Genomic DNA, 144,179 nt, shown 5'->3' with positions numbered 1-144,179 from the left:
GGCATGGGAATGAATTAGAAGGGCAACTATGAGTTGCTACAGAAGCAAGAGACAGAGAGAAATAAGAGTTAACAAAAAATGACGTTTGGGAGGATGTCATTACTGCAAATAGAAAAGGACAAATGAAGAAAGAGAAGCAGATTTGAGAGAAAAGAGGAAGGATTTTGTTTTGAACATACTCGTCGGCAGCCGTCCGTCTCGAGAGACGATGGTGTAGCTTCTTAAGAGTCTATCTGCACCGCCGAGAATGGCTGTGCAGTCCGACTCGGGAGTGACACGGTATCTGTCTCCTCCCGTGTTGAATCGACATCTTGCAATGACGCTGGAGTGTCCTCTCCAGTGAAGCTGAAGCTACAGAGCCTGGGCAGGGTGATATGGAGGGTCTGCTGTTGCCCATGCAGCAGACCCCCCCTCTCTTCGCAGCTGAAGGGTCCAAGGGAAAGACGGAGTCAATACAGCTTGGCTTCAGGTGCGCCGCAGGAGTTGCCGGTGTTGACTACAACGTCAAACCGCCTTAGGGACTCCGGCTCCGGATTTTCTGTTGGGGTTTACTCCCTTAGCCTTTCCCCTGAAGAGGTATGCCGCAAGGCAGTGGAGGTTTTTTGGAGTCAGAGTTTTCCTTCTCTGATGTGCCCTGACTGGAAGATCGAACCAGTGACACTTAGCTCGCAGGCCGACGCTCAATCCACTGAGCCAAACCAGCCAAGGGCCATGAACATACTAAACATAATGAAATAAACAAGACATCCAGGAGGAGAGGTCTCATAGATAATGGGGTCAAGTGGTCCCAAACCAGGGGAGAACTCAGATGTAGGATATAGATTTGGGACTCATATTTGTGAGAGGTGATGGTTGAACTGATAAGACAAGTTGAGACTGCAGAAGGAAAAAGGGAAGGTAGTTTGGTTTGAGTCTTCAACAGTATTATGAGTCTTTTAATACATGAATATTGTTTTCTATTATTTTCTATTCCTCTAGCACAGAACTCAGTAAGCTCTCTTGTCCAATTCATGAAGAGTCATTAGAGAGACTAGGACTCTTTTCATTAGCAGTGTTTTGATCTCTCAAATGATCCCAGTATGACATTTATTTATTGCTAATGAGGGTGGTTTGTTTTCTTAGTGTCTTATTTGGGAATCAACTAATTGGAAAAGGCCAAATCTCAAAAACAAGATTGTATGGGAGGACTAAAGACCCTTTTCAGATAATTCAGACATGCAATTCCATTTTAGACTGAGGCATCTTTATTGTCTGGCCTTTATTACTCAATAGTGATAGTGCCATGATCCACCATTGAATTGTTAGCCAAGTCTAGCCAATACAAGAAGGAGAGAATATGACACATAAGTTTTTACCTGCCTCTAACATAATGAACCACTGATAAATAAAGCTGCAGTTAGCTGAGAATGAAACCATAGGAATGGGGAAAGAAAACTAAAAATGCTGCCCTTTTATACATTGAAATAATTTCTAATTTACATTTAATCTGTCTTTAAAAACTAAAATGAAGCTATGTTTCTTACAGCAAGGCAAGCAGTAAACAATTTCAGAGTCTTTTCCAGAACCCATATAAGTTGGAATATTTAATTTAAAGCTTTAAGAATCCAAATAATTATCATTTTTACTTACTCAGTTTATTCCTCCCATGTCAAAACTCAATGTTCGTACTTAATTTCAAAATCCCACATTTTCCATTTACTGCAAACTTGGACTGAAAAAGCCCACTATTTGACTGGATTTTATAGGACACTTTTATGATATCAACAACTCTATTCAGTAGGGGTTCTTTACCAAACAAGGAAGGATATTAGTCAGAGAGCTCCTAAGTAAGCACAACTGAGAATCCTTATCAACAGTCAAGAATCAACCCCACAGGACAGTTAAAATGTCTGGAAGCCTTGTGTTAGGTCCCAATCTTAGAAGCTAGTGAATGCAAGAGCTATGATGCCAATGGTGGTGCTCATGTCTCTTAAATTTTACATAACTTTACAAACTCATAAGCACTGGATGATTCTATGTGTTATAGCCACTTTGCTCTTTATGAAACCAGTAATCAGGTAATTCTTTTAAGAGCTTTAAGCCAGTAGTGTGACATTTGTTTTAAATTTACTCCAACCATCAGAGTTGATGCTTTCAATAGCAAATGAAGACTTTTTCTTCAGTGTAGCCTTGGATATGGGCCACAGATGAGTGCAAAAGTGCTATTGTTTGTATTTCTAAAATGAGAGAAAACAGGGGAAAAATTTAGATAGGGTTATTAGTTAATAATAGAATTCCATTTTTTATAATTCCATTTTTGAGGAAGATTATAGAATGTAATAACATGCCAGAAGGTTTTTGTTTTGTTGTGTTTTGTGTTGGTATAGCTAGCAGTGCATTTAGTTAAGAGAGTCCGTTATAATCACCGAATATCCATAGGCCTTGAATGGACATCTCTAGGGTGATGCCTTTTGATTTTGAACCACCAAACGATCTTTTAAGAAACACCAAAAGTCCTAGCAGTGAAGAGGATTTCTAATGAACAATTGTGCTCAAACTCCTACTCACAAATTTCCCAACAGTAACTACAAAGTTAGAGTTGAGCTGCTTGGCATTAGAGCCACAAAGCTCAGTGGCTTCTTATGTAAGTCCAAAGTGGGCAGCACTGATCAGGATCGGTTTCAAAGTAAGGATTCCTTGAAGAACGTTTAAGGCGTTATGGCATACACTCTGCAATCAGAGTACACACCCAGGCAGCAGAATTCAGCCTAGATAGGACTCCAGGTGTTGACTTTGTGTGGTTGAGTTTGTAGATTAAAATAATCACTTCTTTCAAGTTTCAGCTGTTGTGCAAGAACCTCTAAGGGAGTTCATTAAAATGCAAATTTCACAGCACATGCCTAGACTTCTTTTCCAGCAGATCTAGGGACTCAAGAGGAACAGGCATTTTTAAGCACCCAGGAAATTCTGATATAAGTGGTCTGTATATGACATTATGGAAAACACCGGATATAATTTATACTCAATGCTTTTCATTAAAGTATACGCCATTGATGAGTAACAGTTAATAACCTCAGCTTAAACCAGACCACATGCCCTCACTTTTCTGACACATAAAAGGAGGACTTTTTTTGCATATAACAATCTGTGTCATTAAATACTTTTACTGACAGCTATTATTAAAATTATTACTTTTTTTTTACTGTGTCCCTGGACAGTTTCATCACCCTTAAGAGGTCAAGGTAGTCACAGTACCCTGGAATGTTTCTCTGACAGACAAAAAAAGCATCCACCTAGGACTGCATCTGGATGCTGACTGGGTCTGCATGACATATTGTTTTTAATTGAAATTTTTCTTTGTATATTATTTGAAACTAAAAACATTATAATTAATTGTAAAATTTGCTTTCTTCCTTCCTTAGTACTGTCTTACTGAAAAAAAAAATTACTTTTCTACTTTTATTTTCTTACCTAAGCAACACAAAAATATTCAAGCTCTAGGTTACTAGAACAACCTCTCTAAGTGCAATATGACATGAAGAAAAAATATATTTTAACAAGGCTCTGAACTGTGTTTTCCAAAGACCCTAGTGGACTCATTGGACTTGTTATAATCTATTAAATTCAATTTATGTAGGTAAAAAGACTTTAAATATGCATTTTATGATAATATGCTTTTTAAGATGTCCCCTGATATATATTATACACACTACTGAACCATAATGACTATTAACATAATAAAATTAATAATATTCATTTTTAAATGGCCTAAACTTTCAAAGACACCCAAGAGAGACTTTTCCGAGTGAAGTTTTTGAAATAAGGGAAATTTTCACAACTTTGTGGACAAAAAAATAAATGTTTAAGGAACTTTTAAAGATGTTCAGTAATGGAGAAGGGAACTCAGATTCCAGGATCCATGTCTCTGCTTTCTACTCACTATGATTATTTTCAAGTGGTCCTGGATTTTCTGATTAAGCTGTCTCCAACAGACCTAATTGTTAAGTCTCTGAGTTTTCCCTCACCCTTTGTGTCCCCTTTTAATGGTGCTGAATGCACCATTAGACCATGTACCTATGGTGGGCAGAATAAGTGTTTCTATTCATAGGAAAGAGTAGAAAATTATTACAGTGCCTCTGTTTGGCATTAGTCACTCTCCATTAACTCATTTAGAGTCTACCAATATAAAGTCAAAATCTGCTAACTTAAATGAGGAAATCATTAGGTTAAGAGTCCAAAACCATACCACACAACAAAACTCAGGTTAAATACTTTTAACTTAGTACTATCAAAGTTTCAGTAGTGAGCAATTTATTTTCAAGTCTTCTAATGCCCAAGGAAATAATCTCTCCTCTAAAAGACATATTTTGAGGTGTACTTTATGTGTTGACCCCAACTTCAAGTAGAGAGATCTGTACTTAATCAAATTAAACCTAAAAAAACTTTCCTCAAATGCTACCAGCTCTTAAATGAAGCTCTTAAATTAACTCAGTAAAATTAATATGCATAACACATTTGATTATTTCATTTGCATTAATGCAATCTTCTAATTGTATTTTATTTTTTATGCTATTACAGTTGTCCCCACTTTGTCTCCCTTTGTTTACCTCCACCCAGCTTGCCACCCCCAGTCAATCCACATACTGTTGTTTGTGTCCATTGGTTGGTTATACATATGTGTTCTTTGGCTAAACCCTTCACCTTCTTTCATCCATTCTCCTTTTCCCTCCTCCCTTCTGGTAGCTGTCAGTCTGTCCCACATATCTATGCTTCTGCTTCTATTATGTTCATTAGTTTATTCTGCTCATTATATTCTATACTAAAATTAAAGAAAATTATCAATCTCCTAGAAAAAAGGTTTTAGGCTGGTCATAGGTACCTTCACAGTAACATTCAGTATTCAATATTAGTAGACCATGCCTAAAATGTCCCCAAGAAAACAAAGATTGTCCCAAGAACTATAACCCAATAAAACTATCATTAAAATATAATGGGAAATAATTTTAGGGGCTCTCCACACACTCTGTATATATATATATTTTTGTGAACTTTTTAAGAACAAAATTTGAAAATAAGCATCAAACAAAAGAATAATACAGAAACTGTAGGCAAAGGACTGAATACAGATTCCATTTAGCTGTAAAACTAAAAGAAAAAGGGAAAATTGGGTATTGTGGCTAGAACTAAATGTAAATACTATAAATATTGAAAAATGTTGAAATTATATACCTAACAAAAATTGGAAGGAGAAGAGAGAGAAAAAAGAGTGGTAATATGAGTGTTATAATTCCTTTATCGTTTGTGATGAGATACTTAGATATTTAGATATTATCTTTAAACCAATAAACTAAGTAACAAAGATTAGCATATCACCAATACCAAAGTTAAAAACTAAAACATTCACAGGATGGAAGAAGTGGAAATATGTCAATTTTGCCCACCCAGAGAAGGAAATCAACAGATACTGAGCGGAGAAATAGAGAACTAAGTTTATTTTATGACTATAAATAACCACGGGAACAAAAAATTTCCAAATTTTGAAGAGAAACACAAAAGAAAACAATAAAGAAACAAATTAAACCAATAATTTAAAATTTTTCATAAAGAAACTTCCAGATCCTATTGGCTTTTCTGGTGAGTTCTTAAAAACATTTAAGAAGAAATAATATCAATATTACACATACTCCTTTGGAGAACAGAAAGAAAGATCATGGCTTTCATTTTATAATCCCAGCATAACTCTGATACCAAAACCTGATAAGAAAATTACAACAAAGGAATTGCTCAGGTTTTTCATAAATATAGATACAAAACTCCTAAAAAATAGTATTAGCAAATGGATCTAGTGATATAAAAAAGGGGATAATATGCCATGAACGAGACGAAATATCATACTGTCATTTCACCAGTTTCAGAAAAAGCATTAAAAAAATTCAATATCTGAAAGGTATTCAAGGCAAAACTCAGAACTATTTTCTTGATATAATTTTTCTCATAAAGCATTTCTACAAAAATCTACAGCATATTTAATTATGATATTGAATTATTTCCTCCTTATTTTAGGAAGAAGAAAAGGATGTCTACTATAATCATTTCTATTCAATACTGTACCAAAAGTCCTAGCCAGTGCAATATGGCAAAAAAAGAAAAAAAAAAATCCCAAAAACTCAATAAATGAGAACTAGAATGGAAGAATTAGAACTATTTATTCATATATAACATGATAATCTACACACTTAGAATTAATTATTTAATTAATTGAGCAAGATTGCTTGATATAAGGTCAATAAACGAAACAATGTATTTTAATATTCTAGCAGCAAAAAATGGAAAGTTAAAATCTAAGGTTAGTTAAAATAGCATAAAGATATCAAATAATTAGTAATAAATATAGCAAATTATTTAAAAACTCTATGGTGAAAATTATATGACTAAAAAAAACCTAAATTAATAGATACACCAAGACTGGACGTCTGTATGTTATTACAAGATAAATCCTCCCAAACGATATATAGGTTGAAAGAAAACTCATTCAAAATCTCAGCAGATTGTATGTGTGTGAGTGTGGAAACTGACATGTTGACTTCAAAATCAACATGGACTTGGGGGGGATTGATGGGGGAGGGGGATGCTGGGTGGAGGGGAGCAAGGGGGAGAAAATTGGAACTGTTGTAACAATATAATCAATAAAAAACATTAAAAAAACACAAAAAAATAAATTAAAAAAAAAATCAACATGGAAATACCAAAGTCCTATGATATCCAAGATAATCTCAATGAGCAAAGTTGAAGAACTTTCACTATTAGTGCTTTCAGTACAATACTTACTATAAAATATCAGTAATTTAGGTTATGTTCTATTGATTCAAGTGTAGACAAATAGATCAATGAAACAGAATAGGGAATCTTTCATCCATCCCTACTTTCTTCTTTATTTTTATATTTTCATTTTTATTCTTGTTAAATCACTCCTGTTTCTGCCTGATCCTGTTGTTAACATTATCATGATCCTAGTTCAATTTCCTTTATATGCAATTTTAGCAGTTTAGCTAGATGGTTTTCTTACCTTCAATCTATTTTTCTTGTACTTGTTTTTTTAATTAAGAAATTACATAAAATATAAACATAATTTTACATAAATTCCTAAATGCAATTACATAAAACTTATTTTAGTACAGATTTTAAAATGTTTTTTTTAATGAAATATTTGATACATGTTCAAGAATCTATGTAAGGTTTCTATAAATACGTAATATAATATATATCAATATATTTATATGTATATTTTACCATACCATGCGGCGCACCTGAAGCCAAGCTGTATTGACTCCGTCTTTCCCTTGGATCCCTCAGCTGCGAAGAGGGGAGGGTCTGCTGCATGGGCAACAGCAGACCCTCCATATCACCCTGCCCAGGCTCTGTAGCTTCAGCTTCACTGGAGAGGACACTCCAGCATCATTGCAAGATGTCGATTCAACACGGGAGGAGACACTGTCACTCCCGAGTCGGACTGCACAGCCATTCTCGGCGGTGCAGATAGACTCTTAAGAAGCTACACCATCGTCTCTCGAGACGGACGGCTGCCGACGACGACGATATTTTACCACTATAAAATTTATAAATATAAAACTTTATATATTAACTAAATATAAAATTCATAAATGTAAAATATTTCTTAAATATAAAGTATTTTTGAATATAAAAATATAATGTAAGTTATGACAATAACAATAAAACATTCTCTTCTTCCCTTACTTTTTTTAATCCCTTCACTGGATGCCAGACTTCTGTTATGAACTTTGTATATATGCTTCCAATTTTTTTCCTCCATCATAACTGGATACACACCCCACAAATTTTGTCCTCTGTTTGTTTTAAAAAATTGGTTACTCTATATACATTTTACTGCATTTTAATTTTCTCCCTCAATATTACTTTTTATAAATCAGTTTGGATTACTCGATACAGTCCTAAGTGATTCTCTTCAATAACACTCTATAATATAGATGTACCATAATTTAGACAAGTGTTTTCTTGTTAATGACTATTTACTCTGCTTCCAGTTTTCTGCCACTATGAATCATGCTGCAATAAACACCATTAAATGCATGTAAAGTACTTTGTATTAATCAGAGTCTCAAGGAGTTTGCTAGGTAAAGGGATTATGCATTAACTTTTTTAAAATACATGTTGCTGAACTACTTTGCAAAACAGGCCGTAGCTCGCCACATACTGCCAGCAATGTATGGAAATGTTTTTGTCCTTAAGTCACATCCAGCAACAGGTGCCAGCATGATGTGTGTAAAGTCATAGCTATAATTGTTTTAAATTACATATCATTGACTACTAGTGAATCTGAGCCTTTTATATATTTGCTAATATTTTGGATTTCCTCTGTAGCAAACTACTTATTCATACATTTTGTTCACTTTAAAAAATTAAATTTTTCATATTTTCTCATCAAGTTTAAAAACTTTTTAAAAAGTACAAATGTTAACTGATTGCCTGTTAATTGTATAATAACTTTACTATAACTATTATTTTTTAATAAATTTTTACGGTCCTTTACCATTAAAATGTTTAATTTTATGTCTAATACATCTATCTTTTACTCTATTGTCCCTGGGTTTAAAATCTTGGTTAAGTATATCCCTGCCCCTAGCTTGTACTGATACGAAATATATATATATATATTTTTGATTTTTACATAAGTCCTTCACCCATCTTGAACTCATTTATTTTATAGAATATAAGATATTTTTCATATGGATACAGTTAGTAGAGCCAGCACATCTATGGAATAATGCATCCTTTCCATTGAACTGAAATGATAGAAAAATTTATTAAATTAAATTCTCATATATTCCGAGATCCATTTCTAGATTCTCATTTTCATTTTACCTACCTTTATGCTACATGATATAATATTTATGTTATTTTGATGACTTTAAAGACTGATAAAGTCTGGTGCCTGGTAAAGCAAATTAACATTACTGTGGTTCTTTCTTAAAATTGACTATTTTCAGGTATTTATTTGTCCATATAAACTTTAAGTACAGTAGTCCCTCTCTATATTGCAGTTCACTTATTGCAGCCTCACTGTATTGTGGGATTTTAAAAAATATTATATTTAATTATTTATCGCGGATTTTTCACTATATCGTGGAATTTGCGGTACTGTATAGACATGTTGTTAAAGTTATGTAGGTTTAAGAGTGTAGAATATGTTTAAGAACATAAGTAGTGTTTATAAAATGTGGAAAAGGTTAATAAGGGTCTGGGAACAGTTTATAAGTGTGTGGGAAGGGTTTATAAAGCCTTTATAAATAAATACTAAAATAAATGTCAGGTTTCTATTTTGTGGATTTTCACCTATTACAGGGGGGGTCTAGAATGTAATACCCACAATAAGTGAGGGAATACTGTAATTTTATTCAACTTCAAAGCAAATTTTAAAATATGTTCGAATTCCTATTTGTATTACACTAAATTTACATATTATTTTTGAACTAATGAACTTTTATATTGTAACTTTTAAGAAATTGGTATCTACTTTTACTTAATCTTTTTTCATATACTTTGATTTTCTTTGTAGATAGCATGCTTCTTTCTTATTCAAATTTTCCCAAAATTCTTATTGCTCTTACTACTTAAAAAAAAAAAATTCTTGTTTATATTTCTAGTTGTTTATGGCTAAGATAAAGAAAATCTCCTGTTTTTCCAATATATCTCTTACCCAAATTCTTTTGGCAATTAAAAAATTTTTCCTACCAAAGTCTCTTAGGTTTCTTTCCTATATAATCAGACTAAAGTAAAAAGGAATAAGTTTAATCTCTTCTTTTCAATGCATACAAATTATTTAATTTTCTTGTGAAGCAGTGGTGATTTCAATTTTAACACCTTGCTTAATTTTGCTTGTTAATTTTTAAACTAGAACCCACCTCTTCTTAGAATATTTCCTCTTGGACTTGAGTAGAATTATTTCATCAATTCCTATTTTACTTGGAAATTTGATTATGAGTGATTATTCCATATTAGCACATTTTTTGTCATCTATTTATATAATCATATAACTTTTATACTTTAGTTGGTTGATTAATGTATTATATATCACCCTGGACTTCCTAGTATAATCCTATTTGATCTCTCTTTTGCTAATTTGATGAATCCTATTTGTTAATATTTTATATGTAAAAATATAACCTATATTCATAAATAAATTTGGTTGTATTTTTCTTTTTAGTTTTCTTTTTTTTTGAACTTTAATGAACTCTGAACTTTTTATTGGCCTCCTGCCCCGCAAAAAGATCCCCTACTTCTGCTGCCTTTAACGCCTCAAAACTTTGGTGTCGTTGACCTCAGACACCACTTTGCCATCCACAATCCTGTGGGTGGTGGTCTTTTGGATGGTTTGTAAGGAGTGGCTGTTGTCCAGGGTGTCAACAAGATCGAAGTCCTCCCCTTCTTCCAGTAGTCGGCGGTAGGTGGCAATCTCAGCCTCCAGCTTGACCTTGATGTTCAGCAGGGCCTCATACTCCTGGGCCTGGCGCTGCCCCTCTGCCCGGGTCTGGGCCAGCTCTGACTCCAGTTGCAGCAGGATCCCATTGAGCTGCTCCATCTGCATGGCATAGCGTGTGTCCACCTCCCTCAGGCTGTGCTCCAAACTGGCTTTCAGATTTCTCATTGAGTCCAGGTCAATCTCCAAGGACTGGACCGTACATCTCAGCTCCGTGAGTGTCATCTCAGCAGCTCCTATCTCAGTGATCTGCGAGGTGACCCCTGTGGTGCTCTCCTCAGTCTGATGGGACCAGTACTTGTCTAGCTCCTCTCGGTTCTTCCGAGCCAGCTCGTCATACTGGGCCCGGATGTCCGCCATGATTTTGCTGAGGTCCTGAGATTTGGGGGCATCCAACTCCACAGTCAGCCTGGAGTTGGCAATCTGGTTTTGTAGACCATTTACTTCCTCCTCATGGTTCTTCTTCATGAAGAGCAGCTCCTCCTTGAGAGTCTCGATCTCCGTCTCCAGCTGCAGCCGATTGATGTTTGTGTCATCAATGACCTTTCGAAGCCCATTGATGTCATTCTCCACAGACTGGCGCATGGCAAGCTCCGCCTCATACTTGACTCTGAAGTCATCAGCAGCAAGACGGGCAGAACGATGCGGGCATTGTCCACAGAATTTGCAAAGATCTGAGCCCTCAGGTCCTCGATGATCTTGAAATAATGCGCCCAGTCTCTGACCTGGGGTCCCTTTCTCTATAGGTGTTCCCGGATTTTGCTCTCCAGTCTCCGATTCTCAGCCTCCAGGCTTCTCACCCTCTCCAGGTAGGAAGCCAGGCGGTCATTAAGGCATTGCAAAGTCTCCTTCTCGCTCTGGATGCCCCCTATGCCTGCCAGACCCCCGGCCATCCCTGCAGCCAGGCCCCCGGATCCCCAGTTGCCCCGCACGCTGGTGGAGTGGGACACCGAGATCCGGGAGCCCGAGCCCCCGGCGCCTGCATAGACGCTGGCCGCGCTGCTGGCCACGCTGCTGGCCGGCCGGACCCGGTGACTGGAAGACTGCACGGAGCCCAGGCTCCGGTAGTTTGTGGAGAAGCTGGAGCGTGTGCTGAAGCTCATGTTGCTCAGGGAGAAAGGCGAGAAGCCGAGACTCAGGTTGAAGCTGCAGTCTGTTTTAAGTTCTTATTAGATTTGATACTAAAATCATGCTGACCTCTTTTTAAAATATTTTTTATTGATCATGCTATTACAGTTGTCTCAATTTTTCCCCTTTTCTCCCCTCTGCCTGGTACCCCCTTTCCCTCCAGCAATCCCCCCACCCGTTAGGTCATGTCCATGGGTCATGCATATAAGTTCTTTGGCTTCTCCATTTCTTATACTATTCTTGACATCCCCCTATTTCATACCTGCCAATTCATGCTTCTTAATCCCTGCACCTTTTCCCCCATTCTCCCCCTTCCCCACCCAGCTGATAACCCCCCAAATGATCTCCATCTTATGATTCTGTTCCTGTTCTGGTTGTTTGTTTAGTTTGTTTTTAGATTCTGCTGTTGATAGTTGTGAGTTTGTTGTCATTTTAATGTTCATAGTGTTGATCTTCTTTTTCTTAAATAAATCCCTTTAACATTTCATATAATGAGGGCTTGGTGATGATGAACTCCTTTAGCTCACCTTGTCTGTGAAGCACTTTATCTGCCCTTTCATACTAAATGATAGTTTTGTTGAATAGAGTAATCTAGGTTGTAGGTTGCTTTCTTTTAATCACTTTGAATACTTCTTGCCAGTCCTTTCTTGCCTGCAAAGTTTCTTTTGAGAAATCAGCTGATAGTTATGGGAACTCCTTTTTAAGTAGCTCTCTGCTTTTCAGGTTCTCTCTTTATTGTTAACCTTTGGCATTTTAAATATGGTCTTTGTGTGATCCTCTTTGGGTCCAATTGTTTGAGGAAATCATCCATTTTTCTATATTGTCTAATTCGTTTTTTTTAGAAGTACAGAAAGTCTCTCAGATTCTTTTAGTTAATATACTACCTGTGGTCAAGTTTATATTTATAAATTTATTTTTATTCTAATTTGTTTCATTTCTATTTTCTGTTTCCTTAGTGGAATTTTATTGATGTGTTTTATTGGTTATTTTATTAAAGCAGCTCTTAGATTTTTCTTTTTTATAATTTAAAAAATTTGTTTCATCAATTTTAGTGATTATATTTACTAATTCCCTCCTACTATACTATTTTGGTGTATTTATAGCTCTTTTTGTTAGTGTATAAGATAAAAGTTTATTTCCTTTATTATTATATTTCCTCCGTTACAATAAACAAGTTTTGCAATATATGTTTTTCATTCTGAGTATAGTTAACATTTTTAAAAATTATAGTTGATATAAATATTATTTTAGTTTCAGATGTACAACATAGGTTTTCAACATTTATCCAGCATTATTTACAATAACCAAGTTATGGAAGCAACTTAAGTGTCCATTGTATATATACAGTGGAATATTACTCAACAATGAAAAGAACAAAATCCTGCCATTTGCAACAACATGGATGAACCTAGAGAGTATGGCTTCTTGTTCCATGTTGTAATATAAACTATTTTCTTTTTCATTGATTTCTATGAATTTCTTTTTTCATTTACTCTTTAATTCAAGGATTATATTTAAAACTTTTTCCTTCATTTATCAGTTTATTTATTATTGTTTATATCCAGGAATGTGTCTTGCAAAATGTCTGCTTTTTGAACTTAATTTTTCCAAGGAAGCATAAATTTTTCCAAATATTCCATGAACATACAAAATAATTATCCATTGGATAAATAATTCTCTCTTATCTACCTTTCTCTTTCTATATATGTGTGTGTGTGTGTGTGTGTGTTGCATGTATGTGGTGTATATATATATATATCCGTCGGCAGCCGTCCGTCTCGAGAGATGATGGTGTAGCTTCTTAAGAGTCTATCTGCACCGCCGAGAATGGCTGTGCAGTCTGACTCGGGAGTGACACAGTATCTGTCTCCTCCCGTGTTGAATCGACATCTTGCGATGACGCTGGAGTGTCCTCTCCAGTGAAGCTGAAGCTACAGAGCCTGGGCAGGGTGATATGGAGGGTCTGCTGTTGCCCATGCAGCAGACCCCCCCCTCTCTTCGCAGCTGAAGGGTCCAAGGGAAAGACAGAGTCAATACAGCTTGGCTTCAGGTGCGCCGCAGGAGTTGCCGGTGTTGACTACAACGTCAAACCGCCTTAGGGACTCCGGCTCCGGATTTTCTGTCGGGGTTTACTCCCCTAGCCTTTCCCCTGAAGAGGTATGCCACAAGGCAGCGGAGGTTTTTTGGAGTCATATACATATATATATATATATATATATATATATATATATATATATGTATATATAGAGATATCACAATCAACCTAAATGAAAAAGATATAGAAAAAATTGTAGATGCCAACTCCAATTATACCTGAAATTTCTCTTTTTCTTCTTAACAACCAAAAGAAGAAATGATGGAATGATGGCAGCAAGATTTTGTCAACTCACATACTGATAGAAGTGACACATATAAAATCCCTGAGAATTCTTGTGACAATTTGAGGAGGAAGATCACAAGAAAAGACTGAACATCTGGCTAGTTAATTATTGGAATTTAAGACCAGTAAAATTTGGGGTTCTTTTGGTAGATATGACTGTTTATTAGCAGGTAGTCAGGAATTCACCACTTATACTTTATGATCAAATGCTAAAACTTTGGCTACATTTCATGTTCTTTTTTTCTTCAATCAAAGAAAGGATAGAATACTTTAGATTAAGTTGCCTTAGGGTGTTAACTAGCAGAACCAAACTAGACTAGAAGTCAAAGCCAAATGCACTTACTCTCTCTTACACAAAAAACTTTCAGATTCTATAAATGGCAAGAATAAAGAAAATACACAGCTTCAGAAATTCCTGGTATATGCCAAGCAAAAAGCTTACCTAAAGTCTCATTTAAGCCAGCATGAGTCTTTTAAAGGGAAATAACCCCCTCTAATCTTTTGTCTAGAGACTTCACTGGGTCTTCTAGTAGGAAGATTCTTGCAGAAATATCAAAGTTCCCTACCATGATTGTTTGCTTGAGATCAGATGGTGTCCCTACTGGGGATAGTGAGCTAAACATACCATCAACTAAACTCTCAGAGGGAACCCTTTGATGTTATTTTCTAGCAACTCTCCTGGTTGAATGCTCTACCCAAAGCTATGCTTCAGTCAGGTTTTTAAAAGGTCTTTTTCCCCCCCTCTGGTGGTCACTGATCTTTATTTGGTTACACACCACACCCAATCTGATTCCCTATATACCTTGTACTTTGTCCCTTTCTGTGCCTTTGAATGAATTATTCCATTTGCCTCTTCCTTGTTCTGGAGAACTGCTATCTATGCTTAAAGATACACTAATGAATCCTTACCCAAACACTCCTCTCCGCCAGGCAGAGTTATGCAGTCCCTCCTCTTCCTTCTTATAGCACCAGCAACAATTGGACATTTCATGCATGCTCTTTGAAAGAATGTTCTGTCTCTTTCATCTCTGTCACCCTAGTGATAAACATGGTATCTGGCATACTCTAGGTAGTAAATGATCAAATAAATGGATGACTGAACAAACAAATGTGTTCTAAAACCAGGCATGGGTTTTGAAAAAATTTTTAAATATCATATTGGGTTACGGTTGGCATCAAACTACTTTGAAAATAATATAAAGGCATTTTTTAATTCACCAGGTCTAGATAACCACCCCCTGAGACCATGACAGAAGATAAGAAAGGAAAAGACAGGTTAGATTAAGCACAGATACTACGAGCTCATGAAAATGAGTTACTGACATAAATTTCTGAGATCTTGGAGAAGGAAAATCCAAGATCCAATAATGTTTCCTCACTTAAAAATAAACATGAGTAGGACTGCTGACCAAGATGGAGACATAGACAGACACACTGCGTCTCCCTCCACAACTAAGAAGGAATACAACTACCTCAAAACAAGAGACAACCAGAAGTTCCAGAAAATCAAACCGCATGGAAGTCCAGCAAACAAAGATATAAAGAAGAAACACTCATCCAAATAGGTAGGAGGGGCTGAGCCGGGACGAAGAGGACGCGGTGTGGTGGTGGCGGCAGCAGCAGCAGCAGCAGCAGCAGCAGCAGCAGCAGCAGCAGAGCGGTGGAAAGCACAGTCACACATATTAAAAAGTCAGGAGGGACACCTGGGGAGTGTTCCCAGCTCCTCACCGGACCTTGCAGGTGACAGTCCCAGCACCAGAGAAAATAAAGCCTCATTGCTTCTGACTGTGCAGGCCAGTGGGGGTTGGGGTGGAAGCAGAAACTGCAGGTATCAGCAGAGTTTGCATGTTTAAAGGGCCCCCATGGTCCTAGAACATCTTCAGACCCACACACTTTGGGAATGATGGACAGGGAAGCAGCTAGAGGGACGCCAGTCTGGTGCGGAAGTGGAAGAGGTACCTGGAAAAGGAGCAAGTGCTGGGCAAGCAGCATTGTTCCCTCTCAGACCCCTCCCCCACATACAGAGCCACAACGTGGTGAAAGAGGTCGCTCTGTACTGACGAATCCCTAAGGCTCCGTCCCTTACAATGTAACAGGAGTGACAGCTCTACCTGTTAGAATGAGAAGACAGAAAAGTATGGCCAAAAAGGGGGAACGGATCAAGGTTCCAGTGGGAGAAATAGCGATGAGGAGATAGCCAACCTAAGAGATGAGGAGATAGACAACCTAGCAGATGCAGAATTCAAAACACTGGTGATAAAGATGCTCACAGGCTTGACAGATATGCTTGAGTACAGCAAATGCATAAGAGAAGAAGTGAAGGCTATGCTAAGTGAAATGAAGGAAAATCCACACAAAGCCCATGGTGAAGGGAAGGAAACCAGGGTTCAAATCAATGATTTAGGAACATAAGGAAGAAAAAAAACACTCAACCAGTGCAGAATGAGGAAGCAAGAATTGAAAAAAAAAGAGAAAAACTTTCCAAATTTTGCGAAGGAGATAGACATACAGGTCTGGGAAGAATGGAGGGTCCTGGGTGAGCTGGACCCAGAGGGGACCGCACCAGGATGCATCATGATTAAGATCCTAAAGGTGAAAGATAAAGAGAGTGTCCTGGGGGCAGCAAAAAAGAGGCGGAGAGTTGCCTCCAGGGGGATGCCTATAAGACTATCAGCTGATTTCTCAGAGGACACTTTGCAGGCAGGAAGGGACTGGCAAGCAGTATTCGATGTGATGAAAGGCAACTTGTAACCAGGATTACTTTATCCAGCAAAGCTATCATTTGGAATGAAAGGGCAGATGAAGTGCTTCCCAGACAAGGTAAAGCTAAAGGAGCTCATCATCACCAAGCAATTATTATATGAAATGTCAAAGGGACTTACTTAAGAAAAAGAAGATCAAAACTATGAACACTAAAATGACAACAAACTCACAACTATCAACAACTGAATCTAAAAAATAAAAACAAAATCTAACTAAGCAAACCAGAATAGGAACAGAATCATAGGTATGGGGATCATTTGGAGGGTTATCAGCTGGGAGGGGGAGGCAGAGAAATGGGGAAATGGTGCAGGGATTAAAAGCATAATTGGTTGGTACAAAATAGACAGGGGGAAGTTAAGAATAATATAGGAAAGGATGAAGCCAAAGAACTTATATGCACGACCCATGGACATGAACTAACTGGGATTGGATTGCTGGAGGGAAGGGTGGTACTAGGCAGAGGGGAGCAAAGGGGGAAAAAAAATGGAACTACTGTAACAACATAATCAATAAAATATACTTAAAAAATTAAGAATTAAAAATAAACATGAGTAATGAGTAAGTTGGGTATTGATCCACGGCAAATTATTAAACAAATTGATTTTAAGCTATTAGTAAGTAATATGATCATGAAGAGGGTATATCATGTCAGAAAACCAAAATGATGTGAATGTTATGGAATTGTTTTATTTACTCCAATAAGACATTTAATACAATTTCTTAAGATGTGTCAGATAAATGTGGGAAATTACGGTGAGTAAGTAGATAAATAGGGTTACCCATTTTAATTTCATTCATGTTTAGTTGCCACAGAGCTATGCTCCAGGCCTTGTCTTATTCAATATTTATATCAATTACTCAAAGACCCAGAATTTACCTATTCAAAATTCGTGTCTCTTAAAAGGCTGAGGAAAGTGAACATTGTAATGGCTGTCAGAATAAAGAGTTAAAAGTCGACAAGTAGAAACACAAAGTTAAAACCCCAAAATGAAAGTTGGCATATATAAATGTAAATGCTTGCATTTTATTTCAAGAAAACAACTGTCTGACAGTAGTATATGTCCTTTATATTTTGAGATTCAGTCTAGCTCTAAACATTTGTGATTCTAGAGGTCATCTAGCCTTGCCCTCCCCTTTTACAGAGAGAGCCTTGCAATCAGCTGGACTTGGAGCCAGGATTAGGATTTAGCTCTACTAAATCCAAGTTCCTTTGCTCAGTTACACTGTGTACTTTATTCTCTGATTAAAACACACTAGAACAACTCTGTCTATGTGTGAACATCACACTAACAGGACATTAATGAGCTATATAGTATCACAAGATTAAGGCTGTGATGAATATAAGGGATCTATAAACCAGACTCCATAAAGCACATGGAAAAACTTGAAATACTGACATGGTTTAGAAGAACACATTAGCTATCTTCAACTTTCCCAAAGGTTGTCAGCCACTTAGAAGAAGGGATAATCTGAGAATGCATTCTTCCAATGGGTTAAAACTGAGATAAATTGGTCAAAATAACAATGAATAGATTTTGGCTTAAAGTAAGAACTTAGAATTGCCTGTGATTAGTTTTAATGAGCAGAGAGGCTGACGACCACCTGTCAAAAGAACAAAATGGAGATGAGCAATTTATCAGATGCACAATTCAAAACACTGGTTATAAGGATGCTCAAGGAACTTAGTGAGAACCTCAATAGCATAAAAAAGACCCAGGCCGAAATAAGAGGCATATTAATGCAGGGGTCTGCAACCCCCAGACTGCAGACTAATACCAGTCTGTGGCCTGCTAGGAACCAGGCAGCATAGCAGGAAGTGAACAAAGGGAGAGAGAGTGAAGCTTCAATTACATTACCACCTGAGCTCTGGCCCCTGGCCCCTCACACTGTCTGTGGAAACACTGTCTTCTACAAAATGAGTCCTTGGTGCCAAAGAGGTTGCATACCACTGTACTAATGGAAATAAGGAACAATTTTCAGGGAATCAACAGTAGAATGGATGAAGCCAATAATCAAAGCAATGATACGGGAAAAAGGAAACAAAACAACCAATCAGAACAACAAGATGAGAAAAGAACCCAAAAAATGAAAACAGTGTAAGCAGCCTCTGGGACAACTTCGAGAGGTCCAATCTTAGCATCATTGGGGACCCAGAAGGAAAAGAGAAAGAGCAAGAAATTGGAAATCTATTTGAAAAATAATTAAAGAAAACTTCCCTAATTTGGTGAAGGAAATAGACATGAAAGTTCAGGAAGGACAGAGAGTCCCAAACAAGATGGATGAAAACAGGTACACACTAAGACAAATCACAGTTAAAATGCCAAAGGTTAAAGATAAAGAGAGAATCTTAAAAGCAGCAAGAGAAAAGCAGTTAGTTAGCTACAGGGGAGTTCCCATAAGACTGTCAGCTGATTTCTCAAAAGAAACTTTGCAGGCTAGAAGGGATTGGCAAGAAATATTCAAAGTCATGCAAAGCAGGGAACTATAGCCAAAATTGCTCTACCCAGCAAAGCTATTATTTAGAATCAAAGGGAAGATGAGAGCTTCCCAGACAAAAAAATAAACTAAAGGTGTTCAGCATCACCAAACCATTATTATATGAAACGTTAAAGGGACATATTTAAGAAAAAGAATATCAAAACAATGAATGATAAAATGGCAATAAACACATACCTATCAACAATTGAATCTAAATAAAAACAACTAAGCACTCAAGAATAACAGAGACAGAATCATGGATGTGGAGAGTTATTTGATGGTTGCCAGATGGGTGGGGGATGTGGGGAAATGGGTGAAGAGGTGAGGGGATTGGGAGGTACAAATAGGTAGTTATAGAATAGGCATGGAGATGTAAAATACAGTATAGGAAATGGAGTAGCTAAAGAACCTACACATGACCCATGGACATGAACAATGGTGGGGGGATTGCCTGAGGGTGTGGGGTGTGCTGAGTGGAGCAGGCAAAGGGGGGAAATTGGGAGAACTGTAACAACATAACCAATAAAATATAATTTAAAAAAGCTGAATAACAAGAGAGTCAAAGCAGATGACCTCCTAAATTCTCTCTAAACTAAGGAAGAGTACTTGATTTGACCTGGGTCTACTGGGTGCTATTGTGTGACTCAGCCCTTGATTTTTACCAAGACATCAACTCCATGAATCATCTGTACACACAAGTAAACCTTAAGTGGGGAAAGGATCACTATGAAAGAGCCCCTGGAACACAGCCAGAGGGTGAAGCCATCTGCATTGCCACACTCCTTCCCAGGGCTGGACAAGTGCAAGTACTTAAAATAACATTCCATAAAATGTTTGTCCAAACTATTAATGTTTTAACATTTTTTTTAATTTCTGATCTCACAATATGATTATTGGCAGAACATGATGAACAAGGGAAAATGTAGAAAAGACAAATCAAATGTGAATTGCTTTCTGAATCCTGTTTCATTCATGTTCAACTGCTGTTAGAACAGATCACTGAGGGGGGAATTACTTATATGGCTTAAATGGGATTGTGAAGATTAGCAAAGAAAAATAATAACAAAGCATACTTTCTGTAAGATATTAAACTACGAAGCAATGGATGGCCATAAGCCTAGACGATAAGTTGTCACAGAGTCATTGCACAACATCCACTTAGAACAGCAGCTGCACCAACACCTCTGTTTTTCTGTGCAGTGGAATTCTGCTATTTAAGTCTGGTGGGACACACTTGTTCAGCAATTACTATACAGTGAATTGCTTTTACATTGAATGTGAAAGAAGTTCACATGCCAGTGGCTTCTAAATAAAAATGCACCTGTCACCTAATATTTGGTGACATTGAATTAATTATCTTCCTACCATCTGGAATGCACCTCCAACAAAAAGTTTTAGTTAATATAAAGTATATTTGATGATTATGATAAGCAGAAGCAATTGCTAGATTAATTTTGAAATCCATCTTATTAAAAAATTATAAACCATATATTTTTATACACCAAAATTTCTGTTACCAAATATAGAGTTGCCTTTACATTACTCTTAATTTTCATGGACATGGACAACAGTGTGGTGATTGCCGTGGGGAGGGGGTTGGGTGGAGGTGGAAGAAGGTATAGGGGGGTAAATAGCGATGGAAAAACAAGTAAATAAAATGCAGTCTTATTCAGGAATGCTCAGATGTTAGGGGGAAATGTCATACTAGTCTTTTCCTTGTTTCTCAATGCAAAAATAATATTCTAGAGTGACCTGTTTATGAATTCATTTATTTATGTGAAAATTTCTCTTCCTTTCTCAGGGCTTCCTGAAATAAAAATAGAAAGAATGTAACCTGAAAAGGGAATCAGGCTTGAATGGGATGGAGGCAAAAACAGGCAATAAAGAACTAGGGGGAAGATGAGGACACTGAGGAAAGGGGAGCCAGGGGACTGTGGTGGAAGTTGTGTCTGTGGCACTGAGAGACCCTGGGATTAATACATAAGAGGAGAAACCTGAGACAATGCCAGAGCCTGGAGTGAAGAAACAGGATAATTGGACTAAAGATCAAAATAAAAGCAAAATTGAGGCAAATTAGAAATGACCCTTTTAGAATACTCAGTACCAATAAATGAGAAACTATAAAAAGTCAAGTTGCTGCAATCATTAAATAAATGAGGATCATGCCTTTTCTACTAATCTCATGATGTGCCCCAAATTTCCATATTTTTTTTGTTCTGTAATTACATAAAATAGCTTCTGAATAACTTTTCTTAACAAAACCAACGTAAGGTCACTATAGACATTAGTTCCAAAATTCCACTGTAATTTCAACTAAAAATTATAACACAAGAATCAAGAGACAACCTTTTGAACTACTGCTAAATTAAAGAGGTACCATAATATGTGGTATTAAAAGACCTGATGTATTTCATTTTATTGAATAAAGAACTAAATAGCGCTGCTTGGCAATGTGCGTCACAAATAATGAATACTATAAATATGTTAACTGCTTTATTCTCTTCATATTCTAGCATCTTACTAAATATATTAATGTTTTACATATTGTCATTTTTGAAACACAATTCCAAAGACCATACATTAAAATTTAATCTTGAAACTCCTAAAACCCTAATTCAAAAGAACTTCTGCACCCCTATGTTCATAGCAGCGCTGTTTACAATAGCTAAGTGCTGGAAACTGCCTAAGTGCCCATCTGTAGATGAGTGGATTAAAAAACTGTGGTACATTTACACAATGGAATACTATGCAGCAGAGAGAAAGAAGGAACTCCTGCCATTTGCAACAACATGGATGGAACTAGAGAGAATTATGCTTAGTGAAATAAGCCAGGCAAAGAAAGAAAAATACCATATGATATTACCTAATACAGGAAACTAAGGAACAACACAAACAAATGAACTAAATAGAACAAGGAACAGAATAACAGTTATTAGTGGGGAGGGGGGAGGAAGAGAAGGGAGATAAGTAAGCGAAGGGTTTAGTCAAAGAATGTGTATAAATGACTCATGGACATGGACAATGGGGGGGATATGATTGTGAGAGAAGGGGTGGGCTGGGTGGGGAGGAGCATTGGGGAAAAAATAGGACAACTGTAATTGAAAAACAAAATAAAAATTCTATATAGAAAAAAATTAATCTTGATCTTTACCTCATAAATTCAATAGCAGGAATCTGAAAAATAAGGTTGATACCAAATCAAATCAATGAAAATAATAATTATCAAATACTTCAGGAGGCAGAGAAGAAATACTACTTAACCCAGTCTACACTATTTTCCTTCAGTACGGGATTAATTAATTGAACTCTTCTATGTGCTTGGCATTATGCTGTGTGCTAGAGAACAAGATTTAAACAGACATATATGGTTGCTGGTTTCATGAAGCTTCTACTTTAGGGGAAACAGAAAAGAAAATCTTGTGGCAGTGAATTTATAATTATGAATTGTGATAAGTACTATAAAGGTGAAGCATAGTGCTGAAGGCATAATGAGATACTATTAAGAAACAGACTTATTTTGCATTTCTCTAATGATTAGTGATGTTGAGCATCTTCTTATATCGCTATTAGCCAACTGTATGTCCTCTTTGGAGAATTATTTATTCAAGTCTTTTGCCTATTTTTTAATCGGATTGTTTTTGGTTTCTTTTTTTTTTTAAGGTGTTGAGTTTTATAAGTTCTTTATAAATTTTGGGTATTAGTCCCTTATCAGATGTATCAGGATTATGTTCTCCCATTCCATGGGTTGTCTTTTTATTTTGTTGATGGCTTCCTTTGCTGTACAAATTAAAACCACAATGAGATATCACCTCACACCAGTTAGAATGGCCATCATGAGTAAATCAACAAACAAGTGCTGGTGAGGATGTGGAAAAAGGGGAACCCTTTGCACTGTTGGTGGGAATACAGATTGGTGCAGCCACTATGGAAGGCAGTATGAAGATACTTCAAAAAATTAAATATTGATTTGCCTTTTGACCCAGCAATCCCACTTCTGGGAATACATATATACAAAGAAATCCAGAACACTAATTCAAAAAAATATAAGCACCCCTATGTTCATTGGAATGTTATTTACAATCACCAATATATGGAAGCAGCCCAAGTGTCTATCAGTAGGTGAGTGAATATAACAACTATGGGAAATTTACATAATGGAATATTACTTGGCCATAAAAAGGAAGAAAATTTTATCCTTTGCAACAGCATGGATGGACCTGGAGAACATTATGCCAAGTAAGATAAGTCAGTCAGAGAAAGACAAATACCATATGATGTCACTCATATATGGAACCTAATGAACAAACTGAACTAACAAGCAAAATAGAGACAGGCTCATAGAGAGCAGGATGACAGCAATGAAGGAAAAAGGACTCATTCATGGACATGCACAACAGTGTGGTGATTGTGGTGGGGAGGAGGGTATAAGGGGAATAAATGGTAAAGGAAGAGTTACAATAAAAATAAAATAAAATTTAAAAAAAACACCTCATTTTGACTGGAGCATCAAGCAGGCCTCCCCTGAGATAATGACTCGTAAGGTGTGATAACAGACAGAGGTTAGCCCAATAAAGGGAAAAGTATTTCAAGCAGTAGGGACACCAGTGGACAGTCCTGAGGCAGAAGAGAGCCTGGCAAGTACAAAGAACTGACAGAGCGCTGGTGTGGCTGCAGCAGAGAAAGAGAAAAGGGGAATGTGGGGAAGATGAGTTCAGAGAGGCAAGTATAGGCCACACTGCGCAGGATTTTGGATTTTAATTTAATAGGAAACAACTAATTATTTCAAACACAAGAGCCATGTAATTAGTTTTATAGAGATGCATCTCCCTGTGATTTGGAGAATGAATGAGAAAAGAGCAAGAGTGAAATCAGGGAGATTAGTCAAGAGATGACTAATAAATAATTACAACTTAGTTATATTGGGGAGACGGAGAGAAATGGATAGATTTAAACTATAATTTGGAAGTAAAACTCATGTTGGACAGAAATTTCAGAATACTGTTCAATAAAATTAATGGTGACACCTTTGTCATATTCTTGCTTTTAGCTAGAATTCTTTAATACAATACTACTATTGACTTAAGTACAACATTCTTTAGGAAGTGTAAGACATTTATAACTGTCAGTGAGCTTGGTCTGTACTTTTCTTCTGATCAAGAACATTTTCTTGATCAAGAATACTTCCCTATCAAGGACCTCATGACTGCTATGAATACTGGGGTATTAAGGTTTTCTTCAATAATCCACATCTTTTCCAGCTTCTGTTCTATTGTTGCCCCCTTCACAGCCAGTTTGTGAGAAGATTTCCTGAACACTCTAATTTGCAATTTACCCTTCAACAAACTCCAACTTGGCAGCATCTACCCTCATTATTCCACTGAAATCACCTTTGCCAAAGTCACCAATGACCTATAGGGATAACTGATATTACTTTATTTGACTTCTATGTAACATTTTGAACATTTTGAACATTTCACTTTCTTAAACAGTTTCTTCTATTTGACAACACATTCCACTTATTTTCCCTGTACTTCTCCAAATACCTCTTTCCCATACTCTTCTTCTTCCTCTACTCAACTTCTGAATATTTAAGTTTCTCCACTCACAGTCACAGGCCTTCTTCCACTTCCAACATCTCTCCTTATGCAATCTGACCCACTCCCATTGCTTGGTGTTAACTAACCTCCCACCCCCTTCCATGTAACTGCAGTGCAGACTTTTTTCTGAACTTCAACTCAGGTCTAATTAGATGCTTTATGTGCCTCTAAAATTTGTGGTATAAACACCAATCCAAATTTGTTCCTCTTCCAATGCACAATGGCCAGAAATGTGACAAAAATCTCTATTGTCATCTTCTCTCTCATCCCCAAATCGCCCAAGTCAGTTGATACTATCTCTAAATTATATCTCAATTCTGTCCACTTCTTTACATCTCCACCAAAATTGTAAGCTACAATCATCTCTTTTTTGGCTGCAGAGGTCTCCTAAATAGTCACCCTACATTTACCTTTTCTATTCTGCGTCTTTCACCAATCTATAACAAGACATGAAACATGAGGAAAATTAAAATAATTGGAATGAAGTAGCCAAAATCACTATTGTGTTTTTTTTCCCAATAATACTATCATGTATATCACTTTTAGCAAGTAGGGCCAACAAGAAAATTGAGTAAACTGACCAGATACTAAAGATTTAAAAAATCAACAGCTTTTCCATATATCAGCAGTACTCATAGTCCTATGGCTGCCTATCTTTATTTTTTTCATCCCACACCCCTTCTTAAAAATCCCATACATTGCCTGTAAATCCTGAGTTGGTTGCAGGGCTTTCCAGACACAGGTGATCAGACCAGAAGTGAGTCAATTAGTTTCTCTATATTCACGATGGGGACAGGAGTCCCAGCAACCACATATTTTCATTAGCCCAGGATTTAATGAACATATGCAAACTGAGGGACAAGGCTATTATTTTGGAGTGGTCATTGAATACTAAGTTTACATATGAGGAAGCAGAGTCAGGACGTAAGACAAACAAGAGAACAGAGCAGTTTCCCAGAGAAAATAAATCATTCAGCCAGAGAGGAAAAGAGAATGCAGAACTGTCTAAGTTCTTACAGGGCTTTTTAGTTCCTGATTCTAAACCCTCTGAGGCTCACCCACACTCTGCTACATCCCAAATCAATATGTATATTCAACATAAACCAAAATGCCAATTATATTTATATTTTGGAATTAGGTGAATTGGTACTACATTCACAAGGAAGACAAAAGTAAAAGCAAGTACTCAGCATATTACTATGTGCCAGGCACTGATTAGTATCCTTTGCATGATAATATCATTTATATTTTACACAAAGCCACCAGGTACCACTATTATTCTCAGTTCAAAGCTGAGGAAATCAGAGTGTGTAGCTATTCAAATTTAAACATTTAGCAAGCAACACTATAATTGAGTAAAAACTATAAAGAAAACATTTGAAAAATAAGTAATAAAATGAAATTTACAGTCCTAGATGTTAAAATATATTATATAAGCTAAAATAAAATAATGTAGCATCTGTATAGTAATTAAAAGACAGAATACATACTCCCCAAATAATCTTAATATGTCAGAATTAGCATATGATGAAGAAAGCTTCACGAGGTATTGGGAGAAAAATTGAGTTCATTTTCATCTTAATATAATCACCAAACTAAATTTTAGGTTGAAGAAAGGGTTAAAATATATAAAAACAAAACTAGAAGAAAATATGAGTGAATATTAAACTGATTTTGTGAAGCATAGAAATTGAAAACATGGAGGTAGTTTAAAAGATTGAAAAAAAATACCCAAGTCGAACAAGAAATTTAAAATTTCTATACATATATCAACACACAATAAGCAATAAAAGCAAACCTTAAGATGCGAATAATACATATAACAAATTATATAGGATTATTATCTGGGTTGTGCATGTCTATAAAGGTTTAATGTGATGTAGTTAAAGAAATAAAAGTTAAATTGAATACTTATTGATTAAAAAATTGACAAATATTTAAAAATGTAATAGTTAAAGCTAGTCAGGGTAGAATAAAGATGCAACTACTACTCATGAATGTGTTAATTGATTAAAAATAAACCTTTCAGGAAACTAATATGGATATATGTATCAAGAATCTTTAAAATTTCCATAATTATCAACCGAGCAATTCTAATTCCTGAAATCTAGTTTAAAGGAAGAACAAAAGATGTGTTTAAAGGTGCTTGCTAAAGTATTCAAATTCTGCATTATATTTTAAGTACATTAAATATTCAGTACTAGCTAAAACAAACAAAAATAGTTAAGACAAATTTCCAACAATGGAATGGCCAAATAAAATATAACATATCCATATAATGAAGTATTATGCAATTATTAAAAATAATACTTTAAAAGACAATTTAATATTCATGAAATATTATAGCCCTTGATGATTATTCTCCTCTGTTTCATGCCTCTCCTCTTTTTGATACTTTACTTTTTCTATAACCACTATTAAAGATGCAGCAATAGAGGGTTAAGCATATTCCACATAAATCTAGTTATTCACTAGCATCATAGAGAAGAAAAAAATGACACACAATCAGTAGTAACTAATGTTAAGCCTCTTGCTTGGCTATGGGATCACTATTACACTTCTCAATTGCTTGTTACCATGGCTAATTAAAAGTTGGCATGGTTACTCTCATTCCAATTGGCTTTGGCCACAGATAAATTTTTGTGATTTTTGAATCACAATTATTCTACTCCATCTGTTCTCTTCATTTTTCAAGTCAGCTGTCAAATCAAACAAGTATGTCCTTCCTAAAAGTTGTAGAAGTTTTGCATGTGACCAGGTTAACTGAAACAATTGCTTAACATGTCGTTGTTGATTAGAAATCTAGGAGGTGAACGAAGACAGAATTCAAAGGAAGTCAGAGAGTGTGTCGACAGTGATGATGGAAAACCGCTATATTTATAACAGTATTTAACATTCTTGCATTAGTTTAGAATACAAGGCATAATTGCCAAGAAAGTTTTAACTGTGAAATTCTAAAAATATCTCTCAACTCTGACCACCTGCTTTTTCCAGTTGTAGTCTGAGTTTAATTTTTGCTAAAATTAATAAGCACATGAGACTAAGTACTAACTCACTTCTTGGTTTAATTATTTGATATATTTCCCTATTCCCATTCCAATTAAGAATTTCCTTTTTCGAAAATATTTTCCTATTACACATGAAGCATTTCTGCCATTTCAAATAGAAAGATATCTTTGGCACAGTCTCCAAGTCCTACTATGTAAACATAATCTTAAGAATTATACTGCAAGTCATGGGAGAATATATGTTCTAATAGTTAAATCTACTCAACTTTTTTACTCTGAAGCAGAGTTTGTTATATTAAAATAAAAAAATTATCAAAAAAGAAATAAGTAAATAAATAATCTTATTTGTGTTCCATTTATTATAAAAGTGGCCTCATATTTCAGCCTTCATGTATCCATACCCCTTGCAATGTTACTCTGCTGCATGTATCATTAAGGGGTGGCATCTATTTTCCTACTTCTTGGACCTGGGCTGGGCTTGGGACTTGTTCTGTCCAACTAAGTGTGGCAGAGATGAAGACATGCTAATTCTGAGTTGTGGGTGGGGAGTGCTCAAGAGGCCTTAGATGCTTCTGCTTGTCTTATATTTTTCTCCATAAGTTTATCTGAGAACAAGACCAGGATAATTGTTGGAGGATGAGTACACATGTTATCTATCAGAAGCCAATCTAGAACAGCCACTCTCAGCCAACCTGCCAGGTGAGAAGAGATATACCATATAAGCAAACAGAATAAGATCAGATGAGACAATAGAATCACTGAATTAGGTCCATCCTGAATTACCAATCCACAGAGTTTTCAACTAGGTAAATAAATGATGTTTTTAGCCACTATATTTTCAGGCGCCTTGTTACACACCAGTAGCTAATTAATAGATCCTCTTGTCTTTTGTTTACTTATATTTAGAAAGAGAATTAGGAAGTAGTATTAGGTAAATTTTGAAAAATTAGACGATTATATAAAATCTATGTTCTTCATAATATAAATATTTATATTTTTCATATTTTGGCTGTTGGGGATATTAGCATTTATAAGCACTTTTTATTTATGAGATATTATTTAACTCTTACAGTCATCCCATGAGGTAGGAATTATGTTTATTTTATAGAAAAGGAGGTTAAGGTAAAGAAAGCAAGGAAAATGTCCAGATACACACAGTTGTCATGACAGAGATGGATTGAAACATGGAATACAGGAATACATGAATCCAATTATTCTATGATAGGTCACAATCAAACCCACAACTGTATTGTCATGTCTGAGCTCTTTTTGGAGTGGTATTTTATAAAGTAGAAATGTGTGCTCCTTGCAGGATGATCTAGATGCTGCCCCTAGAATGTTCTGAAGAATACTTTATGCATTTTATATAGTTACTCAGGATTTTTCTAATTCTCTAACAAAGTCTAAACGGCCAAAATATCACAGTTATTCTTTCAAATTCAACGTGAAATTCAAGTTCTATGTTCATTTAGTCAGTGACTGAATGAAAAATTGACATATGAATAAGTACAAATATTTTCCAGTGTAAAGAGTCTTGATTTATTTGAAGCCAAAATTGTTGTTTCTAGTAGTAAATAATTAGCATTAATTGTCTGATTGACTATAACCTTATGATAGTTATTTACTGACAGGCAAATTTACTTATTTGTGGTACTAGTATAAAATAGTCTTGACTTTTAACTTTTGTTGTGTCACAGGTGCTGATACATTTTTAATGTTGAAAACATAAAGCAACTTAGTGTTGACTTTATGTATGAAGTATAACTTTCTGCCTTTGTTGCTTTTGAAGATGTAATTGGAGGAATGGAAAATGCTTACTGAAAAATGTCTTTACCTACCTATTTTATAGCTTAATCATTCATTTTTGTTTCTATTCAAGTCATTATTGAAATGCAGCAGCACTGAATCTATTTCCTGTTATTCTGTTGTGAGGATTTGCTACTACTACTATATGTGCCCATGTTAAGGTAAATGTCACTATTTAATGAGCAACATTTTACCTAGAAATTATAGGGAAAATGTCAGGGAAAGTGTGGCCTCAGGAGCAGTTGTCACTTGTTTCTGTCTCACAATCAAATAATATTTAACAATACAGTTCAATGGAATCACATTAAACATTGCAGAAATTAGTTTTTAAACTTTAAGTTAGTCAGGGCTTGAACGACAAAATAGAAGAATGGCAATTTTAAAAGCAAACTAAATTACATGATTTGAAGTAAGTACTTAAAAATATTGAATGCTGTAATAAAGCAGCTATCTACCTCTGCTTTTTATTTGCTTCTTCTCATAAATGTAACTAAGTAACAGTCCTATTTTCCTAAATACCTAAAGTAAAAAGCTTGGGCTCAGGGTTTAAGAATGATGATCATTTCCATGGACCCCGGCTAAATGGTCTTTTTTGAATGTGATGTTCAGAGCTTAGCTCATGCATTTACATTTGGTCATATAACAAGAGTCTGACTGCATCATTGCTGGCAAGGCTGGCATCATGGGCATAACTGCCACCTCAAGAGCAGACTCCATTATGTTCATAGTACTAGTTGCCCATACAACACCTGCAATAACACTGAAGTAACCTAAGGAAAATCCCCCCAAGAAGGGATGTTTAAGATCACTCCTATAAAAGCAGAGAAGCAGGAATATAGATCTCATTCCTTCTGCCTCACAAAGAGAGCTGTTAGAGGTGAAGGATCCATGAGCGGTGCTCACCTGACCTTTCCAGCCAGGAATGGGGCAGTGGAAGTAGATCATTCCTATACATCTGCATGATGAACCAGAGCGTGATGAACTTGAAAATAGCTGTGTTCTGGGAAATTCCTGACAGCATACGTAACTAGTTTTTAAAAAAGATTTTTTTTACTTACTTTTAAAGAGAGGGGAAAGGAGGGAGAAAAAGAGGAAGAGAGACATCAATGTATGATTGCCTCTCACGCGCCCCCCACTACAGACCTGGTTCACAACCCAGATATATGACTTGACTGGAAATTGAACCGGTGACCCTTCAGTTTGCAGGCCAGTGCTCAATCCACTGAGCCACACCAGCCAGGGCAGTAACTAATTTTTGAGAGAATGAACCACCCCTTGAAATATTTTTTTTACTTGAGAACTGAGCTGGCTGAATTGTGTTTGCTTGGGTACTATATAAGCTTCTCTCCTCTTATAAGTTGCAATCGACCAAGGAATATACTTTCAAGTGAGATTCCCTATACTTGTTCAAGTCTTATGGGTTCTTCTCTGGACTAAGGGCAGGGTATTCAACACACTGAGGAACCACTTACTCTGACTTAAGCGTTAAACTGGCCTAAAGTCTAGTTTTCTAGCCATAATGAAAAGCGGCAGATTTCTCTACTTAGCTTATACTGGATTATAGAAACAACCCCTGAAATCATCAAATAGGGTTTTATCTTTGAAGTTAATATAATTCTTTTTGGATCAGTAGCCATGAGCCTTTGGTAGATGTGATATCTCTGAAAAACTTGCTGAATTATTTTATTTTGCAACTAGTGAATTTTGTCATTCAAAACAGTCAGTTTTGGTTTCAGTTACCACTTATAGTCAATTTTATTTTGTATTAGTTTCAGGTGTACAGCATAGTGGGTAGACAATCATACTTCACAAAACGACCCACCCACTGTTTCAAGTACCCACCTGACACCATACATAATTATTACAATATTATCAACTATATTCCCTATTCTGTACCTACATCCCCATGACTATTTTGTAATTACTAATTTGTACTTTTCAATCCCTTCAACTTTTCATGCATCCTCTACCCCCTTTCCTCTGGCAACCATCAGTCTGATCTCTGTGCCTATGAATCTGCAAAACAGTCAAATTTTAAAAACAATAAAGGTCATAATAATGTAAATGAAGAAGAAAGGTAGGTCTTATAGTAATTATATACTCAGTTTTCTACAAAAATTAAAATTCAAGTTAGATTGTCTTTGTTCAGAAACAAATCATGTTAAAACCAGTCCAAGAATCTCATACTGGTGTCACACAAAAGTGAGTGCTTTGCATACTTTTCTTATCTAACTAATCTAGAAACAAACATTTATAATTGAGAAACAAAAAGATGACCTCAATTATTTATCTTATGAAAAAATTAATGTGGTTAAAATCAGAATATATAACATGCAACACTGAAATATATATATGTATATATACATATTTGATATGTGGTAAATAATAATCAAAGCAGAACATATTCTTTTGCCATAGGGTTATTATATGAATATTACATCTATCTCACTATACACCATTTGAACTGTAATTCTAATTCAAGGTATTGTCTTTTCTATTTAATGCTTTATTTCTTCCTGATATCATAGCCATTCTCCATAAATATTTTCACTTTATGGTGAAATTAACTATTGGAAGACAATAGTTCATTGGTACAAAAAAATTAGAAGGGAAATCTTTGAAGTCAAATATACTGTTTTCCTATACCTCAGAGCCCATGAGAATCAGTTTATCACTGAGCAATACCAACTATGTATAAAAATATAAAAATAACCACTAATATTTTAGTGAGGTGATGACTTTAAATTACAGATAGTATATCCATTTTCCTTGCTTATTCTCACCTATTCCTATAGGTAAAATCCCATGAAATGAAACAGAAATATGTATAAATAAAGTGTTCAGTTGAAAGCATGGCCTTGAAATAACTGTTATTCCAAAGCAAAAATATTCAAAAGGATTCTTCAGAAGAGAGACTCACTTTTAAAAACAATCATCACTTAATTATGCTCAATTATATGATCGTTATATGGCTATCCTTTTATCTCCCTCACAGTTCTGTGAGCAAAATTATCCAGTAACTTACATCATGTACAATTTGTCTTACAGTTATAGTAAATGCTCATTCTGTCTATAACCATTTATTGAGAAGGGAAATAATTGATCACCACCAAGAAAACTAAATATAAGCAATTTAATATTTGAGATTATCTATTCTCCTATCTAGCCCTCCTCTGGCTGTCCAATTCCATGACATTTTCTGAAACAAAGGAATGGTTCTGCTTTTATTCTATTTAAAAACGAAAGTACACTTATGAAGTGCAGAAGGATTCAAATGCTTTTCTTAAGGGAAATTTTAGATAACTAAGGCACTTCCTAATTTCTGTACTTTCAGGAGAAAGCTACACATTTGAATAATAAAAATAAAAAGATTGCTTGAATATTGGGTTAGCTGATTTATTCAGTTTTTATCTGGCCCTCTCACTGTGGTTTTCTTTGACTCTGGGACTGGTAACCAGAGACCATGTGGACTTTAAGGAGTCCACTGTAACTCGATCTAAGATAATGCACAATCTTTGTAGTCTTTCTTTTTTATACCTTGACCATATCATTTAAACCATCCTTATATTAAAATATTTCAGACTATTTTGAGTGTTTCATCTCTTTTCTGTTGGGCCTTATTATAGTTAGTTCTTCTTGTTTATTTCCTCAGGAAAAATTCCACTAATAAGTTAGGTGTATACTAAAAGCATTTAAAGACTTGAGCACTTAGTCCATTAATGATGTTATAACAAAAATATAATGCTTAATAAATGTTTGCATCATTTATATATTGATGGAATGTATTTAAATAAAAATGTCTAGATATAATAACCATCCAAACTTATTTTGAAAGATTTCTGACAAACATCAATATCTGACAAACATCAAGTCAACCTTAATTGAAACAAATACTTTGAATCAATTCCATATGATTATTCAATTGCTTATATGAAAGCACAAACAAGTTATATATTCTGCTTGAAAATATTTTCAGGAACACAATTTATTTTTACAAATGTGTATGTAAAGAGAGATATTTACCTTTTCACCAATTTCTCCTTTGCTGCCTTCAGTACCTTGCTCTCCCTACAGAAGATAAATACAACATGTATAGTAATAGGAACACTGCTTTTAATACATAATTATTATAATAACTATTATAACATTTCTAACACTGAAAAAAATCAATAATTATAAGGACAATATCTAATAGGTAACCTCTAAACAAATATTAAGTTGTACAAGACTTAAATATTCCTAAATACTGAAGGAATAATTTTCTAGGGTACAAGCTACACCTTCACTACTTCCAATGAAATATAATCTCCATAAAACTTAATTTCTTCATATATAGTACCATAGGTGTTTTGAGAATTAAATGCATCAACATAGCCCCTCACACAGGCTTAGTTATTATTGTTGCCATTTATTTCACTAGATCCAATAGAAACACCCTTCCCAAGTTAACTTCTATGAGCGCTCTTCCAGTGAGAGTTGTATAATGAACAAGTTCAGGGGTGAACCTTAGCGTTCTGGCTCCAGCTCTGACACCGCATCAGGCAGTTTATCACCCAGATCAGATCTCATGCCTCTTAGTTGCAGGTAGGGGATTGACTCTCAATCACCACATTTATGCTAAAAGATGTAAGTCCCCTGTTCTTCAACTAAACCCTCATTCATCTGACAAATTTATTTTCCCACTTAATTCTGCACAGGTATTTATACTACTGATGTTTCATTCAAACATTCAACAAATATTCATTGAACACCAAATATATGTCAGACAGTCATGACAATACAGTCAGTAAGTAAATATCTGGAAGAGTCATTTGCACCCCTCCACCCACAAGAAGCACTCAACAAACACCTCCTGAGTGCACCAAAACAATGGATGAAAGGTTTCTTATCTCCAGTTTTTTTTTCCTGTAATGCTTCAGTAAGGTAACACTTAATATAATTAAAATTCATGTTAGAAAAGCAATGTCAGTTTTTTCCTATACATATAGTCTCTGTGTATATTCTCTATCTAATGAAATATATGTAAATGTGTATATATACATACACAAGATTAAATAATTATTTCTGCTTCATCTACCCTCAAAAAGTGTATCAGGAAATAAAATAGGATAGTATTGGGGTATAAATGCATGGTGTATCTTTTTTTCTACCATTTTCCCTAAAATACAGACTTTAACTTGATCTGTTAATTCAAGCTGACATTGAAGCTGCTAAATACCCCCAGTATATCAGCCACAATGACAGCATGATGCAGGCACCACAAACAGCTGCTGGAAAGTCCAAAACTATTTCCCTGCAGATAAATCTGCACATCCTTGGCTTGTAACTTGACTTGCAGAGGCAGCACATGCTGTATCAATGGGTTTTGTCTAGAACTTCTGTGAAGAAATTCAGAAGCTTGCTATTGCATCACTCCCAGCTCAATCTTATAATTTTTATCAAGCCAAGGAAAGAAAGATTTTTCAAAAACTCAAAGTTTATATCTTTTTAATGATAATTTTTAGCTATAGAGAAAAACCTAGATGTAATAGTAACTTCTGTTGCTAAGACCCATAAAACTTCTCCAGAGCATAGAAATTGTATGTTTGGCTTTGACAGGCATCTACTTACTATTGCATCAATAATGCTCTCATCTAGGAAAAAAATTGGGACAAATGTAATAGGACAGTAAAAATAAATAAATAATAAAAATTATAACAATAATTCTCTCCCCTATAGTGGAATTATTGGGGTGGTATGACAGCTGGCCCCAGTTGAAGTGACTCTCCATCTCTCCAGGAAACTGGAATAGACCAGCCCCTGTGTTTCTAGTAATGCTGATCACACACAGCATACTCCTTTCCAGGAGGACAAAGCAGCCCTTATAGACAGCAAAGGGATGGAAGTGAAGTTCACCTTGGTTAAGAGGAAGATATTAGGCACAGTAAAAAGGAGGCTCAACAATGCAAAAATCCTAACTTATTATGAACTTATCTTTCTGAACAAGAGATATTTTTGAAGCAATTGCATTTTTGTAGCATTTATTATTTTGTCATTGTAACTATCACATTTAGCTCAATCTGGGATATACAAAAAAGAAGATAAATAAGAAAAAACCAAACACTGTCAAAGGCAGTAAAAATGGTTTTATTCTTCACTTTAGATAATGTCAAATAACAATGAAAACATTTCTAGAGCAGGTGTATACATTCCTATGGCCCCTAGAAAGCATCATTATTGTAGTCTCTGGAGAAGCATGTTGCTAATACTCGCTGACAAAGTCTCTTCTCAAGTGGTTGGCCCGTTTGAGAATGGATTGTTTCCATGGGTTCTCTTTGGAAAGATCCATTAGTAAGTTTTCTTTGGAAAGACTGGTTAGTGGATTTCTAAGAGTCAGGGAATTCAGTTTCATCAAATACATTTTCTGAATCTTCACTACAGTATATACAAATTCAATTTTCAAGATGTTAAAATTCTTAAGTAACATGAAATACTCAAAAACTCTCTTCCTTTTGACCAGGTAAGCCTGGAGCTCCATGTAAACCATTTTCACCCTGAAGGAAGTACACAGCATAAATGTTATTAGCTACCAAAAACAAATGAATAAAGAAGTTTTTGCAGTCTTTAATAATTAGCTCTAATGTTTTGGGGAAAACGTAGCCTAATTTTGAATGTCTATGAAGTGCAGGAGTTTTCCATCTATCTCTTATCTCACAAATCCAGGATTAGTACTTCCATTTTAAAAATAAGAAATGGAATGTCTGAGAGTTTCAGAAACGTGCTACAGTTTGCCCAACTGGTGACATTATTTGAGATTTGAATTGAGGTTTTTGTTTCTATAGCCCATGTTTTCCTACATGGTATTTAGTATCCGTTATTTCATCTTTTCTCTTTCACCCTTCTAAACATAATATTAAAGTCCGACACAAGCTTCCTATTGACCATGTGTTCATGACAAACCTATCAGGTAAACATTATTATTATGACCATCTTATTGCAGATGATTATACAATCAATAGGTGATAAAACTGAAATTCAACCCCACACACTTCAGCTCTGTGCACCTAACCACCACCCCACACCCTCTCATGGAAAAGATTTAATTCTGGCTTGTAAGTGATCTCTTGTCTAAAAGCTGTATGTATATATGTATCTACTTATCCATCCATTCAATAGATATATAAACATGCATATATATATATATGCAACTTTCTTGCTTTAATCTATTGATAGCCTTTAGATAAATTTTGAAGACATACCCAATCCCATTTTACTTGACACAATTACTTGGGAGGATTTTTAGTTCCTTCCATTCATCTGTTTCCTGTCTTGGGTAAAAAGGTTTCCTGCAGATGCCTATCAGTTTCCATTATTGGAATTCATGGCTCATCTCTTTGATGAGTCTGGTTTGTAAACAGTACACCACCTAGAATGGGATATTCTTAGAAATTTAGCTGTTTATAGGCATTGACTAGGTCCTGAGTTTCCAAGTTTAGACAGCTCAAAATAAACTAACAATTCCACTGACCTGTCTTATTTCTAGCAAACATTTCCAGTTTATAAGACAACAGTTTTTTAAGCATTACCTAGAATAAAGTTAGATAGAATTCCATAGAATTCCTTATTCACATATATGAAGAAAAATATTGCATCTTCAAACTTTAATAGAGCAATACTATATTCTGTCTAAATCTAAAGACATTTTTATTTTTTCATTAATTCGTTTTTGGAAAGTTTAAATCATTTTCACCAGAGGTGTACTGCTATATACATACACACATATTGTTTTAAAGACTAAGCCTTTTTTAGATCAGATTAATTTACATAAATATTCTACAGCATAACTGCTATATCATCGTATATATTAAACACTAAAGGTAAAACTTTGTTGCTAATGTAATTAACTGTTGAAGCATCAATAAAATATAATGTACTTATCTATGTAATAAATATATTTGTATTAAAATTTTTTGTTAGCTTCTAAACATCAGGCATCACACAAAAGTATTAGGAACTTCCAATTTCATTTGATCAAGAAATAGTAAAAGTATATATTGAGTATTTGATGACAGGGGATATTCTATGGAAATTAAGCATGTGTTACTCATCACAGAAATATGTCCACTTGCCCATAAAGAGCAGAATTATTTTTATCTGTTGGCCCAATATAATGTTTTGTATCATATTACAAGTTACACATGATAATAAGATATGGCATGTAATCCAGTAACAGACACTGATACAGTATACACTGTTACAAATACTTTTTTGGAAAAAAAAAAAAGAAGTAATGACAGTAGTAGCTTATGGAGCTAAAGAAAAACCCGAGGAGAAAGAGAGGTGAGACAAAGTCTTAGTGGGAAATTAAGGAGTAAGGACTAAATTGTGTCTATCTTCACTGTCAGCAATATTGCCAATTCAATATTTTTAGTTCTCAAATCTCCTGGTAAAAACTCTGATTACAGAATCATTCAAACATTCTCTCATGTCCTAGACCAGTCAAACTTGTAGTCTCCTGAGTGATCTACTGGTAAATTTCAAACATTGCCTTTAGATCAGTTTTGAAGACATACTCAATGCCATTTTACTTGAAACAATTACTTGGGAGAATTTTTAGTTTCTTCCATTCATACACACACACACACACACACACACACACACACACATATATATATATATATAGAGAGAGAGAGAGAGAGAGAGATTGATTGACTGATTGGTTGGTGTATAAGGTGAAACAGTAGGGAGTGATGGTTGAGTTAGACATCAGTAAGTGAGACAAGAGGAGGCCCTTGGGAGTTTAGATTTGAAACAGGAAGGTATGTGGGGCTAATGACAGTTGAGTCCATTGGATTTTGGGTGAAGATCTGCAGTCTTGATAAGGATCATTGTCTATGGAGAGATAAGGGTGCTGGGGATGCATCCTTCTGGTTATTAATTATAGCCAGGATTCTGAGCTCTGGCCTCTTTCCTGCTGATTTGGGAGAATTGCAGTGCAGCTGTCTGGTCAACCATGCTCATGGGGCTGCGGGAGACACAACTTCACCTGGAAGAGTGGGTAGACTAGTGATTATAATAGCACCTTTAATTTGTTGTTTCACTTACTGCAGAATGAGTATAAGAGAGGTATAAGTGGGAGGTGCTTTGCCAGGCTCAAGTTGAGTAGATAGTGTGTGGGGGAACAGATAACAAACTTATGTTTGGGCAACAGCAAGAGCACCTGGGTTGGGCTATCAGGTCTCTGCAGTTGTGCTAATCTCTAAGACTACAGCATCAGGGAGAGATGCTAGTGAGGCTGGGGAGAGGGGGATGGATGCTTCTCTGTGCAGAGGCACAAGTGATTTCCTTCCTTGGTGAGAGGCCTTTAAGCAGCTGGCAGTATGCCCCAAGAGGTTGGAGCCTTTGCTTTGCTGCCATATTACTGGAACTGCCACCATTGATTCTATTTGAAATTTTCATGTTATTATTTCGAACAGTGGTTCTCAAGCTTGAGCCTTCATCAAAATCTCCTGGAGTTCATGTTTGAACAGATTGCTTAAGCACCCTTCTTCTTCTTTTTTTTTCCCCTGCTTTGCCTGGATGTTTTTTTCTAACTTGTCTTTCAAATCACTGATTCCATCCTTGACTTCATCTAACCTACTGTTTATTCCTTCCAGTGTAGTATTTATTTCATATATTGCATTCTTTATTTCTGATTGGCCCTTTTTTATGATTTATATGTTTTTGTTTTTTGTTTTTTTTCATGCTGTTGAGTACCCTTATTATCATTACTCTATCTGATAAATTGCTTGCCTCCATTTCATCTAGTTCTTCTGGAGAATTCTCTTGTTCTTTCATTTAGGATCTGTTTCTTTGTCTTCCCATTTTGGCTGCTTCTTTGTATTTTCTGCCTTAGTTGTTAAACTGATCAGTTGTTAAGCTAATCAGGCCATAATCAGCAGCCCAGTTTAAGCTCCACAGAGTGGAGCACTGCAATTCCTGTGGGCAGGGCTCTTGTTTCCCCTCAGGCAGATGCCACTGGGAGAGAAGTGCTCTGCCTGAGAAAGATGGCTTCTGCAGTATGAGGAATGTCTCAGTATAGGGATCCTTGTGGCTACTTCTTCAGTTCTCTCCCTAGAGTCACAAACCCCAGACTCTCCTCATGTGTCTCTAGTCCACTCTTCCTTCCCTCTGCCAGAGCCAAAGGTAAGTGGCTGCTAACAAAATTGTCTGTATGGCCTTTTAAGAGGCTCTCTGTATCTCTAGCTATCTCTCCCTGGCAGACAGAAACCCTGCTCTTTTTCACATTTGTAAGTTATCTTGGGTTTCTTTCTGGCTCTGTGCTGTAGGCTGGGGAGTCCAGCTTGGGGTTTAGACCCCACACTTCTCAGGGGAACCCCCAGCCACTACAATATTCCTCTGGAACTTCAGCTGCTGCCCATGGAAGTCCAGCCAGCCCTCTTGCACCTCCTCTGCACTCCCTACCAGCCTTGTTGCAGTGAAATGGTTTCTTCTGTCTGTCCTTCGTTATACGGCTTTTCCACAGCTAGTGTTCAGTTGGTTATTCAGGTCCCATTGTAGGAATATATCCAAAGGAAACCAAAACACTAATTGAAAAGAACTTAAGCACCCTATGTTCATTGCAGTGTTATTTATAATTGCCAAGGTGTGGAAGCAGCCAAAGTGTCCATCAGTAGATAAGTGGATAAAAAAACTATGGGATATTAACACAATGGAATATTACTTGGCTATAAAAAAGAAAAATTTACTCCTTGCAACAGCATCGATAGACCTAGAGAACATTATCCTAAATGAAATTAGCCAGTCAGAGAAAGACAAATACCATATTATTTCACTCATATGTGGAATCTAATGAAGAAACTGAATTAACAAGCAAAATAGAGACAGACTCATAAACAGCAGGAAGACAGCTAGTGAGTGGGGGGGTGAGTTTAGGAGTGGAGGGATTGAGCAAAAGGAAAAAGGATTCATAGACATAGACAACAGTGTGGTGATTGCTTGGGGGAGGGGTATAAGGGGACTAAATGGTAATGGAAAAAATACAAGATAAATAAATAAATAAATATATATATATATAAATAAACAGATTGCTGGGCCTCACCTCCAGACTTTCTGATTTAGTGTGCCTAGGGTGGAGCCTGAGAGTTTGCATTTTTGGAAACTTTACATTTTTAACAAGCCCTCAGATGATGTTGATCACTGCTATAGACCTGGGAACATTCTGAGGTGTCCTGGGGTCTAGAAGACATTGAACCCGGTAAGCAAAGTAGAAGACAAATCCTATTAAGGGTCCCAAAGTAAACATACTGAGGGATGCCGGGGAAGTGGAGGATGAGGTAAGATTTTAGGCCTGCAATTTGTCTGGGACAGAATACATAACACTTATTAGTTTGTCTTATTGAAGCCTCCCTCTGGTATGCTGTGACAAGGTGATTTCTTTGTTGTATTTCATGTGAAGGGATTTCCCCTGGTTTCTGGGAGATACCTTGCTTTAAGAAAAGAATTGGTGATGACAAAGAAATCTGTGCCTTTCATACCTATCCACTGCACTGAGACAATATAAGTATTTTTAAATAGGGAGAAATATTTTTAGCGTCTGTTAGGTGCTAGGCACTGTGGTAAGTACTTTACACACATCACTCACTGTAATTTAAAAAATTTTTGCAAAGGTCTATTATTTTTATTTTATAGATGAGGAAACTAAGGTTCAGCAACATTAAGAATGTACCCAGAATCACAAAGCTGGTAATGGGCAGAGTCAGGGCTTAAAAATATACATTAGTCTTATTCCAAATCTGTGTCCTCTTGATTTAGCACTGGAAATTCAGAGATCTTTATAAAATGTTCAGTTCTTAAAATGACATATTACTTGTATGTCAGGTTAGGGTTACACCCAGACAAACTGTTAGTAGGTTACCAAAATTATCTAAACTTGTGATATTAAGAATGTTTCTTGCTTTAATGGACACGTGTTTTTGTTGTTGTTGTTGTTACTGCTGCAATTAAAATGTCTTTCCCAATGGTCAGTGTTATTTTGTTTCTGCTCTTTCTTAACTAGAAATTTGCTCTGTAAACATAATTCTAAACTCCCAGGATAACCCAATGGACACTTTGGGCCCTTTTCTCTCATAGGAAATGAGTTGGCTTCACATGTCACATCAACATGTGCAAGATTTTAAGATATTGTTGAAACATTTGAAGTTTAAAGTTTGCAACTTTGGTATTCAGAAACCAGTATTATCTTCTCCTTAATGATTTTCTTGCTGTTACCAGAGATGTCCTACTAGAAATGTATAATCATTTAAAATCTTTTGTCATTTTTCTAGTCCCTTAGGAATAGATGAGCAATTTTTTTTTCTATCTCAAAAAAAAAAAAAGAGAAATATAGTAAGTAGTTTAAAAACTAGAGAAGAAAATAGTCTTTAAGAACAAAATTTTGTTTAACAGAATAATGGGAGATGATGTTTATGTTGGGACCTTATCTAAAACCTAATTTATGTCAACAAAATGAGCCCTTCTTTATATTCATTCTGAAGTGCAGTTTCTAATTGGTGCCCCATGCAGTCTGAGGTCAAATTACCGTATGTTTTGCTCCATAAGATGCACCACACCCACAAAGTGGGGGGAAAATGTCTGTGCATCTTATGGAGCAAATATTGCATCACAGACCTTGATGTGTATTACGTGACCTGTCAGTGGTGGCAACAGCTGTTAGAAGAGGAAGCAGTGGGCCCATGCAAAACCCCTGGGGACACTTAAATGTCCCACTTTACTGCTGAATCTCAGGGCATCTGGTCAAGTATAAAGATAGCGAAGAAAGTGATCACTGAGCAACTAAGCTTCATAAATTCTGACCCTAGCAATGATGAGTTCTTGGGGTTCCCAGAAAACTAGAATAGTACTTGAACCTTAAAGTCTCTCCTCATTTGTTAATGGCAGTGATGATTGTTCTTAATACCACTGTTGACTGCTGTTCACTTTACATGGTTAAAATATTATTCTGTTATTTTTTATTAAATATTTTAGTACACCATTTGGTTCAGAATATTATTTTTCTTATTTTCCTTCTCTAAACACAGGTGTGTATTATGGTCAGTCCATCTTATAATGCAAAAAATACAGTAAATTCTATCTACCAAATAAATGCATGTTGAAAATTACTGGATGGGCAGACATTAGTTGCTTTTTCTAAACTCTTATTTTCCCTCCTTCCTCCCAGTCTGAGGACAAGAAAGAAATATGCTTTTCCTCTGGCTTCCAACCAATGTTTTAGCCCATTATTGACAGAAAATTAGAATCAATATTTTCCATAGCTACCATAACTTTCAAAACTTGTTACTGAGACTTATGCTTTCTGTTCCAGGCTTTTCATCAAAGTGTCTGTGTTCCTTTCCTGTTACAAATTCAAGCTACCGATGGGCAAGTGAATGAATATGGGTAACATAAAACAGGGTAAAATCTAACATTGCTGCTAATAGTATTATTGCCATGCTATTACTCTAATACGCAGCATGTCCTCAACTTCAAGGAGCAATCAAAAGCACCCTTTCCAGAATTCAAAGTAACCTCTTTGAGTGCTGTACACTTGGAATTAATACAAAACAAAAACAAACAAACAAACAAAAACAAAGTAGCCTCTTTGAGAAGATTTTGGAAAACCTTAGGTATAATTTAGGGTCTGCTGGTGGCTTTCTGAAAAACTGATTGAAGTATTTCATTTTTACCTCCTTTTTTATCATTACACATTTCCCTGAGGTAAACACAGCTAGGCATAAAAGATAAATTATTCATTTTTCTGACTCATCTGATATTGGAATCAATGTCTTTTCTTATTATGCAGGAAATACATGATGTCCAAAGGGCACCTGATAAGGAATCACACTCCACAGGGCTATCATTTGCAAACCTAGTACCATGAGACCAAGCAAAGAAAGGTACATTAAGCAAGTAAACAAAAATTTGCTACTAACTAGATCTAAGCCAAGAAAATAGAAAGGTATATACTATGTTGTGTTTCTTTTCTTTAAATAGTTATTCAGCCTTAGATTAAAAAGTCTGAGATCCTCTTTCCATATTTAAAATTTAATTTAACCTATTATTTCACTTAAAGCATATTTTCTAGGAACATAATCTGTGTAAATATAGTATACAGTTAGAAAATTATCAATATATTCCCATGAATTCATATTTATTAAGAGAAAATTTACTTGAATTGAATGTTGAGTGAAGTAGCTGAAAGAAACATTTGAATTGGATGCCATAATTCTACCACGAAAACCAATAAAAAATGGTGGTTAAGAATAAATATGATTTTAATTTGTGTATCATCAATTTGATGTCTATATTTCTGATTATAGTCCTGCTTTATTCAGGGTGTAATCTTTGGATATTTAATTTTTATATGGTTCTTAAATTATCAGCACTCAAATACTTCAGGAAATAAAATTATTATTTTTTTCAGATATCTCATTTAATCTGGGTCTTTTTATTTTGAGTATTTTTCTTTTATTTTCTGGTACTTCATTCCAATAAATATAGTATCAAGTTAAAATATATATAGACACTGCATATGGTTTTAAACTTCAAGCTTTTTGAATTCTTTGTATTTCTTGTGTCCTTAATGCTGCTAACACATAAGGATATATTATCACATTAATGCCCACAAAGCAAACTTAAAACATTCTTAATCATAAAATGAATGAGATCCTGTTATTAGTTATTCTTATGGGCCATTTCAAAGAAGGGAAAACCAGCCCACCAAAGGTAATGTATGGTCGATACATGTCTTAATCATAGTAATGTAAATATGGAGAGTTAGTAAGTAGCAGTTGAACTCAACATCTGTCTCAAAATCTACTGACCTTAGTATACATGCATGTGTGTGTACACAAGTATATGCAAGTGTACATACCTAGAAAACAAGCAGGATGGGTATTCTTAATTATAGGAACAAGTATAAATTCATACATTTACATCACCACCTCCACCAAAGAATCTATTGAGGTACTGACTCCACTAAAAGTTTATTAAAGTCAGGCACTTTTGCTGTTTGATTTGCATGGTGGAAAACAAAACAAAAAAAAATTCTGTGTAAGGGTACTGAAACAATGTTTTCTGATCCCAAATTAACCTTGCCCAAATTCCTGCCCATAGGTCTTATTTCACACAGGAAGAAATATCTTATGGGTCTTGTACACGCCATTTCTGTGTCCCTATCAAGCCTTAAGTTCAGTAAACCAGTCATTTTTCAAGTGATAGTTTGGAGTCCTTTAATATTATAGTCACTGTTCTCTGGGCACACCTGGTTAGCCAATATGTCTTTTAAAATGTGGACTCCAAATTCAGCACATCACTCTAGAAATGGTCTCACATTCACAGAATAGACAACAGAACTGTTACATACATACACATACACACACACACATACCATATACACCTTGTTCTGGATACTATACTACCTGTATTAATACAACTTGATTTTTTTTAAGTCCTCACCCAAGGACATGCTTATTAATTTTAGGGGAATGGAGGAAGAGAGAGATGTAAAAGAGAAACATCAACTGGTTGCCTCTCACACAGGCCTTGACTGGGGACCAAACCTGCAGCCGAGGCATGTGCCCTGATGGGGATCAAACCTACAACTCAGGTATGTGCCTTGACTTGGAATTGAACCCATGACCTTATGACTTTTCTGTTTATGGGACCATACTCCAACCAACTGAGCCACACTGGCACAACTTGCTTTTTTAATGCTAACTTGCTTATGCAATATTAAGTTTATTGTTAAGTACAACCATTAAGTTTTCCATTCAAAGGCAAAGGTTTTACAATCCTCTACCAAATTAATTGAATGAAAATTATGCTAAGTTATTTCAATAATAAACACAAAAACAAATAATTTAAAAATGGTTTAGAGAGGTAAACACTTCTTTTCATATATAGCAAAGTTAGAGAACTGAGCTTTGGCTAATGTTGTAGAATCCACTACAACAGCTGGGCTTGTATGTAATTGTGATGATTTTCTTAAAGTGTGAAGAACAAGTGTTTGGGCTTTTCACTTTGTTGTGAGACTAGCTGTAAGACAGTTTTTAAGTAAACTTGAAACTTCACAAAAGTACTAGGGAAAAAGAAGACATTTAACGTGAGTCATCTATGAAATATCTAAAGTATAGAAATTGACATCTGAATCAAGTACTCTAACAACTGCAAAATGATTTAAGATATAAAGAGAAGGACAGTGTCATCGGTAAGCTCCTAATTGAGGAAAGGGAGATACCAGTAACTGCAAACTATTTCCTGTCCAAAGTAGTCCTCGTGATGAGTAATTTATAGTTCCACTTCTCTACTTCATATCAATTACTTCTACTAGAGCTTAAAGGCACTCGAGTCATTGGTTACTTATCTTTAGCCCTGAATAAATGATTGTGAAGATATAGAGAAAGAACATTTCTTAGCACTGTTGTAAGAAGGTTAGGAGATTTTCAAAGCTATTTTGGAAAAAAATTTTAAAAAAAGAAAGAACAAGATAACCTGAACATTTAGCTTGAGAAAGCAGAGAAAGTGTAGTTCCTCCAAGAGAAAAGGGGAAGCAAATTCTGTAGTTGTACACACTTCTATTGTATTTCATTCTAGGAAGCAACATATATAAGCTTTGCTAGGTAGGTAAGAGTCTCCTGCCCTCCTCTTTCCCTGAAGTGTGCTTTTATAGAAAGTACAGAAAACACACACTGAAGCATCGCCACCACCAAAGCCTTTTCCAATACCCTCCTCAGCAGGGTTTATAACAATCATCCTCTATTTCTTTTCTCTGTTGGCCTGGGACTAAGTCCAGTTGAGTTCTGAACAACGCGACATACATTTGTCCCAAACCAGTCAGGTGCTATATGCTGATCCAGGAGTTGGGATCCCAGGGGTGAGAGAGAGAACAAGTCTTTGTTCTTTGGGAGCTCATCCTGAGGACAAAGATACAAAATATATTGATAATGTAAATGTGCTTTGTGGGCAGAGTGAAAGAGCTGTTAAATCTGCCTGGTGGCCAAGAAGACTTCATGAAAAAGATGCAGCTTTTCTTGGACTTTGAATTTAGTAATCTGTGAAAACACTGGATTTTCTGTGAACATCCTCTCAAATCTTCTAGCTAACAGTTTCAGTCAGTACCTTATACTTGTCTGGTTGTCCCTGCCTTGAAACTGTAGATGTCTTTAAAAATACCAGCTATCTTTAAATTCACTGTGTCTCAGCAATCTACACCAAGAATAAAATAATTAGCTACTAAACTATGCAGAGAAACAGAGTATGATCTTTTTTATGGAAATATTTTAATATTTATGTACTAGATTCTCATAGTGCATTAAACCAAACAGGAACATTAGCAGCCTACGTTCTTGAAATCTGGCTGTTTAGCAAATAGAAGTCAAGTGCCTGGGTGCCAGAGTCACTGCATGTGTTGAGCCTGTCATCCATCTGTTGTATTCTCTGCCAACTGCTTTACTTGTGGTGTGAGTGAAGGCATTAGAAGGGAATCAGAAACCATTAAGAAATAAAATTAACTGCAGAGTGAGCAAATTTCTTTTTCTTTTTCCTGTCCTTCTGTTACCTCGGTCCCTCTCGTGTTTCTGCTTATTTTAGTGCTGCTATATTGTATCAATATACTACCTACAGATAAAACAATTAAATGAGACTTACTCCATGTAAAGGCAGTAATTTTTCACTCAGAACTCCAGTTACCATTCTTGTAACTTCAGTACATGAAGCCAACAAGTCTGCTCACAGAACTGTTTTCTTGTGGTCATTTTTTTCTATGAACATTGGTATAATAAGTTCAATCTTATGTCCAGAGTTGACTATACCTTCATTCATTTAAGAATTTTATGAAATATAGAAATATACAGATAATAGCGGCACTTTCTCTAACATAGAGCTTGTACTTGCTTTTTAAATGTGACAAGTTCATTGGAAGAAAATATCTCATTGTTAGAAGAAAGTTAGGTTGTCCATTTTCCCCCTCCTCATTTAGGTTTTTTTTCTTTCTTAATTTATTGACTTTTAGAGAGAGAGAGGAAGAAGGGGAGGGAGAAAGAAAAACATCGACTTGCTGTTACACTTATTTCTGCATTCCTTGGTTGACTCTTGCATGTGCCCTGACCAGGGATCAAGCCCGCCACCCTGGCATATCTAGATAACCATCTAACCAACTGCACTACCTGGCCAGGGCCCCCATCATTTAGTTTTGATTCCTACAATAAATTGTCACATACAAATAGGTGTTTTAATTTTTTTTAACCTGGAAATGATTCTGAAATTAACTTATTTCTGAATTTCAGTGGAAAAATGGGTGAAACTAAATAACAGAGAAAGAAAGCCAAATGACTTCTAAAAATTATCTAGTTTTTTTCAATAAATACCTATAAGTTTCTGCGTCTCTGAGGCATTAATGCTGTCATGGAGTTTATCATAATTCATGGCAGCTACAGGCCTTGCCTGTGCTTTCATAAACTGCAAAGCATCTGCCTTTATTTCCAGAAGCCTCAGTCTTCTCATAAAATGTCTTTTTAAGGGAAAATCAAGATTCAAAGATCACAGTCATTTCATTTTCCAACAGAAAAGAAATACAAAGACAGGGAATAATGGATCTTCCCAATTCAGTCTCAACCCCCTGCAGAGACAGAGGGCTTTGCAGTTTAATGAAAAGACCCATAAAACAAAGCACCTCCTAATGAGGATAGTTAGCCTGACTATTTTTAAGACAAGCACTTGGCAACTCTCTCATCGTGTTATCAGATATACTTCTCAAGTGCACTTAATGCATGAGGCTTTTTACTTCTGGAAGTTTGATTTTTCAAAATAAAGTCATGGTGCTAAATTAAACTCTTGTTTTTGATTAAATGAATATACAATTTATAAATGGCACATTTGGTGCAGAACAGAGAATTTTCTAGCTTAGGTGTTGAGGTAAATTTAATCTAAAAGCGTGGCCACCATTGACCCGCTTGCAGGTGGGTATGTAGGGCAAGTAAGGGCCTACAGAGAGGCAGGTAGTGGTGAGAAGTTTATAGTATATGTCAAATATAATTTTGAATTTGGAAACCAAACAAAATCAAACCATATTGTTTACATAATATTTATTTGGAAGGTAAAGCTAGAAAAAATATTTTTATTGGGTGAAAAACTTATGGAGATAATTTTTATTAGGTGGACACAATTTTCTAAGGTTGGGAGAGTCAGAATCCCTTAGGTTATGTAGATTTTAAAGGGGGTCCAAATTTTTTTTCCTCTCTTTTAAAAACCTTAAATTTTTTTTTCAATTAATGTTTACATTCAACATAATTCTCTATTCATTTCAGGTATACAGCAAAGTGGTTAGCAAATCATATACTTCATAGAGTGGTCAAGGGTTGCATAGATTTTAAGAGAAGGGACACAGCCCTCCTGGAACCAACTTTAAGAATCCCTTTGTATAGTTCCCTCTGCAGGCAAACACATTTAAGATCTAATTCAGAACTGTCTATGGATTCACATGGATAGAGATTCCAATCCTGTCTCCAGTATTGGTTACACAGGGAACTTTGGGGAAGTTTTTATTTTCTATATCTCGATTTCTTAATCTGTGAAAGAATGATGGTCGTCGGCAGCCGTTCGTCTCGAGAGACGATGGTGTAGCTTCTTAAGAGTCTATCTGCACCGCCGAGAATGGTTGTGCAGTCCGACTCGGGAGTGACACGGTATCTGTCTCCTCCCGTGTTGAATCGACATCTTGCGATGACGCTGGAGTGTCCTCTCCCGTGAAGCTGAAGCTACAGAGCCTGGGCAGGGTGATATGGAGGGTCTGCTGTTGCCCATGCAGCAGACCCCCCCTCTCTTCGCAGCTGAAGGGTCCAAGGGAAAGACGGAGTCGATACAGCTTGGGTTCAGGTGCGCCGCAGGAGTTGCCGGTGTTGACTACAACGTCAAACCGCCTTAGGGACTCCGGCTCCGGATTTTCTGTCGGGGTTTACTCCCTTAGCCTTTCCCCTGAAGAGGTATGCCGCAAGGCAGCGGAGGTTTTTTGGTGTCAGAGTTTTCCTTCTCTGATGTACCCTGACTGGAAGATCGAACCAGCGACACTTAGCTCGCAGGCCGACGCTCCATCCACTGAGCTAAACCAGCCAGGGCAAAAGAATGATGGTAAATCTTATATAATAAAGATATTGTGAGGAATGAATGAAATAATGTAAAGGAGTCTCTTAACACTATTTAGCACATAATAATTATTGTGTAAATAAATGGCTACTGTTGTTATTTTTGTAAAAGTTTATACCCTTACACATATTTCAGCTAAGTAAAAGTTTATTGGTTTGCTAACATCTAGTATGTATCTAAGTTATGTTACTTTTACTTTTTTTCTACTAAATCTATTTTGAATAAATAATAATAATTGTCTTAAATGAGTTTAGAATACTAGAATCATCAAACTGTTTTCTTTTAAAAATTATCTATTGTTTACCAAATATTTATGTATCAGGCACTGAGCTGGCACTTCCATGAATAATCTCATTAATCTTTAAGACAAAACTAGAAGTAGGTACAATATAATTAACATTTTATAAAAGATAAAAGAAGAAATGGAGACATGCCCTAATTACACTGGGTAAGGCTTTAAGCTGGGAGTCAAACCCAGGCAGTCTACCTCTGGGTATTTAATATTTGAAGGATACAATGGTGATGGTTATCATTTACTGAACACCTCCTCCATGAACAGCAAAATTAATTTAGTAAAATTTATTTTCCCTTCAAAATAAAACTTTTAGGACAAACTCTAGGTAATTCAGTAGACAGAAAATTGGTTTTAGCATAAATTAGGCTCTATGTTCAATTTTTAATATCATATTAGGATAAAGGTTACTGGAAAATAATTACTCCTGTTTTTTAAAAAAGTATCCCCACTTCTCAAAAAATATATCTGATATATAACATACATAAGCAAAATAGAGAATGAAGTAATTTTTCATTTGAAATGTTCAGATAATGAATGTAAGCATAGTTTGAGTTATGTTTGGAGGTGATACAGTGGGCAGGAGTTACTCCCAGGGTCCAAATCGTCATCTCATTTTCTCACTGCCTACCATGAGGATGTGAGCGGTTAGTGTGTGTATGCATACATGTCTGTGTGTGTGCATGTGTGTGATCTTACACACTGTCAATCACTTCTCTTAGGAACTAAATGTGACTGACAGTGGCTTCTGTCCAACCAAGCTTATCAGAAATCACCAGTGACTAATAACTAATAACACTTTCTATACAAAACAGAGTTTCTTGTATGAGCCCAAAACAGAACTTACCAAATCCTAGCTGTGTTGAATAAATGATATAAAAGGATACATATTTTTCAGTGGACTGTTGGAAGTGAGGTTGTTTATGTCAGGTTAGTGCAATCTGTATGAGGTGATGAGTATTATGATTATAAAACAACATAATTAAATGCTACAGTTCTTCATCCTCAAAGTCTCTATGACTCCATATTCCATAAACTGATTTCATAATGTACTGTTTGTTAGTGAACTATTTTTCTCCCATGCTTCAGAAGAAAAATGCTGCCTCAGTAAACTAATACTATGTTGGGGCCTTGAATGAAAAAAAAAAAAAATTACTGCTATCACCTAGCCAAACTTCAAAATCTAGCTTTATTTTATTTTATTTTTTTAAATATGTTTTATTGATTATGCTGTTACAGTTGTTCCAATTTCTCTTCCCTCTGCTCCCCTCCACCCAATGGCCCCCCCACTTAGTCCATGCCCATTGGTTGTGCATATAGTTCTTCTCAACATCTTCCTGTCTACTCCACTTCCTCCTACTATGTTTCTTAATTCCTGCATCATCTCCCTCCTTTTTCCCCCTTCCCCCTCCCTGCTGACCTCCCCCCAATATGTTCCCCATAGCTATAGTTCTTTTTCCACTCTCATTGCCTACTTAGTTTCCTTTGTTTCGATTCCCTAGCTTCTGTTGTTGGTTGTTGTGATGCAGTTTTTATTTTAATGTTCATAGTTTCGATCCTCCTTCTTCTAAACCAGTCCCTTTAACATCTCATATAATAGTGGTTTGGATCTAATGAACTCCAGTTTTGCTTTGTCCTGGAAGCACCTTCTCTGCCCTTCTATTCTGAATGACAGTTTTGCGGGATAAAGTATTTGTGGCTGTAGGTTTTTAATTTTCATTACTTTGAATATTTCTTGCCAGTCCCTTCTTGCCTGCAGGGTCTCCTTTGAGAAATCAGCTGATAGTCTAATTGGGACCCCTTTGTACATAATTCTTTTCTTCTCTCTTGCTACTTTTAAGATTCTCTCTTTATCTTTAATTTTTGACAATTTGATTATAATGTGTCTTGTAGTAGTTCTCCCTGAGTCCAGTTTTTCTGGAACTCTCTGTGTTTCCCAGACCTGTAAGTGTATTTCCTTCCCCAAGTTTAGGAAGTTATGCTTCATTATTTTTTCACAAAGTTTTTCAATTTCTAGTTTTTCTTCTTCACCCTCTGGCAATCCTATTATTCGAATGTTCGTTTGTTTATAGCTGTCCCAGAGGTTTCTGAGCTGAGCCTCTCTTCACATTCCTTACTTTTTGTTTCCTCTTTCTGCACTGGTTGACTGTTTGTTCCTTCCCTATGTTCCGATTTGTTGATTTTATCTCTGTATTTTATTTCCTCACCTCTTGTCTCATACGTGTTTTCATTCATTTCAGTATGAATAGCTTTCATTCCTTCCCTGTCTTGTTTCAAATCTTTTGTTAATTCTGTAAGCCACCTTATGACTATAGCTCTGAACTGAGCGTCTGAAAGGTTTCCTATTTGTCCGTCTGTCAGGTCCCGCATCTGCTGCCTGGTGAGCTGCGTCACCAGGATTTCAATCGTGGTCTGCTTTATTCTGACAGTCTTGTGTTTAGTTTTGCTTCCTGGGCAGGCCGTAGGGGGCGGAGCCCTGTGCACTCATCACTACCCGGCGACCAGCGGCAATTGGCAACCTTTTTCGCTGCGCTGTGGTGCTTTGTGTTGGGGCGGGGGTGCAAGATGGATTCCTGCTGTTACTCTCTGCTGAGAGACGGGGATCCTCTTCTTCCGTCCCCCCACCCTCTGGGCCTCACCGTCCGAGGCAATGAGGGGTCTGCCTTCCCCAGCATTGGAATTGCGAGCTGCCAGGTTTCGACTGCAGCCGGGATTGCTCCCCTGGCGTTTCTCGCAGTCCCGTCACTATCCCTGCTGCTACCACAAACAGCACAATGGTTTCTCACCCCTCCTACCTGCCTGGACAAGCACCGCTGGTATAATGGAAGTTATATAGAGATCACTGCTCAGAATATGCTTCACTTCATTATTGTAAATCAGTTTTCTACTTTAAATATTAAGCCTTAAAAAATAAAAGACTTCACTTCAAGAATATTATACCTCAGGTATATGTTTGATGGCATTTTGCTTATGTTCTTGCCAAGGGAGACCATTCATCTTTTTTTTTATTTTATGTTTTAACAGAACTCTTAAGCACTTTTAATTCTAAGAATTACAAATACTGAAAAGCAGTATCCACGTTAAAGTCAGGGATGCTGTATGAGTACACTGGGGGATACATATGAAATATGTTGAACCAACTGTGGGAGATGGAGCTCTGAGGATACATAATACCTTAAGAACTAATGAATTTTCTTTGGAAACTTACTTTAAAAAATCAGCTCTGACTAGCATGGCTCAGTTGGTTGAGCATTACCCTGCAAAGCAGTTCAATTCCTGGTCAAGGCACATGCCTGGGTTGCTGGCCCGGTCCCAGCTGGGACATGTGCAAGAGGCATTGATGTTTCTCTTGCACATCAATGTTTCTCTCTCTTTCTCCCTCCCTTCCCCCTCTCTAAAAATAAATAAATAAAATCTTCAAAATAATCACTTTCATCCTAAAACAATGGAAGCTTTTTACCCCAAACATAAGTGCTCCTCTTTACAACATTAATTAAAATTTTTTGAAAAATTTTAAAACTTTAAGAAAATTTGATATATTTATAACTTATTAATCATGCCCTCAGATAATATAGGAGCTTTCTTGTTATTTTTATTTTGTATCTATCCTTTAGAGTTCTTCTAAATAAACAGTAACCTGGGAATTACAGAAATTAAAACAAAACAAAACACAGTCTTGAGGTAATATTTCTTCACTTGTGTTACATCCCTTTAACAGCTAAATGATGTGACAAATGAGAAGCAAACCTGGCACCACTAATGACTATACCTTGGGAGAGAATATGGTCAAAGCTTCAGTGATTCTACAGATACTGGGAGGGTGGATGAAGATGCATGAAACCAGGTCCCGAGAGCCCAGTGTAGCCTGATACTATGTTTAACCCCACAGGAAGCTGCACGAACTCTCTAATAGTCTGCGAGACCTCAGAACAGCTCAAGTGAACTGGACCCAAAGAAAACTGCTTGAAAAAAAAAAAAAAGGAAGAAAAGAAAACTGCCTGAGGAAATATGAGAGAGTCTTTGCCAGGATAATTTGTGTTGATTTTAGAACACCATAAATACAGCTTTTCTTATCACATAAACTTTTATGATCCTTTGAGACAGTCTTCACATAGATACTGAAGCTCATTGGTTTCGTAAGATTTACTCCATGACCATTTTGACCAAATGGGTCCCAAGGACTGAAACTCCTATTCCCATAATTACCAGGTCCAACTAGTTTATGAGTAGCAGGTATATTCCTTTATATTCATTGAAGCTTTACTTTAACTAGAGTATAGGAAGAATCATCACACAAAATTCTTTCTACAAATTCGGGCTTCTGGGAAAAGAAGCAAAATTTCAAATAGTGTTTGTCTGTGCACCATCATGTCTTACTTCCAGTTCCTTCACCCTGCTCCAAATGTCCTCTTTCCTAAGAAAAAAAATTTATACAGAATTTCTTAGCTTACATACTTAACTTGCTAGCCTGTTGCTTTCTTACTCTCAGGGATGGCCTTTGATTGAGATTAATTTGATCAACTTTTCACAGGGTTGAGCCTGCTGATTATACTTCATCCAGTTCTCATACTGAATCCAGCCTGCTGATAGCACCTTTTCAGGAGTTGAAAGCCTCCTCCCAGCCAATCAGTAGGAGTTTATACCTAGGATCCAAAAGGAGTCACCTTGGAGCACTGAAATTAATGGCATTTAATACCAACTTTGGTAAATTTTGTTTCAAAGTATTACAGGGGAATTATATCATGCTTTACCATAATTCATTGTGTAAACATATATATATTGCTTTACAAAAAGAAGTGAAGTTCAATAATATATTTTATAGTCCAAGTACTCCATTGATTCTGTATTTGCCTTTTAAAAAAATCCCATATTCAAAGTAATTTGAAAACTCCCAACTGACCTGAAATCTAAACAGATTATATATATATTGCTACAATATATTTTAGGAAGAGATTGGTGGAATAAGTGCATAAAGTTTATTTGGATTGGGGCACTCTTTTTAGGAGGAAAGGCATGTAGAAGGAATTAGATTGTTTTAAACATGTATTTGAAGGAACTTTAACTTATGATGAAGAGTCTTCAATAATGTCACTAGCAAGCTTAAACAAGAGTCTAGAAGCCCAAATAAATATTAAACTTGAATCAAGCTATCATTGTTTATCAAAGTCTATTGGCTTTTACTGGGTCTAACTTTTACACTACCACAGGAATAGAATATTTACATATTGAATAGAGTAATTTCTAAAAGGAAAAAAGGAGCATCAGTGGAGCAATGAGATGTTAGATAATTTTAAGAAGGACTCAAAAAACTTCTGAAGGATAATTTCTGAACCTCCTACCACTTAAGCTTCAATTACTCCTGTGACAGCTTCAGGTTAATAACTGCAAGGGTTATAGCCTTCTAGACAATGAGATGCAATGGACTAACTTCACAACTAGTGCACCTAAAGCAACTATACTAACCTTATTTTAGTGAAGAAGAGAATTGTCTTAGCATCAACTTATGAAACTTTAAAAGTTCAACAATTTCAGTTTATAAATCAAGGTAATTGCAGTTTAATTTATAAATATAACAATTTTTTAAAGTTTCTATAAAAACTGAACTAAGATGCTGAGTGTAACACTGACTTCTATGAGTAAACTCAATGTTTAGAATCATCTTTATAGTTTTAGAAAAGACAATGTAAAAAATCAACCATTTATGACATAAAGACTATAATTAGAAAACAAACACAAGAGCCTGTCAAGATGAGGAGATAGAGAAGTATGGCCCAAAAGGGGGAATGAATCAAGGTTCCAGTGGAAGAACTAAGTGATGAGGAGATAGCCACCATAACAGATGCAGAATTCAAAACACTGGTGATAAAGATGCTCATAGGCTTGATAGAAATGCTTGAGTATGGCAGATGCATAAAGGAAGAAGTAAAGGCTATGCTAAATGAAACGAAGGAAAATCTACACAAAACCAATGGTGAAGGGAAAGAACCCGGGGTTAAAATCAATGATTTGGAATATAAGGAAGAAAAAAACTGTGAACCAGTACAGAATGAGGAAACAAGAATTGAAAAAAATGAGGAGAGGCTTAGGAAGCTCTGGGACTACTTTAAGCTTGCCAACATCCAAACAATAGGGGTGCCAGAAGGAGAAGAGGAAGAGCACAGAATTGAAAGCTTATGTAAAAAAATAATGAAGGAAAACTTCCCAAATTTGGCAAAGGAAATAGATATATAAGCCCAGGAAGCACAGAGAGTCCCAAACAAGCTAGACCCAAAGAGGACCACACCAAGACACATCATAATTAAAATGCCAAAGGTGAAAGGTAAAGAAAGAATCTTAAAAGCAGCAGCAGAAAAGCAGAGAGTTACCTACAAAGGGGTACCTATAAGACTATCAGCTGATTTCTCAAAAGAAACTTTGCAGGCAAGAAGGGACTGGCAAGAAGTATTCAAGGTGATGAAAAGCAAGGACCTACAACCAAGATTAATCTATCCAGCAAAGCTATATTTTAGAATGGAAGGGCAGATGAAGTGCTTCCCAGACAAGGTAAAGCCAAAAGAGTTCATTATCACAAAGCCATTATTATATGAAATGTTAAAGGGATTTATTTAAGAAAAAGAAGATCAAAACTATGAACACTAAAATGACAACAAACTCACAACTATCAACAACTGAATCTAAAAAATGAAAATAAAATCCAACTAAGCAAATCAGAATAGGAACAGAATCATAGGTATAGGGACCATTTGGAGGATTATCAGCTGGGAGGTGGAAGAGGGAGAAATGGCAAAATGGTGCAGAAATTAAGAAGCATAATTGGTTGGTAAAAAATAGAAGGGGGAAGTTAAGAATAATATAGGAAAAGTTGAAGCCAAAGAACTTATTTGCACGACCCATGGACATGAACTAAGGGGGGTGGGATTACAGGGGGGAAGGGGGGTACTGGGCAAAGGGGAGCAAAGGGGAAAAATTGGGACTACTGTAACAACATAATCAATAAAATAAACTTTAAAAAATAATAATTTAAAAAGTATTTGAGAATTTATGACTATAAAATGACATTATGAGAATAATATTTTATGTTAATGTCAGATTTAAGGCACACAAGTAAATGTCAACTTCAAGTTCCTATAGATTAGATGAGATTAAATCAGACTGGGTGAAACTAACATAAAAAGAACCTGTCAGCTAATCTAATACACTCAGTATTAGATTAGAAAGGATGAATAAATATTCTTTATTAGACAAAAACTCAAAGCATATTAAATCCTACTTCTGTAAAGTTATTACTAAGGTAAGATACTCATTCTTTTAAAAAAATTGTGAACATATTATCTTTATTTTCAATTTAATATTTATTGTATTTTTTATTACCACTTAGTCCCCTTAAACTCCCCTCCCACAACAATCATCACATGGCGTTCATGTCCATAAGTCCTTTTCTTTTTTGTTCAATCCCTCCACCCCTTAACCTCCCCCCACAACACAGCTGTCATCCTGCTCTCCATCTATGAGTCTATTTTGATTCAACTATTTTTATTGGTGTGGTGTGGCTACAGAATGGGCATATGAGTAAGTGTCACATTGGAAAGAAAATACAGGGATCACTAGTCATCTCTGGGTTAACACATTAGACTATTCAACATAGAAACTTCCATGTAGTGAGACTAGAGGGTGGGATAGTAGAACGTTTCTGACTACAGAGTCAAGTAAGTAAACTTAATAAACTTTAAATTATTTTAATTTTCTCTAAAAGTATATTAATACTGGATATGTGAAAGGTAGTACAAAAATTAACTAGAAAATTATTCCAAAAATAGAGCTCAAATCACACTCCCCCTTAGGTTCAGAAACATTAAAATTGAGATGCTATTTTATAAAACTCTGAGAGAATTTCATTTCTAATTTGGGTGAGGGTATTAGCAAGGGTCTTAAAGAACTAAAAAAGTAATGTGGTTGCTAAGTAATTAGGTTGCCAACTATACTTGCTAAGAAAAGGGAATTAAAAGATTCATAAAATTATAATAATTGAGCCTGAGTAGTATTAATTATTATTTCAAATAATGTCATCCAGAATTTAGTCTTGGACATAGGGCATGGTGCGAATGACTTGATTAGGTGCATTGAAATAGAATACTGATCATATCTACGTTTCAAATATAAGCAGTGGTTGAATTTCAAGCCATCTTACTCCATAAAAGAGGGTTATTATCTTTAAGAAAAATTTAAAAAGCAGTAAATTAGATTAATGAAGCATCATAGTGGGAAGGATAACACAGGCAAATAAAGAGAAACATTAAATCATGCCCAAACTTGTGGCTTCTTCCCATATAGTTCTAATTCTTCATTAACTAATTGGCAACATAAAGCTAAAACTAGTTAGATCACTATGTGAAAAGAAAGTTTTGCTTTTTAAAGGAAAAAAGTGTAATGGAACAATAGTGAACAATGTAACAGTCCTTATGATTTATCTATCTCTCTCTCTGCAAATTAACTCCTTGTCCTGCTTGACAGGATCCCCTGGGCAATTGGGGCATTGAATTTATAGGTTTTGGAAATAGTTGTTGTTGTTGGCATCCGTCCGTCTCGAGAGACGATGGTGTAGCTTCTACTGAAGCTACAGAGCCTGGGCAGGGTGATATGGAGGGTCTGCTGTTGCCCATGCAGCAGACCCCCCCTCTCTTCGCAGCTGAAGGATCCAAGGGAAAGACGGAGTCAATACAGCTTGGCTTCAGGTGCGCCGCAGGAGTTGCCGGTGTTGACTACAACGTCAAACCGCCTTAGGGACTCCGGCTCCGGATTTTCTGTCGGGGTTTACTCCCTTAGCCTTTCCCCTGAAGAGGTATGCCGCAAGGCAGCGGAGGTTTTTTGGAGTCAGAGTTTTCCTTCTCTGTTTGGAAATAGTAGAGTTGATGATTTAGACTTTCTTGAGGTACAGTGTTCATTCGTTCAACATATTTTTAGCTTCTATTACGTGCTGTTCTATGTATGGTGTTCACAGAACTCATGCTAGTGGGTGAATAAATAGATGCATAATGATAACATGTCAGGTAACAATAAAAGTGCTAACGAAAGAAAGAAGAGTTGGAAAGAAGGGATGCTTTTCATATAGAGATGTCAGAACATGATTTTAAACTAATTTTTATATAGAAATGTCAGAATAGGATTTTAAACTGATTCCTGAGTAAGAGCCTTCATGATGTGAAGAGTGCCAAGTGCATATCTAGCACAACATTCCAGGTGTATGTAAACTGATGCAAACACGTTGGAGGAGGAATGAACAAGAGGAGCGACAATACAAGGTATGGGACATGGGGTAGAGAGAGCTCTACACATTATGTGAAGTCTTGTATCCCATAGTTAGAGCTTCAGTGTTTATCTTGAGGGAGATAGAAAGCCATTGCTGGGTTTTGCTCAGGTGTGACAGGACTTAAATGATTATGCAGAATAGCTGTCTAACTCATAGTGTATGGGCATAAATAAAAGTAAAGTTTGCTCTTTATAAAGCTGCCATAGATTACAGTAGATTCTCAAAATGTAAAACCTTTATAATGAATAATATATAATGTGGAAAGAGAGTTCAAAACTGTATTCTTAAGACTTCTCTCATTTTAGCTCATTGTACCAAAAATAAAATGCACAAGATTAGTAATACATATCTTATACTTAATGAGAAAAAGTAAATTATAGTAGCCTCTGGATGGCTCCTAATCAACATGATCTAAGTATAGCAATGCAAAGAATCTCTTCAAAAAACTACTACAGTACACTATATCTAGGAAACATTTTTGTGGAATAACATTGAGAATAAAAGACATTTAAATGAAATATTGAAATAATTGAGTAATCTTTTGAAGAAATTAACTATCAATACATTATTAATATTTACTACAAGTAACATATAACAAGATTTTTTACATACTAAAACATTTAATCAATTAAATTTCTAAGGAATTATCTCAAAAACGAGAATTTCTTTGTTTTTGGTCAAGTCACATAACAAACTACATTCGACCTAAAAGGATTATCTCCACCTGTCTTTCAACATGTGAAGAGTTACACTGTAGGTAGGAAAGCAGAGGAAACATATTTGTTGAGTATCTATTATGTGCCAGTTTCTGATACTAAGTGCTTTTTATATATTTCATTGTACTCCTTCACAATAAACCATTGACAGGGTGGTGTTACGAATTATTTTCAAAGCAAGTAACTGGTGAACAAGATTCAATCCCAAATGGTTCAGGCTTCAAACTGGTACTTCTTCTGATATACTGTCCTATCTCCCCTAAATATCTGTTCTTGGTCTTATAGACATGGAAAATATTGAGGACAACATCTGGTTGCCTTAGCAACAGTGTACTTCTGGTCATTTTACAAAATCAAGTATTCAGTATGCCTTAGAGCAAAATGGCTTTTGATTTCAAGCTACTCAGGCATTATTTTGTGCATCTATTCTAATAATGAAAATTATATATCAGACTTAAACACAGAAGAAATCCATCTTTATTCGTTCCACACTAAAGTTGCAGGATCACATAAAACAATAGAAACAGGAACAGACACATCATCAACACCTTCAAATGATACAATATATCCAAGTTTATTACAAGTGCCAGGAAAGCTGAACACATTTCATGGCCATGGCCAACTGAGATCATATTTATACAGCAAGGGGTATGCTGGTTTAATCAAATGCTAGTGTTTGTATTAAAACAATTAAGTATACTGATTAATCATTATTTTTGTTTTGGAGATTACCAATTGTTTTTATCCCAGCTATTTTTTTAATCCTCGCTTGAGGACATTTTTTCATTGCTTATAGAGAAAGAGCAAGGCAGGGGAGGAAGAGAGAGAGAGAGTGCGAGAGAGAAACATCGATTTAAATAGGAATATTAGCAGTTGCCTCCTGTACACAACCCAGCTGGGGATTGAAACCACAAAGTAGGTATGTTCCCTGACAGGGACTCAACCCTGCAACCTTTTGGGGTACATAAGGGACAATGCTCCAATCAAAAAAACCACAATGGCCAGGGCTATCCCAGCTATTTTTGCTTTGCCATTAACATTTCTTTCCATTATAAGTTTTGTGTAGTCTGGAAGTTAAAACAAATGCTTATATTTTAAAGATATATCACAAATGGAACCCTGGCCTGGTAGATCAGTTGGTTAGAGTGTCATCACCATAGGCCAAGGGTGAGGGTTCAACCTCCAGTCAGGGCACAAACAAGAATCAACCAATGAATGCATAAATAAGTGGAACAACATCTCTCTCTCTCTAATCAATAAATAAAAATTAAAAAATAAAGAAGTATCACAAATGGGAAGCCATGTAAGTTTAAGATCCATTTTTCTATATTTTATGGATTTGGCATGCAATAAATTTGCTAATAATTTTCATTTTTACTGGTTCCTTCCTTCCTGGATATTTTTTTTTCCTACTAGTTTTCATTCCTACAGAGGGAGGGAAGGTTCCTTAAACAAACCATCAGTGAGAATAAGTTCTGTGCTTTTTCATTACTGCTATAGCTTCAGAACTTATCACACTTTTGATTATAATAAAATAGGAATTCAATAAATAGTTGTTTTTGAATGAATGAATAAAAGAAAAAATATCTAGATGTTAAAGAGTACAGAGGGAAGGATGAGTCTTTTAAGAGATATATGCTCTAACAAGAATGACACAGGAGACTTTCAGCCAAAATGGCAATGTAGGCAGACATGGCTCACCTCCTCCCACAACCACATCAAAATTACAACTAAAGTATAGAAAAACCATCACTAGAACCATCAGAAATTAAGTTGAAGGGAAGTATGACAACTACAGAATTAAAGAAACCACCCCATCCAAACTGGTAAGAGGGGCAAAGATGTGGAATGGGATGGTCCCCCATCCAACGTGGTGGATAAAAATTTGGGAGGGATATCTTGGAAGTGAGGAGTCCCAACCTCATACCAGGTTCCCCAGCCCAGGGTTCTAGTGCTAGGAAGAAAAATCCCCACAAATTTTGGCTACAAAAACCAGTGGGGATTGAGTCAGTAGAAGTAACTGGTGGAGAGCCAAGCAGTTCCTTTTAAAGTACCCACACACAGACTCACCTACTCAGACTCACTCTCTCTGAACTCCAGCACCAGGATAGCAGCTTGAAAGACACCAGTGGCATACAGGAAGAAACTGAAGTGGCTGGTATCAAGGCAAGCAGAGGCCATTGGTCTTTTCTGAACTCTACTCCCACAGAGCCAGAGTTGGCAGGCTTGTGCCCTATCTGGGACTCCATCACCTCATTTACACTGTTTACCCTGCCCCGGATATCGCCTGAGACTCCATCGCATTCAACTTATAGGCCCACCAAAACAGTTAACCATGACTTTTCCACATGAATGGCTGGTCTTGGCTCATGCTTCACAGTTCCTAAGTCCTATCAAACAAGCAACAGCTAAGTGGCACCAGGCCTGGCAGTAGCAGCAACAAGCCTAGATTCACAGCTTGGCTTCATCTGGGAATCTCCAAGGTCAGCACAAGTAGCAGCCATCTCAGATTGCTCTATAGCTCAGGTAGGCTGGCCCAGGGAAAAACATAAGTGGGGCTGACCTTGCCCTGAACCACCTGGGAAACCCCAGAGCCTGTGCACCCGGTGGAAAACTATAATGTCGGTAGCTGCACAGCTGATCTTCCTTCCCCTGTACAGCTGATCCTCCATGGAGGGCAGAGGGTGGTGGTCAGTGGTCATAACTATTCCTTGCAGCTAACTGGCCTGGGTGGATCTCTCCCATTGATCTTCCAACAGCATTCAAGGCTCAACTACAAGAGGAGGGTGTACTCCACCCACAGGAAGGGAACACCTTAAGTACTCAGCCTGAGTGATAGGGGAGACTCTATCACTGGGCCCTACAGGACACCTATTATATTAGGCCACACTACCAAGACACAGAGTCAAAGCAGCTCTACCTAATACATAGGAACAAACACAGGGAAGCTACCAAATGAAGAGACAAAGAAACATGACCCAAATGAAAGAACAGATAAAAATTCCAAAAAAAGAGCTAAACGAAATGGAGATAAGAAATCTATCAGATGCAGGGTTCAAAAAATTGGTTATAAGGATGCTCAATGAAGTTAGTGAGGACCTCAACAGCATAAAAAAAAATCCAGTCAGAAATGAAGGATACACTAATTGAAATAAAGAACAATTTACAGGGAAACAACAGTAGAGTGGATGAAGCTGAGAATCAATCAATGATTTGGAACATAAGGAAGAAAAAAAATAACCAATCATAACAACAAGAAAAAAGATTCCAAAAATATGAGGGTAGTATAAGGAGCCTCTAGGACAACTTCAAGAGGTTTAACATTCACATCATAGGGGTGGCAGAAGAAGAAGAGAAAGAGGAAGAAATTGGAAATTTATTTGAATGAATAATGAAAGAAAACTTCTCTAATTTGGTGATGGAAATAAATATATAAGTCCAGAAGCACAGAGTCCCAAACAAAATGGATGCAAAAAGATCCACTCTAAGACACATGATTAAAATGCCAAAGGTTAAAGATAAAGAGAAAATCTTTTCTTTTTTTAAGAGAGAATCTTAAAAGCAGCAAGAGAAAAGAAGTTAGTTACCTACAGGGGAGTACCCATAAGACTGTCAGCTGATTTCTCAAAAGAAACTTTGCAGGCTAGAGGGGATTGGAAAGAAATATTCAAAGTCATGAAAAACAGGGATGTATAGCCAAGATTGCTCTACTCAGTAAAGCTATCATTTAGAATAGAAGGGCAGATAAAGAGTGTCTCAGACAAAATAAATAAATAAATAAATAAATAAAGGAGTTCATCATCACCAAACCATTGTCATATGAAATGTTAATCAGACTTATTTAAGAAAAAGAAGATCAAAACTATGAGCAATAAAATGGCAATAAATATGTGTCTATCAACGATTGAATTTAATAAACAAACTAAGCAAACAAGAATAGGGACAGAATCATGGGTACGGTGAATGTTTTGATAGTTGCCAGTGGGAGGGGGTTTTGGGGGAATGGGTGAAGAGGTGAGGGGATTAAGCAGTACAAATAGATAGTCACAGAATAGCCATGAGATGTAAAGCACAGTAGGAAATGGAGTAGCCAAAGAACTTACATGCATGACCCATGGACATGAACAATGGTGGGGGGATTGCCTGAGGGAGTGGGGTGTGCTTCGTGGAAGGGAGGAGCCAAGGGAGAAAATCAAGACAACTGAAATAGCATAATCAATAAAATATAATTAAAATAAAAAACAATAGCTTTTTAAAAACTTAAAGGCGATTTAATGATTTTCTTATTATTTACTTTGTACTTTTCTTAGTAATTAGGCCCATACTTCTGATGCAGAAATATTTTTAAAAAGGGACAGGGATATTTTTTAAGCATTTTACTCCTTCAAAAACTGACATGTGAAATTTATTCCTATGCCCAAAACCTGAAATGGATAAAATTTGTAAGTCAAAGAATAGGAAAGTCAAGTTAGAAATGTTAATGTGTATCATATCACATGACCAATAATTAAGCATTGTCAAAGCACTTTTGTGTCAACCTTATGATGTAGATAGAACTGATAGATGATACACCCTTCTTTACAAATGAGGGACAGGAAGCCTGGAGAGATGGGTTGGTTTGGCCAAGTTCCCACTGCTAACCTGAGAAGAGTTGGAATTTAACTAAAGATCTTTCTACTCTATAGGTCCTCCTAATTCTGTTACCTTAGCCATGTCATTTTACTTATGTCAGGTTCTCTTGGTTGCAAAATGAAGATAAAAATATTAGGTTGACATTTTATGAGGATATACAGGTAAAATAAGATATTATAAGTGGAAGTACCATGACCAAAGAGTACAGATAAGTAAGCTAAAGGACTTTTAAAATATAGAGCAACCTTTAAAACAGATACAGTGCAGACTATTTAAGAGAACACTGGAGTCAACAGGCCTCTAGTGTCCCAGCTTGACCATTTACCGTGTGGTCTTGGGCAATAATTAATCTGCCTAAATCTCACTTTTTCCTTCTGTTAAATCATGATACTGGTACCTAAATGAGGAGTTGTAAGAATGAAAAAGTTAACATTATCTAAAATATTCTTCCCAGAGTCTGGCACGCGGTAAGAACTCAATAAACACTAGTTATTGCTATTATCATCTGTATACTCAGTTTGATTAAAGTAATCCTTACAATTAGATATTGTTTAGTTAAAAGAAGGGATTCCCTCCCCCCCAAAAAGAATTATCTTCTGGAGGGTGGGTCCTTGTAGTACAGGCTTCCCCCACTAGGTGAGTGTTCTAGGAATCCATCTGTATCCAGTGCAGCAGCTGGTGGTGTTGTGAGAGGCTGCATTCAGCTGCAGTGAATTTTTTTTTTTTGAGTCTTATTCATGATAGGTGATTTACAAGCTCACCTGCCCACACCATGCTGAGTGTTCAGCAGTTTTTGACCAAAAACAGCATTACTCCTTGTCCCACCCTTCCTATTCACCCAATCTTGCCTAAGGCAGCTTTGTTTGTTTTCCCAAATGAAAAAAAAAGTCCTCAAAGGGAAATGTTTTGCTGATGTGGAAGAGGTGCAACAAAAAATGGCAAAAACACTAAAAGACATCAAATGTGACAAGTTCAAAAACTGTTTTGAGCAGTGGAAAATGTCTCAATAGATGTACTGCATCAAATGGAGAGTCTTTGAAGGTGACTTGAAGTTTAAACATATAAGAATAAATAAACAATTTTTAATAAGTAGATTCCATTTTGGGGGTTTCCCTTTGTATTTTAAAATTTGAAAGCAAAAGTATCCTAAGTAATGTGATCTAAAGAGGGAAAAAAATTGCTCTGTCCTACTTCAATAATTTCTCCTCAAACACCTGCTAAATTACCTGAAATTTCCGTGTAAGCTACAATGGACAGGCCTTCTTTGGGAGTCAAGTGACTATGAATGCCTTTGTTAAAGCTTGCTGTGCAACTTTGAGGGATCAGTCATTGCTCAGACATCAGTCTCCTACCTTTTAAAATAAAGAGTCCAACTAGATTATGTAACTAAGTAAGAATCGTGAATTCTTAAGGCATAAAAGGAATTTAAATATGGTTCACCCCAGAAGGATAACAAAAGCATAACCAGCTCCTAAATTCAGCACAAATTAATTTATCTTGTTAGCTAACAAAAGACATGACACTAAAAAATGGGAAACAGAATAGTTAAGTTTTGAGAAGAGTGAGGAGAAGAAAAAGGAAATCTCTAAGCATGGATATTGTCTAGAATTATATCCTTAGAGGTCCAGCTTATTCTCCATCTCCTCCATACATCTCTCCCCAGTCTCCACAGACCATTCTCTCAGGACATCTGCAACTCTCCTATACCTAACACACAGGCCTATTAATGTCCCTCTACCCAGTTCCAGATATAAAATCCTTGAACACAGAGCATGAATTCTATTCTTTCAGTCCCCTACAACACTCAGCGATATGTCTTACACAGAGAAGGTGTTCAATAGAAATAAGCTGTGTCAATAAAGAGTAGGGAGCTAAGGAAGAATCTTCAATACGGAACTCATCAGAAAGCAAGAAAAACAAGCAACAAGAAAATAAATCAACGGTCAATATGATGAACATAGATTAAAAAAATCCTTAGCAAAATATTAGCAAACCAAATTCAACAATACATTGAAAGGATCATATACCCTAATCAGAACATTCCAACAGAATAAAGGAAAAAGGACTCATGGACTCACAGTAGTGTGGTGATTGTGTGAGTGTGTGGGGGGGTGATATAAGGGGATAAATGGTAATGAAAAAATATAATAAAAATAAGTAAATACAAATAAAAAATAAAAGCAACAAAATACACATTCTTCTCAAGTGCATGTACAGAGCATATATTATGCCACAAAACAAGTTTTAATAATATTAAGAGGATTGAAATTATATCAAGCATGTTTTTCAACCATAATAGTATGAATCTAGAAATTAATTACATAAAAACTGGAAAATTCACAAATATGTGAATATTAAACAACATGTGACTGAACAGCCAGTGGGTTAAATAAGAAATTTTAAAAATACCTTGAGACAGATAAAAATGGAAATATAACATACCAAACTTTGTGTAATGCAGCAAAAGCAGTTCTAAGAAGGAAGTTCATAGCCTACCTCAAGAAATAAGAAAAGTCTCAAATAAATAATTTAACTTTATACCCGGAAAAACTAGAAAAAGAAGACCAAAGAAAGTCCAAAGTTAGTAGAAGGGAAGAAATACCAAAGATTAGAGCAGAAATAAATAAAATAGAAACTAAAAAGGCAATAAGAAATATCAAAGGAATTAAGAGCTAGTTCTTTGAAAAGATAAATAAAATTGAAAAGTCTTTAGCTAGACTCACCAAGAAAAAAGAGACAGAACTCAAATAAATCAGAAATGAGAGAGATGTTACAACTGATACCACAGAAATATAAAAGATTATAAGAGACTACTATGAACAATCATACAAATTGGACAACCTAGAAGAAATGGATATGTCCCTAGAAATATACAATCTACCAGGACTGAATCATGGTAAAATAGAAAACCTAAACCAACTGATCACTAGCAGGGTGATTAAATCAGTAATTGAAAATTTCCTAACATGTGAAAGCATAGTACCAGAGGGCTTCACTGGTGAATTCTACCAGACATTCAAAGAAGAATTAATACCAATCCTTCTCAAACTCTTCCAAAAACAGAATAGGAGGAAAGTCTTCCCAATTTATTTTCTGAGGCCAATATTGCACTGATATCAAACCAGACAAGAACATCACAAGAAAAGTAAAGTATAGGCCAATATCCTTGATGAACACAGATGCAAAAATCCTCAACAAAATATTGACAAAACAAATTCAACAATACATTAAAAGGATCATAGATCATGATCAAGTGGGATTTATTTCAGGAATGCAAGGATGGTTCAACATCCCCATGTCACTCAATGTGATATTCCACATTAACAAAATGAAGCATAAAAACTACATGATCATCTCAATAGATTCCAGAAAAGCATTTGACAACATCCACTTATAATAAAAAGAAAAAAAAACTCTCAACAAAGTCTGTATAGACAGAACACAGTTCAACATAATAAAGGCCACATATGACAAGTCCACAGCTAACATCAAACTCAACAGTAAAAAGCCAAAAGCCTTTCTTATAAGATAGTAATCAGAAAAAAATGTTCACTCTAACTATTTTCAACAAGGGCAGTTAGGCAATAAAAAGAAATAAAAGGTATCCAACTTGGAAATGAAGAAGTAAAACTGTCACTATTTGCAAAGAGTAAATATTATATATAAAATGCCCTAAAGACTCCATCAAAAAACTTTTAAAACTAATAAATGAATTCAATAAAGTGACAGGATACAAAATCAATACACAAAATCTGTTGTTATTCTGTGCAATAATAATGAACTATCAGAAAGAGAAATAAAGAAAATAATTCCATTTACATTGCACAAAAAGAATAAAATACCTAGGAATAAATTTAAGCAAGGAAGTGAAAGACCTATATATTGAAAATTATAAGACATTAGTGAAAGAAATTAAAGAAGATACAAATAAATGGACAGGTAATCATTGACTGTAAGGCTCAATATTGTTAAGATGTCCAGGGTAACCAAAGTAATCTACAGGTTCAATGCAATCCCTATCAAAACACTAGTGCACTTTTTAAAGATATAAAACAAATACTTCTAAAATTTGTATGGACTGCAAGAAACCCCAAATAGCCAAAGCAATTGTCAAAGAAGACCAAAGCTGGAGGTATCATGTTTCCCAATTTCAAACTATACCATAAAGCTGTAGTAATTAAAACTGTACAGTATTTGTGTAAAAACATTGATCATGGAACAGAATAGAAAGCCCAATTATAAACCCACACATATATGGTCAATTAATTTACAACAAAGGAGCCAAGAATGTAGAAAGTGGAAAGGATAGTTTTTCCAATAAATGGTGTTGGAAAAATTGGACAGCCATATGCAAAAGAATAAAACTTGACCACTATCTTACATCATACACAAAAATTAATTCAAAATGGATTAAAGATTTGAACATAAGGCCTGAAACATAAAACTCATAGAGGAAAATAGTCAATGAGCTGTTGGACATTGGTCTTGAAAATGGTTTTTTGAATGTGATACCAACAGCAAAAGAAACAAAAGCAAAAATAAACAAGTGAGATGATATCAAACTAAAAACCTTCTGCACAACAATGGAAACCATCAACAAAATGAAAAGGTAACCCACTGAATGGAATAAAATACCTGTAAATAATATATCTGATAAGGGGCTAATATCCAAAACCTGCATGCAATTCAATAGCAAAAAAAAAAAAAAAAAAACATTCATAAAAAATGAGCAGACAATCTGAATGGACATAGAAGACCAATAGGTACATAAAAAGATTTTCAACATCATTAATAGAGAAATGCAAATTACAATCACAATGATATAATGCCTCACATTTGTTAGAGTGGCTATTAGGAAAAAGACAGGAAATAATAAATATTGGCAAAGATGTGGAGAAAAGAAAATCCTTGGTGGAAATGTAAACTGGTGCAGCAATCATGAAAAAAAGTATGGAAGTTCCTTATAAAATTAAAAATAGAACACTTATGATCCAGCAATATTACTTCTGGGTATTTATCCAAAGAAAATGAAAATACTACCTCAGAAAGATATGTGCACCCTCATGTTCATTGCCACATTATTTAAAATAGCCAAGATGAGAAAACAACCTAAGTATCCATTCATGGATGAATGGATAAAGAAACTGTGTGTGCATGTGTGTGTATATATGAAATAATTATACACAAAAGACAAATACTATATGATATTATATTATCTCTCTTATATGTGAAATCTAAAAAGAAAAGCTACAGATACAAAGAACATTTTGGTAGTTGCCAGGGGTTGGGAGAGGGGCGAAAAATAGGGAAGGCAGTATGCATTTACTAAGTTAGGAAAGACTCTTCATTGGGGACTCATCAGCAAACAAGAAGCAATAATTCAAGTATTTCAAAAAGAGAATGTTAAATTTATTAAGTTAAGGAAGAATATTCAGTGGGGACTCAGCAGCAGACAAGAGAAGCAAGAATTCAAGTGTTTCAAAAAAAGAACCAAACTTCCTTGCTTTACAACTTTGCTTACTGTTTACAGGTACAAAGATTTGGGTTTTCAGAGTTTTTCCAATTTTAGTCCAACCTTCGAATAGTAACTCAAAAGCAGCCTTCAATGCTGATGTAGTGTTTCTGACATTAGTGATCAACATTTAAATACAGCCCTTGGTAGCCTTTAACAGAAATATGCATGTGTATGAGACATAGAAAAATGAGACGGACATGCTTTTAAGTCATTTTTTAACAAATCCACTTTCATCCAGTAGTTTTGGAGGTGTCTTACCAGTTCTCCTTTATCCCCTTTCTGACCAGGTGAGCCTGGCGTTCCAGGTAATCCTGCTTCTCCCTGAGCAAAAATGAATTTCTGTGTTATCAAACATTTTGCCATATTGAGCTAAAGACAATAAGTTTGTAAGTATTATGCTGGCAATAGTAAGATAAAGCTTTGCTCCCCTCTGAACTGGGGCTGGCCCCTCTACTGCAATGTTCTTCTTCCCTTGTTCATAAGGCTCACTACTGTCCCTCATTTTCTCTTCCATGAGACGTTTCATGACTGGGACACGTGCTGCTCCTCTATGAGGCCTCGTACTTGCCTTTCTGTAGAGCTTACTATACAGCATTAGTCACTAGAGAAAATGTATATAAGATTCCTCTAAACTTTCACCCAACCCCTGTCCCCATTCCTCCAGCCAGGAGTGAAGTAGTAACAAGATGTGTTAAATATTAAGGCATGCATTAGGTCACAGTGCTAGGGGACATCGTGCTCTAGGTACTGGGGCAAGTTTTCCTTTCCCCATTCTTTTCCTCAGCTATGGGCAGAGAGAAAAGCCATCAAGAGATCACTCAGCCTACTTTTAGCACAGGCCTCATGATGGCCATTAACATCCACAAAAGCAGTTAATGTAGGCCCATGAGCCCAGCCTTCCTGACCCAGGGACCATACTGGTGCAAGTGAAACAAATTCTTTGAGTACTTCTCATACAGTTTATGGCAGAGGGGATACTAAATAAATACAATCTCCACGTAACAAAGAAATAATATGTAGTGGCTTTGTATGTGTTGAAGAGCAGGCAGTTTTTCTTCAACTGCGAATGCCAAGAATTGAGCATATTCTTGTAACATGTTAAGTGCTCAATACTTGTCTGTTGTACAGGTCATTCTTCCCTTCACCTTTCTATTCATTCAGTTCACACTCTGATGATAAGATCAGATTGGCTCAGAACTATCTAGATAAAAACTGAGGAACTTCTATTCCCAATCCCCTTCTCTTAATCCACCCCCATAACCTTGTGGCTTAGGCATTTGATTCAACTAGTACTAAACAAGACACATTCTGTGCACCAGGGCCACATTCAAGTTGCCTGGTTCACTGTGTGGAGTGGCTTTTCAGTGGGCATAGACTGATACCAGCATACCTTGTTTGGAATGCACTGACACTGTTCTTTAAGCTCCTGTTTTACTGGCAGATAAGCAGACACTGTATCGGCATGAGCAGGTATTGATAATGATGCAGTACTTCCAATGCCATCATGCTCTGGGCACTAAAATCCAAAAAGAGGCTTTAGGAAATGGGGCAAATTCCAAACATTCTAAATACTGGCTCCCACCGAAGTAGGAATGACTGGGGATACCTGTTAGAACTACCTTCTAATTAACCAGAAGTTGACAGTAGTATGTGAAAGTTTATAACGCCTTTGCTTTTCCACTAGCCCCCCATGTGTTTTATTACACTGACAACACCCTAGGAATGCATTAAAATGCTCGGTTGCTTTTGTGTGTGTGTGTGTGAGATATTTTAGAGCTATTATGGGTGACTTTATGACAAGTATAATAATAACAAACATTTACAATGATTGCATTGTCACAATAAAATAATTTGTACAAATAACATCTATATGTGTGTTTTAGGAACAAAATTTAAAATAAAATAATGTATTTTGAATGTTTAAAACACAGTTTAGTTCAACAAAATGATTGAAAAGGCATGTAAAAGTAGAAAATAAATTACTTCTACACTGTAAGATGCTATATATTTAATTAAAGTATATCTTGGGCCAGTCCATATTCCTTTAAAGTTATTTTTAAAAGGTCTCCAAAGTAACAAAAAAGCAGTGAATTTCATAACCTTATCCAGTGGGCTCAGTACATGTGGGACAACAAAAGGACAAATTTGGTACAAAGCAATGAATTTTTGTCTAAAAAATCAGTCCTGATGGAAAGTCTAAAGAGGATAAACACATCCTTTTCTCTTAACATCATTTACCAGGCCCCTTCCTCACCACAGTTTGTAACTCTGAATTTGCAATTTCATGAATTTGCAATTTCATAACTCTGAATTTGCAAGTTAGGGTAAGTTCACACATGACTTGGTATACTACAAATTAGATATGCATGGAAAAAGATTGTCAGGATACCAAACTAAAAGATTGTCAATGTTTTTTTATTGTGATAAGATCATGGTTCATATTCATTTCTTCTATCAGTTTGACTGTATTTTCCAAGTTTTCTATAATAAACACGCATAACTTTTAAAACAGAAACAAATTATTTTGAAAACTGGATAGTACTCTAATGCTTGTGAGAATAAAAGCTAAGAAAATTAGCACCACGAAATAATGTGACTAGTTTCCTTTCTCCCCACTTGTTCTACCACATTGACTGTTTCCGGATTTAATGATTAGCTATTTAGTTATCTTAATAAGTTGCCAACTTCACAAGTCAAAAATCACATTAGAATAAAACACAATTATCACCCGAACAGTCCATTTATCATATATGATCTGATATAATTTTCCAGCCAATTCCTGTCCCACAGGTTCCCAGTCATGTAACCAAGATCCAGTTAGAGTTCACAATTTTGCTCTGGGTAACAGATTCACAATATTAAATTAGGAATTAAATTACTATAAATTACTATACAACTGTCCTCACTCCCCAAAAAGTGCCTAAAGGAAACATAAAATGTACAAGTAAGGACTTCTTCCCTTGTAAAACCTCTGATTTTGATTTGATACATATTTAATTAATTGGTCCTCAAATTTTTAATCACATTTCTCACTTATTTTCATCAAATGTTCCTGATTTCCTCCTTCTGTTCATATTTGTTCTTCATTCTATGCCAGCAGTTTATGAAACTTGACTGCTTCAGAAACAAGAAACCAAATCAATAGAAGCAAAGAAGTTTGTTTATAGTTTATCTTGAATTAATTTCACCTTTGAAATATGCTATAAAATATTAAAAATAAAAAGTCTGATTTGAAATTCCAGGACAAAATGAGATTTTTAAGCAAGTATATTGAAATTTCCTGAATTCAACGCATTAAAAAAAAAAGACCCAGAACAACACTTGATGTCAGAATTATAGCAGATGCACTTAAATGGCTTTTTATAATTATTTGTCTTCCAAACTATACATTTGCATTTGTAAAATACAACATGTTCTGTTTTCTGTTAATCATTAACAGAATGGTGATGTTCCCTCCCCCCAAAAATTATCAGCAGAAAAGTATGCAACCTTTTGTTATTGTTTCCATAGTTAAAGATGAATTCCTGCCTTATTTTCTATTATTTAAAATCAAGTCCTAAATAGTCTTTTTAAAACATGACTAATTTTTTTTCATAGTTTGTTAGGTCATGAAACTACTTTTAATAATCAAACTTCTCTATCAAATCCATCACCTGTACTTTCCTAAATAGTTTTCTCATAATTTGAGTTGAAAATGTCCATTATGTGATAACAAAGAGTAGTAACTATTGGTAAAAAAATATATTATTTGGGTATATCATAACAGCATTATGTTACTTTTCAACCAAATAAAATTATTAATAGCTCCAATATTATAAAAGCATGATTATTAAAACAAAATTTTGGGAGAATTATCATCTTCAAGATTTAAATGTACGATTCCAGGAAGTCTAGGTATTTCAAGTCTGTAGACTGGCATTCTAAATGATCTTTTTAGATATTTATAGAAAGACAGTTGGCTGGCTTTCACTTTATTGGAATGAGAGCCATAATCCGGTTGGAGATATGCTTCATAAAACCAAGTGACTTAAGCAAAACAAAAAAGTTTGAAAGACTTGGCTATGCTTTGAATCGGCTAGTCTCATTATTATTCTACTACCCATAGTGAGTAATAGAGGTTAAAATATTTTTGCATTACTATTGATAAAATTTTTCATATAATTTTTACAGTAAGAGTAGAACTTCTGAAAATTTTGAGATACAAAGAAAAAGTTTCATCTTTTACTTTTCACGTTCTTTTTGTAAGACTTCTTAGAATTTGTCCCTTTCAAACACTTCTTTGTCTCACCTCTCTCTTTCAGTCATAAAACAATGTTTTGAATATCTTCTAAAAACAAAACACTAGTAATTTTTAAAAAACAGTATAAAAGTATAACTACCCTCAATGACATTAAAAATGCAGTTGAATAAATTACAACTGTATCTAATAATATAAGAAGGCACACATGATTATCACAATGAGGGATATAGAAATTATCAAATTCAGAATTTCTTTGGAATGGAAGATTGGTATAAGACAGTAATAGTTGTACAGTAAGGTTGGGAATATTAAGAATGAGAGGCTAAAAAACTAAATTTATGGTTTGTTGCCAACAGTGAATGACCAAAGGCTTTGAAAAAGATGAATAGAGAGAAGGGAATGTGCCTTATTTGTGTTCCTTAAAACAACATCTAGAAGACCAATGTTTTACAATAAAAAATGTTTAGTGGAAGAAAGTAAATGAATATATAGAGCAGTGATTCAGAGTCTTATTCTGGTTATGCTGGAAAGCAAAAGGGCTAGATACAGGGAAGGCAGTTGAGACACTAATGTAGCAATCTAGGTATGAGGCAAAGGTAGACCATGGCAGTAACAGGAAAAAGGAAGGTGCAGATGAAAAATCTATCATAAAGGTAAACTATCCAGGGTGGGAGATATGCTAGAAGAAGGAAATGAGTGAGAATAAGGTATAATCACAAATTTAAAACCCTGTAACTGGAGAATGATGATGTTACTGTTACAGCATAGTTTAGAGAGAAAGGCATAAATTTGCTTTTACTTATTGTGAATCCAAAATGAGGATATATCATTTCCAAAGTTCAGGATGAAACGCTGGGATTGAAGTTGTTAACAGAAACTCTGGGAGAGCTCTAAGACAGGTCTCTCACTTGGGAAAAATCATTCACCTGTCTTCAGCAGAAGATAGTGCTGCCCTACACTTGGACTCTACAGACGAGACAACTGGCATTCTACATTCTTCACATGCCATGAAAATTAACTTACCTTAGTAGCTGATATTTCGCAACAGGATTCTTTAGCTATGAAGTTTGAGTTACAGTAGATTTTAAGTCGATGAAGTTCGATCTATTAAAAAATTAGTAATATCATTAGGTCTTTTTAGAGAATCACATTTAGGTACTTAAGAGCTATAGTAAGTTACCTGGTAAGAAATAAGAAGCTAAAACAAATAAATTACTGGTAAGTATTTTTAAATATTTTTATTAATTTAGGATCATGATTTTATGCACTATTTGAAAAATAGACTAAGTTGAGATGAATCAATATATAATGAAAATAATGAATAAAAACAATTCCACACCATGGCTAGTTGTCTTAAACAACAAAATAGTATTTAATTAAAGAGAGATATTGCTATTAATCACAATAAAATATATACCCACAAAATGAGGACTACATCAAAATTAAAAATTCTGGGGAAAAAAAGTAAGGTCAAAGGTCTGAGTACATGACGGAAAAGGCTTTATCCATAGTTCCAGACATATTTGAGAAACAGAGAAAGATGGTCACTTCCTAATAAGAAAAAAAAAAAAGGTATTTGATTTTTATCTTTTTTTATGGATTCTGTCTAATACCTATAGGTTTTATATTATAATGGCATAGTCTTGAGAAGGACTCACAATCTTTACAAAAATAATTGATTCCTTCTATTTGTTCAGCAGATCCTTTTTCTTTTTTTTTTTTTTTTTTGGCATTTGGAAATGAAATTAAAGTACTTAAAGGAAAATAAAATCATGCTTTTAAATACAAGATCAAACAACCACATAAGAGCAAGTAAATAGTACAGACTATTAATAAAATTTCAATATGAAAGATGCTTAAATAGGCTATTTTAAATTACTTTGTGGTTGAAAGTTTAAAAATTTAATTAATAATTAATCGTATAATGATTAGACACATAAAATGGGTCAGGAACAAGCTCATCCCTCCACTTCTCCTCCTCCCTGCCCTACTCTTCTCTCTCTGTGATTCTCTCCACCCCTTTCTCTATCTCCCAAAATAACAGAGCTAGATTATGCATTACTTTCAGGTCAATAAGTACTTTCTATGGAATGTCTCAACTGTAATATTATAATAATTAATCCTGTGATAATAGGAAGCTGAATATCTGCAGTTAGTTTTAAGTCCCTACCTCAACACACACACACACACAAAAAAAAAAAGAGGGGAAAAAAGCTATAACTAATATTCTACATTGAGATGAACAAAATCAATTCAGCTCATGGAAAGCATTTCTTGTAAATTAATGAGCTGCCTTAGATTCACAGCCAGTGCGAAATTCTGAGATGAAATAAAACTTAATTTCTTTTCTATAACTTTTTGCAAGGTTATTGAAATTTATTTTTATTTGTAAAGTTTAAATACACTGTCTTACACAGTCTAATGAAATACCAGGCAGTAACATACACATTATGTTGACTGAAGGACAATTAATTTTCTTCTTAAACGAAACATATTTATCATCATCATTATCAAAATAGTCAATAAATATTGAAATTCTCTCATGCATCATCTACTGTGCTAAGCCCTTCAAATGAATTATTTTACTTAACTGAAAATAGGTGATCAATTTTTGACAGATCAGAACCTCCTCAAGTACCCATGACACTGAAACTACAATCAGCCTAGTTTAATTATGCTGTTGTTATTCACTAATTATTTTAGAATCCTTCATCAGCACAGTGCTTTCAAATGAGAATATTTAGGGCTAAGTCTTTTACTGACCCTTGTCACACAGGATTGGTTTGTTAAGAAAACATTTTTTATCAGTTTTGTCACCTGTTTCTTTCTCATGAAAGCACACAGGTACTATCTATAAAATAAAACCCAATCATTAGAATTTTTAAAAAGTAACATACATACTGAATAAATAAAAATTGTCATATTACAACAGACCTTATGAATCACAGAACTTGCAAGGAGATAATAAAAAATTAGTCCACTTAAAGTTTTAGTAGGACCAAGAACCTTAAAAAAAAACCCAATATATTATGTTTACTTGAAGAGTAACTATTTAAAATCTGCATCACTGTGATATGCCTTTAATTTTATCCCCAAAAGAACTAATTCAATATTAAACAATGAAACTAACACTATAATATTTACATTAGGTGTTTTTATAAGGACATACCTGATATTCTTCAGCCTTAGGTTCTGGTTAAATTCTTTCCTTGGTTGAGAAGTTAAGACACAGGACAGACGCTCAGCCTTCAGAGGTGAGCTCTGAGCCTGGACTACACTCTTGCAATAACTTGTTCCTCTCTCATTGCTGTTTCTCTCTGAATATTATGAATTTATTTCAGTGTACATTTTGGTTCTTCTTGTTTCTCTGGAACCAGGGCCCATTTTGCTCTTACTATTCCCATGAGGACCAGATTCCAGTCCCAAACTCACATGTGTGAGAGGTATTATTACTATTCCCTCCTTCTATTGCTAGAGATCCCTGAAGCTGACTTCCAATCTACCTATATTTCACCTACTGCTGGGAGTCAAATCTCTGTTGTTCTAGCTGCTGGTCTCTACTTCCACCCTTGCCTTTGAATAGAGACCTTTCTGAAAGCTCTGTCTAGTACTGCTGTTGGTACAACTGATAATATTATTGGCAGCCACCATTTACTGACATAGACTTTAATCCTTCATTAGCCTTAAAGAACTTTGAGGGCAGAAATAGAAGGTACTTTTTCTTTTTCCTACTTTCTTATGCTTGGGTTTGAATGGCATGTCTGGCCCTGAATAAATAATCTTATGGAGAACTGACCACATAGCAGGGCCTACAGCATATACTCTATATGATAGCAAGTAATTCCATTAACACTTTTATAATTGAGGATACTGAGACTCGGATATATTAACAGCTAACAAGTAAATTAGCAGATCATAGACACTAAGCAGATGAGGTAGGATTTACAGCCACATCTGTCTGATCCCCAGGCTAGCTAATTCTTCATGATGCCATGATGTCCTATCTCCAGCACTGGCTTCTTCTCTGGCCTATTTTTTGTGTCCATCACTGAGCCTAAGTTATGGCATTCTCACTGATTTTGTTCAAAGTCTCTAAGAAAAGACAGTTTAAAAATAACGTTTCATTGAAAAATATGTGTGTGTGTGTAAAATTAGCTGGCCAAATATATATCTGCATAGAACTATACTTCTGAAATAAAAATTAAGCTGTTAAGTGTTTGGGTTAACAGCAATACCAATTCCTATTGGCAACCTGTATTCAAAATATTTTTATATGATTCTATGATTTCCCATGATTCTACCCTCAAGAAAATGTGCATTCATCAACGTTAGATATATTCCACTTTTTTAAAGATTATAGACCTTCTTCTCTAGGAAAATAAATTATAAATCTTTATCATCTGAACATCTAATACTATTTTTAAAGGATCTTTTCATCGGAAAGGATTTTACTACCCAATTGTTCTCATCCAAATGACCTATTGATACAATTAGTGGCTATGCTTTGGTCCATAAAAAGCATTATAAGCTCATAAAAAACAGTCTGCAGTACAAGTCGGCTGCTATTCTGAGGATGAATAAATAGCCTATTGTTCTTGAATAAAAACACTAGATAATCTGGAACCATTTCAAGTTCATTTTTTCCAGCTTTTTCTATTCAGAACATGAGAGCCTAGATATCAAGCTTTCTTTTTGTACTATATTTTCTCTTTTACTATAATTTTAATAACTTTATTTTTAAAGGCATGACCTAATTCTTTTAAAGTCACAGATTGGAAAAATGGGTAAAAAGACATAGAAGATAATATATGTGAAAAGACAGTTGGAAATACATAGCTAACCTTCACACACCTGATGGAAAATGTGTTGAGAAAGCAATGTATTACAGAGTAATTAAAGGAAGAGGTTTTAAGTAAGGCATTTTGTTTTAATTTAGATATTTGACTAGTGCTTTTTTACAATGAATATCAAAACTCACATCCACAGGCTTGCCATCTGAAGCGCGTGCAGTGATAACAGTCCTTCCTTGCAAGTCCATAGTGTCCTTTTCATCAGTAGGCCGGCTTGCAATTAAATTGCAATCCATATACAGGGAAATGCCCTGGGATTGTATAGCGATGCCAAGTTTATGCCACTGACGATCAAACAAAGAACGGAGTTCTCGATTTTTAAAAATGTAGTTCATCACTTCTCCCTGAGCAGCACGGAACATAAGTTCCACCACCTTCTTTCCACCATCAACTACTATAGAAACCTGCAAAAATGCAAATTAGCTTTAAATATTTTAAAATCAGTGTTTGAAATTATTAAAGCACACAGATCAAAACTCAGCATGCATGTTAGTACAACTGAGAGACTTAGTAAAATGTTTTAGATAGCACCTGTGTCCTCCAGCAAATATCCAGCTACAAAATACCTTAAGTATGTATTATTCTGGTGATTGTAATATACTCCTCTCTAGACAGAGCATCTAAGAGTATGTGTGTGTATGTATATTTCTGTATGGGTAATTCAAGAATTTAATGCTACTAATTTTATAAGAATAAGAAGATGATTGCTTCCCTTAGTTTGGAAGTTGAGATCAACTTTTTTAACTTCAGGTGATTTGCATGGTGCAGATAAAATGCATTTTCATAGAGGACACACTTGCAGTTTAGTTTATCTTCTCATCCTAAAATTGTGTCTGTTTTAACATATTAAAATGTCAGTGAAATGAAAACCATTCCAATGAATGTATATAGAAGTACTCACAAATATATGGTGCCAATAAGTAATAGCAAGGTTCATCTCCCCTCACCAGAGTACCCACACTCTTCCTTTCTGCCCAAATGTCATCTCTTTGACAACTCTTCTAGATCCTTGCTCTCCCCATTCCCCAGTCTCCACTCAACTCCAAACTTACCACTGTACTTGTCACATTGTGATTATCCTCTAGTATGTTTTTTTCCTAGATGACATCCCCTTAGACCTTGTGCTCCTGAGAATAGGAATTATGTTTTTTAAATATCTTTGTCACTAACTAGCATATAGTATGTGTTCAATAAATTTGTATTGTGGGAATCAATATCAATATCTCATCTGTTAGTTCACTAAGGAATTTCAGATGAAAACAATGAATGGCTGTTAAAAAAGTACATAATATCAGAAATAATCACAGATAAAAAGTATCAGTGAAGTGGACTTAGTACCAATGCAGCAGTTGTGAAGGAAGAGCAGTTTGAGTGTCTTTACATGAAATATAAACCTAGAATCTCACCTATTAGACTGCCCTGTTACAGATTTCAGTAAGATACCCTTACTATGAGAATACTTGAATTTCCCTATTGATGATTCCTTTGAAAGACAGAATATTTGGGTGTTCCCAAATTTGTACATGTAGTTCCAGGTTTCACCTATGGTTCCTTACCTGTGGCATATTCTGCTGGTTTAAAACCTGCCATAGAAACCAGCGTTCTTTTTTGGTGTTTCTTCGTATGCGAAACATGGTTGCTATGGCATACTCCTCAGGAAGGCCTTTTGGAAATATCTTACTGTAGGAGAAGAACAGAAATATTGTGGGAAAACTGAAGAAGGCTGGAAAAGAAAATCTAGATATAAAGTTCTATTTAACACAATATCTCAGTCATCTTTCTCTCCATAAGTTTATGATACATTATGCATTTTTATAGTAATCCACTAGCAGATGTATGGAAGCAGCATGCCTACATTGCCTATGAAATTTTAATTTTTGTGTTTTCCCTTTTTTCATATCTTCTGGTATAAAGTAGTTAAAGTTTGGGCTATATAAAAGCAAGGAAGTAGGCTACAGTACTATGTTACAAAATGGCCTTACTCAACAAGTGTTCCAACAGAGGAGAATAGCATAACTCTGCGGTTTGGCAAAGAGTACAGACTCATAAAGGAATAAATACTCATTTGTGTATGTATGCTCTAGTTTCCTTCTTTTTCTTTGAAGTTATATTAAAAAGAGAAGCAACCAACTTTATTTCATCTATATTATTAGGTCCCCTATTAAGTGAGATATTACTAGCAAACGATTTGTTTTCCATCACACAAAATAAAAGCAAGTCTCTAAAATTCATTTTTTTCTGAAAAGTCCCTAGGATTAAACTAAATTTATAATGACATTACTGTGCTGGTTTAAATAATGTTGTTCATTAAAAAGCAAACAAAACAACCAGGCTTTGGGGCCTGCCATTTATTTTTGGGGCCACCTATGAATTTGAAAGGTGGACAAAGTAGAGATGAGAGGAGACACCAAAGCATACACTTCCAAGTGGAAATTTTTAATAAGTAAGTTTCATCAAGACTCCTTTTAAGAAAGAAACCTCAGCCCACACAGCAGATCCTCCACCCACCACTATCTGCAATAATAACTTGAGTCTCCACCTTCCTTCCAATTTCCCGATTCCTTTATCAGACCTTTATCCTTTTAGGATAATATCTTTATCTCAAGTGTTCTAAAATTTGACATACTATTTCCTGGACTTTTTTTCCCAGTCATTGTATTGAGTACACCTATTAATGTGGAATGTGCATTGCTAAAACAAAAATTGTAAGATTTTAAAATTATTTTCTCCATATCATTTTCTCTTATCCCCTGTTTTAGGAGCTCCTCTCTTAGACAATTACTTAACTTCTGTATTTATGACCTAGCTTTCTTACCCCTTCTCTTACATTTTTCCATCTCCTTATTTAGTCTCCTTTCTTGGATATTTCCCAATTCAACATCCATGTTTGTTATATTTTCATTTCCAAAGTTCTCTTTTGTTCTTTTTTGAACTATCTTGAATAAATGCAGTATTTTAAATCTCTGACATTATCAGTTTGCTGGGCTTTCCTTTTTTTAGTGTCTTCTTTTGTTTATTTTATTTTATTTTATTTTATTTTTTCCATCACCATTCATTCCCCTGTACCTTTTTCCACCTCCACCCATGCTCCTCCCCCCGCAACCAATACAGGGTTGTCCATGTCCATGAGTTCTTCCTCTTTTTTCATTTTTTGCTCAATCCCTCCACACCCCATCCCCAGAGCTTTCAGCCTTCTCTCTATCTATGAGCCTGTCTCTATTTCACTTGTTAGTTCAGTTTGCTCATTAGATTCCACATATGAGTGAAATCATATGGTATTTATCTTTCTCCTACTGGCTTATTTCACTTAGTATGTTTTCCAGGTCCACCCATGCTGTTGCAAAGGGTAGAATTTTCTCTTTTTTATGACTGGGTAGTATTCCATTGTGTAAATGTACCATTGCTATTTTATCCACTCATTTACTGATGGGCACTTGGGCTGCTTTTAAATTCTGGCTATTGTAAATAGCATTGCAATGAACATAGAAGGACATATATTCCTTTGAAGTAATGTTTCAGGCTTCTTCGGATAAATTCCCAGAAGTGGAATTACCGGGTCATAAGCAGTTCCATTTTTAATTTTTTGAGGAAATCCCATACTTCTTTCCTCAGTGGCTGCATGAGTCTGCCTTCCCACCAGCAGTGCTTGAGTGTTCCTATTTCTCCACATCCTCACCAGCACTTGTTGTTTTTTATTTATTTATGGCAGCCATTCTAACAGGTGTGAGGTGACATTTCATTGTGATTTTAATTTGCATTTATCTGATGACATTGAGCATATTTTCATATGTCTATTGGCCATCTGTATGTCATCTTTGGAGTTGTATCTATTCAGGTCACTTGCCAATATTTTAACTGGATTGTTTGTTTCTTTGGTGTTGAGTTTTATAAGTTCTTTATAAATTTTGGGTATTAGCCCCTTGTCAGATGTATCAGCGAATACATTCTCACATTCAGTGAGCTGGTTTTTTGTTTGTTTGTTTGTTTTCTCATTTTGTTGATGCTTTCCTTTGTTGTATACAAATGTTTTTGTTTTTCCTATAGAAGACTTAAGAGGACAGTGAACATTTTTAATATATATATTTCTATCCAAAATGAAAAACTAAAGCTATACTGAGAGGGCCATGTATAGTCATATTTGTTGTTTTCTCTGCACCCTTGAATGTCTCCATTTCATGCAGGTTAGTTTTGCCTATTAGTTTAAATATTTTGGCCTCTCTCTTCATAATTCATTGTAGTTCACATATATTTAAGAATAAAATAGGGAAGCTTTGCAAAGTTTATGCAAGCTTGCACAGTGTAGCAATGAACCAGCTTCACCGCAAAGCATGATCAACTGGTGGATTTTAATGAGAGTCCCTCAAATGTTAATGTAGGAAGATTATTTCTCCATAGAGTCCTGTTATTTCCTGCTTTAGAACAGAATAGGATAGAATCCTTCTATTTACCTCTTCCCCAGAGGTAAAGAGTATTTACCTGCTGAAGACATAATGGAAGCAGGGTGTGTGTGTAGGGGCGGAGGGTCCCACAATTCAGCATAGAATTCTACTTCATCCCTCAGATTTTTGGTACCATGCCTCTTTCCTGCACGTGCTATCCTGCTTAGCCCCAGACTGAAGGCTCTCTGGCTCAATATCTCCAAGAATAAACCTCTCACCTCTTGTCTAATTGGATGAGGAAAGAAAAGATAACCAACCTGGGGGTCTCATTTTTAACACCCCTCCCACACACATCCTAAATCACCATCTTCTGCGGAGCCTGCCCCACACCCCACAGCAATAAGTCTCTCCAGTGTCTGATGAGGTAACCTGGCCCACATCTCAACAGTATTCCTTAACCTGCAATATATACCATTCTAACTTCTTCCCATCTTTTGAGTTATCAGTCTTTCAACTGTTTTCTGTCCTCTAAGAATGTATTATAAATGCTCTTTCTCCGTTGCTTCATCTATTGTACAGTCAGTTTTACATTTAAGAGGATTAAAATGTCTTTCTAATCTTCAACTTTTCCTGCTCCAATTGCTCCTTCTTTCTTGGTTTACAAATATATGCGTGTTTTCCTTTCTGCTATAAGGCAGAAAAAACTTCCTCCAACCTTGCTAAAGCATTATACATACAACCTTCCATCTAACCACCAAACTTCTTAAATGAATACTGAATGTCTACACTGTTACAATCTTCTCAGCCCTTAACACTTCCTGCGTTCTAAAGGCATTCCCAATCAGTGAATTCACTCCTCCTCAATCCTCATTTCTTTAATCTTTGTGAAGGTTTTAACACTGAAGACATCCTTTCTTCACAGCTATAGGGTACAGCCAAGATACTGGAATGTAAGCTCTCTGAAGTTCTTTATCTATCCTATTCACCCTTTTATTCCTAGCACATAGAACAGTGGCTACCCTAGGTACGTGCTCAATAAATAGTAAAGGAATTAATTAATGAACTGAATTCAGGTATAAACAATATAAAAACAGAATGAAACAACAAAACACATGTTCATCTTAGCCTAGCTTTAGCTTTCCGTCTTGTATAGAAATGCACATATCAGAAACTGTCACTCTCCTCTTAAGTCTTCTATAGGCAAAACAAATACAAGTGAGGTAATAACATTAACTGACATTTGTCTTCTTGTAGAGAACACATGTGCAGACTGAGAAATACTGAGAGCCCAGTCCATCTACAGGGACCAACTGCTATTTAGCTCCAGCCAACTGTGACCATGTGGGAATGTGGGGTCATGCCATTTCCAAGACATGCCAAATACCCACATTTATCTAAAAAGTTCAGAGTTTTAATTTTGGCAATTAATTCATATTTTTCACAAACACTGCCCAGACCAACATTGTGCAAACCAAACAAAAACAAATGGCTGGTAGTTGACAAGATTGAAACTACAAAAATGTTTCCTCAATGCCTACCATGTGTACAACACTATGAGACTTACAAAGATGTAAAAAGGAAGGTTTTTAACCTAATTGTTTCTTAAAACTGGTCAGGAGAGGAAGAACATTCACATAAAATCTAAGAAAGTGATATAAGTTTGAAGAGAGTAGGGAAATACAGTTCACTGCCAAAATTAGAATTCAAGGTGTGAATGGAAAACCCAGTGTTAGAAATGGGACTGTTTTAAAGTCCTGTAACAGCAAGATGGGTTCGGTCCTCTTAAATGTATTGAGACTTGCTTTATAACTTAACATATGGCCTCCTGGAGAATGTTTATGTACCTTAAGAAGAATATGTATTCTGATGTTGCTGAGTGAATGTTCTATAGTCTCTTTATCTAATTGGTTTATATATATGTTCAGGTCATCTATTTCCTTATTGAGTTTCTGTCTAATGTTCTCTCAATTTTGAAAATGGAGTATGAAAGTCTCCAACTATTATTGTTGAATTATCTATCTCTCCCTTAAACTTAGTTTTTGCTTCATAAATTTTAGGGCTTTGTTGTTGGGTGCATAAATGTTTATAACTGTTACACTGTCTTTATGGATTGGCACTCTCATCATTATCAAAATGGCTTTCCTTGTCTGTTCTAAAAATGTTTCCCTAAAGTCTGCTGTATCTGATATTAGTTCTATTATATTGACTTTGTGTCTCCCCAAAATTCTTATGTTGAAGGCCAAGTTCCAATATATAGTACTGGGGATGAGGCACTTGGGAAATAATTAGGCTTGCATGAGGTCACAAGGGTGTAGTCCTGATGATGGGATTAGTTCCCTTATAAGAGGAGACCACAGAGCTTGCTCACCCTCGCGCTCTCTCTTTCTCTCTCTGCCATGTGAAGACACAAAAAGAAGGTGGCAATCTGTAAGCCAGAAAAATGGCCTTTACTGGAACCTGACTGTGCCAGCACCCTGATATCAAACATCTAGCCTCCAAAACCATGAGAAATACATTTTTGTTTGAGGTACCCAGTCTATGGTACCTTGTAGCCACTCAAGGTCTCTTTCAATTTCTGTTTTCATGATTATTCTTTTTCCCTCTACTTTTTTTAATTGATATAAAGTTCATTCATTTTAAGTGTGGAATACAGAAATGTCAAGGAACTTTGAAGAAACTTTCAGCGATTCGAGCCACATATCTCTATTCTTAGTGAAGAATGGAAACACCCCAAAGGAGGTTTTATGTGGAGTGAACCAGTTCAGGAAATGATCTGTATCGAAAGACCATAACATATATCTTGTTTGGACAGTATGCAGATGAATCATGTAGTCATTTTATCCATTCTGAAAATCTTTGCTTTTAATTTATTTTAGTGTTTAATATCTATATTTAATATAACTACTGCTAAGGTAGGGTGTGACACAGGTCTCTGAGGTTCTTTTCATTTTTTCTCACTCTTTTTTTTCCTGTTCCTCCTCCTAGACCACACAAGTGACTTATCTTCAAGTTCTCTGATTCCTTATTCTGCAACCTCAAATCTGTTCATGAACCCTTTTACAAATTGCTCACTTCTGACTTCCGGCCAAGATGGAGGCTTAGACGGACGCGCTAGGTCTCCCTCTACAACTAGAGAGGAATACAACTACTTCAAAACAAAGGATAACTAGAAATTCCAGAAAATAAAACTACACGGAAGCCCAACATATGAAGTTATAAACCAGTGGTGCTCTTTGGGCAGGTAGGACGAGCGAAAGGGGGCGGTGCTGTTTGCGGTCGCACCTGGGACAGCGGCGGGGAGAACAACCCCGGCTGCAGTCGAACCCCTGGCAGCTCGCGACCCCAACGCTGGGGAAAGCAGCCACCACATCGCCTTGAACGGTGAGGCCCAGGGGGGCGGGAGGACGGATCCCGGTCTCCTAGCAGAATAACTGTGTGAATCCATCTTGGACCCCCGCCCCCAAAGAAAGCGCCACAGGGCTGCGAAATAGGTCGCGGACAGGCGCCGGTCGCTGGCTTGTGACGAGTACACAGGCACTGCCCCCTACAGCCGGCCCAAGAAAACAAAACACATCTGTCAAAATGAGGCAGACAACTATAGAAATCCCGGTGGCACAGCTCACCAGGCAACAGATGGAGAACCTGACAGATGAACAGATAAGAAACCTGTCAGATGCTCAGTTCTGGGCCATTGTTATCAGGTGGCTTACAGAATTCACAAAAGATCTGGAAAAAGATGAGAAAGAAGCGAAAAACACTCATAACGAAAGGAACAAAACCACATACGAGACAGATGGTGAGGAAAAAAAATCCAGAGTTCATTTCAACAAACTGGAATATGGAGAAGGAACAAGCAGTCAACCAATGCAGCGAGAGGAAATGGGAAGCAACGATGAGAGGATCAGAAACCTCTGGGACAGCTATAAAAGGCCCAACATAAGAATCATTGGTTTGCCAGAGAGCGAGGAAGATGAACTAGAACTTGAAAAATTGAGTGAAAATATAATAAAGGAGAACTTCCCAGACTTGGGGAAGGAAATAGACTTACAGGTCCAGGAAGCACAGAGAGTTCCAAAAAAACTGGACCCAGGGAGAACCACTTCAAGACACATTATAATCAAAATGTCAAAAGTTAAAGATAAAGAGAGAATCTTAAAAGCAGCAAGAGAGAAGAAAAGAATTATGTACAAAGGGGTCCCAATTAGACTATCAGCTGACTTCTCAAGGGAGACCCTGCAGGCAAGAAGGGACTGGCAAGAAATATTCAAAGTAATGAAAATCCAAAACCTACAACCACGAATACTCTATCCAGCGAAATTGTCATTCAGAATAGAAGGACAGAGAAAGTGTTTCCAGGACAAAATAAAACTGAAAGAGTTCATTAGATCCAAACCACTGTTATATGAGATGTTAAAGGGACTGGTTTAGAAAAAGGAGGATCAAGACAATGAAATCTAAAATGAAAACTGCATCACAAGAAACAACAGAAGCTAGGGAATTGAAACAAAGGCCAACTAAACAGGCAAGGAGAGTGGAAAAAGAACTATAGGTACGGGGAACATATTGGGGGGAGGTCAACAGGGAGGGGGAATGGGGAGTGGGAGGGAGATGATATAGAAATTAAGGATCATGGTAGGAGGGAATGGAACAGACAGAGAGAGGTTGAGAAGAATTGTATGCACAACTAATGGACATGATCTAAAAGGGGGTTACAACTGGAGGGAGGGGGGCCACCGGGTGGAGGGGAGCAGAGGGAAGGGAAATTGGCACAAATGTAATATTATAATCAATAAAACACATTAAAAGGTTAAAAAAAAATTGCTCACTTCTGTTGTAGTTTTCAACTGCAAAATTTTGACTTGCCTCTCTTAATAATTCCTATTTACTGGTATTTTCTTTTTGGTGAGGCAACAGTTGTATACTTCTCTTTAGTTCATTAGACAATTTCCTGTAGTTTTTTGAACATATTTTAAATAGCTGATTTAAAGTTTTTGTTAAGCAAATCCAATGTCTAGGTTTCCTCAGGAACAGTTTATATTAACTGTCCTTTTCCTGTGTATAGCCATATTTTGTTTATTTGCATTTCTTCTAATTTTTTAATAAAAAAAAGACATAAATGGCAATTCTGGGAATCAGATTATTCTCCAACTATCAGTGGTTTGCTGTTGTTGCTGTTTGTTATTGTTGTCATTTTTGCTGCTGTTTGTTTGTTCACTCATGTTTCTGAACCAATTCAGCAAAGTGTACACTGTCATGTGTAGCCCACTGGGGTCTCTGCTTAGTTAGTGAGTGGTCAGCTAATGACTAAACAGTTAAATGTCTATGACCTATAAGAATCCCAGCCTCTGCTGAGGGACTATACATGCATGTTGAAGAATGCCTTCGATGCTCAAGTAGGCAGTTTACAACTCTCCTTAGCCTTCACTTTACGCTTGTTCAGAGCTTTAAAGTTGGTCAGAACTAATGCGTTTAGAACACTTTCAGATGTTTTTAGGGTTTCCACAACACCCTGTACATACATGTAGGTGTCTGGATTCCCGCAAACATGTTGGAGCATTCTAATGATTTCTATAGACATTTCTTTCATTAACTTTTCCTTTAAAATGTTTTTGGTCATTTTCTCACTTGTCTCAATTGTAATTGCTATCTTAGGCAGCTGCAATTTGGTCATCTTCCCATTTGCCCCAATTGTAATTGCTGTCTTGAGTGGCTGCAATGTTATACAATTGCTATTGATTATTATCAACAAATGCCAGAGAAGAGGCTATTCTTAATAAATGAGCTCTGACTCAGATCAAATAAAGACAATCCCTATGAGTAGGGGTTTCCAAGTAACTACCAGTCAGGTAAAATAATGAAAATTCTCTAGGAACAGAGTTCTTATTGACCACTAAACCCATTCTTCTTCCTCCCATGGTTGCAACACTCCTAGTTTGCACTTTTGATTATAGAGCTTTGGTTTTCAAGCCTACCATTATGTTGAGGAGAGAGGGATGTAAACAGGACAAGTTAAATGCCAGAAAGCTTGCATCACTGTAAGCCCTTAGTTAATTTCCAGAGTTCTGAAAAATGGTTTTGACCATTTTTGCTTGTGATATCATTGTTTTTATGAATGAATACATTTTCTGAGCTCTTACTTTGCCATTTCTGCTGACATCATCAGTAATATCTATTTGATATTTCAGTTCAGCCCAACTACAAGTTTCATGAAACCAAGAGAGTAATCTGAGTGAATACCTCATGAAGAACCATGTCAATGAATCCTGTTCATATTTCTGACTCACATCATGAGAAATAATATATTGTTGTTTTAAGCTACTAAGCTTTGCAGTCGTTATTACAAAGTAAAAAATAATGAAAACAACTTTCTCCTCACTTTCTACATGGGATTATATATCTATAAGCACCTGTCACATATCGTCATGAGATTGTAAACTCTTGGAAGGCAAGAACAGTCTTTGCATCAACCACAAAACCTATGTGCAGTGCCAACAGGGCACTCTATAACTACGTTAAACGAATGACCTATCCAGCAAATAAAACCAATGACAACATAATTAATTTTGATATTATTATTTAATACTATGTAAATAATTAAAACTAAATATAGTTATTTTTAATAATTTAAAATCATTCAAAAACTGAAAATATATCACATGAAAGCTTTATTCTGTGACAAAAATAATAAAGCAATATATCGATATTAATAATGTTAATATATAATATAGTCTTAAAGTAATACATTGAAATAAATTTAGTAATGTTTAAAGAAAAATTAATTTTCTTAGCCTAAGTTTATAATGGATTAACATTTTTATAGTTACTATATTTCCCTTTTAGAAATTCATAATCTGCTTTCAAGACCAAAAGTGATGTTGTTTGCCAAGACTGTAATTTTTGAAGAAAAATGTCTGTATTTTAAAACTAATATGTTGCAAAATGTATCTGCTCTTACAGACTGTATTTCTTGTTTTTACCACACAAGCACGAACACTTAATGTGACACAGAAAGTTTCTCTGGGTCTTGCCAAAGTCTCTATTATAAAAGAGGCCATACTGGATTACTGGTCTGTTACCAGAGAGATATAATGACAGGTTGCTATGTCTAAGATATCCATGCTTGAATATTTTTGAATGGAGTGTAATTTCCTATAAGAAATTCTATCCATTGCTTATTCAGTGATACTCCCATTAACAAAAAATATTGTTGATCTGTACTTGCCAAGATCATTCATATAAATATTTGGGTAGAAATTCTCAATGGAATATTTTCTACCTTCCCTGCATTTTAGTTAGAGACTATAAATGGAAAATTCATACATGTAAATTAATATTATTCTATAATTGAAGAGCTCAAAGTTTATGTAATTAAATTTGTATTTACTTTTGTTTATTTTCCTTTATTTTAATCAGTCACCTAAGTATTAATGGACATGTGAGAGCAGACATATACCAAATTAACAAAATATTTAATCTAAAATCAATTTTTAAAAGGGAGCTAAGTAAATTCATAGAGAGCCAAACTAAAGTCATTCCAAATAATCCAAAGGTGCCAAAAAAAACAAAAACAAAAACAAATCTGCCACCTGTGGAATCCTTTTTATAGCACCCCTGACTAGGGCTAGTCCTAGTCCATCATAGTTTTTTCTGTAAAAGACACAGTTTTCATTTTCACCAATAACTTTATTGATTTGGATATTTTGAGTGTGTTGGCTATCTCCCACTACTGGCTTCTAGTGGGGCAGAGCTCAGGGGTGCTGCTCAACATCTTCCAATGCATAAGACAGCCCCACAGCAAAGAATTATTTTAACAAAATGTCAATAGTACCAAGAAATTTCGCAAACCACTTTGACATGTTCAGTCAGTCACAGCACCTTCTCCATATACTGCACAAATCTTTTTCTGCATTTAAGTTGCATTTTTCCCTTTCTTGAAATAATAAAGCATAATAAGCCAAAAAATCTTGCATGTCTTATTCCACTTTCAATATTAAAATGGTTGTACAAAAACTCACCAACTTCTGTGTTTTTTTAAACGCATGCTGATATGACAGCTGTCACAATACAGTCTAACAAAATTGCTTCAAATGAAGTTAAAGACAATTGAGTACTACTAGAGCCAATGTATGGAAAAAACACAATGCACTTTTTGGCCATCCCAATACAAGTGAGATCTTGGCATGAGATAGAGGAAGCATACACTTTGTGCATGTATAATTGTTACACAACAGGATTCTACATCCACTGTCTTTTGAATATGTGGTTATGAACTCAGAGATACTGACGTTCACCCTAACTATGAAGTACTTTCGCTGACAAACCAAAATGTCTAATTCTCTACTAGTAGAGCTTTCTTCCTCTCTGGAAAATGCTTGTGTTTATAAATAAAAGCTCTGTTACCATTAAAAGAATTCCTAGAAACCAGTCACACATTACTCAAAGAATTGTCTAATAATTAATTTTCACCTTAGAAAGCATAGAACTGGGATCTACAGGGATTGTCATAGGTCAAGAAATTTAAATGGGGAATGTACAGAGGGAAAGGAATAAATCCAGAGCAAAAACTACCCTGAGTTAGCCAGACCAAGATGAGATTCCACTGCTGTGGGCTCTGGGTAGCAAAAGTGTCACCTTAAGCCACTGGAAGCATGGGAGGAAAATTCCTGAAAAAAGGAGATGATGCCAAAGAGGAGATGTAACTAAGATAAACCTTGTCTATCTTTCTCACCTGTGGTGCAAATTCATATATCTAAGTCCCCACCTGGCATCACCACTTGAATATTTAAGGCATCTCTAAATAACTGAAATTGAACTTATTGTGTCCTACCACATATATCCCTTTATGAGAATTCCACATCTCAGTAAAAGATGCGGCTATTCACCTTAAGTGCTCCCACCAAATACCCAAAAGTCATCCTTGATTTCTGCCTTTCTTTTATCATCCTCAACCCCATACAATCTATTGGCAAGTCTTATTGTTTGTTCCACCAGCATAGTTCCTGATTCCACCCACTTCTCTTCACTCCACTATCATTCCCTAATCTAAGGTGACACCATTCCTGGGACCCCTGTTACAGTGTCTTGATTGTTTTCTCCCCATTAAAGTCTAGCCTGCACACAGGAGCTAGGATGAGCTTTTAAAATGTAAAGCAGACGAGGTCCCTCCCTTATGTATAATCTTCCTACAGTGTCCCATGGGACAGATAGTAAAAAGTCCATCGTTGGTCATGGTTCATATGCCTAATGTGCTCTGACTCCTGCCTTCCTCTGACACAGCATCTCCTATTTCCGTCTCAGTGAGGCACCCACACTTCAGTTACAATGACCTGAATTTGGTTCCTTGAACACACCAGGCTCACTGAGGTCTTAGGCCTTTATACTTCCTGTTTCCTCTCCTGGGAGAGCCATTCCCAGAAATCTTCACTTAGATGGCTTCTCCTCACTATTCAGGTCTCAGTTCTAATGTCACTTCCTTTGAAAGGTCTATAGTTATCCTTACCTCAGTCACTATCTAACACCTTGTTTTATTTTCTTCATAGGCTGAAAACTACCCAACATTTTTTTAGTGTACTGGTTTATGCATGTATTGCCTGTGTCCAGTAACTAGAATGTGATTTCCATGAAAACAGGGATTCTGCCAGGCTTGTTGCTCTAACCCAAGGATCTAGATTAATACCTGGCATACAAGAAGTACTCATAAAAATATGTCCCATTCATGGAAAATCCATAATGATGTCTATGACCAGTCACAGTAGGTACCACACACTTGTATTCAGTATAAAATATATTAGTTAGCATAATGCCTTAAAGTTCAGGCCTCATGAGACTGTGCTATAGCACATTTAGCAGAAAAACAACAGAAGGGAAAACCAAGCCCTATGTGATTCTACAGCAGGTTAGTCAAGAAGCTGAGACATAAAACAAGTCTGTAAGCAAACACAATCAGTATTCTTACTTCCGAAAAGAAGTTATAATTTCTATACTCTTTAGCAAGGTGGAATACCTGCCCTAAGAAGATTTCACCAAAAGCATGCTTCAACAGGAGCCTTCCAGTCCTTGGAAATGTTTCAATTATAAGACACCACACATAATAGTTTCCTGTAGTTCTATACTCCTGAAGCTGAAAGGACCCTTAATGGTGATTTAGATTGACTTCACTTCATATAAAAGAAATTAAAGCCACAGAAGTCAAATAACTGTTCCACCGTCACTTTGCCAGACAGAGGTCAGGACGGGACCTGAACTCAGAACTCTTAATTCCAAGGTCAGTTTTTTCTGGTATATCAAGTTGCTTGTATCCTCTGTGTTAAGAATAAAATTTCCCTCATTGTCATCAACCTGACTTAAAAGTAGTGTTTTGGGACTATAATGGAGAAAACAAGACTCTTCTGAATACTGGGTGAGGTAAGGGGAAGAAAATAAATATAAAACATTAATTTCACAAAGTGAATAAATAATTAAAATGTTTACAATCATATTGTAATATTAACAACAACAATAACTCATATTTTGGGCTCTGAGCAAAGTATTCTTCATGAAATTTGCATAGCCTGGGTGACCAGTAGCCCTGAGGGGTAGTTTATTACAGTTCCTTCCCCCAATGTTATTTTGAGCACAGATCAGGAAGCACCACAAACCACTCAGTATTATCTTTAAAATAGGGATACTTCTGTTAGGTTTTAGGAAAGATATGCATGCTATGGGAGGTCATAAACAATTCAGAATATTTTCTATATGTTCCTTAGAGATCATTTCTTAGAAAAATTAGGGTTATTTTTACCAAGTATTAAAAAAAACTAAGTGCAGTTTTCAGTAAATAGTGAGAATTATGAAAACAGTATATATACCAATAACTATGTAATGTGAAGAAAAATTTGAAATATTCTGATGAAAATTGCTTGCATGTTTATCCCCCTGGAGAGAAGCAACATATTTGGAAAAACATGAATAGAATGGTAACCTAACTAAAAGGACAAGTAATTTCTTAAAATGTGAAAATCATGATCACAAATGTGACTATTTCAAATAGATATGCAAAGAAGAACCCTTAGCACTGATCCACATTAATATTTTCCTAGTGTAGGGACCAGTGTAGCTTCCACTCCATTCATCCCTTGAGGTGTGAAATTAATGCCTAATAAAGCTGTACACAAAGTTAACTTAATGAAGGTGAAGTGTCCAGTCTCTCAGGGACAGACAGATGTCAACTGGACAACTCATGGACATTCCTGGCTGTCCCAATTAATGAGAAACCAATAAGAACTCCCTGCCTGAAGGGATAAACTGCTTCCTCGCACTCCATTCCAGATGGGGAGCATTGCAAGCAAGGCACAGCCAGGGGAAAATCATAAAAGCTAAAAAATAATTCACTCTTTTAAAGAACATGTAAGTATTTATTTAAAAGTTGTTTTATGGAGAAATGAAATCAAAGAGTAGATTGCATTGTTCTCCATAACTAGGCCTTGGTGGTTTGCTGTCGAGAAAAATAAAGACAACATTGAAGCTCATAAATTTATTTATTTCTTAGTTTGTTAAATATTTGGTAATTTCATTATATGACAGGTTCAATCTGATGTACTTGTTTCATATTTCTAAAAGAACTATAGTTTGTTTTGTGGCAAGTAACATGTCTATCTCATGTATAGAAAAAATAAAGGATAAAACCAAACTAAAGAATAAGAGGAAGAAAAATCCACAACGGTCAGTTTCTTTCTTTTTCTTTCTTTCTTTTTTTATTTTTATTTTTTGGTTCTTTTTACCTAGCTAAATAATAAGGAATGTGTTGCAAAGAGTGAAATGTGTAAAAAAAAGATGAACAAACTTTCACAATTTCAGTCCTCATAAACTGAAAAGCAAGAGGACATACTTTTTCTAGAGAAATTTTATTTTATAAATGGTGCTCCAAAAATCAAGTGTGATATACATTTAGATAGCAAATTGTTTAAAAGGTTTACTTACTCATTATAATGGTTCCAGAGGTAATTCTTCAACTAGCCCATAGCACAAGCCTTGAAGCAAGGGTTTTTTGTTGTTTTTTTTTTGTTGTTGTTGTTAAGTGTTACGTTGCCAAACTGAGTTTTCCAGATAATATTTAGTAAGCCTAACCTTAATTTATTTATTTTTGCTTTTAAAATGAAATGGTTAAATGGTAAAATCTATTTTTAAATATGAAGAACTGGCTTCCAGGTTAGTTCTTCTATTCTAAATAAGTGTGAGGCAGGGTTTATAAAGAACTTCCGTATTTACTAGTATCAATGGGGCCTCTGACTTGCTGAATATCTTCCAGGAAGAGAAATAAGATACAAGTTACATTTCCTGAGAGTGAAGTGAGAGATGCTTGTAGTTCAGAGTAAGTCATTTCTTTCCCAGCTGACATCCACCATCACCTGTCACATTACAAGCAATTTGGCCAGCAGGGCTTGGAGGGTTTGTCTGAAATGCCTTCCCTACAAGCTGGGTGATGATGTTTGAGTTCCAAAGCCACAGAGACTCTGAAATCTTAGCCTTTTTGTGTTGCTGTAGGGATACAGACAGATGGCTTGTTAATGGGAAAACAAAGCTTGGATGATTCTCTCATAATCTTTCACCTATTATGATTAGCACTTGTTCATTGTGACATTGTAAATGATTTCTTATTGAAAACAAGCTTTACTACTAGATAACATTCAGATAATAAAAATCAAGGATGGCCTAGAGAAGGTGCTCATCAGAAAGACTTTGAATGCTAGTTTTTCAGGTGTTCTCCACCTGATAATAACTCCTGGGTCAAACTGAACCCCAACCCCAAGAGGTCCTCTGAATTCTGAAATGTCCTTCCTGAGTCTTGGGGCTTGGCTACTGCTTCAGGATCAGTCTGAGAGCTTGACTTAACTGAAAGCTGTGATTTTCCCAATGGTATAGACTCAGCCTTTTTTCTAGAATGTAATACTATTGCTTCCACACTTTCACTTTTTAAAAATGACTTTATCGAAGTATCATTGATATACTCTGGGTTCTCTTTGGATCAGATAAATTTTTCATATTTTATTTTACTTTTTTATATAAATAAAGTTCAAACCCCTTAGCCTGACACATAAGGACTTTCAGAAAAGCACCTTAGCTGCCTTCACAGCCTCCTTCACCTTCCAGACACTCTCTCTGTTGTGTTCACTAACCACATTGGATTCTCACTATTCTTCAAATTGACATGACCTTTGAAACCACCATGATACTTCCTCTAACTACCACACACTGACCCCCTGGCTCGCCTGGCACATTTGTGCTTTTCCTTCAAGCCTCTACTTTTCACATCCTTGATGAAGCTCTCCCTGGTCCCCTCAGAATGGGCTTCATCTGTTCTTCCAGAATCTATCACGCATAATATCTAAAGATTGCTACAACATTCCATAAACACTAATTGTTGTCATACCTGTCTTCCCACACAGAAATAACTTGTTGGCAGATACCATGTCTTTATTCATCTTTAAGTCCTGATGAATATTCAACATAATTTAGAAATTGAATGAAATACTTTCTTATAAGTTCTTCTTTCACTGGTATCAAAGCTGAACTTTAGTGACAATAAGCTATAAAATACTGTTTTTTCAAAATAGCTCTTGTAAGCAAAGGGAATGTTATATTCTAATCATGGTTAAATTAGAAGAGAGACAGGCAATATGAAAATAATAGAGAGGATTGCCTAATGTCTATGTCTATGAGCTTGTGAACCCCACAGAGGAAGGAATGGCAGGAGCTGACTGAATTATATTAGCTAATTACACTGTCAGGCTCTGTGCCCAAGCAGTACTGCCCTGGGGTCCGGGGGATAGTTACAGGGTCACTGAATCTATGCTGCCACCCTCCAAAGTACACACACATAAGCCATGGGAAACTGGCACCCAAGGGTGAGGATAATCAGCTTAAGTAGATTGGCTGGGTCCCATAAAGCAGCATTTTTATGGAGGGGCTTCACAGCAAAGGTAGGGGTGATATGCATTGACAACAAGAACAGAAGCATGCTTGATTTTGAACATGAACACATGTGCAACGTTCTTGGGGCTCCCTGGAGTAACAAGAACAGCCCTTAAGAGGGAGCTAAGGTTCTACATTTGTACAGGTAGAGAAGAGGAAGCAGAACAATGTAAGCACTGATGTCAATATATCCTTTGAAACCACAGCCTAATTTGGCCTGGAAATATTTAGATATTTAGATTTTCTGAGCCAGAATGTGGTCAGTATTGTACAAAGAGTATTTTAAAAGTATATTGGATCACGAAAAAAACAGAAGGAAATTTGTCTGAGGACACCAGTGAAGGTTGTGTTTAGAAGGTAGGATGTATACTAATATTTCTAGAATAGCTAGGATTCCAATTGGCAGAAATGATAGATAGAATATGACACAGAGAAATGGGTACATGAAGGCACTTAGGTCATTTCTTTGGAGAAAGGACAGTGGTCACCAGTAACTTTGAAAGAGAAAGTTCCAGTGTTCAAGAAGTCAGACATGAGTAAGTTAAGGGATGGATGTGTGTGTGTGAGGAAGTAAAAGTGGTCAGTAACATTCTTCCTTTGGGACATTTGGGGATAAAAGGGACTGTCAAGGGAAAATGCTTCTAGAATAGGGAAGTATTAAATATATATTTGTGTATGAGAGCCAGGATACTGTGGAGAGAGGCATTAAAAACAGAAGAGCAAATTGGACCATAAGTAAATCAATGTCTTAGAGGAAGCTGGCTAGAAGTAGATTAAGAGCACAAATGAAGGGGTTAAACTTTGAAAACAGGAAGGTTGCCTCTGAGAGAGGAGAGCTGAAGCAGAGAAATTCTGTGGTAGAGAGCAGAAGTTGAGATGGTTTAAATAAGAAGAATAACTTGGGTACAAAACATCTGGTCAATTCAATCTCCTATTTCATCAATAAGATGTTAATTCTACAAGGCACCATCTCATGTATCCATATTACTTAAAATTTTTACTGAACCTATGATTGCCTTCAAATTACATAGACAGAGCCATGGTGAGTGGAATTATTGAAGCCGATTATTTGGATCCAAGGAGGCAGAGGAGAAGGTGGAAGCTACACTAACCTCCTCCCAGGACCAATCTGGAATTGCAACAAAATTGTAGGAAAAGTATCCTGAATAACCAACTGCACACTAACTAGAGAGAAGCCTGATAACCATGGACAGACAGAAGAAACCACTTCACCACATGACTGGTAGGCAGTGCTGAGGAGTGAGAGAGGGCTGGTTGGGCACACACAGGTGACAGCTGGAGAGTTGAAGGGATATTTCAGCAGGTGGGAGATTCCCCTGAAAAGTGTGGATTCTAAACTCTAAGCTGGGCTCTCCAGCCTTCAGCATCAGAGCTGGAAAGGAACCCAGATAACATCCAGCTGTGAAAAGAAGCAGGGCTTCTGTCTGTCAGGAAGAAATGGCTGGAGACTCAGAGAGTTTCTTAAATGGCCAAGGTGCAAAGTTTTGTTTGCAGCCACTTACCCTGGGCTCCAGCAGAGGGAGGACAGAGTGGACTAGAGAAGCTTGAGGAGAGTCTGGGGTTGGTGAGTTTGGGGAGAGAACTGAAGGAACAGCTACCAAAATCCCAGTGCTGACTCATTCTCCATACTACAGAAGCCATCCTTCTCAGACAGAGCACTCCCCTCCAAGTGGCATCAGTCTGAGGGGAAGCAAGAGCATCACCCACAGCAATTACTCTTCCATACCCTGTGGTTCTTACACCAGGAATCTTATTATAGCTTGATTGGTTTAACAACTGATCAGTTTAGTGACTGATTAGTTTAACAACCAAGGCAGAAAATACAAAGAAGCAGTAAAAATCAGAAGACAAAGAACAGACCCCAATTGAAAAAACAAGAGAATTCTCCAGAAGAAGAACTAGATGAAATGGAGGCAAGCAATTTATCAGATAGACAGTTTAATGATTATAAGGGTACTCAAAAGGATGAAAAAAGACATAGAAACCATAAAAAGAACCAGTCAGAAGTGAAGAATGCAATATCTGAAACAAATAATACATTGGAAGGAATAAACAATAGGTTAGATGAAGCAGAGGATTGCATCAGTGATTTTGAAGATAAGGTAGGAAAAACACCCAGGTAGAGCAGCAAAAAAAAATAAAAAATTTTTTTAAATGAGGAGAGCTTGAGAAACATTTTGTACAACATGAAGCAGAACAACATCCACATCATGAGAATACCAAAAGGAGAAGAGAATGAGCAACGGTTTAAAAACCTCTTTGAAGAAATAATGACTGAAAACTTCCCTAATCTGGTGAAGGAAAAAGACACACAAGCCCAGGAAGCTCAGAGAGTCCCAAAAAAGTTGGACCCCAAGGGGCATACATCAAGACACATCATAATTAAAATGACAAGGCTTAAAGACAAGGAGAGAATCCTAAAGGCCCCAAGAGAAAAACAGGTAGTTACCTACAAGGGAGACTGTCATCTGATTACTCATTAGAAACATTTCAGTCCAAAGGGACTGGCATGAAATATTTAAGGTGATGAAAAGCAAGGACCTACAACCAAGGCTACTTTACCCAGCAAGGCTATCATTAAAATCTAAGGAGAAATAAGGAACTTCCCAGATAAGAAAAAGCTAAAGGAGTTTGTTAATACTAAACCAATATTGCACCAAATGTTAAAGGGCTTGCTTTAAGAAGAAACAGAAAAGAGAAAGAAAAAAAAAACAGAGGAACACAATATAACAATAAAATGGCACTACATACATATCTATCAATAATCACCTTAAATGTAAATGGCTTAAATGCTCCAACCAAAAGAAAGAGGGTACCTGAATAGACAAGAAAACAAGGCCCATATATATGCTGCCCAGTGGCAGATTAAGGTCTGTTGAGGCCCCAGGCACAGAAGAAAATATTGGGCCCCTTAACAAAAAGACAGGGAAAATAAAAATACATGTTAACCATATTTTTAAATAAATAAAAAATATAATGTACTATTAATGTTTTATTTCCAATAAAATTTAAATATATGTATAATATAATTAATAATAGCATAATAATAATCACAAAGTTTTGATGTCATTTCACTTTTCTAGCTACCAATGAAAAGAAAAATATAAACTTTAGTAGTCTGAATGATTAGAATACTAGAGAAGAGATTTTTCTTTATAGTACAATAAATTAATGATTAATTAAAATTCAAAAATTATTCATAAACTACAAAAATCCAGGCGCTGATGTAACAACAGGAATTAATTTTATCTTAATATAATTTCAACAATAGGAATTAATTTTATTTAAATATAATTTCAACTTACCTGAATATTTATTTATACACACAGAAAACTATTTTTTAAACCATAAATGAAACAAGTACATATCCACAAACTAACTTACATCCCTGCATATTTGTGTATGCCATAAGTCTACACTGCAGGAGAACCTTTGTAAGTACAAAGTAGCAAATACGATTCTATTGCTTCGATGAGTGGTAGCACAGCCATGTAGGGCCTATGCAGAGTAGTATGTGTATAGTATGCAGCAAAGTAATGAAATCATGAAAATAAGAGAATATAAACATACTATCAGTTTTACTGCTGATTGTAAACTTGTACATAATTAAAATTGCACATATGAAACCAAACGTGGTGTCATTAGAAAAATGTGTGAAGTTGGGGTTTTGCAGGGCCATTCAGAAGTCGGGGCCCAGGGTGCACACCCGGTACACCCGCCATTAAATCCACCTCTGATGCTGCCTCCATGAAATCCATCTGAGATAGAAGATGCACAGAGACTGAAAGTAAAGGGATGGAAAAAAGATAGTTCATGCAAACGGAAAAGAAAAAAAGATCTGGGGCAGCAGTACTTATATACAATAAAACCAAGGCTATAGTAAGAGACAAAGGACACTACATAATGGTAAAGGGAACAATTTAACAAGAGGATATAACCCTAGTAAACATTTATGCATCCAACACTAGAGCACCTAAATACAGAAAGCAAATCTTGATGAACATAAAGGGAGAGACTGACAGAATACAGTTATAGTTGGGGATTTTAATACCCCATTGACTTCAATGGATAGATCTTCCAGACAGAAAATCAACAATTGATTTAATTGACATCTTCAGAGTTTTTCACCCCAAAGCTGCAGAATATACATACTTTTCAAGGGCACATGGAACATTTTCTAGGATAGACCACATGTTAGGACACAAAACAAGTCTCAATAATTTTAAGAAGATTGAAATCATATCAAGCATCTTCTCTGACCACAATGCTATGAAACTAGAAATGAATCACAAGAAGAAGACTGAAAAACATGCAAAGACATGAATGCTAAATAATATGTTATTGAACAATGAATGGATCAACAGTGAGATCAAGGAAGAAATCAAAAAGATACCTTGAAACAAATGAAAATGAGGACACAACAATCCAAAATCTGTGGGACACTCCTGGAAAAGCAATCCAAAGAGGGAAATTCAAAGCATTACAGGCCTATCTCAAAAAAGGAGAAAAAGCTCAAATAAACTTCACACTTAAAGGAACTTATTCGAATAAGAACAACAAGCAAAGCCCAAAATGAGTAGAAGGAAAGAAATAATAAATATCAGAGCAGAAATAGATGAAATAGAGTCTAAAAATACAATACAAAAGATCAAAGAATCCAAGAGTTGGTTCTTTGAAAAGACAAACAAGACTGAGAAACTGTTAATCAGACCCATCAAGAAAAAAAGAAAAAGGACCCAAATAAACAAATTCACAAAGGAAAGAGGAGGAATAACAACTGACACCAAAAATATACAAAGGGTTGTAATAAAATATTTTGAACAACTATATGCTAAAAAACTGGACAACCTGGACGAAGTGGATAAATTCCTAGAAACATACAGTCTTCCAAAACTAAATCAGGAAAAATCAGAGAATTGAATAGATAGATTACACCTAGTGAAAATGAAGCAGTAATAAAAAATTCCCAACAAATAAAAGCCCTGGACTAGATGGCTTTTCAAGGGAATTTTACCAAATATTCCAAGAAGAACTCACACCTCTGCTTCTTAGGTATTTCATAAAATTCCAGAGGAGGAAAAGTTCCCAACTCATCTTACAAAACCAGCATTAATTCCGAAACCAGATAAAGACATTGCAAAGAAAGAAAATTATAGGCCGATATCTCTGATGAACATACACACTAAAATCCTCAACAAAATATTAGCAAACTGAATACAGCAATACATCAAACAGATCATACACCAAGATCAAGTGGGATTTATTCTGGAAATGCAAGTTTGGTACCACATTCAGAAATCAATTAATGTGATTCACCACATAAACAAAATGAAGGATGAAAACCACATGATCATATTAATAGATGCAGAAAAAGCACTTGATAAAATCTAGCATGCATTTATGATAAAAACTCTCAGCAAAGTGTGAATAGAAGAATCATACCTAAACATAATAAAGGCCACATATGACAAGCCCACTTCTGGCATCATATTCAATGGGCAAAAACTACAAATGTTCCCCTTAAGATAGGGAACAAGACAGGGATGTCCACTTTACTTTTCTTATTCAACATAGTCACCGCAATCAGACAAGAAGAAGAAATAAAATATATCCAAATGTCTTTATTTGCAGATGACATTATTCTGTACATCAATAGATGAGTGGATAAAACAGCTATGGGACATTTACACAATGGAATATTACTGAGCCATAAAAAAGAAGAAAATTTTACCCTTTGCCACAGCGTGGATGGACCTGGAGAACATTATGGTAAGTGAAATAAGACAGAAAAGGACAAATACCATATGATTTCACTCATAGGAGGAATCTAATGAACAAACTGAACTAACAAGAAAAATGAGGACAGACGCACAGATGGAGAGCAGGATGACAGCTAGAGAGGGTCGAGGTTGAGGGGTGGAGGGATTGAGCAAAAATGTAAAAGGACTTGTGGACATGGACAACTGTGCGGTGATTGCTGGGGGGAAGAGAGTATAAGGGGATGAAACGTAATGTAAAAAATACAATAAAAAATTTAAAGAAATAAAGTCAATTATTTGATTAAGAAGTACAAAAAGAAAAAAAAAAAAGCATAGGGAATAGAGTAGCCAAAAAACATAGGTATGTTCCATGGTCATGACAACAGTGTGGGGATTGCCTGAGGAGGTAGGATGGTCTGGGTGGAGTGGGTCAAACAGGGAAAACCTGGGACAACTGTAATAGCATAAACAATAAAATATAATAAATAATAAAAATAAAAAACAACAAATTGGCACTTTAATATATTATTTAGGTTAAAGTTACAGTTTTCAAGATCTATTGATGGCAAGTGAGAACTTACTGAATAAACTTTTAGGATTCTGGCTGAGAGGTACAGAGATCTCCTTGTCATGTGAATGCCCAAGAAAAGCCTTGTATGTAGGTTCCCTAACTTATTAAAACTGCCACCTACCAGTCTGGACCGGTCTGCTTCTTTCTTGAGTTTCTCCCTTCCCTCCATGCATGGCAGCCAGTTTCAGATTTTACCCAAGGAACTCCCAGTGTTGAAAACCAACAAGAAAACATCTTTCTACAAAGCAATTTGTTACTAAAACATATTAACATCTCTTAATTTTCTAGAGAAAAATGAGATAGGTTCTTGTGATGGGGGAGAAAATGTTTCCATACATTTTTTTTTAATTCAGTGGGTTTTAATATATTCACCAGGGTACTTAACCATCACCACTATTATATTCCAGAAGTTTTCATTACCCCCGAAAGAAACCCCATACCTATTAGCAGACATTCTTCATTCCCCTCTGCCCCTCACACGTCTTACCCGCAAACCACTAATCTACTCTGTGTTTCCATACATTTTTAAATGCTATAATAACACTTCTAAATTCTGTTCTATCAAATACATATATAATTGACAAAATCATACTTTTAAAAGAATTTAGTAATTGTGAACTCATCAGGCTTTTTTTTATCATCTTAAGAATGTATGACTTAATGACACTTCACAGTTTTGGTATATCCAACCATAATTTAAGGAAATATAGTGATGACATAAGAGTTATATTAATATTTGGACAATCTCATATAAGTAGCTGGACAACTTTTAACTAAGTCACAGTTCCTTACATGGGAAATTTTCTATCTACAAAATTATAGAAACCCAAATGAAAACCCCAGGGATGTATATGCGTAAATAATCATTCTCTGTAGTTTAATGGAATTGTGAAGTATTTCTGAAACATTTTACAACTAGAAGCTTCAGTATCACAGTTCTGAACATAATCAGCCTTGGAATTTAACTGGTTTTGAGAACATGGAAAGGTCCCAAAGGAGAGCAATAAAAAAGAAATATTGTTTAGAAAACTGGCCCTTACAAGGGAAGAAATGAGATTTTAAAATCAGCCTGTGTATGATACTTAAGAAAGTTTAGCTTTTATGAGAGAAGGTGTGGGATTGAGCACCGTAGCCCATACCTGAAGGATAGAAAACAATACATTCCAGATTATTGTTTAGTCAAGGCAAGAGAGAACTATAGCTTTTCCTTGCACTGTGTATCTCTTCAGCTGGGTCCAGAAAGGCAAGACTAGGCACACATTCTTTCACTAATGTAATCCCGGTGCCTACTAAAACACTCAGTTCATAATGATGTTCAATAAATAATTGTTGAATAAAAGGGTGAGCTCTAGACTAGATTGCATTATTACTGAATGTTACCTCTTACCCTTCAGCAGAAAAGAAACATTTCAGAAACGCCTAATATGTATATAATAAGCTGCAGATTTTACTTGTAATTAATGTTTTAGTTTTTTTTAATGTAGTAAGTTTTAAAAAACTAATAAAATTATCATGTCTAACACTACTAAGGATATTGAATAATGTGCAGAATAGATGGATAAAACAATGACAAATTATAATAAGAAATATATCAATAGCTCTAAAATTGAACTAGGAATTTCACTTTGAAAAAATAAATCTTATGGAAATAATTCTAAACACACAGAGAAACAACTTTCCTGTATGTTGAAGTGCTAATTATAATAATAAAAATACGGAGCTAGAGTAAAGGTCCACATGAAAAAGACATGCCCATGGTGTGGATCATTCAACAACAGCAGAGTCAAGGCACAGATCATGCTGCAATATATGTTACAGTCTTCCCCATATTCAGGAGTTTCCAAGGGAACTGTTAAGGTCCAGAGAACTTGAATAACTCCCCGCAAACACCACACATCTTCCAAATATATAATTTAGGGTTTTTGAGTTTCTAAGGATTATTATGTTTATAAAAATTTAAAATGTAAATGAGACTATCTTCTACCAGCTCTTTTTTTTTCCCCTGTAAAAGCTCTGAAATTAAATAGCCTCTGCTCCAGAAAGCAACCTCCAATTTAATAAAAGACAGAGAGAGAATGTTCCTCTTCACTGGAGATTTATTTGTAGCAGAAGCTAAAGGAAACCTATCTGTCAATTATGTCGCTGTGTCTAGCTCATAAAATCTTATTAAAGGTAATTGGTGTTGATTATTTTTTCACACCTAACCTCATTTTCCCCCATTCTTAGGAATTGTTTCGGCTGCAAAAGCCACCAGTTCACAGGAATCATCCTAAAGCAGAAATGCTATAGATTTGACACACTTACGAGCACTCTCTTCTCCCCTCTTTTTGCTACTGGGTCATAGCACTCTCATCTGCTGAGCCCAAAATGGGCTGAGAATCTTTCTCAACACAGTATTCCAGATAGCCACTGGATACCAAGCATAGAGCCTGCAAAATAAGGTTATTTATCATCCTTGAATTCAATAATAAATCAGGAAATTCACTTCCCTGGTACATTTAGTTATTTGTTTGTTTGTTTGTTTTATTGTTCTATTACTGTTGTCCCAATTTTTCCCCATTGCTCTCCCCTGCCCCTCCCACCCCCTTCTCCCATGAACTCCCTGGTACATTTAAAATTGATTAATTTTCCCCCTGTCTAGTCAAAATAAGGGTGTGTTGCTCCTTATTGAATGTATAGAAATTCAACATTCATCAACTCCTCTAAAATATTTAAATACTAAAACATTTTTATTTAAAACATGCTTCTATAGAAACAACTAATGAACTGTAAGGACTATATTATACCAAGAAACTAATGTGCTCTATAGTATACACATTTTATGTATATTTTCTCTCAAAACTTCACCATTTTTCCCTGATAAGTGCCAAAACACAATTTAAAGATAATCAGAATATGATAATCTAGGAGACAGCTCTATGTATAAAAATAATGAATTATTTCTTTTATGTAACAAGGGATACTTGTAGATAAAGAAGCCAAGGAACTGTTTTCTGAAAAGATAATGCTAGAAAACTAGGTAGTGTGCCACGTGGAATTTTTAAAGCTGCCAGATACACACCTTTTGCTATTCCAAGGAATACTGAAAAAATAGACATGGATTTAAAATAAAGACAAGCATATAAAGCCCCTCAGATGTTCCCTGAGCCTGTGCCACCTTAAAGCATATGTTAACATTTATTTGGAGAGCCCCTGTTAGGCCAGGCTTAAGATACTAACTGTGCCCAATAGGTAGGTATCTGAACAACACGCTGATTAGATCTTTCCCTGCATAAATCTCACCTGGAAGAAGCTACAAAAATAAAAACAAGCTCAGACACAGAAAGAATCCCCATTTTCCATATAAGATAGCATCTGCCTTTTCCCATGCTAATTCTGCAAAACAGCTTATTTACAAATATATAAATAGCTGCAACTTTACTCCAGTCTCATTGAAAAATAAAAATGGCGCCCTGGCTAGTATGACTCAGTGGATGAGTGCTGGCCCCTGAACTGAAAGGTCACTGGTTTGATTCACTGTCAGGGCATATGCCTGGGTTGCCGGCCAAGTCCCCAGTTGGGGGCACATGAGAGGCAATGATGTTTCTTTCTCTCTTTACTTCCTCCTTTCCCCTCTCTCTGAAAATAAGTAAAATTAATGAAAGAAAAAGAAAAATCTAAATGGCATCATACAAGAGAAACATCCCAGCACAGTCGGCTCAATGAGTGAAATTAAGTGGAAATGTGCCAAGCTACTTGACACTTGTTAGTCAGCTTAACCAGATTCCCTCCAGTTTCCTGCAGAGGAGGTACCAGGGTTCTGGTGTGCACAGTCAGAGAATTCTCTTACATTGATTGCCCAGGGAAAGGAGTGATTTAGAGCCAGAGGTTAGGAAATACATTTCACGTTGTACCTAATATTTATTATCACACCTATTCAAAAGGGAATAGAATTGCCTAAATGTGGCAGCAAGTTTTCCAGTATAAATGCTTAAAACTAGCTAAGTCTTCCTATGCATTGGCCTGATGAATTTTAAAAGATTTTCACTCCAACCCTTTAGTCACCTCACCAGAATTATAGGGTTTAAATTATTAAGAAGGCAGCAGGAAAGAAAACACATCTTAATTTTTGGAAGAAAATTTGACTTTCTTATATTCACTAATTAAATTTATCTACTAGTAGTTCACAAACATCTAAATAAATATATGATGCCTCTCTGGAAAAAAGTGCAGCCATTGTTAATATAACAAGAATGATTTGCACAACATTGATGTAACCTGCCAACCAAGGAGAGTGGACTGGAATGCGCATGCGTGAACAATGATGACTTCACTGTACTAGTCAGTGGGGGTGGTAGATTCCATTGATTGAGCATCTGTACTCTGTGGCTGTTGTATTCAAAATGACTGAGCTAGTAGAGCAACGAGTCTGCATCAAATTTTGTGTTAAGCTTGAACATTCCTCCACTGAAACTATTTGGATAATTCAGAATGCCACAGCTATGGGCAACTGGTGACTGGCATCTTCATCATGACAACATGCCCACTCATGCATCACATCTTGTGCAGAGTTTTTTTGAAAAACATCAAATCACCCAGGTGACTCAGCCCTGCTACAGCCCAGACTTGACATCCTGCAACTTCTGGCTTTTCGCAAAACTAAAATCACCGTTGAAAGGGAAAAGATTTTAGACTGTCGAGATTCAAGAATATAAGACTGAGTGGCTGATGTCATTTGGCAGAACTGTGAGTTCCCAGGGTGCCTACTTTGAAGGGGACTGAGGCATCATTGTCCTATATACAATGTTTCTTGTATCTTGTAACTTCTACGGTGAATGTCTCTATTTTTCATATTAGGTGGCTGGATACTTTCTGGACAGAAAACATATGAAGTACATATTGACTTTACTATATATGAATACCCAATCAAGAAACTGCCTTGACCTGAGGGTTTAATGCCTACATGTGAAGCCACCTAAAAGCCACCCACAATAGCACAGGTCTGTACAATTACATATGCTGAAGTGCCCCACCTGACAATCACCCATTATAGCTCACAATATTAAATTACTTTTGCCTTTACACTCTTCGTTTTTACTGATTAATAAGCAGTTTACTTTTAATAAACCATATCATTAAACTAAAAGTATCTAAAGTATCACAAAACAGAAGGCCTAAAAGAAACCTTCTCAAGAAAAATGTAAGTTAGAAATATGGTCTCTATGGAGCATGTAAGGATAGGCAATGAGATGATTAATGCTATTTCCGTTTAAGAATTTAAATGCTGAGATTCTCAACAACTCTGTCTGGTAACTTAAATATTAGGTTGCCCAATAGGAAGTGAAAACATTCATATATGCTTTCACAAAAAAAAGCTGTATTGCATTTTAAACCAAACATAATTTTGATGCTTTTTTCATTGCAATGTATTCATACACTAAAATGTTCATCTTGGACTCAAAAGACTGTAAATATCATGGCCATATATGCTATATTTGCCTTCCAGATGACTCAAGCTTTCTGAGTTACTATTTATCCATCCTCCAGTTACATACAGCCAACCATATGAGGAATTATTATTACCCTGAATAGCTGTCAACCAATTGTCAGTATTTAAATGGCAAATGATTCTTTTTTAAACCCAGGTTTATCAGCAGAAAAAGAGTAATAAAGATAGAAAAGGAAACCTTTGGTCAAACCATTTTGGAATGAAATGAATATCAAGATCAAAAATAAAACTGAAAGACAGTTTTTCTTTACTATTTACTCTATACAATATATAAAATGAATACCTAATGGCTACATTCATTTATTTTAATATATGATGAACCTTATCTGAATGCATAAATTATGTGGAAATCAATATAATAAATATAAGCTTTTTTTCTTCTAAGTCTACGTTGTGCCTTATGCCTTAAAGTTTACATTTTAAAATCTAATTTTGGTCATATCTACTTTAAATAAAAATATTTCTTCAAAAAAATGTACTATTCTCTAAAGATTATGCATCTGTACATGTAAATGTTATTTACATCATAGAGCAAAATCAGATAACAAAGATAATTAAAAACAAATTTATAAACAGAACATTTACTGCAGCACTGAAGAGAGTATGACAGTAATGAGATGTTTTATTTTTTAACAAATTATTTGGAATCTCCTTAGAAAATAGTTTACGTGGTATTCTTACAATATAAAGAAAAATTATTTTACTTACGTGGTATCTCTAATAAGAAGTGCACTTCCCAATTTGAAACATGTTTTATCACCTTCACAAAATGCACGTCGCAAAGAAAAGCTCTCTCCTAGATCAAAACCTGTAAAATGTGACAACACTTTAGTCCAGCAGTTTTATTAAATTTAGTAAACTCACAAAGACATTAAATTTCAAATAAGAATTTTTGTTGTCCTTATCTATGCACTGATTTATTTCAACTAGAGCCCTACTGTTTGTGATCAGCACAATTTCTTGATTTCATTTTCCTCCTCTTAGACTGTAGAAGGATAAAATATGTTTCAAAAGACTTAATGTTAATTTTCTTTGACCTAGAGAATTATCCTCAGTAAATAATCAGAGTAGTTCATTGTAGCAGCTCTGAAGGCAACAGACAAAAAATTAGTAAAGTAAAAAATATTACTGCCATTCAACTGAAATCTAAGCAGCCTTTAAAAAAGTCATGCTTTAGAAAAATATATGTTGATGTGAGGAAATGTAGTGAGATCTTCTTTCTCATAAATTTTCTTTTTTCAAAATTTCTACAATGTATACAACATCTATAATTTTATTTATTTTTTAAATGTATTTTATTGATTATATTGTTACAATAGTTCCAATTTTCTCCCCCCCTACTCCCCTCCACCCAGCAACAACATCTATAATTTTAAATAATCTTTCTTCTATAAGCGGTTGAGTTGTTATCGATCTTCAAACAATATAACTGTTTTCAACATATTTTCTGCATCACCCATATTCTTTGGTTTTAATCTTTTATATTGATGTCATCATTTTAAATTACAATGTCAAGCAATTACCCACAATATATTACATGTTTGGTGATAATTTTACACAAAATGCTTCGTTGTAAAGGATTATAATGCTTACCTGAAACTTCAAATTTATTTAGGTTGTCTTGTATGAACTGATGTCCCTCTGTTCTCAGTACAGCACATTGTTTTTCTATTTTAAAAAAAAGTATTCAAGATTTAATTACATTTTCTATCAATTTTTTCAAATAAATTTGAATCACACAATATAATTAGAAACTTAAAAATAAAATAAATTAAATCATTTTATTGAATTTCTGTAAAATGAGGATAAGAAAATTACCTAACAGTGTGTTTGTGAAGATTACATATAGTTATTTATGCATGTGAAGTGCTCAGAACAGTACCTGGTATGCAATAAAATGCTATTATTACTATTTATTATTATTATTATTATTGTAATATTCAAATTGTTTCTATATACTTGACAGAAAATAGTTAGCTTTAGCATTATTAAATTTTCATACTCCAAGTATATTCCAGTATTAAAACAAGTGAACTACTATCATATTTCAACATAACTTTAATTTAGATTTTGGTGTCAGGTGACATTAAACTTTAAAACAGAAGGAGACTGATATGATTGCATCCCCCCCCCCCAAATTCATATGTTGAGGCTTTAATCCATAATGTTACGGTATTTTGGGTTGGGGCCTTAGGAGGTAAATAGTTTTGGATAAGATCACAGAGGTGGGGCCCACATAATGGGATTGGTATCCTTATTTATAAGGGACTGGACAGACAGGTCTTTCTCTCTCTCTCTCCACATGAGGAAACCAGAAATAGGGCCCTCACCAGAACTCTGCCACACTAGCACCCTGACCTTGAACTTCCCAGCCTTCTGAACTGTGAAATAAATGTTTGATGTTGAAGCCACTGCCTAATACCAACAAGGTATTCCTGAACTAAGGCAGCAACATAGAAAGATGCTATTGAAGTAAAATTAAAAAGCAAAAAAGTGAAGCCCTCTGCTATACAAAAGTGACCTATAATGAAAAACATGAGAAAATCATTTAGAAAGTATTATATGCTAATGTACTTAATTATATTCAAAGAAATAAAAGATATAGTTTGCCTCCATTCAAAGCAAATTTACATATTCAATACTACCACAACACACTCATATAGTAATGTACATGCACACACTAATTTTTTCTTACCTGGGTATGTTTAAATCTAAGTCAGGCTAGATTCTGGGAATGTAATAGTCAATTCATAATTCAGACAAGATTGCAGCAAATTTTTAAAATATGCCAAGGTAACTGTACAATTGGAAAGATATTCTTAAACTAAATTTAATTAGTATTTTGGCATCATGCAATCACAATCTTAATTATTCACAATTACAATTCATGTTTGAGTTTAATGACCTAAAAGTTTTTAATACAGAAAGGAAATAAAACCACTTAAAATCAAATTGACCTCCTGCTATGTGGAATGTAGAAACTACTGACCCTCCAGTTCAATTGTGGAGCTCCTAAGCCCTTTCTTTAACAAATATATCACAAAGTTCACAAGTATTGCCAGGGCATTATCTTAATATATTTAATCAAAAGAATAAATCATTTGGACACGTAAGAATTGGAGGCAAAGAAATGTGGACTTGGAGAAGTCTGGGGCCAGCTTGCTCCCTGCAGGCTCAAGATCAACCATCCCACATAGAAAATAAAATAAAATAAAAAAAAAATAAAAAAAAGAATAAATCAGATTCTAAATTACTAAATGGCTAAAAGTTAAAGAACTGACAATACTAAATGTTGAGGAAGAGGTGAAACAAGGAGAACTCTCCTACATCACCTGTGGGAGTGGAAACAGTACAATCACTTAAGAAAACTGCTTGCCAGAATTTACTAGAGCTAAACATACCTGAACTCTATGACCTAGAAACTCAACGACCCAAGAGAAATGAGTACAAAAAAATGAGTGTAAATGTCCCTTTTAATTATTTATTTTTAAATAATTTGTTTGTTTGTTTATTTATTTTATTTTTAGAGAGAGGGGAAAGGAGAAAGAGAGGGAGAGAAACATCACTGTGTGGTTGCCTCTCACTCATGCCCCCAGCTGGGGACCTGACGTGCAACATAGTCATGTGCCCTGACTGGGAATCGAACCAGCGATACTTGGCTCGCAGGCCAACACTCAATCCACTGAGCCACAGCAGCCAGGTAAATGTCCCTTTTAAAAGAGAATATTCATTCCAGCATTATTCATAATAGACTAAAACTGGAAACAACCCAAATGTTCATTGACAAGAGAAAAAATAAATAAATTTTAATATATACAATGAGAACCTGCATAGCAATAAAAAATTAAAAAAATGAACTACTGATACATACAATGACCTGGATGAATCTCAAAAATATAACATTAAGTGGAAAAAAATACCATTCCAAAAAGACTGTTTACTACAAAATTCTATTTTTATGAAGTTCAAGAGATTGTACAACTAATCTATGTCAGTATACTGGTTCCCTGGTGGGGTGTCTGTCGAGTGAGAGTCAATGCAGGAAAACATGGGATTGTGTAAGTGTTATATATTTTTACCGAAGGGCAGTTACACAGATGTATAAATACATGTATACAAATCCATTGCATTCTACGTGAAAGATTTGTTGATCTTAGTGTATGCAATACCTCAACAAAATGAGGAAAACAGCTTGTCAGTGAGAAAACACATTAAACTAAAGGTGATTCTTGCAAAAGAAAACAAAAAACAAAATTCAGACCAAATTTTGATAATGAATGACTATGTGACTATAAAATAAGATTAACATTAAACTCTTCACAACAAGGGAAGCCCAATAGATGACTGGCAAAACAAATCCAAGAGAGTGAAAATGGACTTCCAACTATGAACCTTTGATAATGAAAAGAAAGTAAACTGGCCTGCTACCAAGTTGGAAACAGTATATATCTTATTTAAATTCTTCCAGAGACTCAATGAATATATGATGTCAAAGTAATAAGCCTTTCACTTTGAAATGAATGGAATTCAACATTTCCATCCATCAATACTTATGAGACTACTTCTCCACTGAAGTTATTAGTTTACAAAAATCAAACAGAGCTTCATATCTTTAGAATGTGGTTTATTGTAAAATGCTAAACAAAACAAATGAAAACTAAATGTTAAATATTTGGGGGTAAGATTCAAGGCATAATAATCTGAGTGCATGAGTTTTAGGGATATATTTCATTAAAATGGCCAGGCAGTGGAAGTCGCTATCACTAGTGGCAAGTGTTAAGTAGTGACAAGTAGTGACACATGCATTTTAATATAAAATAAAGCTCACTTTTTGAGTAAATGTGCATGTGCCTCAAAGAACCAATGATGAGACCATTATCCAAACATCCTTTCAGGTAGACAGGAGACTCAATACAGCTGTGTCATGTCAAAGGCTCTCTGGACTGTTTCAGAAGTAATTTCTAAAATTTCACCGCAAAAAAAAAAGATGTATTATTTAGGGACCCTTATTCAACTGACCTTTGAAAGAAAATGCAAATGTTTGTAATAAATTCATGCTACACTATTGTCAGTGATTGTCAGACCCACTTGCTTCCTAACTGTGCTTGCAGGACCTGGGAAGTTTATAGGGTTGAAAGTATATGAAAGGGGCAGAAGAAACATAAAGAAAGGCAGCCAAATCAGATTTGAGTAGATTGTCTAGATTGTATTTAGTTACCCACAAAAATATATACATTTTTAAAAGATTTTTACTCTTTTTCTCTCCAAAAATCAGAATCCTGAGGACCTAAGAACAAATCATTAAAGAGAAGATATGTGACTTTCCCTCAGATCACACAGCCAGCCACTCAGAGACCAAGTTGAAACAAAAGTTTCCTATAGTCCAAATTTTTTTTCTCTGCATGGAACAGGGCATCTCAAAGCCATATTCTAAACAAAATGATACAGTACCTATAAAACTCTGATTCCTTAGAAGAAAAGCATTTGTTCCCACTCTCAGTCTGAAACAGGTGCTTTTTAAAAAAAATAATCACTTTTTTTCCTTAATCTCTAAATCCTTCTACTGTGTTCTTACCTGCTGGCTTGGCCTTCTATTGTATTGCTAAGCATTATGGTGCTGAGATTAGATCACATGGCTTTGCAACATATTTTTCTTATCATTGTTTTGGTATTTTTTATCCCTACTCAAATAGGTTTTCAGTGAAGTATTTACTGAAGGCATGTTGAATTCCTTTTTTCTTTTTCTTTCTTTCTTTCTCTTTTTTTTTTTTTTTTTTTTTTTTGCCTCTCAGAAAGCTAAAAAGCCCAGACTAGTTAAAATCCATTCTTTAATTTTTCATTTTTTTTTCAACTGATTTAATATATAAAAGGCCTGTGAGTGTTGTTGATACTCATACTGAAAATTGACCAGTCACTCCCTATGGCCACAGAGGCCTCTGGCCTTAGGATAAGTCAGGGACCAGGGGTCGGGGGAAGCATTATAAAGGGGAAAATTAAATTAGAGGCATCGCAGATGTAAACATGATCTATTACATTCTTTACAGTTTGTTGAGGGTTCTTAGTATTACTTAAGCTATTCATATACCACTTTACTGACTGCAGGAAAATAAAGTATATAATTTGTTTAAAAGAGATATAATTTACCTTTTAATTTTGCTGAAGTGTATGTATTTCCACACATTTTTACTTAAGTATCTATGTATTATGAATAACATAGAATAGCAGTATTCAATGAACTGGGAATTACGATGTGTTGAAAGGTCTTTAGGGAAGATTTGTACAGAAAGACATAAATTCAGGAACATACCCATTCACATGATATCTGGTCATAGTCTGGAGTCAAGGGTGACAATCTCCCAAGAGGTCTCACAGGGCAGCATTTCTTGCTTTGGGAAGTTTACCAGAGTCCAAGGTGTCTGTAGCCTTTTACCTTGCAGGCTTACAAATCACATTCGCCAACAAACAAAGCACAGATCCATTTCTCAGTAGAATGTGCTCCCTCACCTCCTCTTCCTCACCTCATTGATTCTAGTCTCTTGGCCTTTCTTGTTATTTCTCCCATAAGATGAGTGTTCTCCTGCCTCAGGGCTATAGCACGTGCTGCTTTCCAGGTGTTCACATGCCTCATTCTCTCACTGCCTTCCTGTCTCTGCTTCAATGTGCCCATGTGAGGGCAGCTTTCCCTGACCACTCTATACAATAAAACCTCTTCCCTTCACATCATGTAGGATTGCCAAATACAATAAATAAAATTATAGGATGCCTAATTAAATTTGAAGATCAGATAAACAACAAAAATATTTTTAGTGTAAGTATATCCTACATAATATTTGGAACATACTTATGCTAAAATAAGATAATCATTTATCTGCCCTTCACATTTAACTGGGTGTCCTGTATTTTATATTGCAAGTCTCCCTGCATGCTCATACTCTGTGAGGCCAGAAATGAACGGAGTACGTATCAAGGAGGTGACAGTGAAGACTGAAATAGGAAGGAACTGAGATACAAGAATCAATAGGATGCGATAATGGATTGACTGGAAGGAGGAGAGAGAGTTGGCTTGCTTAGCTAGGTAAAAGTTTAGTATACTGAAAGGAATCTCACTGGAAGAAGAACAGAAGATTTGGCTAGAAGTAAATTAATCTGTGTTGAGAGAGAGGAGGAGTTAGAAATATTAAGTTTGAGGTGCCATTAAAAAATTCAAATGACATTATTGAACAGGCAGTTAGAGATATGTGTATGGAATTCAGAAAAGAGGTCCAGGTTATGAAGTAAATTTGGGAGTAATTAACATATAAATCACATTTAAAGCCACAAAAATGTGAGAGGAGAAGAGGAGATGTGCTATCTCCTCAGAAATTGCAACATTTCTCTTCTCTTGTTCATTTTTCCTGCTTTGTTTTTCCTATTTCTTCATATCCTCAGGAATATAAGTAATATATTATGGAATTATTATTACCTATTAAATTAAAATCTGTCTAGTTTTATAGATATTCCTCTATTCATCACTCTTTTTACTAACATTATTAAGAAAATATTAAGAGTATCAAGGAAAATTGTTTACCTTTAGTGACAAAACTCATGACACAGCATTTGTCTGTCTTCATGATGAGAAGATGAGGAGCAGCAATTTACCACAGATAGAGATGTGGTTTGTTTTTCTTTCATAAGTGGATCAAAATAGGAGCCTTTTGGGGATTTGCATGTAAAATAAAAAAGGCTAAAACCAAATTCCTGTTTAACAGATGGGGGAAGCAGGCCTTTTAATTTTATTGTTAGTTGCCCTCAGGCCACCCCATTCACTTCATACTTTGACAACAAGTCTGATAAAGGACTGCAGGGCATCCTCAGTTGGGAGAAAATCATTGGTTAACAAAAATAGGTACATTGGACCAAAATATAACAAAAATAATATGGAAAGTGACCAAGCAAGAAAAAAGAGGGGGAGGGGGACAAAAATATTTTAACAGATCACAAAAAAATAACAGAACCTTCATTGCTTATTTTGTATCTAAAGCTATTTCCTCAAAGGAAGAGCAACAAAACCTTTATTAAACAACTGTGAAGCTTTCCTCCATTTAGAAGTTACAAAGTACATTGGTCAGTAGTACCATGCTTACTTACATGGTAACATACTGAACATGAGGAATTCTTGAAAACATAAAATAATACTTTCTATATGACAGCATACTTTCTCCTCTGAATGTCAGAAGGCAATGTTTGTCAGTTAGTAAAAACCTAAATTTATAATCAATTCAATCTAGACAGTTAACTTTTACCATGAGAAAAAGAAAAATTATGATTTAAATGGCATTCTATCATATCTCTTTTTAAAATTATTTATTTACTTATCCTCACCCAAAGACATTTTTCCATTGCTTTTTAGAGAGAGAGGAGAGGAGAGAGGAAGGACAAGAGAGAAACATCAATGTGAGAGAGAAAGAGTTATCAGTTGCCTCCTGTATGCGCCCAGACCTGGGATCACATGTGTCTGGACCAGGACGGATCCTGCAGTCCTTTGGTTACAGGACAAACACTCCAGCCAACTGAGCTACACTGGCCAGTGCTATCATATCTCTTTTTATTAATCATGTTTTTTTTGCTGCTTTTCCTTATTCTAGTTTTCTGTTTTTATTACTTTTTAATAATAATTCTATACTTTGTCTTAAAAGAAAAAGAGGAACTTTTAATTATTAGATACATAAGTTTCTATCACAGAAGAAAGTTTTTAAGTAACTGAGTAAAGTAAGTTTTGAGATGATCTATAGGCTGTGTAACTTTTATACAATTCTCTTTCTATCCTCTTTGGACAACTAAGTTGAAACTGCCACATTCAAGCAGAGGTTCACTGGCAGCATGAAAATATGCAAATTTGCCTTATCTCATAATCCCCATATAACAGTACAATTGATGAAAAATATGAAATAAATTCTTAATAGCCTCATGATATTAAAATTCAAGCTGTTATTGAATCTCTCCACATTACTTTTGGATTCTTTCCCAACTGGGACAATATTTCAAGTATGGTAATTGTTAAATATACTATAGACTTAAAGCAAAACAATTAAAAGACTCAATTTATCCTTCATATATTTAGGTTTAACAGTAGACTGTTGACAACTTCACAGACTCCAGAGTTGAAACCCTAGCCTCTCCCTTGGATTGGTTATATTTTATTTTTAGATGTAATCACTTCCCTCCGGTAAATGGTTAGTGACCACACGCACAGGTCTGTACATGAGGAAACTAAAACAGGAACATGCGCTGTGAATCAGCTACACAGGACACCAGAAGAGTGGCCTCATTAGACCATGCCCAGCAGGTCATCTTGTGACAGTGCTGTGCTGACATTTTAACTAATGCAAATGATACCTGAAGTTAAGTAATTTCCATGGCATATTGAGTATGCATTACTTCATAAGCACCTTCTACCAAAAGGCATGATAAAAAGCAACTCCGTTTTGTTTTTAAGTTCCTTTAGTACTTTATGTTATGTGAATCTTGTTAGGGTTCAGATTAATTTTGAATTCACACCCTAAGGACAATTTTTCAGAAAGATTACTGGTAACTTGGTAAGTTAATGAACAAGCATATATACATTTTGGTAGTTCTACATACGATATAACCTGATTGAAGAATTCAGATACCAAAGCTGCAAACGCAAAACATTCAGGGGAATCCCAATCTGGGGAAGTTCCAGTTACACAAGATGATTCAGTTCCACAGACTGCTGTACTACATCAAGCCTAGAGTCAACAGTCCTCTATAATACACTAAGAAATTCGTTAAGAGGGTAGACCACATGTTGTGTTCTTACCACAATAAAGAAAAAGTTAGTAAAAGGCAAAAAATAACAAAATAAAAGGAACTTGGTAGCATAAGATGCAAGAAAACCAATTGAGTAAAATAGGTCATTTATGCTAAAGGTGAGTGTTTCTAAATGTTTTCCTCAGACAATGCTGCACTAGATTCACCTGGGAGCTTGTTAAAGGTGTAAATGATTGAATTCCACCCCAGGCTGTCCTGCACCATGGGAATCTCTGAGAGTGGGACTTGCAAATCAATACCCGCAATGATACTTGCTCACACTAAAACTTGAAAACCTTTTATGTAGATCCTTCAAGTCATTACTATCATCAAAAATATTTATTATGCACTAGCATATGCTTAAAAACTGTGTCCTTCTTAATCAAGTATTTATTTTCCTTTCTAACCAACAAAGTCCTATGCCCTCTGATTAAGTTGCAATTTGCATTATCTACCAAATCTCTCAAAAGGAAGAGACATAAAGAAATACAGAAGAGTAACACCATTATCAGAATGAACTCCCCTGCTCAATGTATTTCTTTTTGCCATGAGTCACTCTAGATTTCTTTCGTACTGAAGAAAGAGTCCCCCCACTCCCCGCAAAAAAAATATAAGTCACAGGTTGTCATTTGTATAGTGGTAGAATATACAAACTTTCATGTGAATTATTTTAGGAAGTTTACCTCCTGCCAAATTAGTAAAACAAAAATCATAAAGACTTACAGAACACTCTGAGATATGAAAATTTGTTATGGCTTTATGAGAGCTTATTTTTATTTTATGAGTGCTTCAAACTCAAAAGTCTCTTCTGGAGTGTATTTATATCTGCTTAGCATAAGTTATTAAAGAATATATTTAAAAGAATAAGCACAATGAGACTCACTCAGAATACATCATTACATATGACCACCATCAGAATACATAAAATAATATGGGATTGTTTGCATAGAAGGAGAATTGAAGTTTCTTTTTGCTTATCAAATGAATTTGTCAAGGTACCTAGTTCAACTTTTACTTATGAGGTACATCTAGATCAATAACTTATACATCCACAGTGTTCAAGAAAAGTCTTCCAAATTAGCCATATAATCATTTATAAAAGTCAGAGGTGGAAGTAAATATTTCAAATTGCCTTCAAGCACTTTGGAAATATTTCTGAGGTTGATAATCTAACAATTGCAAATAAATATTATCTGATTGTTCAAATCTTTTATTCACCTCATCTGCAGTACTACAAAACTGATGTATAATTAAACAACATTTCCTTTTATATCTCCTATTCTGTTTGTCACTTTTTCCTTATTAAGATTAAATGTGTCTTCAGTTAATCCTAATTGATGATGGGTTTCTGTACTTATAATTTGAATAACTTATAACTTAAAGGGGAAAGGGAGAAATATAAACACACAGAGATGAACACAAATATATTTATATTTGTAAACACCAGTGAGAGAAAGAAAAGTCCATTTAGACTAATATAATATACATATAAAATGAGGTAATTTTAGAAATTCTCAATGTTCAACATGAAAGTCAATGGGGGAAACAATGAATTATTTTGTCCTAATAAAATTAATCCATGGCCTCTTGAACTTTAACAAGATTTATTTTCATAATTAAAAAAATAACTTAAAGACTATAAATAACATTTGGTGACTGGAAAAAGAGGCTGGATACCTGGCTTGTCCATGACCATCACGGAAGTGGAAGCAGGAAGCAGGAGCATTGCCACCCAGAGCCAAAGTGTCCAGGAGCCAGTGTGACTCATTGTGCCTTGAAACCATGTGAACGAGTGACCGAAAATCTGCAACAGAACAAGATATTTGAATCGAGCTCATTACATAATTCCTTTTATTGTATCTCCAGAAAATTCTCCTCACCAAAGAGAACATAATAGATTTTAAACTATGTATAATTATATACAATTGTCCCTTGGTATATATGGGAGATTTATTTCAGGACCCCCAACAATACTAAAATCCTTGGGTGCTCAAGTCCCTAATATAAAATGGCATCATATTTTCATATAATCTATATTTACATATAATCTGTATTTACATATAGACTACAGCAGGGTATGCCTACATATCACTGCATTTGAGTGAATTTAACATAGTGCTCCTCAACTGGCAAGTTTAAATTTTGCTTTTTGGACATTTTGGGGGTTTTTTTCCTGAATATTTTCAATCCAAAGTTGGTTGAATCTGGATACAAAACCCTCAGGTACAGAGAGCTGACTGTAATTGGATATAATCAATATACCTTAATGTAGATTAAAGAACTCTGAATATATTTTCATATTGGTTCCTAATTACCAATGTCCATACAGACTCTTGTAACTTAAATTTTCTGTTCTTTGAAATATTTTAAAAGCCACACCACTTACAATAATTTTTGTATGTGTGTACATATGTGTGTGTGTGTATATATATATATATATATATATATATATATATATGAATACTGTTTGATTTCACTTATAAGAAGTTCCTCAAGTAGTCAGACTTGTAGAGACAGACAGTAGATTTGTGGTTGCCAGGGGCAGGGGAAGGGAGAAATAGAGAGTTACAGAATTTCATTTTTGTAAGATGAAGAGTTAGGGTGGGCAGTGATACTTACACACCCATGTGAAAATATTTAATGTCAGTGAAATATATAATAGTTCATTTTATGTTAGGTGCATTTTACCAGGAGAATGTATCCAGCCATGAAATATGAAAAACAGACATTTATTGAAGAAGTTACAAGATACAAGAAACATTGTATATATATATATATGACAATAATCCTCAATCCCCTTCAAAGTTGGCACCTGGGGGCCTCACACAGTTCTCCCCAATCACCATCAGCTGCCCCATTATATTTTCCTGAACCTCATTGATGGTCTGAAATTTTTTCCCTTTCAAAGGTGATTTTAATTTCGGGAAAATTCAGAAGTCACAGGGTACCAAATCTGGGCTGTACAGGGGCTGAGTCACCTGGGTGATCTGATGTTTTGCCACAAAACTTTGCATGATATGTGATGCATGAGCAGGAGTGTTGTTGTGATGAAGCTGCCAATCACCAGTTGCCCATAGCTGCAGCCTTCTGAATCATCCAAATAGTTTCTGTGGAGGAATGTTCAGGCTTAACCCAAAATTTGATGCAGATTTGATGCTCTATTTGTTCAGTCATTTTAAATGCAACAGCCACAGAGTTCACATGCTCACTCAATGATTTCTACCACCCCCACTGACTAGTACAGTGAGGTCATCATTGTTCATGCATGTGCATTCAGGTCCACTCTCCTTGGCTGCCAGTTTACATTGATGTTGGGCAAAACTTTCTCAATATATTAACAATGGCTGGTTATTAATATACAGTATTTATCCTCTTATGACTTTATTTCATTCTGTGCTCAAGGTTTGTCTATGTTGTAGCATGTGCTAGAATGTCATTCCTTTTTAAGGCAGAATAATATTACACTGTATGTTTATACCCTGTATTATTTATCCATTCACCTTTTGATGGATGCTTGGGTTGCTTCTACCTTTTAGCTATTGGGAATACTGCTGCTGTTAACATGAGCATACAGATATCTGTTCAAGTCCCTGCTTTGAATTCTTTTGAGTATATACTCAGAAATGAAATTGCTGGTTATTATAATTCTATTTTTAATTCTCTGAGGAATCACCATACTGTTTTCCATAGCAGCTGAACCATTTCACATTCCCAGAAATAATGCACACCAGTTCCAATTACTCCACATCATCAACATTATTTTTCATTTAAAAAAAAATAGCAGCCCTCTTAAAGGATATGAGATGGTATTTCATTGTATTTAATTTTCATTTCCCTAAGGATCAGGGATGTTGAGCACCTTCATGTGCTTTACTAGCCATTTTTATAACTTCTTTGGAGAAATGTCTACTTAAATGTTGCCCATTTTTTAGTTTTGTTTTTGTTCTTGTTGAGTTATAGGAGTTCTTTATATATTCTTGTTTTTAACCCCTTATCAGACATATGACTTGCAAATATTTTATTCCATGTTGTGGGTTGCCTTATCACTCTGTTGATTGTGTCCTTCACTGCACAATTTTTTATTTTATTTTTTAAAGGTTTTATTTATTTGTTTTTAGAGAGAAGGGAAGAGAGAGAGAAAGAGAGGGAGAGAAACATCAACGTGTGTTTTCTTCTCACTCACCCCCAACTGGGGACCTAGTTCTCAACCCAGGCATGTACCCTGAATTGGAATTGAACCAGTGACCCTTTGGTTCTCAGGTCAGCTCTCAGTCCACTGAACTACACTAGCTGGGGCCAATTTTTTATTTTTATGTAGTCCAAATTATCTATTTTTCTTTTATTGTCTGTTCTTTAGGTTTTATATGTAATTATTTATATTTTAAATATATAACTATTATTTTCAATTCTATTTCCTCTTCTGAATAAGTTTTCCACATTTTGGCTAAATTAATATCTTTACATTTTCTATAAACTTAAGTATTTTGTTATTGGATTGAATAATCACTGCTACTGGAGTAATTACTGCCCACAAAAAAAGTAATTTTTCCTCCTATTTAAAGGGTAAAATGGACATATGCAATACCCACCACACCTCAGCCTGCCACTGATGACATATTTAACATTAATGTACTGCCTCTTCAAATTGTTTGTCTTTCTGAATGCAAACTCCTTCCTTGTAGATATTACAATAAAAGATTTAGTAAATAGAATCCTTGAAATGGAAAACTTAAACATAACTTAAATTAATTTTTATAGTGAAGTTACTAGCATGAAAGTGAATTGCAAGAAGCAAAAATATCATGGCTCCCTCAGTGCACTAGAAAAAAAACAGTATTATTAGAATAGCTATTCTGAATTCTAAGTATGCAAATAATATTATATTATAATTTTCCACCAATCTAAGTTTATTCAAGAGTCAAATATAAAAGAAGCCATCATACCAGTGCCTAAATAGCATCAATAGACACTCTTTAGAAGACAACTAAAGTCACCTTCTTTGGTATTCTGCATGTGCCAAACACCCTAAAATCAACATTAATTCAAGATTTCAGATATTTCTGGGTGAATTGATAGAAGCAGCAATTTCAATATTGAAATCATATGTGTGGTTCTAAACATTGAACAGCTAGTTTTATGTCTTATTTCTTTTTGAAATCTCTCATATATATAGTCCTAATTCTCATATGACTTTGCAAATTTTTCCTAGCTATTACTTCAAGTCAGTGGGTGACTGTTAAAGCAATTAATTCAATTTCAAAGAAATAAACTCACAACTATTGATCTAATTTTCAGAGCTAACCTTCATCATTTGCATTTTTAACCAAAGTGATTTTTAATAGTTGATAAATGAACAGCATAGTACAGTATTTAAAACCATGCCTTCATGTCTGAGCTCTGACACATATTTTCACTAAATCTTCAGTTATTCACCTAAAACCTAGGAGTAATACTAGCAATAAATTATTTACTACCTCGGAAGAGTATAGTAGAGGACCCGGAACACAGTAAGTGTTCAAAAAATACCAGCTATTATAATTGTTAACTCTATATATTCATAAATAATAATTAGCAAAAATTTAGTTGCATTTCTTTCCTTAACCTGAGATTAACATTGATATTTGGACAATGAAGTGCCAAGACATACTAAAAATTTGTTCATTGAAGCTTTGACTTCTGTTTCAGGAACAAAGAACCAGACAGCTATATAGCCATAAGTATAAGAATTCAATCTTGAGGTCTTCCAACTATTTCCTTGAGCCACTTAGAGAATGAATAATTGTACTTAGCTTCAACCTCATATATCCAAAAGGTTTGAAGAATAAGATGTTATGGTTAGTTGACTAAATGTCCTAGTTACTAAAGAATTGCCATTCCACCAATCCACTAAAATATCTCTGGCCAAGATTAGCAAGCTCTTGAAAGAAAAATCCATTTCTCTTCCCATCTAATTCAAGTGCTGGTAGTATTTCCAATAAATTGGCACTCTCTCCTCCTTTAAACTTTCATTCTCATTGGCCTCTCTGCCCTCATACTCTCTAGGATTTCCTTCTAAATTCCCTTCTCAGATCTTTTTTTCTAACTGATTTCTTACCACTGGGATCTGTGGGCCCTCCTCTCCTATCTCTTTCTAATGTCTCCCTAGGTGATCTCACCATTGTCTCAGCTTTAAATCGTATCTGTCAGATGATGAATCTAAAATGTACGTCTCCAGCCCAGTCCTCTTTTCTGAACTTTAAACTTTGCATCCACCTGCCTACTCAATAATCTCACTTAGATGTCACACAGGCATCTATAACTGTACCAATTAAATGCTTGATTCTCAACCATAACTTGTTCTTCTCATCATCTTCCCAATCTCAATAATTAGCATCCAACAGAATGCTCAAATCAGAAACTTAAGCATCACATTGATCCTTCTGTCTTCCTTATCAACATTTCTCACATCCAAACCATCAACAAGTCATATCAGTTTTACCCCAAACACATTTCAAATTCATTCACTGCTTTCTGGTCCTCTGCCACTATCCTAGGTGAGATTGTTCTGATCTAGATTCCTCAACAGTTTCCTTAATTAATTTCCCTCATCCATTACCAGCTCCTGACCAGACTCACTCTCTACATAACCCTAGGGAGCTTTCCTTCTTAAAAAAATATTTTTATTAATTTGAGAGAGAAAGAAAGGGACACAAAAAGAGAGGAACATTGATCTGTTGCCTCCCATGCATTCCCCAACCAGAGATCGATCCCGCATCCTAGGTATGTGCTCTGACTGGGAATCAATGCCACCCCCTACCCCAACCTTTCAGTGTATGGGATGGTGCTCCAACCAACTGAGCTACACTGGCCAGGGCTAGAGAGCTTTTTTTTAAATCAAAGTTGAATCATGTCATTTCCTACTTCAAATCCTTTAATGGTTTCCAATTATACTTCCAATGAAATCCAAAAGCCTTTCAATGGCCTGTTCAATGGCCCTGAACAGTCTGGCCCCTACCCACCTCTCCAGTCTCATTTAGTACTTTTCTCTTCACTAATGTCCTATTCCTCAAATTCCCTGACTCTTTCCACTCAGGACTTTACTACTTACTATTTCCCCATCTGGAAACACACTGGGTCCCGCTCTTCCTACATCTTTGAATTTAGATGTTACTATGTGGAAAAGCCCTTACCCGACCATGCCCTGGCCCCATTATCCTCTAGCTCAGAATATTTTGTCTGTGTACATATATTTACTATCCTTACTCAACTTTATGCTCCTTGAGGGCAGGGACATTGTCTGTTCTATCACTGTATCCTGAGCACTTGTCATAGTACCTGAAAAAGCAGACTCAATAAATATTTGCAAAAAAAAAGGTGAAGGGATTAAGAACTACAAGTTGGTGGTTACAAAGCAGTCCAGGGGATGTAAAGTACAGCATAGGGAATACAGTAAAGAATATTATAATAACTACTTCAGGTCAAGATGGAGGCATAGACCGACACGCTCTGTCTCACTCCACAACTAAGAAGGACTAGAACTACCGCAAAACCAAAAATAATAAGTTCCAGAAAATAAAGCTACATGAAAGTCCAACATATGAAGTTATAAACAAGTGGTGCTCGTGCGGACAGGTAGGAAGGGCGAAACTGCGGCTGAGAAACATCAAACTATGCTGGAGGCGGCAGCTGCAGCAGCGAACAGTGGGACCCAGTAAGCAGACACCCGTATTTGGGGGGGGGGGGGGTGAAGCACCTGGGATCTGGCCCTGGTGGCAGACCAGACCCGTTGGCTTTTGATTCCAACGCCAGAGAAGGCAGACCCCATTGTCTCAGACTGTGGGGACAGAGGAGGCTCCTGGTTCCTCAGCGGAGAGTAACAGCAGGAATCCATCTTGGACCCTGCCCCCACGCAAAGCGCTACAGTGTGGTGAGCAAGGTCACCAAATTGTGATGAGCACACGGGGCTCCACCCAATATAGCGTTGGAGGTGTGACAGCACCCCGCCCAAGAAGGAAAGATAAACAAAATGGTCAGAAGGGCAGAATTAACGATTGAAATATCAATCACACAGCTAACGAAAAAACAAATAAAGGCCTTGACCGATGAACAAACAGCGAATCTTTCTGAGGCAGCTTACAGACCTAACAGCGGGGCTGAATCAAGACCAGGAAGGAATGAAGGCTAGCCCTGCTGGAATGAACAAAAATACATACAAGACAAGTGATGAGGAAGGGAAAGCCATGGATCAAATCAACAAATCGAAACATAGGGAGGGAATAAACAGTCAACCAGTGCAGAAAGAGGAAACAATAAGTGAGGAGAGGCTCAGAAACTTATCAGACAGCTATAAGCAAAACAACATTCAAATTATAGGGTTGCCAGAGGGTGAAGAAGAAGAACTAGAAATTGAAAAATTATGTGAAAAATAATGAAGCAGAACTTCCCTAACTTGGGGAAGGAAATGAACTTACGGGTCCAGGAAGCACAGAGAGTTCCGGATAGGCTGAACCAGGGAGGACCACACCAAGACACATTGTCATCAAAATGTCAAAAATTAAAGATAAAGAGAGAATCTTAAAAGCAGCAAGAGAGGAGAGAAGAATTATGTACAAAGGGGTGTCCCAATTAGACTATCAGTGGATTTCTCAAAGGAGACTTTACAGGCAAGAAGGGACTGGCAAGACATATTCCAAGTAACGAAAAGCAAAATCCTACAACCACGGTTACTCTATCCAGTGAAGCTGTCATTCAGGATCGAAGGGCAGAGAAAGTTCTTACAGGACAAAGTAAAACCGAAGGAGTTTGTTAGATCCAAACCACTGTTATATGAGATGTTAAAGGGACTTGTTTAGAAGAAGGAGAATCGAAACTATGAACATTAAAATGAAAACTGCATCACAAGAACCAACAGCAGAAGCTAGGGAATCGAAACAAAGGCAAACTAAGTAGGCAATGAGAGGGGAAAAAGAATTATAGGTACGGGGACCATATTGTGGGGAGGTCAGTGGGGAGGGGGGAGGGGGAAAAGGGAGGAAGATGATGCAGGAATTAAGAATCATAGTAGGAGGGAGTGGAGTAGACAGGAAGATGTTGAGAAGAACTATATGCACAACCAGTGGGCATGGACTAAGGAGGGGAGACAACTGGAGGGAGCAGGGAGGCAGGGGGAGAAGAAATTGGGACAACTGTAACAGCATAATCAATAAAAGAAAAAAATTTTAAGATAAAAAAAGAATATTATAATAACTATCCATGTACAGTGTCAAGTAGATACCTGAAATATCATGGGAACACTTTGTAAAGTATATGATTGTCTAATGCCATGTTATAGATCTGAAACTAATAGAACATGTTGAATGTAAACTCTAATTTAAAAGTTTAATAAATATTCACTGAATTTTAAAAAGTACAAAACTGCTAATGTTCAAATTTTGATATACAGAGAAATACACTTTTCTTTGAATCTGTAGTGACAATAATTTAGTCATCATAATTGTTAAGGCATTTCAGAATCTTATATTTCAAAGGCTATTATAATGAACAACTTTGTGTACATTTCTAAAATGTGTTTACTATTGGATGTTCTTATTGTTCCAATGTTGATTAAATAGAGACATACTCCACTTAGCTGGGAATATTTGATAAAACTCTGTATCAAGTTTCTCAAAATGAATCCTGTGTATGTTAAAAAGGAAAAAGAAACAAACAAACAGCTTTTCCAGATCTTTAATCTCTGCTGTAGGCTGTTGGTAGGGTTGACTCCAACAAAATTGTCAAGCACAAAACTTTCCTGGGGATTTTTCTGGACCTCTCCTCCAGATCCTTTTCACTCTCCCCAGATACCTAATGTTCTCAGGCTATTTCTTGCTGCCTTGAACCTATGTCTGGTGCCCTCCCCAGATTTATCAATTTTGGACTTTGTCCACAATCTCCTCCCTCATCAAAAATTGCCTATTTTCTATCCTGTTCCTCAGAACTCAACAAGGTGATTATCAAGATAATTTTATAAATGAATCTAAACAATTTTTATCACACTTTAATGTGTTCTTCCCAGGTAAGATTTAAACTTTAACACAGACCTTTAATGTTTTCCCAGTGGAGTGAGTAATGTAGAACCTCACGATAATATATGTGAATGCTGAGCTCTCTTAAGGCCCTCAAATCATTTTTTTTCCCAAACTTGTACAAGGATGGATCATGATAAATTATAATAAGGATATGAAGAATGTTGGTCATACCTGCTGTCATTTTCTGCAGTAGAATTTCTTTTATATATGGTGTCTTATTTTAATATTCATAATAACTTAAGAAGGAGGTAGGTCAGCAGCTCCTCACATTAGCAGGGTATAGGGCAAGAATTCACATACCATCCATATAAATATTTTAAAGTTAAAAATGTAGTTAATAAAACATAAAAAATATAAAATTTTTTCCCTTTACCTTGGCAAATATATCCTGACAAAGACCTGAAAGCCAAAATCAAGTATAGAATGAACAGAGAAAACTGTAAGAGATGCACTGTCCTTTGGCTGGGCCATTCCCATTCCTGGATCCATATGCACCACAAGAGGCCTCAACTACACATATGGTTCTAAGCTCTGTCCACAACACCTGCAAACAGCTGCTCCTTGACCACCCCCTTGGGCCTATGGGTGTTCTAGACCCAAGGAAGAGTTCTTCCAGATCTTGCAATAGGACTAAAAGTCATTCAGTCAGGGAATTTCAGGGCCTTGAGTAGTCAGAGCCTGTTATAGAAGTGTGTTCTTTGGGTGGGCTCCTAACCCTGAGAGGGGGTGTACATCCAGAGCAATGGCATATCAGGGTCTTCTAAAATGGAGGGCCCAAGGAAGCAGGGGCCCTCTTGCCTGGGACTAAGGGTGGCACTGAAGGCAGGTATCAGGCCCCTATTCTACAGATAGGAAATGTTAAAGTTCATAGAGAAAATCCCAGAGCCTGGGATTCAAGTCAGTTCTGCTTGACTAAAATGCTTTTGCTGTTACACCATATTTACTATCAAGATGTGGGACAGACCCATCGCATTCTATACACTTCCTTTAAAAATTTCAGCTTTCCCTCTCAAGATACAAGCCAGATACCAAAGAGTTCTTCCCAATTACTACAAGTAGGAAAGTCATAATTGTTAATTCATTCAGCAATGGCAGTTTTGAGCAGACAACACTGCTAGAGCCTATGAACCTCTAAAATCATCCAGATAAAAATAAATAAATAAAATAAAATCATCTAGACAGCTCTGCCTGAAACTGATTTCTCATTTCCATGTTGACAAAGAGATAACAGCTGCCTAAAGGCCTGGCTCTGACCTCTTTGCAGCTCTAACCCATTATTCTTATCATCCTCTGCCAATCAGAATAGTTTTGGACACTGGTTAAATAAAGCGTATTTTAAAAAGTCAGTATCCCTTAAACTTCTTTAATCCAGCTCTTGAAATTATATAAGGCAATTATCAAAACTAACAATATTTGAATTAGGACATAGGTTTTTAGAAATTCCTTATTAACCTATGTTTGTGTACAGAAAGCACAAAAAGGACTGAAAGAAACATTGGCAAACCTTAGTTTTTCATTCCATTGATAGGATGAGATTCCTACTATGTTCCACTGAGGAAACAGTAGTCATTGGGGATCCAACAGTGAGACAATTAGTAAAAATCCCTGGTGTCACTTTGGTCAGGAAGACCAAAAATAAACAGACACATACCTTGTCTTTGAGAGACAAAAGCTAGAAAGCAAAGGAAAGCAGAATAAGTAACTAGAATGATGGAATGGTGGGCTTGCTGGATGAGATGGTTAGGAGCCATCTGAAAGTAAAACAAACCAAATCTTCTGATGAAACAAATAATTTTATTGCTATGCCATTTCACATTTAATAATGCTCATTCTGCATCTTTGAAATCTGGTATTACATAAAAGATAAGAGCATTAGACCTAATACCAAAATAGACAAGTAAAGAAGAAAAAGATAGGAAAAATGGAAAGGGAATACTGATTTGCTTTACATAGATTGTTAAATGAGCAATGCAATATTTCGACTTCCAAAAAAATAGGCCTGATTTGGTAAATGACAGAAAGAACCCATGTTTTCAGAGCATTCATTACAAAAAAGAAATGCTATATGGCTGGGTAGAAGGTCAATTTTTAAATCAAACCATCTTGACTGTGTTCCAGTATGCCTATACAAAACACCAAGAAAACCTGGCCATATTGCTATGAACGGATACATCTTGTAAATAAGCAAAAACAACAGGTGTCTTACATCTGTTCTTTTACAAATCTTTAGGATATATCTTTTGTGAAGCTATACTGGAGTCTATACACTACTGGAGAAAACTGACTGCAAAGTCATACCTACAGAATTAAAATTCCGAGCCACTAACAGACAAGTATCCTCTGACTTTAGGACTAGATATAGCATTATTTCATACTTTTTTTCAATGGTTATAGTAATGAAACTGAAGTTGGATTGAGAAGTATTTTGCAGCTTAGGCAAGGTTTCTGCCCTCTTTATATTCTACAGATACCTCTTGACCTTCATAACTTAATTATAGGCATCATTATTAACTTAGAAGTCTAAATTAGAAATTTCAAAATCATTGTCAATTCATTCATTACACTCCATATCAAATTTCTATCAAAATTTATCAAATCACACATAAAAATTACGACTAAAACATAAAATAGCCATCAATCAGAATCGTCAGAAATTGAGTTGAATGGAAGTCTGAAAACTATGGATTAAAGAAATCACATTCCATCCAGACTGACAGGAGGGGTGGAGACATGGAATGGGCTGGTCCCACATCCAAGTGTGGTATATAAAAATTCTGGAGGGATATCTTGGGAGTGAAGAGTTTCAACCCCACACCAGGCCCCTCAGCCCAGGGTTCAAGTGCCAGGAAAATAAATCTCCATAACTTCTGGCTGCAAAAAAACAGCAGGAATTGAGTTGCTGGAAGAAACTTCTGGAGTCCCATGCAGTTCTCCTTAGAGAACGCAGACATGGACTTATTCAGACTCATTCCCTCTGAGCTCTAGCACTGGGGTAGCATCTTGAAAAATACCAGTGGCATACAGAGAGGAACTTAAGTGTCTGGCATCAAGGTAGGAGTTGGGGGACAGGTTACTCCCAGACAGAAAGGTGGGCAAATGCCATTGCCAATTTTTTGAGCCCTTCCCCAACAGAGCCACAGAGCCAGCAGGCAGGTGCCATATCTGAGACTTCATTGCCTAACACTGTTTGCCTCACCCTGGATATCCCCTGAGACTCCATCTCATTTAACTTATGGGCCCATCCAAACAGTTAACCAAGAGTTTTCCACATGAGTGTCTGGTCTTGGCTCATACTTCACAATTTTATACATTCTATCAAACAAGCAACAGCTAAGTGACCCCAAGAATGTCACTAGAAGCACCCAGCTCAGATTGCTTTATAGCTCATGCAGGGTGGTCCTAGGCAGAACACAGGTCGGGGCTGACCTTGGCCTGCATCGCCTGGGCAACCCCTGGGCCAACACACCCAGTGGACAGCTACGGGCCATGTTAGAGTGCTAGCATCATGACCCTGCACAGTTGATCCTCCAGAGAGGGCAGAGGTTGGTGGTCAGTAGTCATAGCTATCCCTTTCAGCTGACTGGCCTGGGTAAATCCCTCCCATTGCTCTTCCAACAGCAGTCAAGGCTCAAATACAAGAGAAGAGTGTACTCAGCTGACACAAATGGCATACCTCGAATAGTCAGCTTAGATGATGGGGGAGACTGTGTCACTGGACGTTATAAGATATCTACTACATTAGGCCATGCTACCAAGACAGGGAGTTATATAGCAGCTCTACCTAACACACAGAAACAATCACAGGAAGGCTACCAAAATGATGAGACAAAGAAACATGGCCCAAATGAAAAAAAAGATAAAAACTCCAGCAAAAGAGCTAAACAAAATGGAGATAAGAAATCTATTAGATCCAGAGTTCAAAACACTGGTTATAAGGATGCTCAAGGAACTTAGTGAGGATCTCTGCAGCATAAAAAAGATACAGTTAAAAATGAAGGATACACTAATTGAAATAAAAAACAATTTACAGGAAAACAACAGCAGATTGAATGAAGCCAAGAATCAAATCAATGATTTGGAATATAAGGAAGCAAAAAACCACCAATCAGAACAAGAAGAAGAAAAAATAATTTAAAAAAATTAGGATAGTGTAAGCAGCCTCTGGGACAACTTCAAGCATACCAACATTTGCATCATAGGGGTACCAGAAAGAGAAGAGAAAGAGCAAGAAATTGGAAATCTATTTTAAAAAATAATGAAAGGAAAATTCCCTAATTTGGTGAAGGAAATAGACATGCAAGTCCACAAGCAAAGAGTCCCAAACAAGGTGGATGCAAAGAAGCCCACTCCAAGACATCATAATTAAAATACCAAAGGTTAAAGATAAAGAGAGAATCTTAAAAGCAGCAAGAGAAAAGAAGTTAGAGGACATACAGAGGGTCCATAGGCATATGAAAGAATGCTCAACATCACAAGCCATCAGAGAAACACAAATAAAGACCACAATGAGATACCGCTTCACACCAGTCAGAATGGCCATCATCAACAAATCAACAAACAAGTGCTGGTGAGGATGTGAAGAAAAGGGAACCCTAGTGCACTGTTGGTAGGAATGCAGACTGGTGCAGCCACTATGGAAAAAAGTATGGAATTTCCTCAAAAAACTAAAAATAAAACTGCCTTTTGAACCAGTGATTCCATTGATAGGATTATACCCAAAGAATCCTGAAACCCCAGTTCAAAAGAGCTTATGCATGCCTATGTTCATAGCAGTGCTATTTACAATAGCCAAGTGCTGGAAACAGCCTTAGTGTCCATCTGTAGATGAGTGGATAAAAAACTGTGGTACATTTACACAATGGAATACTATGCAGCAGAAACAAAAAAGGAATGCCTACCATTTGTGACAACATGGATAGAACTAGAGAGAATTATGCTTAATGAAATAAGCCAGACAACAAAAGACAAATACCATATGATATCAACTAATACAGGAGACTAATGAACAACACAAACAAATGAGCAAAATTGAACCAGAGGCATGTAAACAAGGAACAGACTAACAGTTATCAGGGAGGAGGGGGCGAGAGAAAAAGGTAAGTAGGGGAAGGGTTTAGTAAAGAAACTAGTATAAATAACCCATGGACATGTACAACGAAGGGGGGATTGACTATGGGAGAAGGGTGGGCTAGGTGGGTGGGGGATAAATGGGAGTAAAAGTGGGACAACTGTATTAGAAAAACAATAAATAAATCAAAACATTTTTTTAAAAAAAGAGTACCCATAAGACTGTCAGCTGATTTCTGAAAAGAAAGTTTGCAGGCTAGAAGGGATTGGCAAGAAATATTCAAAGTCATGAAACGCAGGGACCTATAGCCAAGATTGCTCTACCTAGCAGAGGTATAATTTAGAATCGAAAAGCAGATAAAGAGCTTTCCAGACAAGAAAAAACTAAAGGAGTTCATCATCATCAAACCATTATTATATGAATATGTTAAAGGGACTTATCTAAGAAAAAGAAGATCAAAACTATGAAAAACAAAATGGCAATAAATACATACCTATCAACAACTGAGTCTGAAAAACAAACTAAACAAACAAAAAGAACAACGGAATCACAGATATGGAGAGCATTTTGATGTTTTCCAGGTGGAAGGGGAGTGTGGGAGGAATGGGTGAAGATGTGAGGGGATTAAGAAGTACAAACAGATAGTTACAGAATAGCCATGGGGATATAAAGTACACTATAGGAAGTGGAGTAGCCAAAGAACTTATATGTCTGACCCATGGACATGAATAATGGTGTGAGGATTGCGTGAAGGAGTTGGAGATGCTGGGGGTAGATCAAAGGGGGAAAATTTGACAACTCTAATAACATAATGAACATTATTTTTACAAATTAATCAGATCTACTTTTAACATGTCTTTGGAATCCATACCAATTTTCTCATCCTCACAAAAACTGCCTCAGTTCATGTCCTATCATTTTTAATCTGGAAAAGTGCAACAGGCCTACTAGACAGACTCCTTTCCTCCAGTCTTGTTTCCCTTAATTCCATTTCCTACTCCTCAAAAATTACATATCTCAGCCAAAGATCTAATCACCTTAGTTTTGCTTTACTAAATAAAGTCTCCTGGTGGTTTTTCATTGCCCACTCCTCAGAGAGGCGCTCAAGGCTCTTTGACAGTGGGAGCTTAACTCATCCATCCAGTTTCACGCCCTGCTACCTCTTTCCATATGAACTGTAGTCCATCAAATTATTCACAATTCCTAAAATGTGTCAGGCTTCTGCACATGCTATTTTGGCTGCTGGAATATCCTTCTGATTCTCTCTCCATCTGGTGAACATTTACTCTGCCTTCCACAAGCAGTTCAGATGCCATGTCCCCTATGAAATCTGCGAAAACCATCACAGAATAGAGTTTGTTTCTCACTGCCTTGAGATCCAACAGAGCTAGGTACCCAACCGTGCTTCAGCATGGTCTATATTTCATTGTAACAACCTGTGTGTATACTGTCTGCTATCTATATTGAATATCTCAGAGAAAAAAATTATAATGTATCAACTGGATTTTGTTTAAACGTGGCATTTAGTAGGTACTCATTTGATGAATTTGTAAGATCAATATAGTCTAAGACTAAAAATTAAACAAATACAAGTTTGGGACTGTTGAGTAATATATCCAGATAGGGACTTAACATTCATATAAATATATGGGTGAAGTGAAAAAGCATAGAGAAATATAGAAAATATTACCAAAAAAAGGTTCAGTGAACATAATTTCAGTTATTTATGGGACAAAAAAATATCAAAGTTGCTCTCTTTTTCACAGAAAACATATTTCCTGGTCCTTAATGTTGCTACTCCTCTAAAATTGATCAACTATGTCACTTTTTATCCAAGTTCCATGTAATTTCTCCTGTCAGTTCAAAACTAGTGCCTACTGCCCATAGAATCTCTCACTTCAGGTTCCCCTTTAGTATGCTTAATTGATTTTTTTTTTCTATCCTCAACAATTTTTTTTTTGTTTTTATTGATTTACTACTTTGAACTATAGTTGTCTCCATCAACTATATGGAAACTATTCTCAATTTCAACCATCATGACTGACCTACATTTTTCTTTTCTGATGTCAATTCTTTAGCTCAGTTTCCACAGATATATCTAGGTTAATAATCCAATGCCACTTAAAATTTTAAATGAATCTATATGTATCATTTTACCCACTTTATTAACTTTTCCTACTTGTTCCACTAGCTTTTTAACCAAATGATTTACAATCTAATAACTATCTCTGATTTCTTGCAAAGAGAGAGAGATCATAAACACCATGCATGGTTCCACTCTTGCATTCACCATCTTTCTATCAATTTCCAAATTCAAAATGCAATTTCCCCACCTGATTATCTTGCCACATTTTTATAAAATAACCCCCTAAAGGGCCCCCTGCCTCTTAGCCTCTCCTTTCCAATCTCTCCTTGGCAGGTGCTATCTACTCTCTTCATCTCGGGTTTCACCCCAGCTTGGATTCTGTGTTTTACCAGGCACATGACGACTCACTCCCACCTCTAAGCCTTCACACATGCCATTCCTTCTAGCTGGAATGTCCTCCCTCTAGCTCTCTTCTGCTAAGACTTGTTATTCTCTGCCTCTTTAAGATGTATGTCCTCACAAGGCCTGCCTTAAATGATCCATCTCCAGTCCAGTTCATTCTATTTTTTCCAGCATCCTTTCCAGGTTATATACTAGCATCTCTCTAGCCCTGCTAGTTTTTATTCCTTTTTTTTCCCATTCTTCATCTGAATTTGTATTTATGACACTGATGAGCAGTACAACCATGGTTTCTACCTCCATATCTTCTCCTGCCTCTAAAACCATCCACTCTGTGTACTCACTGGGCATTTCTGTCTGCTGGGAGGGAAAAAAATAGACTAAAATTGCAGCAGGAGAGATTAAACTGGAAGAAGAAAAAAATGGAAATTTTCCATTTCTGGAGACTATCATGGGCTCCCATCTGTTTTAGATGGTTTCCTTGGATGACGATTCAGATAGAGATAGTGTCCAAACTGTGATGATAATCACATTTGATATTCTTTCACTCTTTTGCTCTTTCTCTGACCTGTTCATATCAGGTTCAGGCTCATTTCCCTCCTCTACTACCCGCCTTCACCCACCTTTCCCAGGAAACTCCACTTAGATCTCTTACGAGTTTGAAAAATCAGACTGCACAAAACCTCATGGAAGCACCTACCAGTTACTTTCTCCACTGGGGAGAGAATAAATTTTTCAGCCCCTGGGGAATCACTCTTCCTTTTCTCCACTCTAACAGATATTCCTACTCAAAAATACCCTGTCAGCCCTCCTCAGAAAGAGGCTTTTAGGTGGTTTTGCACCATCTGAAACTGGAACATCTCAGCTCATTTGCAGGCATGTATCAAAGATCTCTACGTAGAGAGGGTCCTACACCAGCCAGGCACCAGCCAGGGAATGCCGAAAGATCACATATTGGAGCAGAGCAGCTTTAAAAAAAAAATCTTTTAAAGAATGACAGTAGTGCTTGATTTGAACAGAATAAGAAGCACCATTGCGCGCTGTATCTTGTCTGTTTTTGGTAGGGAGGGGGAGCAGAGGGTGGGGGCTGGAATTGTTTTATTTCATGCCCTCATTATCAGGCAGACAGAAATTCCTGTTGGGCGTCCTGACCATCCTCCCACCTTGTTTTCCCTCAGATTTTTCCTCCAAGCAGGTGGGACCAAGATGTCTTGGAACTGGGGGTGGAAGGAGGCAGCACAATTATTCCCTTTACCTTCCCATTTCCCAACTTCAAGCCGTGGCTCAAGGTCACTCATTGCTGCAATCCCTCTATGGTTGAATTAAAAGTCTAGGCATTTTTAGAATTCCCGTTTCTCCTCTTTTTAATTCACAGCCCACTGTCCTCTGAGGCTGGCACTGAGGTCTGGAAGCCTATCTACCCCCTTACAAATCGGTGTCTGGAGCTCCCCGTAACTTGGCCTCTGCCCCAGCTCACCTGCCCACCGACCCCCTGCTTCCTCCTTCCCTCAATAACGTATTTGAGGCAGGTTCTGCTTACACGCCCGCCTCCTCAGAAGGAGCGACCGTGGCAAGCTTGGCTCCAGGCCAACAAACTTCTCCGGGACCCTGCAGCGCCCTAGCCGGGCTGAGCGGCACCTCCCGCCTCCTCGCTGCCGCGGCGGCGCCGGCGCACTGGCGGCGGCGGCGGCTGGATCACGCGCAAAGGCGGCGGGGGCTACGTTCTGAGCGCCGGACCGGGACGATCCCGCGGTGGCGGCGGCGGCGGCGGCGGCGGCGGCGGCGTGTGCAGGGACGGCTGGGACGGCGGCGGCGCTCGGTCTGGACGCGCTGCCCGTGCTGCAGGGTAATTAGACGCAGGGCCGGACGCTCCGGGGCCGGAGGAGGCCGGAGTCCTCGGGTCCGCGCTCGCGCCCCCCGCGAAGTCGCACTTAGGAGAAATACCCGCAGGTCGGAATAAGTAACAGCGACCGGGGCGAGCGAGGCGCCGGAACCTGTCTCCTCGCTTCCCGCGGTATCATCTCTAGACATAGACCAAAAATTAATATCTAATGGCATGAATATTTATATTGAGTTTGTATTGTGCAGTTGACACCGTGGATATTTTTATTCTGTATATGCTGTCTGTTCTCACCCGCATCAGCAGTGTTCGGAGTTCCGCTTTACAAAGAGCCAGAAAAACCACCTAGAACAAAAGTATAAAGCATAGAGCCTGCATTATGTGAACAAATGAATACGAACTACATTATATGTAGCATATTAAAGTGGCTACATTGTGCCAAACGATTTTGGTCTCGTCACGAAGCTACCTATGTGAATGCGTAATTGCAGGTGTGTATTATCCACCAAAACAGGTTTACATGTATAGCACAGTTTTTACATTTTCTTGAAAAGCAGATACACGCTAATGACCAGAAACATGAGCAGATGACAGAGACCCGGTCTGTGTGCGAGAGATGAAGTGAAAGGACCCGTCGCAAAGCTGCGCAGCTTACCTTGAACGTGTGCTTGACCCCCTCAGAGGCGCAGTGGAGTCCGAGCAGGGCTGCCGCACCGCCGAGGAGTGGCCCGAGAGAGCTCCCTGCGAGTGGGGAAGGGGGACGCATCTCTGCCCTTATTAGTCTCTCCCAGTGTGACCCTCCCACTCGGCGAGGACGGAGGACTCCGCAAGACAGGACTCCACCAACTCATGCACAGGTTTTCTTTAATAACAACAATGTCGCCTTAGAGCTGGGAATATCATCCTTCAGGTTTATGTTTTATTTGCAGTTTCAACAGATAGAATGATGATCGGATGCCAGGTGCTCAGTGTTTCTCACTTCTGATTAGGAAATGTCTTCAAAGTATTCTATGTGGCATACATTCACAGGTAGATAATTGGCTTTTTAACAGTTGAGCTAAAAAAAAGGGTAGCATTTATGTTTCATTTTTCACTTCTATGTCAGGAGTTTATATAAAGTTAATGAAGAGAGCCTGCCTGCCTTCCAATAATGCTCCTGTGTACAGGTTTGTGTGGTTTGGTTGATCTCAGTGTGCAAAACTATTTTGTGATTTTAAATATCATATTTTTCCTGGATTTTGAACTCTTTGGGATTGCTTTGAATGTGAGAAGGTGACATTTTTCTACAGCTTTCTCTGTGTGTGTATATGTGTGTAGAGTATATATATTCAATAGATAATCATACATATATAGGTATATATATACATATATATACATGTACAGTAAGTATATGTATATTTGTAGGGATATAAATATGTGTATTTACATAGTCTATGTGTATATATATATATACTGTATGTGTGTGTATATGTACACCCATATATGTGTGAAAGAAAATAAAACCAATATAGAATTTTGAAAAGTAACCCAGTCATTACAAAACAGATTAATTGATTTAGTGTTTTTAACTTCAGTATTACCACATTTGAGGAAATGGGCTAAATTATATTACTGATCCATAATGGTGAAAATCATTAATCATTAAGGTAACTTTCAAAAGTTACCTTAAACCATGGAAATGCACTTCACATACCAGGTTTCAGGTATCAGGAAATAAATAAAATCAGTCTCACAAAAAATTTAAATATTAGGAAAAATTTTAGGACCTAACTAGCTTCCACTTCATTGAAATGAAACTGTTATTCTTACCTTACATCATAATCAAAATACCTGTAGTTTTAGATCCTCAGTGATGCAAACCATGTTTATGTGTCAGGAATTAAAACCTCCCAATGTGTTTCCTTCTCATGTGATTTTCATCACTAATTTTTGGTTAACTATGGAAAGAAGCCAAGGAGGGTGGATATCAGATGAATCACATAGCTCAAATGACTACTTGAAAACATGGTCCACAAACTTGCAGCAGACTTTTGGTGATCATTCGCTAATTTCTTTTTTTAAGTATTACCGCTGTTTGAATTTTTCTTCTCGCTAAGCAATTGTGCTTTATCTTTTAATTGTTAGTAAATTGAAATAAGAGCATCCAGGCTTTATTTCTATAATAGACTACAAAATTCAGCTTATTTACATTTAATTGATACCACTTAACGTAAGACAAACTACATAACCAGAAGTCCAAAATTTTGTCTCTAATTTGTGTTTTAATATAGGCAAACCAGATTTAAATTTAAAGCATTAGTTTCATAAACATTTTAATAATTTCATAATCTTTAAGGTGTTTTTGAATTAGCCAAACACTGTTACATTTTTATTTGTATTCTAAGTTGCTACTTTTCCTACTCACAACATTGAACCAAAGATTTTGGAAGAAAGTGAGAAATGAATAAATAAAATGTAAAATAATTATTATCTGTTGCTAGATATACCAACATCCCTAGACCAGTAAATATTCCTGTGTTTTTCTTTGAGGAAAGCATGCAAATCTGGACTGGTTTCATGATCACAAACTATTATATCCCTAGATTATGGTCCTTTATCCTATCTTTCTGTTGAGTTTTAAAGTGACTTCAGGTAGATAGAGCCCCTAACCAAGAGCCTTTTACTTAACCCAAATAAAATTGTAAATGACCAGTCTTTCCACTTGGCTTCTGAAGCTATCGCTGGTGAACAAACATCTGAAAACAACAGGATAATCTGACAGGACTTTGAATTCCAGTGAACAGTTTGAGGGGCTTCTAGTGCATGTATATACTTAAATTTTTTTTTTAATTCCAAAAACAAACTGTTTTCAGCATTTATAACCCATGAAAGACACGCTTAACTATTTTTATGCCAGTAATGTAAATGAAGGATAAATTTCACTTGATGCACTTAAATAAGCTGTTCCATATTTATTTGTATTGCCCCACTTACGTAATTTAGTGACTTACAATCCTGTACCAGATTTTGATAACTGCCTGATAATAAGTTTAAAGAATGCGTTTTTTTTTTCCCAAAGCCTTATTTCTCAATCACTTTTGTTTTATAGCTCTTTCCTTTTTTTTCCCCCCTATTTCCATCTTTTTTTGTACTTCTGTAATCCGCTGGCATGTAGCTTTTTTCCCTTTGATAATTTACTTCACTTTTATCCTCCCTTATAGTTTCCATTTCCTGCAAAGAAAGAATTTCAGCATTGCCCCCAGCTAATTTCTTAGTTATCAACCCATAAAAGTGTTCATTCTTTATTGAATTTATGGGGACAGCCATACATGACTTCCATACATACCCCATGGAAATACTTCACTGCATCAATAGTGGATGAACAGACATTACTGTTAACTGTAATTACCATATCTGGCATGTCATCACTAACATGCACTTCCCATTCTCTTCTTTTTAGGCTGCTAGTACCACATATGATGTTCTTAAGAGTAAAAAGAAAGTTTTCATATAAGTGGTAAATTTTGTCATCATTAAAAGTAGGGGCATTTTTAAATTTTAAATGCTATTTTTACCATTGTTTCTGAAAATAATTCTCTTCATAGAGAAAATAATACTTCACTGGTTGTTATGTTTGCTTCCATTCCTGGAAGACATTCTAGCTCATGGCATTGACTCAGCTTAGAAATGAGAGGAAGAGGGGATCATAGATATGACTTTCCTCAGTTTATTAGACCCCCTTCCTAGGGATCAGTGACTCTGAAAGTAGATCTGGTAAAAGGCCTGACTGGGGAAAATGTTTATGAGTACACATCTAGTTCTCAAAAAACATTTTTTAAAATAAGAAAGAGAAATATCCGATAGAAAAATAGGCAAAAATGTGATCACAAGGGAAATACAATAAACACATGAGAAAATTCAATTTAATTAGTACTTAAAGAAAAGCACACTTATAAAGGAATGATTTTTCTCCTACCCATTTTGCCAGGATTAATATTAGTGATTGATATATATGGGGAGAATTCTCAACGCCTCTAAAAGGAGCTTCAGTCTTTCTAAATTAGCCATGTGTATTAAAAGCTTTAAAAAAATGCATGTAGAATCTGCTTCATATACTCCTAAAATAGTAACTGTTGTTTCTGAGCTCAGATAATGGGAGATTTTGGTTTCTATCTTTTGCTTATCTGTAATGTATGAAGTTTCTACAGTGAAAATGTACTACTGTTGTAATAAAAATATATACCAAACAGAAATAAGTGTGGAATTTTATATACCTCTGACAAATGAATGAAGCAATGGTGTTAAGAGAGCTAAGACATTTGCCTTTCAAGTACTCTTTTCAATCATTTCCAGAGGAACATTCTAGGTAAAAATTAGTATGTAACTTAAAACATTTAAACTTAGTATAGTGATTTCACAAGGAGGCAGATATTAAACTGTTCACTTGTTCATGACCTATTTTTGAATGCCTCTTAAACAGAGCACTATAGAGGATACAAAGATAGGTTTGATGTGGGCCCCACGTCCTGGAGTTAACATTTGGTAAGAAAGGGAAGATATGTGTACATACATAACAATAATATGAAATGAAAATAGAAAATGCAGTAGACTAGATATCAAATACTGAAAGAGTTCAAAGGAGAGGGAAACTATGTTCATACGTGGAAATGTCAGGGTCAGAAAATTTCAGTGAACAAAATAGACATTTTTTGTCAGTCACATAAATATACTTACAGATCATAGAATCATAGTACTGGAAGAGCCATTGTAAGTAAATGTTTATTTGTGAAATGGTGAGCTTACTGTTTCTATTATAAATATGTGTTGAAATTAATCAACAGCAAAAAAGCCTACTTCCTCATGAGGAAGTATCTTATTTCCTACTGAACAAAATGCTTTCCCTGGAATTCAAGGCCCTAAACTGTAACCTTAATTTACTCTCCAATTGCCGTATGTGTACATTACGCTGTATCAGATTAACTACTTGCAGCCATCGAATAAACATGTCCATGTTTTCTCCACATTCTCATTCATGTCTCTGCCTTCTTTTGAACCTTGAAGTGGCTATTAAAATTCTGCCAATCATTCAAGGCTTATTTTAGGTGTTATCTATAACAGGATTGCTTCCATGGCCACCTCCCACCAAACAAACGCTGCCCTGCCTCTTAAGAGCAGAGCACCATTTCCACGTTTTAAAGGACAATCTACTTTACGTTGTTTACAAACATTTCTGTATTTGTCTCTCTGATTTGATTGTAAACTCCTTGAGGATTAAAATTGTGTCTTCTCACTTTTAATAACAGCCAAAGCACTTAATACAATAAATTATTTTTTCTTAGTATAATCTTTAAATGTTGGTTGATCCGAGGCCTGGAAAGGTTAAGTAGCTGAGGACATACAATTTTCTAATGACAAAGTG

General features: G+C 36.0%; 1 protein-coding gene, 2 non-coding genes and 1 pseudogene across 3 annotated transcripts; 1 reads left to right on the top strand and 3 right to left on the bottom strand.

The window, feature by feature from the left end:
- Positions 1-3,179: 3,179 nt before the first annotated feature.
- LOC150007277 (small nucleolar RNA SNORA77) lies at positions 3,180-3,305 on the bottom strand. The gene has a single exon (XR_016512186.1). It is a non-coding gene; the product is annotated as a small nucleolar RNA SNORA77 (small nucleolar RNA).
- Positions 3,306-10,264: 6,959 nt separating this feature from the next.
- LOC150007276 (keratin, type I cytoskeletal 18 pseudogene) lies at positions 10,265-11,642 on the bottom strand (annotated as a pseudogene).
- Positions 11,643-24,572: 12,930 nt separating this feature from the next.
- Positions 24,573-139,516, bottom strand: LOC150007274 (collagen alpha-1(XIX) chain-like). The gene is made up of 12 exons (XM_090280807.1): positions 139,437-139,516; positions 121,020-121,146; positions 111,126-111,200; positions 110,241-110,340; positions 80,921-81,044; positions 79,493-79,768; positions 75,538-75,618; positions 71,665-71,790; positions 70,533-70,595; positions 33,679-33,723; positions 25,252-25,278; positions 24,573-24,653 (listed from the first exon to the last, which is right to left on the bottom strand). Exons 2-12 carry the CDS (start codon positions 121,108-121,110, stop codon positions 24,573-24,575), a joined length of 1,089 nt encoding a protein of 362 aa, XP_090136933.1. The 5' UTR covers positions 121,111-121,146; positions 139,437-139,516.
- Positions 112,599-112,729, top strand: LOC150007275 (small nucleolar RNA SNORA38). The gene has a single exon (XR_016512164.1). It is a non-coding gene; the product is annotated as a small nucleolar RNA SNORA38 (small nucleolar RNA).
- Positions 139,517-144,179: the final 4,663 nt, after the last annotated feature.

Source organism: Furipterus horrens, unplaced genomic scaffold (assembly GCF_987537825.1).
Source record: "Furipterus horrens unplaced genomic scaffold, mFurHor1.1.pri manual_scaffold_6, whole genome shotgun sequence".
Lineage (NCBI taxonomy): Eukaryota > Metazoa > Chordata > Mammalia > Chiroptera > Furipteridae > Furipterus > Furipterus horrens.
The sequence above is the reverse complement of the archived record's forward strand: the minus strand, read 5'-3'. Positions and strand labels throughout refer to the sequence as shown.

Excerpts from the sequence above, each read along its gene's own strand:
- LOC150007274 (XM_090280807.1), bottom strand. The coding sequence starts at position 121,110 with ATGAGTCACACTGGCTCCTGGACACTTTGGCTCTGGGTGGCAATGCTC. Across the intron at positions 33,724-70,532 it reads AAGGGGATAAAGGAGAACTG|GGAGAGCAAGGTACTGAAGG; the intron begins GTAAGACACCTC and ends TATCTTCTGTAG. Across the intron at positions 25,279-33,678 it reads AAGGAGAAATTGGTGAAAAG|ATTGGTGAAAGACGCAGAAT; the intron begins GTAAATATCTCT and ends GTCTTGTTATAG.